General features: G+C 41.3%; 3 protein-coding genes and 1 long non-coding RNA gene across 6 annotated transcripts; 3 read left to right on the top strand and 1 right to left on the bottom strand.

Annotated features, from left to right (window-relative positions):
* Positions 1-8576: 8576 nt before the first annotated feature.
* On the top strand, positions 8577-23884 carry FETUB (fetuin B). Its single transcript, NM_001034218.2, has 7 exons — positions 8577-8906; positions 9240-9350; positions 10729-10816; positions 13027-13196; positions 13910-14011; positions 22255-22344; positions 23341-23884. The coding sequence occupies exons 1-7, from the start codon at positions 8679-8681 to the stop codon at positions 23713-23715; spliced, it is 1164 nt and encodes a 387-aa protein (NP_001029390.1). The 5' UTR covers positions 8577-8678; the 3' UTR covers positions 23716-23884.
* A 15450-nt stretch (positions 23885-39334) lies between these two features.
* HRG (histidine rich glycoprotein) lies at positions 39335-47805 on the top strand. Its single transcript, NM_173919.2, is given in 7 exon segments — positions 39335-39546; positions 41267-41383; positions 42159-42249; positions 43674-43840; positions 44801-44881; positions 45589-45690; positions 46919-47805. Coding segments are annotated over 7 exon segments (1611 nt in total). The 5' UTR covers positions 39335-39354; the 3' UTR covers positions 47780-47805.
* A 6177-nt stretch (positions 47806-53982) lies between these two features.
* Positions 53983-77791, top strand: KNG1 (kininogen 1). 3 transcript variants are annotated; one of them, XM_005201452.5, is made up of 11 exons: positions 54019-54343; positions 56456-56566; positions 57570-57654; positions 61184-61356; positions 62495-62602; positions 65742-65826; positions 67906-68078; positions 73894-74001; positions 74118-74204; positions 75579-75656; positions 77557-77791. In XM_005201452.5, exons 1-11 carry the CDS (start codon positions 54152-54154, stop codon positions 77665-77667), a joined length of 1311 nt encoding a protein of 436 aa, XP_005201509.1. In that variant the 5' UTR covers positions 54019-54151; the 3' UTR covers positions 77668-77791.
* LOC132345654 (uncharacterized) lies at positions 56126-72180 on the bottom strand. The gene is made up of 2 exons (XR_009495105.1): positions 72090-72180; positions 56126-57923 (listed from the first exon to the last, which is right to left on the bottom strand). It is a non-coding gene; the product is annotated as an uncharacterized lncRNA (long non-coding RNA).
* Positions 77792-101592: the final 23801 nt, after the last annotated feature.

Here is a 101592-nt window from a genome sequence, read left to right as displayed (position 1 = left end):
AAACCAGCACTGTTGCCTCCAACCTCCTTCATTTAAGGTTAGTGTGAGATGTGGTTTGGAAATCCTGCCTGTCTTCCTTAAGGGCCCATGGTTATCTTTTAGAATCTCTTTGGTGATGTGCACATCCAGCTGTGTGTCAGGCAGTTTATTTGTGTGGGATCCTGCCTGACCTCACATCCTTTCTATAGGTTAACTGCAGCCTCAATCTATTAATATACAGCTGATGAGTGGTACAGCTGGGATCACGCCAAGGCTTGTTTGAGCCCAGAGTCTGTGCTCTTGGCCACAACACCGTAGAGATTCTTGAAGAAGATCCCACTTTAATGCTGTAAAGCAGATTTTCCCTAAGAACATTTTGATACTGAAAGATGAACTCTAAATCTTCTAAATTTTTTCATACACTGCCTACATATGATTGATAAAAGTGAAGGAGAGAGAAGTTCCAGAGGCAGGGAACTTTAGGAGACAGATTACCAAGGGAAGGCCTGAAGCTACTGGGTGGGTTGGGAGCAACAAAAACCATTTCGTTTATAGAGGAGGCAGCTGGAAGGGCAGGAAGGACAAAGAAAATAAATCACGTAACCCACATTTTTTAAAATTTTTAACTGCTCCGGCTCCTGCTTCCTTGGGAAGCCCCCGCTTCCTCCCTAACTTGCCCATCAGCACACTCCTATTCATCCTTCAAGCCCCAGCCAGGATGTCACTTCCTTTCCTGACTTCTCCAGAAGATTAGTTCCTCCCCCACTGCTTTCCTAGTATCCACTTATTGAAGACAAGAACTCTGCCTCCTCCTCTGAAGCCATACAGGCTAGATGCACACCCTGCTGTAAGACCTTGGGTAAGATGCTTAATCTCTCTGTTCCTCAGTTTTCCTTATTTGAAAAATGGGAATAATAGAGATACCTATAGCCCTGGATTGGCTGAGGACCTTAAAAGAGAAGAAGATAACAAAATACTTAGCACAGGGCTAGGCACACACAGTGAACTTAGCAGTGGTGCTTATTATGTGTAATGCCAAGCCTTAGTAGTAAATGGATTAAAATATTTCTGGAAGGAAGAGAAGATAAAAGGAGGAAAGGAAAAGGAAAAATAGGCCAACCAGCCGTGGAGATCATCTTTAACAAGGACAGTGCCAGCCTGAAGTTTTGGACCTGTGGCTGCTGCACGTTTTTCCTGAGTACACAACCCACCTTCTCAGGTCAAGACTTGATACCATATTCAACCTCCCCAGAGACCTAATCCCATGGACTCAGCCTCTCCTAGCTGCAGCAAACAATGCCTCACCTGGCTGACCTCCCCCTATTGTAAAGTCAATAATCCTATATCGCTGCCCTGAATCACACCATTGTCAGGCGGTGGGTGGACTGGGAGGCTTGGAGCCGCCCCCTCCTGGCTCAAGGATAATCAGCTCTGTTTCTCCTAACCTGACTCTCTTAGTGGTGACTCTATTCAGGTGGGCTGGGAAAAGTTGGCTAGCAGAGTCGCATGTGGACTGTACCGTGTGAGAGCAGATGAGGACCACAAGGACAGTTACGGCCGTGACAGTAGACATTATCCCGCACGTTATATGCACCAGGGTTGTGCCAAGCACCTTGCATTTACTTTCCCTGTGACCTGTGTTCATGGAGGCCTCAGGATCTGGCAGTTTCTGCTATATTCCTTAGAAGCAGGAGGCCTCTGACGTCAAGTCAGTGGCCACATCTGTTAGCAGCTTAAATAAGGTGTGCAACAGTGTAAAATGAATAGAAAAATGTCATTCATAAGTTTTCCTATTGATTACAGATTGAAATTGAGGTAGGAGATAGATGGGCTCCAGCTTGGAAATTTGCAATCCGCTAGCCTACCGCACAACTGCACTCATCTCACACGCTAGTAAAGTAATGCTCAAAATTCTCCAAGCCCAGGCTTCAGCAATACGTGAACCGTGAACTTCCAGATGTTCAAGCTGGTTTTAGAAAAGGCAGAGGAACCAGAGATCAAATTACCAACATCTGGTGGATCATCGGAAAAAGCAAGACAGTTCCAGAAAAACATCTATTTCTGCTTTATTGACTATGCCAAAGCCTTTGACTGTGTGGATCACAATAAACTGTGGAAAATTCTGAAAGAGATGGGAATACCAGACCACCTGACCTGCCTCTTGAGAAACCTGTATGCAGGTGAGGAAGCAACAGTTAGAACTAGACATGGAACAATAGACTGGTTCCAAATAGGAAAAGGAGTACATCAAGGCTGTATATTGTCACCCTGCTTATTTAGCTTCTATGCAGAGTACATCATGAGAAACGTTGGGCTGGAAGAAGCACAAGCTGGAATCAAGATTGCCAGGAGGAATACCAATAACCTCAGATATGCAGATGACATCACCCTTATGGCAGAAAGTGAAGAAGAACTAAAGAGCCTCTTGATGAAAGTGAAAGAGGAGAGTGAAAAAGTTGGTTTAAAGCTCAGCATTCAGAAAACAAAGATCATGGCATCTGGTCCTATCACTTCATGGAAAATAGATGGGGAAACAGTGGCTGACTATTTTTTTGGGCTCCAAAATCACTGCAGATGGTGATTGCAGCCATGAAATTAAAAGACACTTACTCCTTGGAAGGAAAGTTATGACCAATCTAGACAGCATATTAAAAAGCAGAGATATTACTTTGCCAACAAAGGTCCGTCTAGTCAAGGCTATAGTTTTTCCAGTGGTCATGTATGGATGTGAGAGTTGGACTATAAAGAAAGCTGAGCGCCAAAGAATTGATGCTTTTGAACTGTGGTGCTGGAGAAGACTCTTGAGAGTCCCTTGGACTGCAAGGAGATCCAACCAGTCCATCCTAAAGGAGACTAGTCCTGGGTGTTCATTGGAAGGACTGATGTTGAAGCTGAAACTCCAATACTTTGGCCACCTGATGTGAAGAGCTGACTCATTTGAAAAGACCCTGATGCGGGGAAAGATTGAAGGCAGGAGGAGAAGGGGAGGACAGAGGATGAGATGGTTGGATGGCATTACCGACTCAATGGACATGGGTTTGGGTGGACTCTAGGAGTTGATGATGGACAGGGAGGCCTGGTGTGCTGCAGTTTGTGGGGTCGCAAAGAGTTGGACATGACTGAGCAACCGAACTGAACTGAGCCTCCTCTCTTCATTTCTTGAGAGATAGGTGGGCTTCAGTTGAGGAATTTACAGTCAACAAAAACGGGTAAATAGCCAGTCTTTGTCTCTTACCTCAAGGGAATAATCATGGCAAGGACAAAGAAAGGAAAAAACCCTGTCTGATAAGGGAGAAAGGCGCCTTGGAGTCAAAAGTCAGAGGCTAACTCCAGGCCATAATGAGTCATACTCCTCCCAGAAGCCTTCACTTCAAGATCCAACTTTGGCTAGGGTGTGCATGTGGATCCCAGGGGAGGGTCCTGAGACAAATTACCCAAGGAGGGGACAAAGCAAGGTGATTGGCCTGAGGGAAGTGAAGACCCAGAAAACTTCCCCTTCGTTAAGGATTTAAACTTCCCAAAGGTGCGGCTGTCTCTCTGAGCTCGCCTAGGCACCTTTCAGGAGGTACTTTTCTTTTTAGTAAACTTTACTTTTCTCTTTACCTTCTGCCTCCTTGCCTGAATTTGTTCTTGCAAGACTAGGGATCTTAGCCCTAGATTGCAGTTAGGGCTTCAGTCTTTCCCAGCATATGACTTCTGTGGTCCAGTGGTTAGGACTCCTGGTCTGGGAAACGAAGACCCTGCTTCCAGCTACTGCTCGTGGCTGCTTTCTGCAAGCTGCCACTTACTGCTGCTCACATCGAAAATCAAACCGATGATATTTTGAATCTATTGGATTAAGTCAAATATTAAAATTAATTTCACCTGCTTTTTTTACTTTTTAAATGTGCCTACTAGGAAATTTAAAAGTAAACATGACTTGCAGTGTGTTTTTATGGTAAGCAATGGATTAGGTGACCACCCTAAACCAACACCAAGATTTAAACGAGGTTCGTAGTTCCACAACCTTTCTTTCACACTCCTATGCTGAATTAACTTCTCTGCTGATACTAAAATCATTCACACACATGGGGGACCAAACAGAAGTGAAGCCGGGGTGGGGCTCCTGGGAAAAGACGAAATGTGTTTCCCTCTCTACAAGCAGATGCAAGTGTGTATGTGTGTGTGAATGTATAGGCGTGTCTATATGTGCAGGTGTGTGCTGCTGTTTTGAGGGCAAGGAAACTAACTGTTACGACCCCCACAGTGTCTTCACCGTTAAGGAATCTCTCACCTGTGGTCACACAGCTAAGGAAGGGCTGAGCCCGGACATTTGAGTCAAAGTCAGTTTCCTCTCCCATCAGTCAGAGTTTAATCCCCCTTGAATCTGTTTGCCTGTCTTCTTAGCTGCAGTGAAGGCCTTTATCCCTTCACATCCACTGCATTTCCTCGGGTTTCAAACTATCTCCTCCTCTTTTGGCCCCTTTCCAGTCCTGTCTCCTCCTTGCTTCCCACCCTCTTTCTGCACATCATCTGAGCTCTGTGAATGTGTGTTCACTTGCTGGCTGTAAATCTTTGTTGTATCCCAATAATTGAATGTCTGGTGTCCATACCCACTTCTGATTTTCATACTCATTTTCCTAGTGTTGATCTTAGTTGAGAACAATGCCTAAAGCCCATCTCTAAGGAGTTGGGATCATTAGATTTGAACTTATAAATTAAGCTTTGAAAACTGATTATTTGCTTGCAGAAATCAGGGGCTATGTTTTATTAAGCTAATTAGTTTTATTAACCCTTGATTCCAGAGATGCTAACATGCTTTTTGGCATAACCCTGACCTTGCTCAGTGCTACGGGGTTTCAAGTAACTGCCATGATTCTACCTGTAACACTAGCTGCCCGGGGTGCCAAGTGTGAGCCTAGCCCCCCATGTATAGAATCTCCTGTGAGGCAGGTGCTGTAGTTAGCCCGTTTACAGATCTGACAACTGAGGTTTATGGAGATTAACTGACTTTCCAAGTTCATTCAGTTGGTAATTAAGAGACTTACAATTAGGCTATTACTGTAGTGTTTGCTCTGATGAAAAGGATTCTAAACTAGAAGGTTTCTGTAACTGGTTTTGCCACTAATCCATTTATGAGTTTTGTTTAGGCTGTTGTTCAGCCACTAAGTTGTGTCCGACTCTTTGCAGCTTCATGGACTGTAGCACCCCAGGCTTCTCCTCCTAAACCTCAGTTTTCTCATCTCAGAAATTTGATGGTTAGAATCACTAAATTACCATTAAGGGTACTTTTCTGTGAGTCTGTATGCTACCACCAGGAGATCTACAGTGTCCCCCAAGTGCATGGCAGTCAATGAAGAAAAAACTATTTTCCACTCAATATTTTTTTCTTTTTTAATTAAAAAAAAATTATCTATTTATTTTATTTGGCTGCCTCGGGTCCCAGTTGTGCCATGTGGGATCTTTGGATGAGGCACCCAGCCTCTCCAGTAATGCTCAGGCTCAGTTATTGTGTCTTAGTTGTTCCACAGCATGTGGAACCTTAGCTCCCAGACCAGGGACGGAACCTGGGTCCCCTGCACTGCAAGGTGAATTCCTAACCACTGCACCATGAGGGAAGTCCCTTCATTCAACTTTTAAATAAAAATCTAAATTTTATCACAGTAACTAATTACAGTAGTCCTTTCTAGTAATGCAAATCATTATATTTTAGGTTTTGAAACTTTGAAATTGAAGTTTCAAATAAACAGAGGTAATAGTAAATGTCTTATGGAGGGACATTTCTTTCAATCCAGCTGGAATACTTTCAGTAAAAAAGTCTTCATTCCTCTGACCAGTTTCTTATCAAAAAACCTCACAGATAGCTAGCTATTCATATTTACCAGTACAGCAATTCCAAAGCTTATTATTAATAATAAGTATCACAAAAATCTCTCCTATAGTTAAGTTAGTGTAGGAAATTGCAATATAAGTAGGTTTCCTCACCTCAAAGCTTCAGAGAGCCTTTAACGTGCTCATGTGTATTGAGACTCTGTAAACTGTGCAGTTACGGAGGCAGCAATTCCTAAACTTATTTGAGCACAGAACACTGAGGACAAGGAGGGGTGGGAGAGGGTGGGTAAATGTGGAAGGGAGCTAGGCAGAGAGAGGGGTGAGGAATGCCTCTCATGGACTAGGTTTCTATGGAATACCTTCTGTGAAGCCTAGTCTAGAAGCTTCCCCTCTCTCGTGACGAACTGTCTGTAATGTGTGTATGTGCTTTTCAAATAGAAAGTTTCAATCGGTAGTAACTTCTAAGTAGAACCCTAAAAAGAAGTTAAAAGAGAAAAGTAAGTGTCCAAACCAGTGTATTCCTGTATTCCAGATCACCCGCCCATCATTGATTTTGTTGTTCAATTGCTCAGTCGTGTCCGATTCTTCGTGACCCCACTATCTCCTGGAGTTTGCCCAGACTCATGTCCATTGAGTGGGTGATGCCATTCAACCATCTCATCCTCTGTCACCCCCTTCTCCCCTTGCCCTCAAGCTTTCTCAACATCAGGGTCTATTCCAATGAGTCAGCTCTTTGCATCAAATGGCCAAAGTATCTATCTCTTAACAATAATATTAGATTTTAATCTCTGAACAAGTTTGCTTGCACACAGCTCCAAAGAAAAAATGTGTTGAATTGGAGTATCATTTGAGAACTATTGACCTGCCATTCACTTTTTTGATGTAAATGAAGTCTTCATTTTAAAAAACCTAAATGAGGCTAAATAGAACACTTTTTAAAAATTATTTAGTTTTAATTGAAATACAGTTGATTTACAGTGTTTTATTAGTTTCCAATATACAGCTAAGTGATTGAGTTAAATATATGTATACATTCTTTTTCATATCCTTTTCCATTATGGTTTATTATAAGATATTGAATATAGTTCCCTGTGCTATATAGTAGGACCTTGTTTATCTCTTTTATATATAGTACCTGTATCTGCTAATTGGAAACTCCTAATTTATCCTTCCCTCCCCTTTTCCCTTTTGGTAACCGTAAGTTTGTTTTCTGCATCTGTGGTATGTTTCTATTGTGTAAAAATGTTCATTTGTGTCATATTTTAAATTCCACATATAAGCAATGTCATATGATATTTGTCTGGCCTACTTTACCTAGTAGCTAATCTCTAAATCCATGCATGTTGCTTCAAATAGGATTATTTCATTCTTTTTCTTGGCTGAGTAATATTCCTTTATGGACTTCCTAGGTGATGCTAATGGTAAAGAATTCACCTGCCAATGCAGGAGATTTAAGAGAAGCAGGTTCCATCCCTGGGTTGGGAAGATCCCCTGGAGGAGGAAATGACACCCCATTCTAGTGTTCTTGCCTGGAGAATCCCATGGACAGAGGACCCCTACAGTCCATGGGGTCTCAAAGAGTCAGACACAACTGAGTGTCTGAGCACAATATTCCATTATAAACACATATATACATATTTGCAAAAGTGTTAGTTGCTCAGTTGTGTCTGACTCTTTGAAACCACATGGACTGTAGACTGCCAGGCTCCTCTATCCATGGGATTCTCCAGGCAAGAATACTGGAGTGGGTGTCATTTCCTCCTCCAGGGGATCTTCCTGAACCAGGTATGAAACCTGGGTCTCCTGCATTGCAGGCAGATTCTTTACTATCTGAATCATTAGGAAAGCTTACATATATATATCATATATATCATAGATATGTGATTTCTTTATCCATTCATCTGCCAGTAGATACTTAGATTGTTTCCATGTCTTAGTAAATAGTACTACTATGAACATTTGGGTGCATGTATCTTTTTGAATTAAGAGTTTTCTCTGGATATATGCCTAGGAGAGGGATTACTGGGGCATATGAGAATTCTATTTTTAATATTTTAAGGAACCTCAATACTGTTCTCCATAGTGGCTGCACCAATTTACATTCCCACCAACAGTGGAGGAGGGTTCCCTTTTTTCCACATCCTATCAGCATTTATTATTTATAAACTTTTTAATGATGGCCACTCTGACCAGTGTGAGGTGGTATCTCACTATGATTTTAATTTGTATTTCTCTAACAATTAGCAATGTTGAATATCTTTTCATGTGCCTGTTGGCCATGAAACAGAACCCTTTCTAGCCAGATTCCAAAATGCTTTAGGGATCTCACCAGAGCTTCATGTATATGATATGGGCTTAAAGCCCTTTTTCTGATATAACAAGAATGGTGAACCCGGGTTGTGGAGTATGAAGTCACTGAGCACCATTACCACTGATTCCGGGCTCCAAGCCTGAAATAAAGGTGAGTGTGGCCAGGACATTGACTGGAGGCAAGCTGTTAGGGATAATGAGAGAGGAGGTGATAGTCTTCCTATTCTGACTCAGCTAGAGCCCTGAACACAAATCAGAATTCAATAACGGTCTCCCAGGAGCCTTGACCCAAGTGTTTGTATTGATTTCTTGGGTAACAGGAAACTTCAATCTGTTTATATGTACACATGAATGTGAGATTACTCTGGGGTCTAAGGTTATAGATAGTGGCAAATCCCAACCAAAGTACTGACTCAGCGAAATCTACGTTTGGAATTTCAGAGATAAAATAAGACACTGTGCTTCATATCCGGATCACTGGTTTAGATTGCGATTACAAAGCTGCACAAGTTGGCCTCAAGATCCTATAAACAGCCTCATTCCTGCAGCTCCGCACACTCACCCCTTCTCACCATAGGATGAATGTGCTCCTACTCCTGGTGCTCTGCACCCTGGCCATGGGCTGCGGGGCTACATCTCCACCCCAGCCAGCCGCCAGGCCCTCGTCTCTCCTCTCCCTTGACTGCAACAGCTCCTATGTGCTGGATATCGCAAATGACATCCTGCAGGACATCAACAGGGACCGCAAGGACGGTTACGTGCTGAGCCTCAACCGAGTGAGCGATGCCCGTGAACACAGACAGGAGGTAAGTGGTGGTCCCCGCCGGGGCAGGTGTTTGCACCAGCTGGGGAGGCTGGCCAGGGCAAGGGAACCCAGAGGCACCTGTTGGCTGGTGCTTTCTGAGTCAGAAACCCTGCTGAGTACATGCTGCTCTCCTCTGCTAGGGTGCTACTGCCTCTTAGTAGTATTAGAAACAAGTGCTAATGGTATCCACTCTGAAACTTGTGTCCCATCATTTATAGGAACACTTCACAAACATCAGAGCCTTTGGCTTTGCCATAAAACAGAAAGTTTCTTGGCTGGTCGTTAGAAGTTTCTGCTTCATGTGAGCTGTGCATTTCTCTTCCCCCTTGCACAGGCTGGTCTGGGATCTCTGTTCTATTTCACACTGGATGTGTTAGAGACTGGCTGCCATGTGCTCAGCAGGACATCATGGAAGAACTGTGAAGTGAGGATCTTTCATGAATCGGTGAGTACTTTCCCCAGGAGCTTGAGGGGGGAAACTAGGTGTCCTCTGTCTACAAGATGAAGATTATTCAACATGTGCCATCTTTAAATGTCCCTCTTTATAATCTCTGGGGCAGGGTGCCTATGTGGTTATTTCAATTTGATAGAAAAAATAATTTAATCAGAGGGGGTTTCTGACACTCCCACTGGGGTCATGACCCCAGAGTTGAAATGTTGCCCCCAAACTGTTTTCTGCCTCTAAAACCTTCCTGTAGGCTCTGAGCTAGGCTTAAATTGAGGGGCAAAGATCTGAGGTTTAGTGCTCTGGATGTATGTTTAAGGAAAACTGTAGAAGCAATGGCAGGGGAGCTTTGGAATTCAATTTTCATTTTCTTTATTTTGTTTTCAAGAACACTTATATGAGATTTGAGGCTGGGGAGAGGGAGGGCTGTGGTATGAGTGCTCTCAGAGGTGTTTTGGAAGGATTTCGTAGTACCACAGAACCTAAAGGGAGTCAGAACTGATCCTTTTAAAGAGGACCATTGAAGAGGCTTGAAAAGAGCATCATCAGTTTTCATTTGGTTTTCAACTATCCTGAGATTATTTTCATTAATTTATATGAAACTTTATAAGTGATATAAGTGTGATGTAAGTATCTAGAAGTGTGATATAAGTATCTAGAAGTGAAGAGTTTGGCAAAGATGTCTTTTTCTAGTCATTTAACCAAACTTGTCAAACTGCACCTATCTGGTTTGGGAAAGCAAAACAGTCTATATACCCTGTTGTGAATTATGTTTGTTAGGCACTAGCTTAATAGACAAAATATATGTGTGTATCACTAGCTGCTATAACACATACACCAAAAGGATATACCAATTGCAAAATGATAGAACTTGGTTTCCCATTCATGTAAAGTTTAAAATAGAAATCCTTGATGAGGAAGGGGCTTTCCTCCAGGAGTGATTTGGAGACTGGATACTTCCATGTTGTGGCCCCCTAGACTCTGTAGCCTTCACCTCGTGGCTTCAGTGGTCACCATGCTCATCTGCATCAAGCAGTGGAAAGAGAAAGAGCATAGAGGGCAGATAGCGTGTGGCGGGGCTTTACAGGCTAGACCTAAAAGTGGTTATACATCCCTTCTGCTCACTTGGCTGTGGTTAGAGCTCATTTACACCCAGTCACATCTAAGCAGGAAGGAGGCTGGGAAGAAGTCAAGCTGTGTCTCAGGTGAAGGTTAAATTGTTTAATGATCAGCTGGCAGTTTACTCCATCCAAAAACTATGAAAATTGACCTTGAGTTTCTTGTTCCTTAAAAATGAAACGTCCAGTTTCATTTCAGGGGTATTTTTTAAAGTCTTAGTTCATTCCACTGTGTCATGAAGTGCATTTGTTGGTTCTAGGTTTATGGCCAATGCAAAGCAATATTTTACATTAATAAGGAAAAAAGAATTTTCTATTTACCTGCTTATAATTGTACTCTTCGCCCAGGTAAGAGATCACTTTCATTTTTTTCATTTTAATAACAGATGAAAAAAGAGCATTTAACTCTACTATGCTGTACTGTATAGGGTTTCTTCCATCCTCACTTCTTATTCATCCCAAAGCCAGGTTCTTTGTATACCCAGCACTTGCACTGCTCCTCGTCCCACAATTAATCTTTCTAAATAACCTGCAAAAGCTCTACATTGTGTCTTACATCAAATCCTAAATTTTCAGTCTGATGTAAGTGGCACAATCTCCATGACTGGTCCCCAGGCTTCCTTTCTAGCTACCTGTGCCTTATTTCACTGACTGTACCGATTCTGCACTCCATTCAACCAGATGACTTACTGTTTTCTGAACACACGTCACAATTCTCCAATCTCTGCATCTGGTTAGTGCTTCTCCCTCTGCTGAGGATACCCTCCACGGATAACCTCTGCCCTTGGAACTCCTAATTCTTTAAAGATCATTGCCAAGGCTGCTTCTTCCACCATGTTTTCTATTCAAGAAAACAGAACAGAAACAAACAAGAAATAGTGCTTTCCTGTTCTACATCCCTATACAACTTTAGCCTAACCACTCATGGAGCACAGACCATGCGCTGCCTGGATTTGGGGTCCTCTGTCTTACATCTTGTAGAACATTTTATCCCTTCTTCCTCTCTGCTACAACTCTCCCCCAGTTCCTATCAAGTGGATGTGTGTATGTGTGTGCGGGTTCAGTCGTGTCAGACTCAGCGACTCCATGGACTATAACTTGCCAGGATCCTCTGTCCATGGAATTTCCCAGGCAAGAATACTGGAGTGGGTTACCATTTCCTCCTCCACCTATCAAGGGTAAGGAGTCTATAATATCATTGAATAAATGAACAAATACATACATTCATTCTGGGTCCTGAAAAGTAAGCATCCACAGCACAGGAAAATAGGATGGCTACTCATCAAACTATTAAGTGCATGTGACTCCCTTGAGGGATCTCATTCAAGTGCAGATTCTGATTCCTGTAGATCTGGGGTAGAGCCTGAGATTCTGCATTTCTAACAAGGTCTAGGTGACAACAGTACTATTGGTTCCTTTGAAGGACAAGGCAACAGAGCTAAATCTTCCTGGTTGTGAAGATGAGACTCACCTAAAATAAATTCGAGGACAACAACTAATAAAACAGATCAAGTCTGAAATGGAAGTCCTAGGTACCAGAGGTATGGGAGGTCAGGCAATGACTCGTGCCTGGGAGTGACAAGCTATGGATGTCACTCCCCCACAATATGCCCAAATACATCCAAATAAAACCACAGTTGATCAAAGCAATGTGTTTGCTTTGTTAGAACAACTGCTAGACAAGCTTCCTAGTGTGACTTTTACACCAGTTATGCCACCCACAGCCCCTCCCAGTCAGACATTCTAGCTGTATCATTAGTGTGATTAACCTATTCAGTCATACAGTGATTGGATCAACTTCTGTTTTCCAGCTCACATACATTGTTTAACCAAAGAGGGTGTGTTTCCGCCTTCCATATGTCATTCACTCACTCATTCATCCAGCAGGCACTTACTAAGCACCATCCATGTGTCAGACATTATTTTTGGTGCTGGTGACTAAAAGGTAAATAGAACATGACAGTAATGAAATCCCAACTCATTCTCTTTACAGAGGCAGTGATGCTGGAAGATAGTGAGCTAATTGGGAAAATGTTTTTATACCAATTTAAGTTGACCCTTGAACAACATGTGTTTGAACTATCAGGGTCCACTCAAACATGGATTTTTTTTTTCATCAAATACATGCTATAATGCTACATGATACTTGGTTGGTTGAATCTGTGGGTACAGAACCATGGATACAGAGGGCTCAAAACAAAGTTAAACTGGGATTTTTGACTATGTGGAGGGTCAGCACCCCAACCTTCATGTTGTTCAAGGGTCAACTGTACTATATTATGTGTTTTTAAACCAAATTTCTAGGGTAAAAAGATTTGTGTAAGGTGAAAAAAAATATTGCTTTGTTTCTTTTTAAATCATGAAAGTAATACACGCTCCTTGTAGAACACTCTGCAGAAAGCTAAATTTCTAAATAATGCTTTCCCGCTCCGTCCTTGACAGTGCGAGGTGTTATCTTCTCTCCTTTTGATCTCCACCTCTGTTGTGATCATGTGATTTACAGAATTATGCATCATTAAGGAGTTTAATTTTAAACTTGCTCTCTTTGGCATTTACAGTTTCTCAAAGTGCGATTATCATGACATGCCCTGACTGCCCCAGCACCAGCCCCTATGATTTGTCAAACCCCAGGTTCATGGAAACTGCTACTGAGTCTCTTGCAAAATACAACAGTGAGAGCCCCTCAAAGCAGTATTCTCTCGTCAAAATCACCAAGACTTCTAGTCAGGTGAGTCTGAAATGTCAGCTACAACAACATGTCTCATAATTCTTGCCATGGTTATCAAGGCACTCCCTTCGATTAGAACCTAAGAGCCTTTTCCTCATTTCCTACCTTGGTAACCTTGATGCACATTCAATTGTGTCTAGTTTCTGAGTTTGTCTGTGGGATTTCCACTAGAATTGTGTGATTTGATTTCATTTCATTGCCCTGAAGGCAAGAAGGGAAATGGACTCATGGTCTCCTTGGGTTATTCTACTTAGGTTCACTGTTTATTACCACAGTCCCACATCTGGTTGACCACAGACCACTTAACAAGTAAACTTCTATTCTGTGTTTTAAATACAGGAGTGTATGTTGAGTTTTATGGGTTAGAGGAAATGCTCATTTGTATATGGATTGTGTTGGTATCTATCATATGGAGAAAAGTTAATTTAAAAACAAATTTACATGGGGAAAAATAAGCTCACCCAAGGGAAGGTTTTTGAGCCCATTTAAATCCTTAAGAAGGGAAGAAAGGTATGGAAAAAGTTACGTTTTCTAAATAACAAAATCATAATACAAGGTTTGGTCATGGTGGGGATCACAGGGACAAAAAGCGGCCTTTGTTGACAGTGACTCTGGGGATGTGTGGTTTCTGTAAATCTAATGTTGTCAAAGCTGAGTCATGGCACCACTTGGGAAGGTTTGATTTTTATTTCTCACCTCTTGTTTCATACTAGTGGGTGTTTGGCCCTGCCTACTTTGTGGAATATTTGATCAAAGAATCACCATGTGTCAAGTCGGAGGGTAGCAGCTGTGCACTGGAGTCCCCTGGCTCTGTGGTGAGCATTGCCGAGTGTTTTCATAACTCAAGATTTGTGCTCACAGATCATCTGTGTGTATTCATAATGTGTAAAATGACATGTGAAGTGTTGTAATGCACAAGACACTTTCATTCACCTTAAGGAGCAACTGACTAGTTAAAGATGGCCCAGATGCAATAACATTTGATCATAAATGCAGTTTTCATCAGCAATGTGGTGCCTTGGCAAAAAATGATCACAGAAGGCTATAAAATATAGACAAATCCCTCAGTGGTTGGTAGTGGCCCTGCTTTTATCTGAACAAAACCAGTTACATTTGGAATACGTCATGATGTTCCATTTCTTGGACCACTCTTTACTAAGAAGGACGAAATCAAACAGGACTTATTTCAAAGAAAGCAGCCAAGATGGCAAATGTGCCACCTTGAAACCATCTAAGGCACACCTGGTAGGAATGTCAATTGGCACAGTGGATTATAGCACAACTAGGCAAAATGCAAGCTGTTTCCCCCCATTATTCACTTAGCTATAATAAAAGTTTTATTAAGATATAATTCACATACCATAAAATTCACCCTTTTAAGGTGTACAATTCAGTGCTTTTTAGTCTATTCAAAGAGTTGAACCATCATCACTACTATCTAATTTTAGAATATTTTCATCAACCTTCAAAGAAATTCCACATCCATTAACAGTCATTCCCCTTACATCACTCAGAGGATCTCAGTTCTCCAACCAACAGTTGACCCAGGCTCATGGCAGTGAAAGCACTGAGTCCTAACTGCTGGACTTCCAGGGAATTCCCTGTATGTAAGTTATTATGTATACATATGTTTTCATTTCTTTTGGGTATACACCTCGGAGTGGGATTGCTGGGTCATATGAGAATTCTAGGCTTCCCTGGAGGCTCAGATGGTAAAGAATCTGTCTGCAAATCAGGAGACCCCTGTTTGGTCCCTGGGTCTGGAAGATCCCCTGGAGAAGGGAATGGCTACCCACTCCAGTATTCTTGCCTGGAGAACTCCTTGGACAGAGGAGCCTGGTGGGCTACAGTCCACAGGGTTGCAAAGGGTCAGATGTGACTAAGCAACTAAGCACACACGCGTGAGAATTCTATGTTTAACCTTTTGACTAACAGCAAACTTTTCCAAAGTGACTACACCAGTTTAACGATCTCATCAGCAATGTGTGAGGGTTTCAATTTCTCCATGTTTTTGTCAATGCCTATTATTACCTGGGCTTCCCAGGGGGTGCTAGTGGTAAAGAACCCACCTGCCAATGCAGGAGACGTAAGAGAAGTGGGTTTGATCCTTGGGTCAGGAAGATCCCCTGGAGGAGGGCATGGCAACCCACTCCAGTATTCTTGCCTGGAGAATCCCATGGACAGAGGAGCCTGGCAGGCTACAGTCCATAGGGTTGCAAAGAGTCAGACATGACTAAAATGACTTAGCACGCATGCATGCATTACTATTATCTGTCTTTCTTATTATAGATATCTTACTGAGTATGAAGTAGTCTCTCATTTTGGTTATATTTGAATTTTCCTAATGGCTAATGATATTGAGTATCTTTTAATATGCTTTTGGGCCATTTGTATGTATTCTTTGGAGACACATCTATTCAAATCCTCTGTCATTTAAATATTGGATTATTTGTCTTTTTATTGTTGAATTGTAAGAATTCTTTACATATTCTGAATATGATTCCTTTATCAGATATATGACTTTCAAATATTTTCTCCCATTATCTGATTTTTCTATTCATTTCTATTCTTGATGATGTTCTTTGAAGTACAAAAGTTTTTAACTTTAATGAAATCCTGTTTTTTTTTCTTTTGTTGAATGTGCTTTCTGTATCATATCTAAGAATCCATTGTCTAATCTAAGATCACTAAGATTTACTCCTATGTAATCCTCTACGAGTTTTATAGTTTTAGCTTTAGGTCTCCGACCCATTTTTGAGGTAATTTTTGTATATGGTATGAGTTAGGAGGTTCAACTTCATTCTTCTGCTTGTGAATATCCAGTTGTCCCAGCACTGTTTATTGAAAAGACTATTACTATTGTTTCCCCCATTTAATTGTATTGACATGCATTCTAAAGACCTATTGACTATTAATGTAAGGGCTTACTTTTGTACCCTCTATTTTATTCCATTGATCTGCACATCTATTCTTATACCAGTACCACACTATCTCCAGTAGTGTAGTTTTGTAGTAAATTTTGAATTGGGAAGTGTAAGCCCTCCTATTTTGTTTTCTTATTCAATATTGCTTTGAGTATTCTGAATCCCTTGCGTTTTCATAATATGTCAACTTCAGAATCAGCTTGTCAGTTTCTATCTTTAAAAAGCAGAAAATTTGATAGGGATTTCATTGAATCTCTAGACCAAATGTAGAAAGTACTATCCTCTTAAAAATACTAATTTTTCCAGTCCATGAATATGGGAAGTCTTTCCATCTGTTTAGGACTTATATAATTTCTTTAAACAATATTTTGTAGTCTTCAGTGTACAAAACTTTCACTTTTTTGTATAGCTAAGTATTTTATTCTCTTTGATGATGATATAATGTATTTGACTTTTCCATTTTATTTTTTGGATTATTCATTGCAAATATATAGAAATATAGTTGGTTTTTATATTTTCACTTTGTATCCTGTAACCTTGCTGAACTCGTTTATTATTTCTAACAGTTTTTTAGTAGAGTCCTTAGGATTTTCTGTATACAAGATCATGTCTTCTACAAAGAGATATAGTTTTACTTCTTCCATTCCAATCTGAATGACTTTTAATTCTTACCTAACTTTCCTGACTAGAACTTCCAGTACAATGTTAAATAGAGGTGGGAAGAGCAAACAACCTTATCTTATTCCTGATTTTAGGAGGAAAGCATCCAGCATTTCATTATTGAATATGATGGTAACTGTAGGCTTTTTATAGCTGCTTTTTATCAAGTTGAGAAAGTTCCCTTCTAGTCCTAGTTTTGTTGAATGTTTTTATTGAAAAACAGTGCTGCTGCTGCTGCTGCTAAGTCGCTTCAGTCGTGTCCGACTCTGTGCGACCCCATAGACGGCAGCCCACCAGACTCCCCCGTCCCTGGGATTCTCCAGGCAAGAACACTGGAGTGGGTTGCCATTTCCTTCTCCAATGCATGAAAGTGAAAAGTGAAGTCTCTCAGTCGTGTCCGACTCCTAGCGACCCCATGGACCGCAGCCCACCAGGCTCCTCCGTCCATGGGATTTTCCAGGCAAGAGGACTAGAGTGGGGTACCATTGCCTTCTCCGTGAAAAACAGTGCTAGAGTTTGCCAAATATTTTTTCTGTGTTAGTGAGATAATCGTTTGGTTTTTTTTCTCCTTTAATCTATTAGTATTGTATATACCAATGATTTTTGTACATTAAAACAACCTTGTGCTTTGGGAATAAGTCACAGTTGATCATGATGTTTAATCCCTCTATATGTTTCTGAATGCAGTTTGCCAGTTTTTTAAGATTTTAAATTTATATTTATAAGAGACATTGGCCTGTAGTTATTCCGTGTTGTCTCTGCCTAATCTTCATATAAGTGTAACATTGGCTTCATAAAATGAGTTGGGAAATTTTCCCTCTTCTATTTTATTTTGGAAGAATTTGTGAAAGATTGGTGTTTATTCTTCTTTAAATATTTGGTAGAATTCACCAGTGAAGCCATCTGGGCCTGGGCTTTTCTTTGTGGGAAGTTTATTTGATTAATAATTCAATTTCTATACTTGCTATAAATCTATTCAGATTTTATATTTCTTCTTGAGCAAGTTTTGGTAGTTCATATCTTCCTAGGAATTTATCCATTTCATCTAACTTATCTAATTAGACAGCGTACAATTGTTTACAGTACTTCATTTTTATTTCTGAAATATTAGAGGTGTTGTACCCTATTTAATTTCAATTTCAGTAGTTTGAGTCTTTTTTTTTTTGTCTATCTAAAACTTTGTTAATTTTATTAATTTTTCCCCCCGAAAAATCAATTTTCAGTCTCATTTATTTTTTTTCTTTTACTTTTTTAGATTCCAGTTTATATATTTCCTCTCTATCTTTATTATAACCTTCTTTTTGTTTGCTTTGGGCTTAGTTTACTCTTCTTTTTTCTGGCTTTTTAAAGTAGAAGCTTAGGTTATTGATTTACAATCTTTATTCTCTTTTAACATAATTGTAGATGCAAATGCTTAATCCTTCTAAGCAATGATTGAATCGATTCTCACAAGTTATTCACATTATTTTTGTTCCCATCCATCTCAAAATATTTTCTAATTTTCCTTGTGATTCTTTTTTAACCAAATGGTTACTTAGGAGAGTTATTTAATTTCCTCATATTTGTGAAAATTTCACTTTCCTTCTGTTACTCATGTCTAATTTCATCCTATTGTGGTTGGAGAATCTACTCTGTATGATCTCAATTCTTTTAAATCTACTGAAACTTGTTTTATCGTTTAACCTAAGGCATATCCTAGAGAAATTTCCATGTACACTTGAGAAGAATGTGTTCTGCTATTGTTAGGTGAAACATTCTATAGTTGGCTGTTAGGTTTAGTTTGTTTATAGTGTTGTTCAAGACTTCTGTTTCTTTGTTGATGTTCTGCATACTTGTTTTATTCATTACTGAAAGTGAGGTTTCCAACTATTATTGTTGGATTACCTATGGCTTCCTTGAATTCTGTCAGGTTTTGCTTATGTACTTTGGGGATCTGTTGTGAAGGGCACATATATTTATAGTTGTGTATTTCTAATAAATTGAGCCTTTTATCACTATAAAATGTTTTTCCTTGTCTCTAGTAACAATTTTTGTCTTAAAGTCAATTTTGTCTGATACTTGTACAGTCATTCCCAACTCTTTTCGATTACTCCTTGCATTGTAAAACTTTGTCTATCTTTTAACTTTCAACCTGTTTGTGTCTTTGAATCTGAACTATGTCTCAGAGAGGTCTCTATAAAAGGCTTTTGAGATGTGGTCTGGAGAAGGCAATGGCACCCCACTCCAGTACTCTTGCCTGGAAAATCCCATGGACAGAGGAGCCTGGTGGGCTGCGGTCCATGGGGTCGCTAAGAGTCGGACATGACTGAGTGACTTCACTTTCACTTTCACTTTTCACTTTCATGCATTGGAGAAGGAAATGGCAACCCACTCCAGTGTTCTTGCCTGGAGAGTCCCGAGGACGGTGGAGCCAGGTGGGCTGCCGTCTATGGGGTCACACAGAGTCGGACACGACTGAAGTGACTTAGCAGTAGCTGGTGGTCCAGTGGCTGAGACCCTGTGCTCTTGATGCAGAGGGTTACGGTTTGACTCCCGGTCAGGGAACCAGATCTCACATGCTGCAACCAAGACCCTATGAAGCCAAATAAATAAAAAAAAATTTTTTTAAGACTTTTATAACCAGTCAATTGAATATTAAGGAATAATTGGGAAAACATCTTCAGCATCTTCTGTGGAATCTCCCTGTCTCACTTTTCGGTACCATCTTGGGCAGATCACATAGTTTTCTAGTTTCTAGTTCTTATTACTAGTTTCAGTAATAAGAATGATTTCACTTAGATTATTAAGGTTCACTTTCAGGTATTAAAAATTTCCTTTTAGTCAATTCTAAATCAAAACTTCTATCTCATATCCAATTCAAAGCATTTTCCTCTCTGAGGCTCAAGCCTGACCTAGAGCTTAGGACCTGCTGTGAAGAAGGAGTCAAGGCCTGTCCTTTTGTTCTTTTTACCCCTCCTGCAATCTTTTATTTAACTGTGGCTCTTCTGAGTTTCAAGAAGAATTAAGAGAGGATTAGAGAAAAGAGTCTAAAGTCTTTTCACATTCAGTTCAGTTTAGTTCAGTCAGTCAGTTTTGTCCGACTCTTTGTGACCCCATGAACCACAGCGTGCCAGGCCTCCCTGTCCATTACCAACTCCCGGAGTTCACCCAAACTCATGTCCATCGAGTTGGTGATGCCATCCAACCATCTCATCCTCTGTCCTCCCCTTCTCCTCCTGCCCTCAATCTTTCCCAGTATCAGGGTCTTTCCAAATGAATCAGCTCTTCACATCAGGTGGCCAAAGTATTGGAGTTTCAGCCTCAGCATCAGTCCTTCCAATGAACACCCAGGACTGATCTCCTTTAGGATGGACTGGTTGGATTTCCTTGCAGTCCAAGGGACTCTCAAGAGTCTTCTCCAACACCACAGGTCAAAAGCATCAATTCTTCGGTGCTCAGCTTTCTTTATAGTCCAACTCTCACATCCATACATGACCAGTGGAAAAACCATAACCTTGACTAGACGGACCTTTGTTGGCAAAGTAATATCTCTGCTTTATAATATGCTGTCTAGGTTGGTCCTAACTTTCCTTCCAAGGAGTAAGCATCTTTTAATTTCATGGCTGCAATCACCATCTGCAGTGATTTTGGAGCCCCCAAAATTAAAGTCTGACACTGTTTCCACTGTTTCCCATCTATTTCCCATGAAGTGATGGGACCAGATGCCTTGATCTTAGTTTTCTGAATGTTGAGCTTTAAGCCAACTTTTTCAGTCTTCTCTTTCACCTTCATCAAGAGGCTCTTTAGTTCTTCTTCACTTTCTGCCATAAGGGTGATGTCATCTGCATATCTGAGGTTATTGGTATTCCTCCTGGCAATCTTGATTCCAGCTTGTGCTTCCTCCAGTCCAGCGTTTCTCATGATGTACTCTGCATAGAAGTTAAATAAACAGGGTGACAATATACAGCCTTGATGTACTCCTTTTCCTATTTGGAACCAGTCTGTTGTTCCATGTTCAGTTCTAACTGTTGCTTCCTCACCTACATACAGGTTTCTCAAGAGGCAGGTCAGGTGGTCTGGTATTCCCATCTCTTCCAGAATTTTCCACAGTTTATTGTGATCGACACAGTCAAAGGCTTTGGCATAGTCAATAAAGCAGAAATAGATGTTTTTTCTGGAACTCTCTTGCTTTTCCCATGATCCAGCGGATGTTGGCAATTTGATCCCTGGTTCACATTACTGGACCTGTAGTTGTAGTTTTCTCTTGCTGTACAATGGCCCTCTGTTTACACTTGAAAAAGTACATGCTCTATGACTCTAAAATTTATCTTCTAAGAATTTGCCATAAAGATATGTGAAAATGTTTAAACATAAAAATTTAGATTTAATCCACTGTCTTACAAAAGAGAACTTGTTAAATAACACAGAGGAATATTAGGTAGCCATTATAAAGAAAATTGCCGAAAACTATGCAGTGTCATAAAAAGGATTTTCATTATATATATTGTTAAATGACAAAAGAGAGTTGTAAAATATTATGTACAGTATAATTCTATTTTTATAGAAGAAAAAATGTGTATTCATTGGGAAAAATGTCAGAAGAAAAGAAATCAAATCACGGTAGGAAACAGGTATCTTTCATGTAATTACAGGTCTTTTAATTTTCTTCTTGTTTATCCTATTCTAAATAACTATTACATTTATAATAAGAAAATAAACATTTTATTTTTAAATAAAGTTTAAGGAGCTGAGAGTAGTCTTGTCTGAGAAGCAAAATCTCAGGGGAAACCTACATAAAGGGCTGCTGCATGAGAGATGAAAGCAAGTTTTCTAGCTGATGCAAGGATAGAAATGTGGCCAAGAGATATATCCGGATTTCTGTGTGTGTCCTATAGACATAGGTTTCTGCTCAACACAAAGAATTTTCTAATAGAGTTTGTTCCTCAAGAAATCCTGAGTTTATCTCATTGGAGGCAACTTAGCCTAGTTTGGGTGATTAATTGGTAGGGATGATCTAAAGAATTGGCTCGTGCTCAGTCCTCAGTTGTGTTTGACTCTTTGTGATCCATGGATTGTAGCCTGCCAGGCTCCTCTGTCCATAGATTATCCCAACGAGAGTATTAAAGTGGGCTGCCATTTCTTCCTCCAAAAGTATTGGCTCAGAGCCTTGTGGCTCAGTCTGTAAAGAATCTGCCTGCAATGAAGGAGACAGGGATTCTATCCCTGGTCTGGGAAGATCCCGTGGAGAAAGAAATGGCAACCGACTTCAGTATTCTTGCTTGGAAAATCCCATGGACCAAGAAGCCTGACAGGCTACAATCCATGGGGTCACAAGAGTCAGACATAACTTAGTGACTACACCAGGACCACCACCATCACCTATTACATGGTAGGAGCATAAAAGTGTTGATTGGCTGTGTGTCTAAGCAAAAATGAAGTTGATTCCACTTATGATCATGTGTGCACATATAACACTGTATTTTCTTTTTCTTTAGCCTGTTGGTATTTGCCATGGTTCTCTGGGTGAACCACAAGGAAACCAGGGCAAGATTATCTCCGTAACTTGCTCCTTCTTTAATTCACAGGTATTTTTTAGTCGAGTTGTTTGTCTTTCTGTGAATAAAAGAGCAGATGATCTATATTTAATTGCCTCTACCCTACATTCTCCTTTTATTTTCCTAAAATCCATGATCACCACTTTATTCAGGATACTCTAAGGCCACATCCACAAGGTAGCTGATTGAAGATCTGCTACACTTTCTTTTAGTTACAGCATGTTCCCTACAGCATAAGTAAGACCCATTTAGCTTGAATGGCTCAGCCCTCTGTGACATTAAATTCAGTGTCCCAAAGAGTCTTATCCTGAACCATAGGTAGAAGTTGTTTCCAGGGAGACACTGAATCCCTTTTTGCAAGTATTTGTTAAGCACTTACCATGAGGCAGCCTGGTATAGATGAGAGGTGGCTAAGACAGGCCACCTGGGTTCCAATCCTGTTCTGCCTCCTACAAGCTGTGTGGACATGGGCAAGTTCCTACCTCGCTGAGTCCTGGATGCCTCCCCTGTAGAATGGGCTTGCAACACTTATCTTCTTCAGATCCCCATGAGACATAGGCCAGAGGATCCGACTGAAGGGGACTGCTCTGGGCCTGGCACAGAATAAGCAATCAGTAAAGGTGGCTTCTGCCACCACTACTAGGAGTGGGGAGGCAGCTTATTAGGGACTTTGAACAAGCCATCTTACCTCTCTGGGTCATTTTTCAGCTCCAAAATTTGTGAAGCTTACAGTCCAGTTTCCAAAGGTTTTGGTTTCCCCTAGCCCTTATCTGTTCTGGGTTTTTGGGCCACACGGCTTGTGGAATCTTAGTTCCCCAATCAGAAGTTGAACCCTGACCAATGGCAAGTGAAAGCCCAGAGTCTTAACCACTAGATGTCAGGGAATTCCCTTTAATCAGAGGCCCACTTAGCTAATCTTCTTTTGAGAATTCCATCAGAAAGGTACCAACCAGAATAATCTAGTATCAAGCATATCAAGGACTTTCTTGGAGGACTTTCCCTTATTTGAAAGCATTCTCTTTTCAGGCTCCCACGCCTAGAGGTGAAAACGCTACTGTAAACCAGAGACCTGCAAACCCCTCCAAGACAGAAGAGCTCCAACAGCAAAACACAGCTCCCACCAACTCACCCACCAAAGCTGTGCCCAAAGGGTCTGTCCAGTACCTTCCTGACTGGGATAAGAAGCGTGAAGGTTCCCAGGAAAAGGACCCTGTTGAGACCTTCCCTGTGCAGCTCGATCTAACCACCAATCCCCAAGGAGAATCCCTGGATGTCTCCTTCCTCTTCCAGGAGCCCATGGAGGAGAAGGTGGTTGTCCTGCCCTTCCCCTCAAAAGAACAGCGCTCTGCTGAGTGTCCAGGACCAGCTCAGAAGGGCTACCCTTTTATTCTTCCATCATGAGAACCATATAGAGGATTCCTGGGGACGTACTGTCCTGCAGGAGATGTGAGGTGGTGGGGAAAAGGGGACAGAGAAATAGTTCAAACAGTCTAATAAAGTAAGTTTTTTGGACCTCTCTTGGTCTCATGTTGCCCAGAAATTGAAATAAAGCTCAACTGTTGACTTTGCACACTGGGCTACCCGCTTCCTAAACCATCCAAGGCCTCAAGGCATGCATAGATGCTTCTCTGTTTGTTATGACTTCTTACTTTTAGCCAAGTGTCTCTGATGTAGGGCCTTAGGAATATCCTCATCATTCTGATGTTGGCCTAAAACAAATAGACTGAAGATAGTTCTCCAGCAAAGATGGATTTATTTACAGAACAGTAGAGAATTGTGATTTAGGATCTGCAACTGTCCAGAGCCACACCAAGTCCCCAAACAGCAAGAGAAGGAGAAAGCCTTCATAGAGAGGAAAATGAAGTTGGGAGGGCCACAAAAACAAAAAGTTTTCCATGGTTTTTCATTGGCTGAGTCCTTGCCAGGAAAGGAAAGTCTTTCTTCTTTCTCTTGGGCTGTATTGTTGTCACATGTGAGAGCTCCTCCTCCTGGCTCCCAACTCTATTTAATTGAGGTTTCTGGTTTATTATTTTTTTTTACATTTCTCCCCTTTGATCAAGATCTTTCTCTGAAAACATGATTGATTAAGAGTCGGATTTTCTGACTTCCATGGCTTTTTGTCATTCAGTGTCAGGAAGGACCTCTCCTGAGTGTAGTGTCTCAAATTGGAGGGAAAGTACAAAGATTACAAACCTATTTAGGTTGCATTTAAATGACATGAAAGGGTAGGGAGCTCTCAGGTCCTTTCATCTAAAGTTAATATTTTACCAAGATCCTAGACATTGGAGATCATCTGAAGCATTATATCATCAAAATTCTGTTAACAAATTTCTAACAGGCCTGGTCATCGGCTTCAGTTCTGGGGAAACTTTTCTCTCAGGTCACCAGGTGACGGGCAGGCCCAATAAGAGCTTGGCACTTTCATTAGATGTATCATGTTAATCCAAGAGTCTTTGCTTTGGAGTTTGGTGGCACAAGAGCTGGTTAGCAGTATCTGATAGAGGCCTTTCCATAAGGTTGAAGGAGAGTTCTTCTGGCGACGTCTTTTCAAATCAGACAAAATCTCCAGTTGCAAGGTATGATGTCTAAGGTCTTTTTTTCCTAAGGGCACACCGTGAAAAGATTGCTTTACTGGAACATGGTTATTTTTAATAGAAACAATTAGCCCTTTGCAGTATTGGAATATCTCTCCTTTATCAGCTGTGGGTCAAAAGAAGCAGGAACCAAGTGCATTGGGTGTCCTGTGACCATCTCAAAGGGTGCGAATTTTGAGTTCCAAAATGGGCAGATCTGAGATCTAGAGGGGCCAATAGCAATGCTTTTGGTCAAGGTAGTTGGAGGGCCTCTACGGATTTTTCCAAGTGAGTCTTAATGATGTTGTCAAGCCAGAGGATTGAGGGTGGTGAGCACAATGAAAGTGTAAAAGTGACCAAACACCACATATTTATCAAAACACCTGGCAAGTAAACTGTGTTCCTCGATCACTCTGAAGTTTAAGAGGAGCTCCCCAGATAGGGAGAATCTTTTTCAGGAGGACTTTAGCCACAGAAGAGGCAGTAGCCTGTCTGCAAGGGAAGGCTTCAGTTTGGTGTGAAAACATGCAGACTATGCATGCAGAAATATTCTTATATCCATTGGATGGAGCAAGCTGCCTGAAATCCAATATTGGTTCATGAAGTTATTTTGTCAGGATACCAATAGTTTAATGCATGTACAGTGGTGAGAAGTGGGAATTTTAGAGTCACCAGTAGAACTGGCCTGTTATTGGTCCAAACTAGACGTTTCTCTTTTTACTAAACCAACAATTGCTGAAAAATCTTGTTTTTTTCTTTTTCTGAGGCCAGTTTTGGGGCCTCTGTAGCCAGTTTTTCTAAATTATCACTTGAGAAATAGCCCTTTGGACCATGACAGGGGTTAGGCTCCTGTGGGTCCCTTTAAGGGCAGCACTCCTTGCAGAAATCTCAGAAAGGTGAATTTCTCTTAGAAAATCAAGTTTAGAATGCCCCAGGGATCTTAATAATAGCTAAAGCAATATGTTAAAGCAGTTCTTTTAATAATTGTTAAACATAGGAGCCATTTAAAAATTTTATTTCCAGAGAAGTAAGGAAGCCACATTTTCCCCCATGACATTCTAAAATCATGAGCTACTCTGAAAGCATAGCTACTATCAGTATAAATAAGAGCAGTTTTGTCCTTGGCTTAAGAACAAGCCTGTGTAAGAGCATATAATTCAGCCTGTTACGCCAAAGTAGCCTTAGGTAAAGATGCTGCCTCAACCCCATCAAAAGGAGACCAAAAGGTATTCCCAGCACAATATTTGCCATTGTCACCTTTAAATAAAAGCCATCAGCGAACCATGAGAAACTAGTGTTACCAATGGAATTTCCTACAGATCATTATAGGGATCAGGTTTATCAGCGTTAAGCAGCCTCGAAGCACTTGTCAGTGACGAAGAGCAGAACCATAGCCAGGTTAAGGCTATTACAACATAAAAGAGTTATGTGAGCAACAGTTAACAAAAGGACTTCATAAGAAAGAGGTAAGGTGACCGGCTGAGAAATGTTGAGCATGATAAGAGTTCAGGAGGCTTCTAACTGTATGAAGTACAAAAATAGTTAACAAGGATCCCACGACAATTTTCTCAGTGGTCTTAACCAAAAGGGCAGTGGCTGTAACAGCTCTAAGGCAAGGGAGGTGTCCCTCTGCCACAGGATCCAGTTGCTGGCCATAATACCCTGTGAGTTGACGGTGGTCCCTGTGTTTTTGGTGAGTACCCTAAGGCATTCCCTTCCTCTTCATATACAAAAAGGAGAAGGGGAATCTGATCATTGGGATGCCTGAAGTCAGGTGAGAGCTCATCAGACTCTCCTTTAAGGCCTCGAAGACTGTGTTGCCAGTTCTTCCCACAAAACTGCAGCCTTTATTGCTGAGTAAAACATAGAGGTTCGGCCATAAGAAAGAAATTTGGAATCTAAATTCATTAATAACCAACTAGCCTGAGAAAACCTCACAGCTGTGCTTAGTTTTAGGTCTGATGGGACTTAGGACACTGTGAGGTTTTATCTGGATCTCAGTTCAGCCTTGTTCTGTTATCAGATGCTCTAAATATCAAACCTGGGTTTGGACAAGCTACAATTTTTCTTTGACAACCTTAAGTCCCTTTAAGGCTAAAAGATTTAGCAAGTGGATGTTGTCTTAATGTGAGAAGGCTTGAGAAAGACAGCGAAGAAGCAAAGGATCCACCTTTTACTTTGTTGCAACAAAGTAAAACCCCTAAGGAACTTTATATCATCCCAATCAGCCTTCAGCCCAGGGAATTCCCTGGCAGTCCCTGGTTAGGACTCTGTGCTTTCACTGCCAAAGGCAAGGATTCAATCCCTAGTCAGGGAATTGAGATCCCACAAGCCCCATGGTGTGGCCAAAAAACAAAAGAAAGAAAGAATATCTCAGATCAGCCCTCAGAAGGACTGTCAGTATAACCCTGAGGCATTGCTTTCCAGGTGAATTTTTTTCTTCCCAAGTAAAGACAAAAAGGTACTAGCTAGCTTCTTTAAATAGAATACTGAAGACTGCACTGCGTAAATCAATTACAGTAAAAAAAAATTTACTTCCAGTGAGAACGGATGTTAGTAAGGTATGAGGGATAACAATGTTGCTTATGCTCAGATCAGATCAGATCAGTCGCTCAGTCATGTCCGACTCTTTGTGACCCCATGAAGCGCAGCACGCCAGGCCTCCCTGTCCATCACCAACTCCCAGAGTTCACTCAGACTCACGTCCATGATACCATCATGGACGTGATACCATCCAGCCATCTCATCCTCTGTCGTCCCCTTCTCCTCCTGCCCCCAATCCCTCCCAACATCAGTCTTTTCCAATGAGTCAACTCTTCACGTGAGGTGGCCAAAGTACTGGAGTTTCAGCTTTAGCATCATTTCTTCCAAAGAATTCCCAGGGCTGATCTCCTTCAGAATGGACTGGTTGGATCTCCTTGCAGTCCAAGGGACTCTCAAGAGTCTTCTAGAACACCACAGTTCAAAAGCATCAATTCTTCGGCGCTCAGCCTTCTTCACAGTCCAACTCTCACATCCATACATGACTACTGGAAAAACCATAGCCTTGACTAGATGGACCTTTGTTGGCAAAGTAATGTCTCTGCTTTTGAATATGCTATCTAGGGTGGTCATAACTTTCCTTCCAAGGAGTAAGCGTCTTTTAATTTCATGGCTGCAATCACCATCTGCAGTGATTTTGGAGCCCCCAAAATTAAAGTCTGACACTGTTTCCCCATCTATTTCCCATGAAGTGATAGGACCAGATGCCATGATCTTCGTTTTCTGAATATTGAGCTTTAAGCCAACTTTTTCACTCTCCACTTTCACTTTCATCAAGAGTCTATTGAGTTCCTCTTCACTTTCTGCCAGAAGGGTGGTGTCATCTGCATATCTGAGGTTATTGATATTTCTCCCGGCAATCTTGATTCCAGCTTGTGTTTCTTCCAGTCCAGAATTTCTCATGATGTACTCTGCATATAAGTTAAATAAACAGGGTGACAATATACAGCCTTGATGAACTCCTTTTTCCTATTTGGAACCAGTCCGTTGTTCCATGTCCAGTTCTAACTGTTGCTTCCTGACCTGCATACAAATTTCTCAAGAGGCAGATCAGGTGGTCTGGTATTCCCATCTCTTTCAGAATTTTCCACAGTTGATTGTGATCCACACAGTCAAAGGCTTTGGCATAGTCAATAAAGCAGAAATAGATGTTTTTCTGGAACTCTCTTGCTTTTTCCATGATCCAGTGGATGTTGGCAATCTGATCTCTGGTTCCTCTGCCTTTTCTAAAACCAGCTTGAACATCAGGAAGTTCACGGTTCACATATTGCTTAAGCCTGGCTTGGAGAATTTTGAGCATTACTTTACTAGCGTGTGAGATGAGTGCAATTGTGCAGTAGTTTGAGCATTCTTTGGCATTGCCTTTCTTTGGGATTGGAATGAAAACTGACCTTTTCCAGTCCTCTGGCCACTGCTGAGTTTTCCAAATTTGCTGGCATATTGAGTGCAGCACTTTCACAGCATCATCTTTCAGGATTTGGAATAGCTCAACTGGAATTCCATCACCTCCACTAGCTTTGTTCGTAGTGATGCTTTCTAAGGCCCACTTGACTTCACATTCCAGGATGTCTGGCTCTAGGTCAGTGATCACACCATCGTGATTATCTGGGTCGTGAAGATCTTTTTTGTACAGTTTTTCTGTGTATTCTTGCCATCTCTTCTTAATATCTTCTGCTTCTGTTAGGTCCATACCATTTCTGTCCTTTATCGAGCCCATCTTTGCATGAAATGTTCCTCTGGTATCTCTGATTTTCTTGAAGAGATCCCTAGTCTTTCCCATTCTGTTGTTTTCCTCTATTTTTTTGCACTGATCTCTGAGGAAGGCTTTCTTATCTCTTCTTGCTATTCTTTGGAACTCTGCATTCAGATGTTCATATCTTTCCTTTTCTCCTTTGCTTTTCGCTTCTCTTTTCACAGCTATTTGTAAGCCCTCCCCAGACAGCCATTTTACTTTTTTGCAGTTCTTTTCCATGGGGATCGTCTTGATCCCTGTCTCCTGTACAATGTCACGAACCTCATTCCATAGTTCATCGACACTCTATCAGATCTAGTCCCTTAAATCTATTTCTCACTTCCACTGTATAATCATAAGGGATTTGATTTAGGTCATACCTGAATGGTCTAGTGGTTTTCCCTACTTTCTTCAATTTCAGTCTGAGTTTGGCAATAAGGAGTTCATGGTCTGAGCCACAGTCAGCTCCCGGTCTTGTTTTTGCTGACTGTATAGAGTTTCTCCATCTTTGGCTGCAAAGAATATAATCAATCTGATTTTGGTGTTGACCATCTGGTGATGTCCATGTATAGAGTCTTCTCTTGTGTTGTTAGAAGAGGGTGTTTGCTATGATCAGTGCATTTTCTTGGCAAAACTCTATTAATCTTTGCCCTGCTTCATTCTGTATTCCAAGGCCAAATTTGCCTGTTACTCCAGGTGTTTCTTGACTTCCTACTTTTGCATTCCAGTCCCCTATAATGAAAAGGACATCTTCTTTGGGTGTTAGTTCTAAAAGGTCTTTTAGGTCTTCCTAGAACCGTTCAACTTCAGCTTCTTCAGCATTACTGGTTGGGGCATAGATTTGAATTACTGTGATATTGAATGGTTTGCCTTGGAAACGAACAGAGATCATTCTGTCATTTTTGAGATTGCATCCAAGTACTGCATTTCAGACTCATATGTTGACCATGATGGCCACTCCATTTCTTCTGAGGGATTCCTGCCCGCAGTAGTAGATATAATGGTCATCTGAGTTAAATTCACCCATTGCAGTTCATTTCAGTTCACTGATTCCTAGGATGTCGACATTCACTCTTGCCATCTCTTGTTTGACCACTTTCAATTTGCCTTGATTCATGGACCTAACATTCCAGGTTCCTATGCAGTATTGCTCTTTACAGCATCAGACCTTGCTTCTATCACCAGTCACATCCACAGCTGGGTATTCTTTTTGCTTTGGCTCCATCCCTTCATTCTTTCTGGAGTTATTTCTCCACTGATCTCCAGTAGCATATTGGGCACCTACTGACCTGGGGAGTTTCTCTTTCAGTATCCTATCATTTTGCCTTTTCATACTGTTCATGGGGTTCTCAAGGCAAGAATACCGAAGTGGCTTGCCATTCCCTTCTCCAGTGGACCACATTCTGTCAGATCTCTCCACCATGACCTGCCCATCTTGGGTTGCCCCATGGGCATGGCTTAGTTTCATTGAGTTAGACAAGGCTGAGGTCCTAGTGTGATTAGATTGACTAGTTTTCTGTGAGTATGGTTTCAGTGTGTTTGCCCTCTGATGCCCTCTTGCAACACCTACCGTCTTACTTGGGTTTCTCTTACTTTGGGCATGGGGTATCTCTTTACGGCTGCTCCAGCAAAGCGCAGCCATTGCTACTTACCTTGGACGAGGGGTATCTCCTCACCACCACCCTTCCTGACCTTCAACGTGGGATAGCTCCTCTAGGCCCTCCCCTCCGCAGCCTCGGCTCCTTGGATTTGGGGTTGCTCCTCCCGGCCGCCTCCCTTGGCCTCGGGTGTCAGGGTGTGGGGTAGCTCCTCCCACCTGCTGCCCCTGGCCTCAGAGGTCCTGGACAAATCTCAACACTTGGTCCTTAGATTTTCTCACCGGTAATATGGGAAGTATGCAGGAGCTGTTAATGTACAAGGGAAAATGAGGCCCTGAGCCTTGTAACCTTCTATTATGGGCTTTATGCCTTGAAGGTTTTCTTTACAAACAGGGTATTGATTGATTCTGGGAAGAAGTTTTGAGGGATCTACTCGAATCTTGATGGGAAGCATACTGTGGATCATGCCCATAAGGAAAGTGGTAGCTGATTCAATAGAGACAAATGATCAGATTTCCAGAATCTACTCTACTACTGACAGAGGTGGAACAAATAAAAGATCAAAAGATCATTTAATTCACCTCATGGGTCACTTTGATGATGACTGTCTGTTTTCTAGAATTATGCCCCCCTTTTTGGAGAAATATGTTCCAATATATTTCTCCAAGAAGTCTCTAATAAATTAATGAGGGCAGAGGACAGGGAAGCCTGGCATGCTGCAGTCCATGGGGTCGCAAAGAGTCAGACACGACTGAGCGACTGAAATGACTGAAAGGAACTAAGGGGGAAAGTGTGGATATCTCTCAAAAGGCCTAAACAAAAGGGAATGAGTTCAGACACAGGAACCTCTTGAGGCTCACTGGAGTGCCCCACCGTTAGAACTGTTTCAGTGCTTCAAGGAAAGGTCTGTCTATAGCTTTGGATTGAGTACAAAGAGTATATTCTAAAGGAAATCAACCCCAGAAACATTGAAAGGACTGATGCTGAAGCTCCAGTACTTTGGTCACCTGATGAAAAGAGCCAACTCATTATAAAAGACTCTGATGCTGGAAAAGATTCAGGACAAGAGAAGTGGATGACAGAGGATAAGATGGTTAGATAGCATCACCGAATCAATGGACATGACTCTGAGCAAACTCCAGGAGGTAGTGAAGGACAGGAGAGTCTGGCATGTTACAGTCCATGGGGTTGCAAAGAGTCGGACATGAATTATCGACTGAGTAACAACAACAAAGAGTATGGCTCTAGTGTAAGTCAACTATGCTGCTGCTGCTGCTGCTGCTTCAGTCGTGTCCGACCCTGTGCGACCCCAGAGACAGCAGCCCAGCAGGCTCCTCTGTCCATGGGATTTTCCAGGCGAGAGTACTGGAGTGGGTTGCCATTGCCTTCTCCGAAGTCAACTATATACTTCAATAAAACATATATATGAAGAACAAAAATAGTATGGCTCTAGTGTCATTTAGGACTGGAAAAGATTCACCCCCCAATACAGAAAAATGTTTCTCTAAGGCATTTAAGAGGGATTATTAGGAAGAGCTCCTATAGTTCCTTGGAGCTTCATCATCGACAATCAGGAGGATGCTGGAAAGGCTGGTTGGAGGGCTAAGGGTACCTAAACCAGTTAAATTTGTAACAATCTCTTTTCCAAAGTCCTGGTCCTTTGCAACAGTAGAGGAAGCCAGGAAGGTTTTCATTTCGTTTAGGTGCCTTCATTTGTTGGAGTTGAATATTAGGATTTTGGCTGTCTTCCTTGGAGGTGACTCATCTAGAGAATGAGAGAGCTGGTTTGGCAAATTCACTAAATCTGAGCAGACATAGTTGCATTCTATCCTGATCCTTCTTTTAGAAGGGAAAGATCCTGGTTCAGCCCATTAATAAACATAGAGTTAAAAGCTACCCAGGTGGAATCAACATCATGTGGAAGACCAGAATCTGAAGTCTAGTGTGATATTCATGAACTGGTTCATCAGAGTTTTATTTGCAAGCCTGGATTTTGTTCCCATCAACAGACTTTGGAAAAGCCCTAGGAATTTTTTAATGAGGTTGCTAGGGATTGCCTGAGCCTGATCATATATTATAGTAAGTTAGTGGACTGGACTCCCAGTTGTAATTCTAGAGACTTTTCAGGACTTCCCCAGTTAGTGGTTTTCATTCAATACTGGACCTGGTCTTCACCAATGAGCATATGAACTAGCTGATAAAAGTCAGAGAAACCATGCTGGTAAGGGAGTGGGGGGAGTTTCCGAGAAAAAGGAAAGTTTGATGGGAGAATTTGTCTGAAGGATTGGAAGATATATTGGAGGCACAGGCGTTATAGAAAATAAAGAAGAATAAATAAATAAATAAATAAATAAATAAAGAGGCAAAGCCTGGGACAAAGAAACCAAGGAAAAAGAGCTTCAGGCTTTGGGAGCCTGTTTATCTTTCTTCCATCACTTGTTTGTGTCAGTTAATCTTTTATAGAGACAATTTCAGACTCCTGATAACAGTTGAGAAGTCTCAAAATGAGTGAAATTAGCATGCCACTCAGTTCTGGAAATTTTTGACCTCTTGTAGTCCAGTTCGATTTTAAGGAAATTAAACTTGTGACTTTCAAAATTCCCCCACAATTACCACTGGTATTCTAAATTGCCTTGGTCAAGTCTATTTACTTAGCTAGAAATGAATATGAGGAAGATGTTTAGACATAAAATCAGCAGGAGTCTCTGTAATGGGGGGCACTTTGAAAAATACTTATATAACTGGGAGCACATTTCTTAGAGTTTTTTCTCTACAGTAAAGAACAATTTCAAACAACTCAAATATCTTATAGCTCAAACAGCTAGCAGGCCGATCCCAGCCAGTCTTAAGGAGATAGCTTGGTCCTAAAGGATCCAGTATGTGTATCTGTGTGTGTGTGTGTGTGTGTGTGTGTGTGTGTGTGTGTATGCTTGGTCGTGTCTGACTCTTTGTGACCCTATGGACGGTAGTCTGCCAGGCTCCTCTGGCCATGGAATTTGCCAGGCAAGAATATTGGAGTGGGTTGCCATTTCTTCCTGCAGGGGGTCTTCCCCATGCAGGAATCAAACCGCATCTCCTGCATCTTTTTGCATTGGCAAGCAGATTCTTTACCACTGAGACACCTTGAAAGTCTGAAGGATCCAGACTGAAGGCTTTTTAAACCCAACATCCAGAAGACAGTGCTTCCAAAGGAGTATGCCAAAGGCTGAAAAACTCCGCACTGATTCAGAAAAAAATCCCCTGTTCCCTGAGTAATGAGTCAAAGGATACCCAGGTTCAGGTATCCTTTGTTGAAGCAGCCTTTGTTCCACAGGGAATAGGTGAAGCCTAGCCAGGTTCAGTGAAACAGCCTGACCTCAAGTTAGGCAGAAGTGCCAACTTCACATGCAGAACAAGGCCTTAACCAGAAAGGGGAAACCTTTAAACAGATGCCAAATAAAGCCTGGAGCTTTGGACTGCAAGGAGATCCAACCAGTCCATCCTAAAGGAGATCAGTCTTGAGTGTTCATTGGAAGGACTGATGTTGAAGCTAAAACTCCAATACTTTGGCCACCTGATGCGAAGAACTGACTCATTGGAAAACACCCTGATGCTGGAAAAGATTGAAGGCAGGAGGAGAAAGGGATGGCAGAGGATAAGATGGTTGGATGGCATCACTGACTCAATGGACATGAGTTTGGGTAAACTCCGGGAGTTGGTGACGGACAGGGAGACCTGGCGTGCTGCAGTCCATGGGGTCGCAGAGAGTAAGACACAACTGAGCGACTGAACTGAACAAAGCAAAGAAGGTATAAGCTCAAATCTGGGAGAAAGCTATACCTTCAAACTCCTGGGCAGAAAGCTATATCTTCAAACTCCTGGGCAGGAAAAGCCATGAGCAACAATTGGTTCAACTGTGGATACCACACCTGTTTGCTCACCAACCCTGGAGCTGCTCGGCATCTGGGCCTTGTACAGGCCACCAAACTGTTGGCCTGAAACAAATACACTGCCAGCTATCTCTCCAGCGAAGATGGATTTATTTGGGATAAGCAGAAAATTGCAATTTAGGATTTGTAAATTCAGAGAGCGGCAGAGAATTCCCCAGACAGCAAGGGAAGGAAAACTTTTATAAAGAGGAAAAGAAAGTTGAGAGAGCTATAGTAAACAGAGTCCGTGGCTTTCCATTGGCTGAGCTGTTGCCAGGACAAAAGTCTCTCTTCTTGTTTGTTAGGCTCTGCCCCATCACAGGGCATGAGTGCTCCCCCTTCTGGTTTCCCAACTCTATGTAATTGAGATTTCTGTTAATTTTTTACAAAAGCATAGTGTGATTCTTTTGATCAAATAATATGAAAATTAAAGGATATCAAGAGACTGGGATTCATCAGAACTTCACTCTTCCTTTATCCCACAATCATTTCAACACCAAGTATTGGTCAGATATTGTCTGCAAAACCTTCCACTTGAAGGTGGATTTTTTTTCCTCACATGTCTGAATAGTTTTCAAGCCCTAGAACTTGATAAATTTAGTGATGGGGTAGATGGAAATGACATTTGCCTGTAGCCTGTGGTTAAGCCTGGGGAGAACAAAACGTTGTTTCAAGTTGGGGAACTTTCTGACTCCTTTAAAAATTTTTTCCCAGAGCAGAAATTAAGGAACTAGATAACATTTACTCCCATTTTTTTAATTTAAAAAACTGTATAATAATGAATGTGTTTATACATATATATTATACACATATACACACACAAATATATGTAGTTGCACATATACACACATATATATACACACACACACATCTTTTTAAATTGGACAGGTGCTATGGGATGCATTGTGTCCCCATAAAATTCATATACTGAAGTCCTAATCCCCAGTTTCTCAGAACGTGACTGTATTTGGAAGTAAGGTCTTTAAAGAGGTAATTAGGTTAAAAATGAAGTCATTAGGGTGGGCCCTAATTCAGTATGTGTCCTTATAAGAAGAGGAGATTTAGCATACAGACACGTACAGAGGGAAGAACACGTGGGGACAGAGAGAAGATGGCCATACAAGCCAAGGAGGCCTCAGAAGAAACCAGTCCTCTGACACCTTGATCTTGGACTTCTTAGTCTCTAGAATTATGAAAGAATTACTTCTATTATTTAAGCCACCCAGTCTGTGGTACTTTGTTCTGGAAGCCCTAGCAAACTCATACGACAGGGAATTTGCAGATATGACTATTCTCCTCCCTCCTGGGAGCTGTTTCCCAGAAGAGGTTCATATGCCTTGGTATAATTTGCTTAAGAGCAATAGACAACATTCACACACTATTACCCTTATTTGCCTCCTTTAAGATGGAAAAATGACTCAGTCGGGGTATCAGTTGGTGTCTTTGACCCTATTTCAGTCAGGGTCTAGCAAGAAATGTAACACATCGCTAGTACCCTATTTGTCTTTAAGGTTCAATAAAGCAGGGGGATGGGACTTCCCTGGTGGTCTGGTGGTTGGGACTCTGTGCTTCGAACGCAGGGAGCATGATTTCAATCTCTGGTCAGGGAACTAACAGCCTATACACCACATGCATGGCCAAAAAATAAAGCAAGAAGAGAATGCATGGCTCTCATGACCACCCCTAGGTCTTAACACAACAGTTTAGTTCAGTTCAGTCACTCAGTAGAGTCCGACTCTTTGTGACCCCATGGACTGCAGTATGCCAGGCCTCCCTGTCCATCACCAACTCCTGGAGTTTACTCAAACTCATGCCCATTGAGTCGATGATGCCATCCGACCATCTTATCCTCTGTCATCCCCTTCTCCTCCTGCCTTCAATCTGTTAGGTAGGTAGAATGGAGAAAAGGAGTCCAAAATGGCGGTGGCTAAAAGACAAGGAAGGGAAAAGCCGGCGAAAATAGAACACAGGAAGGTCAAAGGAAGGTCCAAGGACCAGAGTGAAGACTTCAGGTAGAACAAACAGCACTCCTGGCTAAGCCCAATTTGCATAGGGCAGGCCCAGGTGGAGGAAAAAACATAAAAGGAGGAGCCAAAGTGCCTTCTCCCTCTCTTTCTCTCCCGTGTGCGTGTGCGTGTGCTCTTTCTCCCTCTCTCCCTCCCTTCCCCTCCCCTGTGCGCTCCTCCACTCTCTTCTCTTCACTCTCTTCTCTTCGAGTCTTTGGGTTGGCATGCCCTCACACTTCAAGGATGGATTCTCCTGCTATCTTCTAAATAAAATAGAGCTGTAACACTGATTGCCTAAGAGCTATAACATGGTTTGTCCAAGACCCAAGAGCTGTGACGCACCGAGGGCTTTAATGTCCGTCGCTCCAAATCTTTGTTGTGACGAGACAAAGAACTGAGGAACGTACACTCGAGTGACAAATCTTTCCCAGCATCAGAGTCTCTTCAAATGAGTCAGTTCTTCTCATCAGGTGGCCAAAGTATTGGAGTTTCAGCTTCAGCATCAGTCCTTCTACAAGAGTGCTCAGGAAAAGCTGATTCTCACTGTCAGCGCCATCTTCCATCCCCTCAGTGTTCCAGTCTCTTTCCCTCCACCAGCATTTGACTCACCCAGGGCCCTCAATATTGGGTGTGGCCAGTGTAGCAATACTAGAAAAGCCTAATTAAGGAGCTCAACCTGTTCTCCATTGAAACATAATACGATTGTGTTCTAATCAATGACCTTCCCCTTCCTCCCTGGGTTGGAGCTGCTGAGTAACACCGTGGCCGGATTCCATACTATTCCTGTCATTCTAAATTACACTGAAACCGTCTGGTTTGGATATTTAAAAGCTAGTGTTACTAATATTAAAGGTACAATCTCAAATATAATTCATAACAGATTTCTTCCCCTTTTAACGCTCACTATATCAGACTACAACTCTGGAAGTGAGGTCTCATTCCATACACCTTCCCCATGGCTTCTCTCTTCAAATTCTTTCCGTTCCCTGGGGTTGTGTCCAAAGCTCAACCCGTTCTCTGCCTTGACTGCACATTGGGAAAACTACCAACACCTGGGTCCATATGGAAAGCCCCTGGTTTAATCGCTCTGGGGGAGGCCTGGACATAAGGATTTTGAAAAGCTCCTCTGCTGCTATTGCTAAGTCGCTTCAGTCGTGTCCGACTCTGTGCGACCCCATAGACAGCAGCCCAACCAGGTTCCCCCGTCCCTGGGATTCTCAAGGCAAGAACACTGGAGTGGTTTGCCATTTCCTTCTCCAATGCATGAAAGTGAAGAGTGAAAGTGAAGTCGCTCAGTCGTGTCCGACTCCAGGTGACTCCAATATGAATTCAAGGCTGAGAACTGTGGCTATAGACTCCGACACTGCAAGGAGACTGGGGAGGAAGGCAGGTGCTGTAAGTCACTGGTAGTGGAGAGGCAACCTAGGCTGACTTCTCATCGTTTCTGCTGCTGCTGGGCTCTACTGGTATGAGGGATCTGTGCACTTATACTGTTTTTTCAGGAGGGGTGCAGATGGGGGATTAGCTTAATCTCAGCCCTATCCCCCAGTGCTGGGTCCCTCATCCAATCGTATATGCCCTCTGACCCTATCTCTGGGAAGGGCATCGAATGACTTGACTGCTACCTTCAGCACCTTCCTCTTCCACATGAACTAATTCTCTTTAGCATACTTCAAGGGTAACAAAGAACTGGAATGACATGAGTGTGCTCCCAACTTTTTCCCAAGTAATATTGAGCAGGACCCTGTGGGGCTCCTGGGCACACAGTTTTTCTGTGTCCCCTATTTCTTTGATTACAGGGAATAGCCTTCATGTTCTTCATGAAACCTCCATGACCTTCCCTGACTTTCAATTCAAGCAGTTGTTAATCTGAAAAGAGAGGGGATTCCCAGGTGGTGTTAGTGGTAAAGAATCTGCTTGCCAATGCAGGAGATGCAAGAGAGAGATGCGGATTTGATCACTGGGTGGGGAAGATCCCCTGGAGAAGGAAATGGGAACCCACTCCAGTATTCTTGCCTAGAGAATCCCATGGACAGGGGAGCCTGGCAGGCTATAGTCCGTGGGATCACAAAGAGTCCGACATGACTGAAGTGACTTAGCATGCACAGGGGTTCAAGACCAGGAGCAACAGTCAAGAGTAGCCTTGGACCTAGGTCCTGTTTCCTCTTCAACCATTACATACAACAGTATCTTTAAGCTGTTTTGCAGATACTGATATCCCCTTCAGGTGGGAGAAGTTAACAATTAATGATGGTATGCTGCCTCCAAACACACAGACCCCAGACCTGTCAGGCCTGAAGGTTGATAATGCTGACTCCTACTTACCACACCTCAAACCCATTAGAAGAATGACCACAAGCTGATCACACCGTCTCTGAACAATTACTATAAAACATCTCACTGTCTTCCCCACATTGGGACACGTGGTTTTGAGGGCATTAGCCTCAAAACGAGGAATGTTTATAAACATGGCATGTTTCAACTTTCTGTCCCCAGGACCCACTAATCATTTACAGAATGTTGACAGATATTTGAACGAGGGGTCAAGGTGAACATCCCCAGTTACATAACAAAAATGTATAAAATCTTGCTTAATCAGTTGTGTGTGCGTTTTAGAAAATTTGTATAAACTTCTCTGCCGTGGTATCCCAGAGCAAGGGATGCTTTTCACATTTTAACAAAATGAAGGTACTCACTGCAGCACTGCTGTCCATCCTTCTGATCACACAGCAGTGTTCTTGTGCTGTGAATCCCACAGGCTGCGATGCCGTTGAGCCTGTGGCTGTGAGAGCTCTGGACCTGATCAATAAAGGACGGTGGGATGGCTACCTTTTCCAGTTGCTGCGGGTCGCTGATGCCCACTTGGACAAAGTGGTGAGGAGCCTCCCACGGCAGAGCTGAGTGGGGAGGTGATGGACCAGGGCCAAAGGAGATGCTAGCTCCTAAGCCTGCCACTTTGCACCGTGGATTGGCTTTGGTCAGGGTTGTTGGTTTCATTTCTGGGCTGCTCTGTGCTGTATTGTGTTCAGTCATGTCTGACTCTTTGCAACCCCATGGACTGTAGCTCACCAGGCCCCTCTGTCCATGGACTTCCCAAGCAAGAATACTGGAGTGGGTTGCCATTTCCTCCTCCAGGGGATCTTCACCACCCAGGGATCGAACCCGTGTCTGTTGTGTCTTCTGTATTGGCAGGCAGATTCTTTACCACTGTGCTACCTGGGAAGCCCTCAGAGCTGCTCTAACTGTTCTCTTATGCTTTGAATTAGTATTTGTTACTAGTATGTCCTGGACTTCCCAGGTGGCACTGATGGTAAAGAACCCTCGTGCCAATGCAGGAGACATAGGAGGCGTGGGTTTGATCTCTGGGTCGGGAAGATCCCCTGGAGGAGGGCTTGTCAACCCACTCCAGTGTTCTTGCCTGGAAAATCCCATGGATAGAGGAACCTGTTGGGCTACAGTCCATGTGATCGCAAAGAGTTGGACATGACTGAAGCCACTAAGCACAGTCATTATGTCCTTGATCAGCCTCTAAATACTTATAAGTACTTATGCAGAGCCCAATCAATGGTTAAGTGCTATAAGAGAAAGATTATAATAAACTATGGGCTTTGTTCTAAAGGACATAATCATCAGCTCACACACACACATAGGTGAACTGGGTAAGATGGAATATACTCAGGTGACTAAGTGAGTGGAATAAATGCTGGAGGGGTCGAATAGAAGATCAATTATGATGGATGGGAGAAGGGTTCATTTGCACCCTGAAGAATGAGCAGGATTTGAATAGCAAAATGGCTTGGATGATGGCCTTCTAGGAGAATTCCTGGTATACCACCTCCTTTGTGTGTAGGGAATCTGGAAGGAAGGTATGCAGAAACAGAGCAAAGGCAGAGGGGTTCCAGAGGTTCTCTGTGGGTTTTGGAACAGCCATCATCTTGGAAGAGAGACATTCCTTAAGCCAAAGACTAAGGCAATAAATAATGGCATCTCTGATTAGACAAAGGAGGTAGAGGGACAGAGCTAGTTTGTAAGTGAAGAGAGGGAATTGAGCTTTGGGCAAGTTGAAATCAAGACCAGAAATCTGGGATTCCCCTGATGGTCCAGTGGTTAGGACTCCAAGTTTCCACTGTAAGGGGAACAGGTTTGATCCCTGGTCAGGGAACGAGGATCCCACAAGTTGCCAAAGGAAAAAAAAAAAAAAAGAGTCAATCTATTAAAAAAAGACAAGAAGCCCAAGTTCAGGAATAGAACTGGATGAGAGGACACAAATGTGCATATAGAATGGAGGCCATAATATGGCTGTCATCACTTATATTCTAGTCTTGTACCTTCAATACTTCCACCCAAACCAACACTGCCTTTTCGTGATTGTTCTTTAAAATTCATGGCAGAAGAAATATTATGACCAGTTGAAAACTTGCTGATGCTTTTTATCAAATAAACAGATCAAATGATATAAAGGTAGGGCACCTGCAATGACTTGAAGAGGAGTAGAATGACAGGAATTCCCTTTAAGAAATAAAGAGCTTATTTTTATTGGGAAACTCTGGATTTCCACATACTACCCAGCCATCGCTTTCTTGGAATTCCGCAGGAATCCATAGCTGTCTACTATTTAGTCTTGGATGTGAAAGAATCTGACTGTCCAGTCCTGTCCAGGAAGCACTGGGACGACTGTGAGCTGAATGTTTCTCGTCGTCCGTCTGAAACAGTAAGTAAACTGGGTACTATTCCTCTCCTCTTAGCATTCCTGACTTCTATCAATAGATAGAAAGAAGCAGAAATATCTTGCCCAGGGTGGTTGCACACCTGAGCTTACACAGTAAAACAATAAGAGCAAAACTTCTGCCTCTTGGCTTATAAGGACTATGTTGACTTCAAGTAATATTTTCTTGAGAGCCATACTGGGAAACCAGTTCAAGAAAAGTCAGTGGGGCTTATGGTCTCATGTCAGAGCATGACCACCTGTGAGACCTTGGGCAAATCACCTAATGTCTAAGAACCTCTGAACCTGTAACTGTGAATACTGGTTTCCCTAACAGAAATGGCCAAAGGGATTAGTTGCAGTCACCATAAGGAATTGAGTCTTGTCCTGCACATTGCACATGGGTTCTCAGAGTCCAGGTTCTCTGCCACAGAGGAAGATGCAAAGATAAATGAGTAAAGATATAAGATTTCAGTTCCAGAAAATAAGATGACTACATATCCAACAGTTTTAGCTTTTTTTTTTCCTTGAAAATGTTTGGGATATGGCCATGATCTCTTTCAACACTTTCTCTGTGGTTCTCATGAGGGTTTTGGATGCTTGTAGCATATCCAGCTTACAGAACTATGCTAAGAAAATACATGTTTTTGAGAGAGGGTTTGGTGAGAGGAAGCACAATAATTTCAGATGGATAGTAGGAGCATGCTGCCTCACGTTTTTTTTCCCTCGGGTCAACCTAAGGAAAGAAGTAGGCAATAACATAAACCTCTCTTTCTTACAGGTGATTGGACAATGTAAGGTAATCGCTATAACACTTTTGGCTGGGCCTGAGGATCTTAGAGTGAATGACTTTAACTGCACCACAAGTTCTGGTATGATTGTCTGTTAAAATGCTAATTAATTCTAGGTTCATACAAAATTCAATCAAACGATATTCATCATAGATGTCTATGAAGTATGTATCAGAAATGGTTCCTGCCCTTGTGGATACAATTATTAATTGCTCTCTTGAGAAGAGAAGAGAGATTTTTCCCTGTTACTGGCACATCTTCTTTTATAGAAATTCAACATCTAAAAACAGAAATTCACAAGAGGCTGTATGACATCATGGAGAAAGCGATGGCACCCCACTCCAGTACTCTTGCCTGGAAAATCCCATGGGCGGAGGAGCTGGTAGGCTGCAGTCCATAGGGTCTCTAAGAGTCGGACACGACTGAGCGACTTCACTTTCACTTCTCACTTTCATGCATTGGAGAAGGAAATGGCAACCCACTCCAGTGTTCTTGCCTGGAGAATCCCAGGGACGGGGGAGCCTGGTGGGCTGCCGTCTGTGGGGTTGCACAGAGTCGGACACAACTGAAGCGACTTAGCAGCAGCAGCAATATGACATCATTGTAGAGAACATAGGCTCTGGGGTCCAATTTGAGTTTGAACCCCAACCTCAACACTTATTAGTTGTATGGTTTTAAGGGCAAGTTACTTCTTCAAGCTTTCCTCCATTGCAAAATGAGGATAACAATAATATTATCCCTTCAGGTTCTTCCCAGAATTAAATGGATAGCCTGTGTAGTACACTTTGCAAAGTACTTAGCGTTCAAGTATTGACTTCAACGACTGAAAGTTACATATGCTCACAAAGCAGTTATACGTATATTAACTTGTTTAATCTCACAAGGCTATGAAGTAAAGATTACAATACTTTCAATTTTAGATATAAAAATAAACCTCAAGGAGATTCAATGACCTAGCCTGGGGAACAGAGCCAAAGTGTGGCAAAGACATGACCCTAATCCACTGGTGCTGACTCTAAATTACACACCTTTTAAATTCACCTTTTCAGAAAGAATTATCACAGAATTTCTTTTAAAATAATTAATCTTAACATGGTTCAATATATAAAAATTCTACAGTCAAGCAACTCCCACACAAAGTTGCCATAAAGAAAGATTGAGCTGCATCTTTTCTTCTCTGGGCAAAATTTTGTGTTAACGATGCCTCTCTCCTTGGCAGAGACAGGGAAGAGTTCATTAAAATATTAGCACTTTATGAGTGATGGGTTGTCAAGAATAGGGGTCACAACAGAGACTTGAGCGTTAGAAGGATCTGGGTTTAAGTTGAGCTCTGCCACTGATTGACTGACTTGATCTTGAACAAGTTACCTCTCCAACCCTCAATTTCCATCTGTAAAATGGAAGCTATTGTTATTCTTGCCATTATGCTTACATGTATCAAATCCCAACATTGACATTACTGTTTCCAACTCAGTAACCACAAAACTGCCACTTTCTTTCTCCAGTCTCTTCGGCACTGACCAATACTATAGACAGCCCAGTGCTCTTCGATTTCTTTGAGGATACTGAGCTGTACAGAAAACAAGCTGAAAAAGCCCTGGAGAAGTACCAAAGGGAGAACAGTGACTTTGCTCCTTTCAGAGTGGACAAAGTGAAGAGGGCTATGAGAGCGGTGAGTCTCCTCTAGCGTTTAGCCAGCACCAAAGGCCCAGAGTCCAGCGCAGCCGGTGTGAGCTTGGCAGCCCTGGGCCTCTTTGCTGCTCTCACTCGACCTTTTAATTTGAGGCCTTTTAAATTGAGCCTCCCTTCTTCAGTTCTTTGGCTTTTGGAGTTGTGGGTATATGTGTGTGAATATTGAACAGAGAAAAGGAAAAACCCAAACAAGGAAGAGGGAAAGACAAAAGAGAATAATAAAACTTATGTGAGTCATTAAAATCATCTGGTCCTAATCTCCTGTATTATGATGGAAAACAGAGACTCAGAGCACCCACCTCACCACTCCTAGTGGTGTGGCTGGAGTGAGAGAGTTCTGCCTCCCAGTCCAAGGACCTCAGTGCTTCCCACCCAAGCTAGCCTTGCGCAGCAGCTAGTTGATGTCGGTCATGCATTTTGTAAATGCAGTTAAATAGATTATGGTGCCTGCAAACAATGGAATGAATATGCTGCAATTACTAAAAACAACATTTTGAATGTTTATGCACTGGAAAGAGTTTCAAGATATATTGCTAATGGAAAAAGTAGGTTACAGAACAATATTTAAGACTATGATCCCATTTATGTTAAATTATTAGATGTATGTGTATATGTGCAACATATTTAGGAAAAGGCTTGAAGGAAAAATCCATCAAGTGGATGATAGTGGTACCTCTGAGAATGGGAGGCACAAAGGTTGATTTTTCACACTACCCTTAATTATGTCTGTATTAGTTGAAACTTTCAATGAAATAGTAATCACCTTATCACTCATGTGATAAATTTTTTAAAGGCAGAGACCATCAGAAAAATAGTGCATATTGGAGATTTTGAATCCTCATAGTACTTTATAGTATGTTGAAAAGTAAGCATCTACAGCTTTTTTTTTTTTTTTTAACTTTTTATATTCTTAAAACTGCTTGGATCCAATTTGTTCTAGAGAGGAGGGGAAGGTACCAGTTACTTCCTGGACTTCTCTGTGAGGAACTGTTCCAGTCACCACTTTCCCAGACACTCTCATGTGAGTATAATCAGTGTCTGCAAAGTGCTAGGTAACATTCAGAAACCACTTACTATGTGCCAGGCATCCTTCTAACTGCTTTACATATGTTACCTTATTAATTCACTGCTGCCCTACCAAGTAGATACTATTTTTATTCCTGATTTACAGATGGGGAAACTAAGGCACAGAGCAGTTAAGTGAATCACGAGAGTATCACATATATTATAAAATTATACATGTTATTTACCTACACTTAGCACTGGATTTTTTTTTTTTTTTACCCATTAGGATTAAACTAAAACAAATAACTAGGTGGTGTTAAGAACTGACACCCAAGGGTGCTGCCACTCATGTCACCTCATTTACACCTCACAGTGACTCCATTTGACAAAGAGGTAACTGAGGTTCAGCAAAGGGTCCTGCCTGATGTTCACAACCGAGCTGAGGTTAGAATCCAGTCTTCCTGATGCTCAAGCAAAGGGCTTGTTCCCCTAGTTACTTACCCTTTGATACTCAGGTATCTGCATGAAGATCTCCTTATTTTCTGGTGTATCTTACCCTCCTCAGGACATGACTTAATGACTAAACAACAACCCTGATTTTTCGAAAGCCTCTTTTCCTTTCCCACATGTCTGGGAGTTCACAACAAAGCTGGATACCTTCCTACCACCTGCACAGACACATTCAAAAACACACACCCTAACAGGTTTATCGCTTCTTTACAGATCTTTGGATTCTGCAGAGCAGATTTGTTCTATGATGTAGAAGCCTCTGACTTGGAAACCCCAAAAGACATTGTCACAAACTGTGAAGTCTTCAACCTTAAGGTGGGTTGCTTAAGTAGCCTTTGTCATGATCAGTGCCAAAATAGGTGATATTTTCACACACACAGCATATATTGTTCTTATGGTTGTTGGTGTGTATTGTGTGTGTGTGTGTGTGTGTGTAAGAGGGACAGACAGAGAGAGACAGAAGAAGGAGAAAGAGAGATGGTGGATGAGGGAGTAGGGATGACAAGGAGGAGAAATACAGAGAGAACAGGGAAAGTACAGTTGGGACAGTACAAATTGCTGATATGACACAAAAAATATGGATTTTTTCCCCCCAAGAATTGAGAAGGGTAAGATTTGCTGGAAAAGTAAAATCATGATTAATTCAACCAACCTCTAATGAATTGAAAGTGGCTCTTGTAGTCAGGACTCCAGTGCTGACACTTAATTTCAATATTAGGCATAGAACCTAAAAAAAATGCTAAAATCTACTATATAAAGGTGTATGAAATAAGACTCAAAACAGTATTTTACATATGTCCCAGAAAGTTTTTATTCGATACCAAGATATTCTTCACAGTGTTTTTTATATCAGAAAAAAACAAAAAACAAAAAAACCTGAGCATAATCCAGTGCCCATGTACCAGCACCACCCCAAGTAGAGGGGGCAGCCTTGTCACCATGAACATGGCTCCACAGATTTCTTAAAAATTAAAATCTGAACAAGGAGAAGTACACAGAGATAAGTGATCATCCTTTAGGAGTAGGAGATGTTTGTACCAAAAACCTCGACTCTCGTTGAGAATATAAATTATAAGGCACTAATTTTCCAAAGGTTGATCTATAGATAAGGATCATTTTATAGTATAATTTCATCAGTTTATATTGAGATGGGAAGAATAATAATGAGTGTTTTCACAATATAATGTTTATTTCATCTAAAGGACTACCCTTTACTCTGAGATTAAGTTTCTGACTCTGACAAGAGTCAGAAAATAACAAAAATATTAAAATAATCAAATGTTATTTGATTATTAAAATAAAATATTTCTATTGTGAAATAATGATGGTAATAAATGATAGTTTTGTTTGTATTTTGATTTTGTTTCTTTGTATTTTGAATGTGAGTTGGCTAGATAAGAATTTGAGAAATCCTTTTTTGATATCCTACTTTTAAAAAAGCTGTGGAATCTAAAATCTAGATGCCATTGACATAAATTAAATTAAACATCTAGCTTCTTTTTGTGTTACATGATGATATCCACTCTTCTGTTTCCACCATCAGGAACATAGAAACTTCAGTGCTGTGCAACATCATTTAGGCCGTCCCTTCCACTCTGGCGAGCATGAGCATTCTCCTGCTGGAAGGCCTCCATTTAAGCCCAGTGGATCTAAAGATCATGGTCATCCCCATGAGTCATATAACTTTAGATGCCCACCTCCTCTAGAACACAAAAATCACTCAGACAGTCCACCATTTCAAGCAAGGGCTCCTCTACCATTTCCCCCTCCAGGGTTAAGATGTCCTCACCCTCCCTTTGGCACCAAGGGGAACCATAGGCCCCCTCATGACCATAGTTCTGATGAGCACCACCCCCATGGACATCATCCCCATGGACACCACCCCCATGGACACCACCCCCATGGACATCATCCCCATGGACACCAACCCCATGGACACCATCCCCATGGACACCACCCCCATGGACACCATCCCCATGGACACCACCCCCATGGACATCACCCCTATGGACATCATCCTCATGGACATCATCCCCATGACAATGATTTCTATGACCATGGACCCTGTGACCCACCACCACATAGGCAAGATCCCCAAGACCACCATCGCCAAGGCCGTGACCCACCACCTAGGCACTCCAAAGAAAGAGGTCCAGGTAAAGGACACTTTCGCTTCCACTGGAGACCAACTGGATATATTCACCGACTTCCTTCACTAAAGAAAGGTGAAGTTCTCCCTCTTCCAGAAGCCAATTTTCCCAGCTTCTCATTGCCAAACCACAATAATCCCCTACAGCCAGAGATTCAGGCCTTCCCCCAGTCAGCCTCTGAATCATGTCCCGGGACATTCAACATTAAGTTTCTACATATATCAAAGTTTTTTGCATATACATTACCAAAATAAAGTCTGATTTCCTTGATGGGGAAAAATGAGTCATGTTCTGAATGAGAACCATAAATAAAATGTGACCAGTAATATATGCAAAATTGCAAGTTATTATAACCTGACTTTCATACTCAGGATAGGGCAAAATGTGGGTAGGAGAGGAAATGACATAAGAATAGACAGACAAAAGGAAAGGAGAGGAAAGATATCAGTGCTACAGACTGGAAGTTAAGTCCATCATTGGTTACTATATCACTTGAAGCAAATCTCTGATCCTCAAAATTTCTTTCTTTCTTGGATTAAACTCCTTTAATTCTGACACCTTTCCTTTGCTGGTACTTATGCTGAGGTTGGACCTACCAAGAAGGAGTTTACTATCACTAAAAGGATTACTCTTATAAAAGTGACCCAAATTCTCTTCCACTTGTTATCCAGTCCCCTAAATTTCCTTTTGGGAAAACAAATTCTCAATTCAATTATTAAGGAAACAAAGCTCATGCTATAAATTGTTTAAAAAAAAAAAAAAAAAGGCTGCAAGCATGAATCATAACCATAAATTCAAGTGCACAAAAAATACCACTTTATTTTTGGAACAAATTAATTTCTATTTTAAGTGCCATCCTTACTGAGTTAATGGGAAATTTAACCTCAGGCCTTCTTGGACTTTCTGCTACTCCCCACACAAAGCAGTCCTAGGGTTTTACTCTCATAGTGCCAAGGTGTTTGTGTGGTAGGCATGAGAAGGAGGTCTGATTCTTCACCACTGGCCCACCAGGTCCCCCTGCTGAGGAATGCTTACTACTTTGTTCACATGATTCTTTAGGCCTCATTTACCTAATTTTTTTTATATCAAACTGGCATTACAGGAGTCTCTAAGACAGTTAATGGAATGACTGCCAAGTGGTCATTCCATATGGTCATATAGTCTCTCCCTGAGATCCTGCTGCCTCCAGGCTACGTTTCTAGAAAGCAGGACCGAGATGCCCACTGCTGTCCTTTTCCTATCTTCTCCCCAGAGTAGTCTCAGATAAGAGCCTCTTTTCACTTTATTTTCACTGCCATAAGCCTCCTTTTTCACACTCAAATCTTTCTTTTCCCTTCTTCCCACATCAAGTCTCAAGTATTTTGTTTTTGTTGTTTAGCCGCTAAGTTGTGCCTGACTCTTTGCGACCCCATGGACTGTAACCCTCCAGGTTCCTCTGTCCATGGAATCCTCTGTCCATGGAATTCTCTGAGAATACTGGAGTGGGTTTCCATTTCCTTTTCCAGGGAATCTTCCCAACCCAGGGATTGAACCCACCTCTCCAACACTGAAGGTGGCTTCTTTACTGCTGAACCACCAGGGAAAATATCAAGTGTTCAGACACAGGCTAAAATCAGAAGGAGATAGTGAAGGACAGAGAAGCCTGACATGCTGCTTGGCGTTGCAAAGAGTGGGACATGACTTAGAGACTGAACGACAACAAGATTTCAGATTCTCTCCACCTGACTTAATGAACAGTTTCAGGTGTGTGGGTTTGGCAGAAGGAGGTAGATTCTAATGGTGAGGCTGGGGGACGGAGCGGGGTCGGGGGTAGGGGGTGGGGGGTGGTGGTCAGGGGCAGGGAAAAAAGCTAAGGGTGAAAGAGACCAAGTTCTTAAGCTGGGAAGAAAGAGAAATGCACAAAGATAGAGAAGGTGAAACTGGAAGGGTAAGGAGGTCACTGAAGACGCACAGTCCAAGAGCTGGAATGGAATACAGGCTGATTATGGTAGTATTTCAAGTGAAGACTCAAAGGCAGTGTTGTCGAATGACTTCCCTGGTGGTGCAGTGGCTGAGACTCCACATTCCTAATGCAGGAGATCCGTGTTCAATCCCTGGTCAGGGAACTAGAGATCACGTGCCACAACTAAGAGTTTGCATGCTGCAGCTACAGATCCTACATATGGCAAAGAAGACAGAAAGTCCTGCATGCCACATCTAAGACCCCATGAGTCAAACAAATAAATAAAAATAAATGTTAAAGAGCAAAAGCAACCGTCTCCCCGCACCCCCCACCCCCACCCCCGCCTAGAGTGTTTTTGAACCTAACTTTGTGTGCCTGACATACTGTGAGGCCAAAAAAAGAGTTTGGATCAAAGAAAGGTTTATTAGCTGAAGAGGCACCAACATGGATGATGGGAGAGCTAGACTTGTGTCAAATTCAATTTATCTTGCTGACTGAGTGGGGCACAAGGTTCTGAAAGGCACAAAAGGTAAAGGAGAGGGGATCTTTGTGATTTCAGGATGTCTCAGTTGCAGATTCCCTGGCACTGTCCTGTGACTAGATGTGTTCTCGGTGATTGTGATTAATCTATGGGTTCCTACAAAGCAAATCAGTTAATCAGTGTCTTGTGATCCCTCAACTCCTCTCTAGGAGAGAGTAATAGCAATGGATGAGGCATTTTATTATTTCTCAGGGCCTTTGTGATGGGTCAGGAGTTTCAGTTCTTAATTGACTCCCCCCACTGCCCCACTCCACCCCGCCAGTGTCATATATTTTAAGCCCTCTTGGAACCAGTTGGTTAAAGCCACAGGGCAATTTGGGGTCATAAAGCAAGGTATCAGTTTAAAATAAAAGTCATGGTTTAAGATTATATTGGGCTTGCTTTTCCTTTGTTTTTGTATTACCTCACTTCCCTAGTTAGTAATCGTATGAATCTGCTCTTTGGAACTCAGCGAAGGTTTAGGAGACTTTTTACAAACAAGAGGCAGGCAGAGGGCACAGGGTGGGGTTCTGTCCCAGGAAGGCCCTGAAGGGTCCAGTTTCAGCAGGACTTGCCTGTATATACAGGTGCCTGCTTGCATGCACACTCGGTCGCTTCAGTCGTGTCCGACTCTTTGTAACCCCATGGACTGTAGCCCGCCAGGCTCCTCTGTCCGTAGGATTCTCCAGGCAAGAATACTGGAGTGGGTTGCCATGGCCTCCTCCAGGGAAATCTTCCCAACCCAGGGATTGAACCTATGTCTCCTATATCTCCTGCATTGCAGGTGGGTTCTTTACCCACTGAGCCACCTGGGAAACCCATATAGTTACATACATAACCAATAAGAAAGAGTGTGACTTTGAAGGTGGTTAATCTGGTTCTAATCCCAGCCCCACAATTTACTAATTATAGCAAAAGTTAAACATTCACATACTTTTTAGCTATCATGTAACAAAAAGCATCTAGAAAAGAAGCAATCAATGGTATATTGTCCAAACCTCTAGCACAATGTAAAATCCCTAAAGTAGGAATCCTTTCTTACCCCTTTTTTCACCTGTATCAACTGTTTGCATATTATGAATGCATTTAATTGAAATGAATTGAGAGGATTCAATACTGTGTTTTCCAGGAAACTGTTTTAATAATTCAAGCAATGTTTGTGAAAGGACTTAATAAATTATAAAATCCTGCTCAAATGCTTCTGAGAGTTATTAAGCTATGTTTTATTTTGGCGGGGGGGGGGGGGGGGTGGGTCTTCCTGGATTTCACCTTTCTCCACTCTCTAATTAAGCTGCCAGCACTGTGTCCATGCCTTCATGGAGAAATATGATTCTGCAGGGCTGGCATTCAGTGGGGTGTCCCATTAATTGTCTGTCGCTGGTGACTCTTCTGATGAGTTGTATCTGGTCTGCTTGGTCAGTGTTTGCATGATACTCGTTATTAAACACTAGTACTGATTACTAGTATCATCACTGTGGCTTCAGGAAATGAAGCCTAGCTGTATTTCAAGGAGAAAAGGAAAATGGGCATCCATGATTACTATTTTTTAGAGAAGAAAGGTGAGGCCCAAAGAAGTTTAATTACTTTTTTAGGATCTTACAGTAAGTAAATTGTGGGGCTGGGATTACAACCCAGATCGACCTCCTCCAAAGTCACATCCTTTGCTGTTTATTTCCTGTCGATGGCACAGTGGTAAAGAATCTGCCTGTAATGCAGGAGACTAGATGCAGGAGACATGGGTTCAGTCCGTGGGTGGGGAAAATCACCTGAGGAGGAAATGGCAATCCACTCCAGTATTCTTGCCTGGGGAATCTCATAGACAGAGGATCCTGTCAGGTTACAGTCCATGGTGTTGCAAGAGTGGACACAACTGTGTGACTGAACGCACAAATATGCACATACACTGCCAAGTCCTGTGTTGTTTTTTTTTTTTTTTGTCAGTTTTATTAAGAAATAATTGGCACACTGCTGCTAAGTCACTCCAGTCATGTCCGACTCTGTGCGACCCCCTAGACGGCAGCCCACCAGGCTCCCCCATCCCTGGGATTCTCCAGGCAAGAACACTGGAGTGGGTTGCCATTTCCTTCTCCAATGCATCAAAGTGAAACGTGAAAGTGAAGTCGCTCAGTCGTAGCCAACTGTTAGCCACCCCATGGACTGCAGCCTACCAGGCTCCTTCGTCCATGGGATTTTCCAGGCAAGAGTACTGGAGTGGGGTGCCATCGCCTTCTCTGAATTGACACACATCACTGTATAAATTTTAGCTGTATAGCATGATGATTTGATTTACATAACTGTGAAATAATCATCACAATAGGTTTAGTTAACATCCATCATCTCATGTGTTTTTGATTTTAGTTGCTGAGTCATATCTGACCATTTGTAACCCCACGGATTGTAGCCCACCAGCTTCTTCTGTTCATGAGATTTCCCAGGTGAGAACACTAGAGTGAGTTGCCATTTCCTTCCCCAGGGGATCTCCCCAACCCAGGGATCAAACCCACGTCTCCTTCTTTATCACTCCTTCTCAGCCAAGGAATTCACCCGTCTCTTTCACCTTAGCTTTTTTCCCTACACACCACACCACACACACACCATCACCACACACCTGAAACCACTTCCATAAGTCATGGATTCTTAACCATCCTCCTCTAAATGTATTTATAATTTGTAAGAACTAATTAGCAGGCGCTGTGCATGGACAGAGGAGCCTGGTAGGTTGCAGTCCATGGGGTGCTAATAGTTGGACACGACTGAGCGACTTCACTTTCACTTTTCACTTTCATGCATTGGAGAAGGAAATGGCAACCCACTCCAGTGTTCTTGTCTGGAGAATCCCAGGAACGAGGGAGCCTGCTGGGCTGCCGTCTATGGGGTCGCACAGAGTCGGACACGACTGAAGCGACTTAGCAGCAGCAGCAGCAGTGCATGTATTATATTAACATTCACTTCTTTAAAAAAAAAAAAAGTGAAGATAGTATTCTACATTTTACAGAGGAGGAAACTGAAGCTCAGAAAGGTTATATGACCCTGACTTGCTCAGGATCACAGAGCAATGAAGGAGCAGAGCTAGACTGGACTCAAGTTCGGGTGACAATCAAGTCTCATGTTCCTGCCACTCTGAGGCAAGGCCACCATTCAGTCCACACTGACTCCTCTTTTCCAAGGACTCTTGGGGAGACTGATTTGCTGAGCTAGAGGCCGTATCAACGACAAAGAAGTCAAACATCTTTTTTGTGGGGGAGGGGGATAAGACTTGAGGGTAAACATCTTCTAGGGACGAGCCCTCATCTTTAGCCTACTCTTAAACCACCCTTCCCCAAATAGTTGATCTTTCTCAGACAGGTGGCTGAGACTTGGCAGTGAAGGACCCCACAGCCACCAAACCAGAAGCAAGGACTGGGGATGCAGGCCTTCACCCAACTCATCTCTTCTTATGGTTCTCCTCTGTCTCCACCCTTGAGGAGCATTTTCCTTTCTAGAACTAATGCAAGTGAGTGGAGAGAGAGCCTGGCTTGACCACAGACCACAGAAAGGATGTCCATGTTTTATTTTTAGTTGCACCAATATCCTGATGTGGGACCCCCCCAGCACCCACTATGTCTCTGTGCATGGGTTCTCCAGGCCTGCAATATGACTGCTGGCAGCTTGCTTCTCTGCAGCTAGTTATCCTGCAGAGAAATTTTACTGAAAGGTGTCTGCACATTGTACCTACTGTGGCATTGTTGTCAAATGCAGTGACCTTCATAAATGGCTTTGCGAAAGTCACAAGGGAATAACAGAGGTGACTGGTGGGTTTTTTTCCTCCGTTTTTTTCCTCCTCCTTTATGAGAGTCTGCTCTGATATGCCAAACAAAGTTGTGCAATCACCAGGAAATGAGCTCTGTGCTCCTATATGCTCCCCAAATGCAAACAAGCAGGTCAATCACCCCAGTGTTGTAATGTTTCAGCTGAAATCTGCTTGGATGACCCACCAGGGTCCTTTGTCCTTTGGGAATAGGACAAATAGTGCATGACATCAGGAATCAGCCAGGGCCCAAAAGCACTGGGGCAGAGAGAGCAGAGCCCAGAGGAGACAGAGGCTGAAGCTAGTTAACATCAGTGTCTTGGCTCCCAACTGGCTCCCAATTCCTGGTGAAACTCCTAAAGGGAGACTGTTAAATCATGAAATTAATCACCATCCTTTTCCTTTGTTCCAGGCTGCTACCAAGTTTAACCCAAGAGTCCTCTCAAGAAATCGACTGCAACGACCAGGATGTATTTAAAGCTGTGGACGCTGCTCTGACAAAATACAACAGTGAAAACAAGAGTGGCAACCAGTTTGTATTGTACCGCATAACCGAGGTTGCCAGAATGGTGAGTGAGCTGTGTTTAACCTTGGGGTCACTTGGGATTTGTGCTGTCACTTGGAGCCCAGGTCCCACTCACCCCAACCCCACCCCACCCCCACACATGCACCCCAATCACCAGAGAACTGACAATCAAAGGGAAGCTTTGTGGTTGTTTAATTGCTAAGTCATGCCCGACTCTTTTGCGATCCCATGGACTGTAGCCTGCGAGTCTCCTCTGTCCATGAAATTTCCCAGGAAAGAATCCTGGAGTAGGCCATTTCCTTCTCTAGGGGAATCTTCCTGACCCAGGGGTCAAACCCACATCTCCTGGATTCTTTACCATTGAGCCACCAGGAAAGCCCATTCTTAGAGGAGTACATCTAAGAAATATACAATCTCACTTGTGTGGAATCTAAAAATTCCATCTCACAGACACCAAAAGTAGAATGGTGATTGCCAGAACTGGGCAGTGGAGGAAATGGGGAAACACTAGTCAAAGGGCACAAATGTCCAGTTATAAGATGACTAGGTACTGAGGATCAAATGCACAGGGCAGTGATTAGGTATTAAAGCTTTACTGGAAATTTGTTCAAAGATTAAGCGTTCTCACCACAAAAATGAAGGTAACTATGTGAAATGATGGGTATGTTAATTAGCTTGTTTGTGGTAATCATTGCACAATGTACGTACAACTTTTTGTCAACTAAACCTCAGTTATGCTTGGGGAAAAGGAAGGTTTGTCTAAGAGGAGTCAGCTGTGTTGAACAAAATATCTATCATGAAATCAATGTGGCTCAATGCATCAAGGTAACAGCCATGTTCTAGCTGGTTTGTAGTATTTTTTTTTTTTAATCACTGATTGACACACACAGGATGGAGACAAAGCCTGACAGTGTGTGTGACTTTAAGAAATACAAATCTTTCAATAGCTTATTTAAATGAATTTCACTATAAAACACTGTGTTTCTGTGATAGTTAAGCAATCGATTAGTTTGGTGGAGAAAAAAAAAAAACAAACGGCTATTTGATATGATGAGGAGAAAGGAAAAAGTCCAGTGGATAGAGGTTTTTTTTGGTTGTTGTTTTCTGAAAATCCAGTCTTTCTGTTTCACAAACTTGTGCATACATGTGAGTCCTAGGGTTCTCTAGCAACAGGTTATTGGTGTTGTCTTTATTGGTTAACATCCATGGCAAATGTGGTTTATTCTAGTTTATTCTACAATGTCCATAGAATCACTGTTCATCTTCACTTTGCCATATGGACACTGCCTATACCATGATCACTTAGGTTTTATTAAAATCTGAAACCTGGAAGGAACCTCAGAGTCTATTTTGTCTAATGACATCATCTCCCAGAGATGTGGAGAGAGCACCTTCCAGTATGTCAGGAGACCTGAAATCCTGGGCTGGCTCTGCCTTTCCAAGGTGGGGAGGATGCCTAAGCCATATGCCATCCACCTGGGGCCTCCCTACTCTCACCTCCCAACTGAAAAGCTGGGCAACATCCTCTCTGAGGTCCCAGACTTTGCATCTGGAAGCTCGTCTAACTCAGCACCTTTAAACTTTAAAAGGTTTATTTATTATTTCATGACATGCTAGACTAAATAGAAAGCAAAACAATGCAAACAAAAATACTAAAATTATTCATAATTAATCTCACCATCCAGATAACTGTTACTTTTTTGGGAAAGTTTAAAAAGGTGTATGGTTTGTTTTCTAATTGTAAAAATGATAGATGTTTGTTTTAAAAAATAGATAATTCAGGAATGTTTGCTTAAAGAAAAAAGCGAAAGAGAACTCCCACCACTGAAAGACACATATTTTAATAGGTTCACTGCATAGTTTTCCAAACTTATAAAAATCATATATTTATGTATAAATTGGTTTCTACAAAAATAGGCTAATACTGTGGATCTACGTTGTAACTTAAAAATATGTATATTTGTAAATAGTATAGTATAAATTTCTTCCAAGCAAATATTTATAAACTTTCAATATTTTTTCAATATTTTAATAAATGTTTTTGCCTTAGTTGAATCAAATAGAGTCCAAATATTCATAACTGTACCAGATCTCAAATGATGTGTTATTGGGTCAGTTAGATGAGACCTACCTATCCATGGTTGCTGTTTTTCAGGATAATCCTGACACATTTTATTCCTTGAAGTACCAAATCAAGGAGGGCGACTGTCCTTTTCAAAGTAACAAAACTTGGCAGGACTGTGACTACAAGGACTCTGCACAAGCTGTGAGTGTGTTGACCGTTCCTGAGGCTCCATTTTTCTCTGCTAAGTGTGCCAGACTTGTTCACCGGTGCTGGAGATGATTAATATTGCTGGCTGCTTTTATAGGATGCACATATGCCCTCAGCTGTGTGGAACAGCCAAATGCTTGATGTCTGTATTCTCACATAGGTGGAAGGGGCGTAGAGAGGCCTGCAGTTAAACACGGAGAAAGCCCTCCCACAGGAAGGGGACTCTAATGACCAACAGGGATATGTGGGCCAGGCCCCAGAGAGGCAACAGATCAATCCTTGGCTGAGATCTGGGGCTGGTGAGTGGAGAGTGTGGCTGCTTCAACTGAACAGTCCTGAGTACAAATCCTGCTCTACCTTCAACCAGCTGATCACTTGGAACCAGTGTGCTCCCTTGCAAGGGGAGATCAAATTGACTCCATGAGCTTGTTGAAGGAAAAAAATGAGACACATTATGTAAACGATTTTGTTTTAATAACAAAGGGTCTTAACCTAATGCCTACCCTTCCCTGGCACAGCACAGCTGGTGGTTTGGCCATAATAATTGAGGGAGATTGTGAAGCTGCCTGCCAGGAACCAAGCCAATCTCCTCATAATCCAGGGAGCCATTTCTTCAATGTCAAAACCCTGGCTTCCTGGGTGCAGTTTGAACACTGAAATTGAGAGGTTAATCAAGAGGAGAGTTTAGCAGGCTGATTCACAGCCATGGTGTGCATCTTGATGGAAAGGAAATATCTCCAGGGCTCAAAACAAAGATTCATACTTTAAAATCTCATCATTTAGAGTGCCTCTCCTCTATCTCATGAATATTGGTGACTTTTAAAAAATAATGATTTGGCTGAAAAATACTTATTCTTGTGTCTCAAAACTCAGCTTAGGAAAAAAAAAATCTTGACAAGATTTTAAAAAGGAAAACCGTATTTAGCAATAGTACTAAGTGGATTTCATCTGAAAGATTAGGATAAATCTTTTTTTTCAATCTTTTTTTCCCCCCTAGGCCACAGGAGAGTGCACAGCGACCGTGGCCAAGAGAGGGAATATGAAGTTCTCCGTGGCTATCCAGACCTGCCTGATCACTCCAGGTAGCTGATGTGTTTGCTGGAGCTGCCCTAGGGGAATGAACCTTTTCGTATGGTGCCAAAAAACTTTTACCTGAGGGCGGCAGTGGCGATACCATTTGCAGCCTTGTGGGGGCGCTGGAGGGGAGGCGCGTCAGACTCCTGAGGTGGGCCCAGGCTCATGCCAATCATCCCCTTGGTGTTATCCGGATTCTCTTCCTCAGGAGCTGCGTTGTATTAGGTGTGTACGAAAGAATGAGAAGACAGAACAGGCCTCAACTGTGGGTAGCGTCCTAGCATGAGAAAAGTACAGATTTTGAGTCAGATCCGGCCTGGAATCTTTCAAAGCTCTCACTTTCTTCGTTTTTCCTTACCTGTGAAAGGAGATAACAATAATTCCCACTCTGTACCATTCTTTAGGATGAAACTAGATGATATATCTGAAGATGTAATCATAATAATGTATGAATGAAGTCAAGATAAAAGTAGTAACAATTAACATTTATTGAGCGCTTATTACCAGCCACAGTTCTAATCACTTCATATGCAGTAACGTATTTAATCCTCACAACTCTATGAGTCAAATAGTAATATCCCAGTTCACAAATGAAGAAACTAAGGCCCACAGCAGGCAAGTATCTTGCCCAAGATCCCACAGCTAGTAATTAGCAGAGTGGTTGGAATAGACCCTTCATAAATGAAAGTCCTTTAGATTCTAAGTATGGAGCAGCTTATCAACAGATAACCACTGTTAGCTCCTTTCCTCTTGTGGCAGACGTGCCAGGTACAGAAGGATGGACACAGCTAGGTGATGTTAATCACAAAAGCCATCCTGGAACTGGCCTTTGCTTACAAGCGAGCTCCAGAACAGCATCTTCAGCCACCCTGGTGAACCTCACTGTCGTGGTGACTCTTCTATTTCAGCCTTAATCATGCATAGCATACCCACAAAAACTACATCCCTTGAGTTCCCATTCTTGCAAGAAGTTGCATTCAAAGAAAGAGAGTCCAAAACAGAAATCACAAGTCATTAAAATTTTCTGATGAGAATAGCTTTTTATTATTCAGCTTAAGAACTCTATATTGTAAGCAGATTTTAACATTATCCAGAGCACAGCACATATGTACCATGAGAAAAAATACTCAGCCACACCTTCAGAAATTATTGCTAGGTCCACAATCCTTTATCTGAAACATTTTTGGCCAGATATGTTTTGGAATTTCAAAATTTTAAATCTTTAATTTAAAAGTCTCTCTAGAAATTGGGACAGGGTGGAAAAATCATTCTGTTACCCAAAAAAACTGAGTTTGCATCTTTCTCTGCTCTTCTCACCCTCAGAAGGTTGCTCCATCTCTTCTCCTACCCTAGTTGGGAGCTGCCCTTGAGGTCAAGCAAACCAGCCTCTGGGCTTTCTCCATCTCCCCCTTTCAGCTCCTGTGTTCATCTTTTTTTGTTCTCACATCAGTAATTTCTCTCATCTTTCCCATGTAATCCCCTCTGGTTTTTTAACTTTGCCCATTACCCTGATTCAATCTAACTTCTACAAGGAAAGGAGGGGGTAAAGCTATGAATATTTCCCAGTAAGTATTTTTCCTGACACGTTTATGGAAAGAAAGCTGACCCACAGTTGCAACAGGGGGTTGTGTTGAGCTGCTGACTGAGGGATCTTACACCCTTGGATAGTGAGAGCCCCAGGGTCAAGGGACCCAGGACTCCTTCATTACTTCCCCTTTTGGCCACATGTGCTGTCACTGATCAGGGGGTGAAGGCTGTTATTACCTTACCAGTGTTATGAACACTGGTAATCTAATACAAACTCTCTCCTTTTAAACATTTTACATTGTTTTATTAAAAACTCGTTCAGTGGCTTCCCGTTCTTATAGGAAAAGTGTCCTAAGTCGCTCAGTTGTGTCCAGTTCTTTGCGGCCCCTTGTACTGTAGCCCGCCAGGCTCCCCCGTCCCTGAGATTCTCCAGGCAAGAACACTGGAGTGGGTTGCCATTTCCTTCTCCCTAAGGGCTTGCATCGGAGAAGGCAATGGCAACCCACTCCAGTACTCTTGCCTGGAAAATCCCATGGGCGGAAGAGCCTGGTAGGCTGCAGTCCATGGGGTCTTGAAGAGTTGGACACGACTGAGCGACTTCCTTTCACTTTTCACTTTCATGCACTAGAGAAGGAAATGGCAACCCACTCCAGTATTCTTGCCTGGAGAATCCCAGGGAAGGGGGAGCCTGGTGGGCTGCCGTCTGTGGGGTCGCACAGAGTGGGACACGACTGAAGCGACTTAACAGCAGCAGCAGCAAGGGCTTGCATTCCATTCTTAATTCACTTCAGAAGGTCTAGGAAAGGCCCCCAGCTGAGCGGAGAAAGTTGTGAGTATGTGCATCTTCCAGGAGAGGGCGCCATAGCTTACACCAGGGTCGTCAAAGGAGAGGGTGACCCAGGAAGATAGGAATCCAGGCCTACAGAGCACAGCTCAGGCTGCACAACAGAAGTCTCTCTACTGACTGCTGAGTTCTGTGCTCAATCGTGTCCAACTCTTTGTGGAACCCAGGTCTCCAGCATTGCAGGCAGATTCTTTACCGTCTGAGCCACGAGCCACTAGGGAAGCCCAAGAACACTGGAGTGGAAAGCCTATGCCATCTCCTGGGGAATCTTCCCGACCCAGGAATTGAAGCCAGGTCTCCTGCACTCCTGGAGGATTCTTTACCAGCTGAGCTACCAGGGAAGCTCCTGCTTCCCTGCTTCCCTACCAACTGCTCAGACCTCAAATCACCCTTCCCTGTCTCCTGCTATAAACTGATAAGCTGTGTGTACACCTTGTCCCACACCTCTGTCCCTGCCTCATCCTGCTTCATCCAGACCCATTTGTCCCTTCTCCTCAGGCCTCACACCTCGGGTTGTGAGGTTCACCTTGACTGCTCTTCACCCTTGTTAGCTCAGCGTCTTTTCCTCCGAAAAGCCTTTCCTGTGCTTACTCTGGGCTCCTGCTTTCCCAAGTTCTTGCTGAATTATATTGAAGTCATCCATCTCCAGTTCTGTCTCTCCCCCTTGACTTTGTCCAACTCCTTCATGGCAGTGAACATTACTAATGAATTTATGTATCCACACAGCCAGGCTCAGCACAGGACATGTTACAGCAGGTGTGAAATACATGTTTGTTCAGTAGAAAGGATATAGAATGTATTACACCCTGAGTCCAGCTTCAAGGGGCTTTCATTAACACTGCAAAGTAAATTAAAATACATCTGTAATGTTTTGATTTTTATGAGGATAGATTCATGTATCACTCCTGTAATTTTAAATGACTTTAAAATAAATTTTAAATAACCATGCACAACAGAATGCATACAAGATGTTCCTAAGCGAATGGTAGGCCTTCCTTCTGACTCAAAAGCAGTCTTGTGTTTTCTTTTTCTAGTGCTTACTAGGATTTACTGGAAAGTTTGTTATCAAGGCTTTTTATTGATGAATTATCTGACTTGTTCAGGGCAATGTACGTGAATGTAGATTTCGTTCCTTAACGCTGCCGTTTTGCCTACTCTTTGTCAAGCCGAGGGCCCCGTGGTGACAGCCCAGTATGAGTGCCTTGGCTGTGTGCATCCCATATCTACCAAGAGCCCCGACTTGGAGCCTGTTCTGAGATATGCCATCCAATATTTTAACAACAACACCAGTCATTCCCACCTCTTTGATCTGAAAGAAGTAAAAAGAGCCCAAAGACAGGTCTGTTCTTTAATTTTTCTTTTGCCATAGTATTGCTAAAATGTGTTAGACCTTTAAGGTTTAGAATTTCTTTACCTAAAATAAATCTTTGGCCAGAGGACAACATGATTCCACAGGTGGTGGTGAGGAACTCTTCCGTGTTCTCATATGACCAGCTTGGGGGAACAAAGGCTTTCTCCATAGGCACAGTGATTTGGCTGCTGCAGTGTGTAAAGAGGGGAAAGGAGGCTAATCAGACTTCCTTCCTGGGAGATTTGTTTTCAATGAATGGGTGGTCAGCTCTGCTTGTGCTGTGAAACGGAAAAGTCATTGGTGAAAAAAAAGTCATTCTGGCCTTAGGATTTTAAGAAGACTCTATCATCACCTAGCTATCATGAGGCAAACATGACCCCCAATATTAAAATGTACCTAAAAAGGTTGGCACAGTTGCTGGGTACCCTCTAAATTATAGTCTCAGTTTCATCAGAGAGAAGAGCAAATACTTGTATTAATAAATCTGGTTTTCCCATTGAAGCCTTTACTGACAGTTGACTGGGCCCCTTGAATTTCAGCCTCTAATTATGGAGGACTCACTTTGGTCAGTAGCATTCCTTGCTTTTAAATTGACCTTTAGTTGACCTTCTGGAGCTTGCCTTCATGCAAGATGCAAGCTCTACTCGTTCTGTTCATATCCAGCTATCAGGGTGGGACCCACCTCAGATAAAGCAGGAGAAATCTTACTGCATGGCCATCTGGGAGCCTAAGGACCTACTGGTTAAAGCCATTCCAGCTCCCAAGTTTTCTTTATCCATCTAGAAAAGCATTATTAATATTTTATAAAATTTAACAGATTATTTTTTTTCCTGCTGCCCACAGAGGAAATATTGCTAGGTCTTACTTAAGAAAATATAGTAACTCTATCTATAAATTGCTTTTCATTTTCAGACGTGTAGCTGTATGTGTGTATGTGTGTGTTGTGTTGAAGGGTGTGAGCATCATAAAGTGCTCAGTATTAATTTGGTAATGATTTTTGCCTAGTAATAACAATAGTTTGTTTTTTTGAGCACTTACCAAATGCCAGATATTATTCTAAGCTCCTTCTAACACTGTGAATAATGTTTAAACTGACCTTTAAATATTCAACCCAAAATTGTTTCAGGTGGTGTCTGGATGGAACTATGAAGTTAATTACTCAATTGCACAAACTAATTGTTCCAAGGAGGAATTTTCATTCTTAACTCCAGACTGCAAGTCCCTTTCAAGTGGTGTAAGTAGGCAAAAAATCTAATTATAAAGTTCTTAGCCTTTTGTGTCCAGTATTTACAGGTGTGGAAACTCAGCTGTACAGGAAGACTCAGTCACTAAAATTTTAGATGACATTCAACAGTTCTGTTTCCTGTCCCATTGAGAATCTGAAACTCACGTCACCTGTCAAGCTGCTTACCCAGGGGTCAGAGTCTACACACCTGGCAATAAGCATCTACAGATATATCCAGGGACTAGCAATAGCCTGAGACAAAACGATGCCACAGTCAAGTTTGTCTTTTCATGTCTTCATGCTTTCCTATCTCTATTTCCTTCTGTGTGCTCAACAGCCTTACAAGGCTTCTGAACTCTTCCCAGGACAATACTTCCAACTGTCTCTGCTTGTTTTCTTACCCTCCCTCCCCTACTTTTCTCTTTAATAAATACATCCTGAGTCTCTCTCCTTTAGTGATCCTTTCTAGGATGATATCTTATTACTGAACCAAAATTATGTTAAAAGAGAGCATCTCAAGGTGGCAGGAGTTAATGCATGTTAAGATGATCAGGCATAAGGTCCTTTCCAGGGGTATATGCATTTAGCAGAAGGCTGTGCTTTAAGCAAGAGGTGGCTGCAAGTCTGTTTGCCTAGTCATTCTAGGTGATGAGAACTATTAGAAATAGATAATAGGGATGGTTTCACAACTCTGTAAAATGTCCCTGAATTATACACTTAAAAATGGTTAAGGAGCTTCCCTGGTGGCTCAGTGGTAAAGCCATCTGCCTGCTAATGTAGGAGACATGGGTTCAATTCCTGACCAGGGGATACCCCACATGCTGCAGAGCACCTAGGCTGGTGCACCCCAAATACTGAGCCTGTGCTCTAGAGCCTGGGAGTTGCAACTACTGAAGCCCAAGCACCCTAAAGCCTGTACTCTACAACGAGAGAAGACACTGCAGTGAGAAGCCCAGACGGCAGCCAGAGAGTAGCCCTGCTTGGTGCAACTTGAGAAGAGCCCGTACAGCAGCACAGGCCCAAGTACAACCACAAGTAAATAAATAATTTTTTAAATGATCAAGATGGCAAATTGTATATATATTTTACCAGAATTTTTAAAAATAGTTAAAAAAAAAAAAAGAGAGAAGAGAGAAACCCTCTAAAATCATAGGTTCTAGTCACTGTGTAACTTTGTCAGTTTGAATTGAATCTGGCCTTTTAAGCATCTATAACATCTTCTGTTTTTTATGCTTAGCTTCAAATTGAGGTCATATAGGCCTAAATGTTATCTAGCTTTAATCTTGCTGCATCTGTTCATAAAAGCCCTAGTTAAGTTTTCGCTTTGCAACACAGAAATGCAAAGGCTGGTTGAGGTAACAAAGCCAGTCAGATTTTGGTATAATTTTCCTAAGCCTTCACTTCTTCATCTGTAAAATCGTGAAGAATAATAGTATCTATCTCACAGAGTTATTACACTAATTAAAGAACATAAAATGCAAATGAATTATTTTGCCCGCAATTGGTAAGATTTAAGGCCTTGCTATTCAAAGTGTGGTGCATAGACCAGCAGCATCAGCAACACCAAGGAGCTTCTTAGAAAAGTAGAATCTTAAGTCCACCTACATCTACTGAATGAGAATCTCCATATTATCAGTAACAAGATTCTCAGGCAATTCATCTGCACATTAAAATTTGAAAAGCAAAGATTTAAGGAGTTTCCTAAGTAGTTCTCAGTCATGTTACACCTTAGAATCACTAGCCTAGCTTTAAAAACACCTATTCCCAAACCATTCCCCCAGACCTTCTGATTTCATTGGTCTGGGGTCAGATGATCAAAAGTTTCTCAGGTAGACCAAAGATGCTGGTGATACTGAGAACTTTTGAGTTACCTCCAGTATACTTGTCCCCAACCAAAATGCAGGTATTGTAAATGTGGTATTTCCTGTATCTCTAAAAAACACGACATGTATTATATTCATGTGTGTTCTTTTGTTGGAAATATACATTTATAGGCATCTTCAAGATAATAAGAAAACAAAGGAAAAAAATAATGTTACATCATATATCCAAACACTCAAAGTTATCTGAGTGTATTTCCGTCTTATCTTTTTTGGTGGGGAATACGGCCAATGTTGACTGGTTTTATGTGTGTGTTTTATTAGTTATAATTACTTTATATGCTACATTTTTTTCTATGTCTTTAAAACTCTTGATAAACTTCTTTTTAAATAACTTTTAATATCCTAGTGAAGATACCATAGATTGCTTTTCAAATTACTTTCCTATTTTTGGTCCTATGTTCAAAAGCAACAAAATATGTTGTTTCTGTTTTTATTATAATTAATACCTCACCAAATATCTTTTAGAATAAAGCTATTTCTGTGTTTTGGGTGGTGATGCAGTTGATAAAGAATCTGCCTACCAATGCAGGAGACACAAGAGACACAGATTCCATCCCTGGGTCAGGAATATCCCCTGGAGTAGGAAATGGCAACCCACTCCAGTATTCTTGCCTGGAGAATCCCATGGATAGAGGAGTCTGGCAGGCTACCGTCCATGGGATCACAAAGAGTCAGACATGACTGAGTGACTTAACCCTTGCTTCATATGGCTTTGCTTATCCTTGATGTTTATTTTACTCTATTAAAATTTTTTGAATTTTTTGGTTGTGCTACCCAGCCTGTAGGATCTTAGTTCCCCAACCAGGAATCAAACCCATGCCTCCTGGAGTGGAAGCATGGGGACTTAACAACTAGACCACCACAGAAAGTCCCTTGCCATTATGTTTAATCTTTCATTATGTTTTTTATTATATGCTATTATTCTTGAAGATGAAGTACCTTGACTTTGGTTTTAACTTAATCTAAAAGCCTCTGTCTTGCTAAAAGAAAATGTTACCCACTCACTTGTATAGCTACTATTTCTACATTAGGTATTCTTGTCATCTTATTTCATGTCTCTGTGTGTTTGTGTGTGTATTTGTTGGTGGTGGTGCTACTTTTTCATTGTTTCTTTTTTTTGTCTTTTGCATATAGACTATGTTTTGCTTTGTTTTTCTCTATACAATAATTTGCAGAGTCAACATCCTAATTTTAATTTTACTAGTCATTTAAAGATTCTTAAAAACATTTTTAATTTATGCTCTTATATGCTTTTTAAAAAACAGGATACTGGTGAATGTACAGATAAAGCACATGTAGATGTCAAGCTAAGAATTTCTTCCTTCTCGCAGAAATGTGACCTTTATCCAGGTAAGGGGTAATGCGTGTTGGTGTTCATGCTGGTCCCAGACAGCTGGCTAGGTCTTTCCATACCTATTGTGCTTTGGTTCCCATGATAAAGTCTACATGACCCACAGACCTTCCTAGGAACACTGGGTCCCATCCCTGCCCTGCTGTGCTACAGCAAGGACACCTGAGACTGCTCAGCAAGTGGCCAAAGAGAATACAGTGACGGAAGGAAAAACTTACGTGTTTTGGGCAAAGCTGCCCTTTGATTACGTCAGCTGGTCTTTCTTGTATACCAGCTGTCTCTGCATTAGATATTGTGAACTGGGGAAGCTGTATCTCATTTTTAACTACTCAGAATAAGAGCCTTTCAATTATAGTTTTTTTTCCTTTGCATGTTATAATATGGGGAAAGGGTGATAGTGCATATTTAAGGTCAAGTTAGTATTTCTTATACCAGTCAGCTCAGTCGTGTCGGATACTCTGCGACCCCATGAACTGCAGCATGCCAGGCTTCCCTGTCCATCACCAACTCCCAGAGCTTACTCAAGAGTAACCTTGTGGACTTATTCATGTCCATAGTGTCAGTGATGCCATCCAATCATCTCCTCCTCCGTCATCCCCTTCTCCTCCTGCCCTCAATCTTTCCCAGCATCAGGGTTTTTTCCAATGAGTCAACTCTTAGCATGAGGTGGTCAAAGTATTGGCATTTCAGCCTCAGCATCAGTCCTTCCAATGAACACCCAGGACTGGTCTCCTTTAGGATGGACTGGTTGGATCTCCTTGCAGTTCAAGGGACTCTCAAGAGTCTTCTCCAACACCACACTTTAAAAGCATCAATTCTTCGGCACTCAGCCTTCTTCACAGTCCAACTCTCACATCCATACATGACCACTGGAAAAACCATAGCATTGACTAGATGAACCTTTGTTGGCAAAATAATGTCTCTGCTTTTTAATATGTTGTCTAGGTTGGCTATAACTTTTCTTCCAAGGAGCAAGCGTCTTTTAATTTCATGGCTGCTGTCACCATCTGCAGTGATTTTGGAGCCCCCCAAAATAAAGTCAGTCACTGTTTCCACTTTTTCCCCATCTGTTTGCTATGAAATGATGGGACTGGATGCCATGATCTTAGTTTTCTAAATGTTGAGTTTTAAGCCAACTTTTTCACTCTCCTCTTTCACTTTCATCAAGAGGTTCTTTAGTTCTTCTTTGCTTTCTGCCATAAGGGTGGTGTCATCTGCATATCTGAGGTTATTGATATTTTTCCCGGCAATCTTGATTCCAGTTTGTGCTTCATCCAGCCCAGCATTTCTATGATGTACTCTGCATATAAGTTAAATAAGCAGGGTGACAACATACAGCTTTGATGTACTCCTTTCCTGATTTGGAACCAGTCTGTTGTTCCATGTCAATTTCTAACTGTTCGCGGCTTGACCTGCACACAGATTTCTCAGGAGGCAGGTCAAGTGGTCTGGTATTCCCAGCTCTTGAGGAATCTTCCACAGTTGGTTGTGATCCACAGTCAAAGGCTTTGGTATAGTCAATAAAGCAGAAATGGATGTTTTTCTGGAACTCTCTTGCTTTTTTGATGATCCAACGGATGTTGGCAATTTGATCTCTGGTTCCTCTGTCTTTTCTAAATAAATTTAGCTTGAACATCTGGACTCATCTTGAATATTCTTATACCAAGGGTTGGCTTTTCTCATACTTGGAAAATAGTTGTGTACATTGCACAATATGAAGCATTACTGAAGTTTCCTGCTCACCAGAATCATAGGATTTAAATTTTTCCCTCAAGAAAATCATTCCTTTACGTTAAGCATTGCTTTTTACAGTTTCCATTAAAAATGCAAAAACTTTAGAAAAGAGCAGCATATTGATTGAGTCACCTTCTGATTGAAAGTTTCCCTAAACACACTTGGCTTTTAGAAGAGGAAAAGAGAAGAGAGAGTCAGTTGGAGGTCTGACAGACAACCTCCACTGCTGGGCCTTGGGCTGCCACATGGTCCTCTGTCGGAGGATGCTGGATCACATGTGGAAAAGGTACTAGGCTAGATTGCTACTTCAGGGCACACACTGACATGAAATCTGCCTCTTTCAGTGAAGGATTTTGTACAACCACCCACCAGGCTTTGTGCCGGCTGCCCCAAACCTATACCTGTTGACAGCCCAGACCTGGAGGAGCCTCTGAGCCATTCCATCGCAAAGCTTAATGCAGAGCATGATGGAGCCTTCTATTTCAAGATTGACACTGTGAAAAAAGCAACAGTACAGGTCTGTAAATTATAGTGATAGTCTATTGCAGATTGTTTACTAATTTTGCCACTGATCTTGGCTCTGGATTGGGAAACAGTATACCTCACAAATGGGATTTGGTAGACTTGAATTTCAAGTCCCAACCTCACAGCATGCTTGATGTGTGGTCTTGGACAAGTCATTTAAAGCACTGTCTCCGTTTTCTAGCCATAAAGGACTATAGTAAGTGTTAGTTGCTCAGTCATGCCTGACTCTTTGCGACCCCATGGACTGCAGCCCTCCAGGCTCCTCTGTCCATGAGATTTTCCAGGCAAGGATATTGGAGTGGGTTGCCATTTCCTTCTCCAGGGGATCTTCCCAACCCAGGGATTGAACCCAGGTCTCCTGCACTGCAGGCAGATTCTTTACTGACTGAGCTACAAGGGAAGCCCATAAAGGACTATAGGAAGGGTCAAAAAAATAACATATGTCAATCACTTCTCAAAATCTAAAGTGCCATATAAGTACTAGCAACTTGTATAATTAAGAAAATTGAGAGCTAGGAAAAACAAGACTTACCCTCTGCCTTTCTAGATCCATCTCTCATTATAACATCACTCAGTGCCTTGGGCTCAGCCACATCAGCCAGCCATTGCCCAGACTTTCTTTGCATGCTCATCTCCATCTCATTTTTTCCCTGCCTGGGGTGCCTTCCCCTCTACAAGTGTCCCTTCTAGGAATTCATCTCTCCTTCCATGCCTGTCAGTAGAGGTGAAGGAGTATCCTTGTTTGGAGGTCAGAGGGCCTAGCTCTGCAACAGCATCTGCCACTCACATCCTGGGTGACCCTGGGCAGTTATTCAGACTCATGAAACCTTTGTGGCTGGATCAAAAAAGCCCAAATCCCTTCAAACTCCAACAACATATGACCAATGTATTTATGGGCAGATTGCTATTATGGAACCTCAAAACTGGCTTCCCTAAATACAAGCTAAAGAAAAGTCATCAAAAAGGAGCCAAACTGGGAATTTCCTGGCAGTCTAGTGGTTAGGACTTCACACTGTCACTACTGAGAGCATGGTTCAAACCCTGGTCAGGGAACTAAGATCCCAGAAGCCATGCAACATGACCAAAGGGAAAAAACTCTTATTGCAAACAAACATGATTTTTATAGGCTTCCGTGATCTGCCTGCAATGCTAGAGACCTAGGTTCAATCCCTGGGTTGGGAAAATCCCCTGGAGAAGGGAATGGCAACCCACTCTAGTATTCTTGCCTGGAGAATTCCATGGACAAAGGAACCTGGTGGGCTACAGTCCATGGGGTGGCAAAAAGTCAGACAGGACTAAGTGATTAACATACAAAAAACATGATCTTTATAGTCTACAAAGAAAATCTCACTTTAAAAGTTCATAATTCTGGCTCAGTAATTGAATTTCTAGAACTATAAAATAGAAAAGTCTTTAAATACAATAATATTCATTGCAGCTTTAACTATAAAACCAAAAAATAAAATGGTAAACTCTCAAAATGATCAATAATATAGAAATGATCAAATTGTGTCTAGCATATCCTTACAATGGAGTATTAAGCAGCAATTTTAAACCATCTTTGTGAGGAGTTCTTGATGTAGAAAATGCTTGTATTATACTATGCAAAAAGAGGCCATAAAATTGAATAAACATTCTGTTCTTGATCATGTTATTAAAAAGTACAGGGAAAAGTACTGAAAATAAATGTCTCAGATTATTCATAGCTTTTAGGTGGTGTCACAGTGGGCTGTTTATTGTAATCTTCCTTATTTCCTGTATTAGTTTTATATGCTGGGGGGGAGGAAGACCTGAACAAACCATATTAAAATAAATCAAAACTGACACTATGATTTCTCTCCTACTCAGACACTTATTTCTGGATGTCATATCCTCTCCCTGATTTCACTAGTACATAACCCATGTTAGGCTTACTTGAAAGGAGTACTAATTCATGCTGCTCTTGTCTTTGTCAGCTTTTCTTCTCGCTCTGTTTTTCTGTAAAATTCCCTTATTCTTACTGATGCAGGAACAGTCCAGTACTCCACCACATAATCCACGTCAAAGAGTTGCTGTCAGGAGAGAATCACTCATTCTCAAGTGTGTGTATCTAGTCCTCTTGGTAGTCCCAGTTCTTTCTGTAAATTAGTCAACATACTAGAATGGATGTGTTTATGCTAAGGGTACAAGGAAAACCACAATAGAACAAGCTACATCCCTTTACTTGCTAAATTAATCTGGAATATTGTGAGAATTTCAAATTTACTTTTAAGAGGTGACTCTTTACTTATTTTTGCATTTAAAGGGGGCAATTTGGTCACTCAAGGCAGCCCTAGTGGAAGCAGCTGATTTATTGGAAATCAGCTTACCATAATGAATTTGCAATAGCCAGTCTCTTAGTGACCCATTTGCCAAATAGCTAATTTGTTTTACAATTTTAGTCTTGCCTTGGCTTTGCGTGTTTAGTCCTATTTGGGTACATGTCCATTCCAGGTTAGTTTCATATTTCAGATACCAAACATTTCTTAAATCCTTTGTTTTCTCATGTGAATGGTTGTGATTTCTGTCATATACCGTTCATTTTGCCCTATCCTCATGGCTGCTGTCAATGTTCTTCCCTGCCTCTGCTCAGATAAAAACACTTCAAGGATCTATGGGTGCACATTCAGGAATTTTCCTTTGACAAAAAGTCCTAGAAAGGTCAAGGAATATGTAGATGTCTAAGATTTATGGTGCAAATTGACAGATCATCAAATGATTTGCAATTATGTCAATTTACATTCACACCATGTGGATGTAAGACACTGGCTGATGGTCTTGACTCGACCTATTCGAATACTACCAGCAGTGACTGAGATTCCATGTTTCCCCCACCTGACCAGGTGTCATCTCTGTTTTTTATCCTTGACAAGATGCAAGGTTAAACATGATGTTGTATAGTTTTTTAAATGTGCATATCCTTGGTTATTAATGAAGCCCAACTTGTTCAGGAGTAATGATCTTTTTAACTTCTCCAAAAGAGCTGGTTATGTCCTTGGTTCATTTCTTTAGTGTTGGGCTTTCTGTGTATAAGAATACTGACCCTACATCATATTTTTCCCAGTTTACCCTTTTACCTTATTCACTGTGACATTTGAGAATCAGTTTTCATTTTTGTGTAGTCAAATTTTGACATTTTCCTCCTTCCTTTAGGTTCTTTCCTCTGCTTTTCACCTATGAAAAGCCTCATCATCCTAAGAACTGATTAATGTTTTTTATACCTTTCTAGCTTATTTAGTTTAAATGTCTTAGGCATTTGGAACTTACGTTACTAAGTAGTATTCTATACTTTAAAAACAAAACTTGGACAAGATAGACTTAAGCAGGGAAGACTTCTGATAAGAACAGCAATATAGATGCGATTTTGAGGTTCTTGAACACAAGATATTACTGCTGCTGCTAAGTCGCTTCAGTCATGTCCGACTCTGTGCGACCCCATAGACAGCAGCCCACCAGGCTCCTCCGTCCCTGGGATCCTCTAGGCAAGAACACTGGAGTGGGTTGCCATGACTAGAGCTACTTTATTCCTCCCCTCTGGACCCTGAATAGAATTAAGCCAACAGCTGTGATTTTTGTCATATATTGTCAACTTTCCTAGGCAACATCATATTAATCAACTGTGGCTCAGAGGTAAAGAGTCCACCTGCAGTGCAGGAGACTGGGGTTCAATCCCTGGGTCAGGAAGATCCTCTGGAGAAGGAAATGGTAACCCACCCTAATATTCTTGCCTGGGAAATCCCATGGACAGAGGAGCCTGGTGGGCTACAGTCCATGGGGTTTCAATAGAACTGGACACAACTGAGTGACTAAATAACAACAACAATGTCAGAAAACTGGATTAAAGTATACTCTCAAATTAAGCAACAAAATTCATGATCACCAATGTATACACTCGAAAACACTTTTTGGACTTCCCTGCCCAGCTTATATAGGTCTGGAGTTTTACAAGTTATCAAATTTGTCTTATAAATTTTACTGTGCTTACCTAGAAAATGATGCCAGAAAAGGTAGAGGAGTAGTTTAGCTCTTCCTGTTCTCTGCTCTCCTCATCCTCCTCCCATTTCAATTCCTCCATGCTTTTCAAAAAACACAAAGAAAAAGGGAAGACTTATGTTATGGAATTATACTATCACTCCGTAACTTTATTTTTTCAATAATGGTCAGCCTTCCAGGAAACAGGTATGTATAATATATTCTTTTTGATAACTATATAATATTACGCACACACACATTTAAATCCTAGAATGAAATGCTGAATAACTTAGCCTGAAAATTGAGCCACGTTAACTACCTTTTAAATTTATATATATAATTTTAAAACATTTTAAAAAGTATATTTTTCAAGTCTGTAAAGGCTGTAAGCTGTTTTAAAAAAAACTGTGCTTGAGATTCTGTTGAAGTCAGTGTATTGGAAAAAAACCACACAATGACTTTTACTTTTTAAGTAAATAAAGTACATGTATTCTAGACCAAAAAGAAAAAAAATTGGGCCACAAATATTAACAGAAGACAGTATTATATAATGATTAAAACTTGCTAGAGCTTAAAATAGTTTCTTAATATTTAAAAAAAATCCCTCAGAGAAGCAAGCTAGAAATCCAAAGAACTTTCCTAATCACATAATTTAATCTACATAATTTCTATAGCAGTTCAGTTCAGTTCAGTTCAGTCGCTCAGTCATGTCTGACTCTTTGCGACCCCATGAATCGCAGCACGCCAGGCCTCCCTGTCCATCACCAACTCCTGGAGTTCACTCAGACTCACATCCATCAAGTTGGTGATGCCATCCAGCCATCTCATCCTCTGTCATCCCCTTCTCCTCCTGCCCCCAATCCCTCCCAGCATCAGGGTCTTTTCCAATGAGTCAACTCTTCGCATGAGGTGGCTAAAGTACTGGAGTTTCAGCTTTAGCATCATTCCTTCCAAAGAACACCCAGGGCTGATCTCCTTTAGAATGGATTGGTTGGATCTCCTTGCAGTCCAAGGGACTCTCAAGAGTCTTCTCCAACACCACAGGTCAAAAGCATCAATTCTTCGGCGCTCAGCCTTCTTCACAGTTCAACTCTCACATCCATACATGACCACAGGAAAAACCATAGCCTTGACTAGACGGACCTTTGTTGGCAAAGTAATGTCTCTGCTTTTTATATGCTATCTAGGTTGGTCATAACTTTCCTTCCAAGGAGTAAGCGTCTTTTAATATCATGGCTGCAGTCACCATCTGCAGTGATTTTGGAGCCCCCAAAAATAAAGTCTGTCACTGTTTCCACTGTTTCCCCATCTATTTCCCATGAAGTGATGGGACCAGATGCCATGATCTTAGTTTTCTGAATGTTGAGCTTTAAGCCAACTTTTTCACTCTCCTCTTTCACTTTCATCAAGAGGCTTTTCTCTGATTCAAGCTTTGGTAGAACAAAAAGGTGTGTTTAAAGGAAATATTTAAGTTTTCTTCCTACTTGTCCTAGATTCTACATATTATGACTTGAGCCTTTGAGTTGCTGGTGAATCTTGCAGTTGCTGAACAATAAAACTCAGGAAAATAGAAAAACAAAAATGATAGCATGGTTTTCTTTTCCCATTTAAAAAAGGAAATAAGCCCGATTGCCAAATATTTTAATGTGCATACAAAGTTTTGTTGTCAAATATTTATACTTTTTGAGGGTAACTCTCATTTGTTCAGTACATAATTAAAATGTCAAGATTCTCCCCTAAAAGCCCTTGTGATAAAAATGTATGATTTATTACACAACATTAATTAGGCTCCTATTTTGTGCTAATTCATTTTCCAGGTGGTAGCTGGATTGAAGTATTCTATTGTGTTCATAGCAAGGGAAACCACATGTTCTAAGGGAAGTAATGAAGAGCTGACCAAGAGTTGTGAGATCAATATACATGGTGTGAGTATAATGCAGCCGTCTTATTGATTCCCTGGAAATCTGTATGATGTTTTATGCTTATTTATGTATCCCATGAATAACACTGTTTTCTCTTTGGCTTCGATTTTCATGGATAGCAAATTCTACACTGTGATGCTAATGTCTATGTGGTGCCTTGGGAGGAAAAAGTTTACCCTACTGTCAACTGTCAATCACTTGGACAGGTATGATTCTAATCGCAGTTGCTTTGGGTTAACTATGCTCATTCTGAAAATATTTGAAGGTTGAAAATGAACCACTATTTACATGAATTGGAGGACTATCTGTTTTAAATGGGGAGAACACTCACATTTCTATGCTGATCTCTCTTCTTATGGCTAGAAAGGGAGAGCAGCTGTCCCCTTAATCACTTCTCTGACACGGCCAGTGTCCCGTGAATTCACAGGTTCTCTTAGGGAAGCACATCCAAGGAGCTTAGGAAAAATGCAGGTCGCACACCCCACTCTGCATTTCCTGAATCAAAAGCTATATTTTAACACAGTCCCCAGGAAAGTCATACCCATATGCAAGTTTGAGAAACGTTAGGTTGCATCATTTTTTTACTTCTTAAAAGAACCCTGGGAGGTAAGTAGTACTTCCCCTACTTTCAAGATTGAGATACTAAAAATTACAAAGATGCTAAAGTCCTAAAGTAGATAATAACTTTATCAAGTGCTTCCTCCATCTTAGACACTGTACTGAGGACTTGACATTGACACATATTTTTCTCCTGACAACTCTACGAGGCAGGTGATTTTATTATTCCTATTTTACACACAAGGGAAGTGAAGCTAGTGGTGCTCAGATACAAATCTAGGTCAAATCAGAGCCTACTCTGTTCACCATCATACTGATAACTAGTAGGCTCTGGCTTGTTTGACCTCAAAGACCACGCTCTTTGAATCACCAAACACTGCCTCCAACCACCACTTTCTCACAGGTAGTAAGTGTGTAGGTAGAAATAACCCACAAATCCATAGCTTCAATGCAAGTTGCCTCTGCTCCCTTTATTCTGCATTTAGGTTTTTGCCATATGTAGGTATGTATATAGTCTAATACAAACATTATACAAAGGCTGTGTTTCAAGCTTGTGAACATATATATCCTGTGTTTCAATTCAGAAGAGTGATTGTAGATATATGCTGCTTATATATTCCATTCTTAAAACCAGTTAAGGTCTTTTTGGATAAAAAGCAGTAATATGCTAATAGAAATAGTATCAATTAATAAATAATGTGCCATGGCTTATGGAATCATAGGCTTAGAGAGTACCCTAGAGATTATGTAGTTAACCATCCAGTTTTTCCTGATTAAAAACTCTCTATTTTAGAGTATTATTAGGAACAAGAATCAATATCTCTAAGTTATTAAGTCAATCAAAAGAGGAAAAATTATTCATTTTCATCCTTTATGGAATATTAATGTATATAGCACTTAAAATCTGGCGAAGACATTCCCCATCGTAAACTGAGATAGCATTGTCAGGCCCCCATCCCTTCTTTCTTTTTTGATAGTGTGGTTTTCACAGTTATGCATTCATCTTAATATTTCCTGTTTAGACCTCACTCATGAAAAGGCCTCCGGGTTTTTCACCTTTCCGATCAGTTCAAGTGATGAAAACTGAAGGAAGCACAACTGTAAGTGTACCCCACTCTGCCATGTCACCTGTACAAGATGAAGAGCGGGATTCAGGAAAAGAACAAGGACCCACTCATGGGCATGGCTGGGACCATGGAAAGCAAATAAAATTACATGGCCTTGGCCTTGGCCATAAACATAAGCATGACCAAGGTCATGGGCACCATAGAAGTCATGGTCTTGGCCATGGACATCAAAAGCAACATGGTCTTGGCCATGGACATAAGCATGGTCATGGCCACGGAAAACATAAAAACAAAGGAAAAAACAATGGAAAGCATTATGATTGGAGGACACCCTATTTGGCAAGTTCTTATGAAGATAGCACTACATCCTCTGCACAGACGCAAGAGAAGACAGAAGAGACAACACTCTCTTCCCTAGCCCAGCCAGGTGTAGCCATTACCTTTCCTGACTTTCAGGACTCAGATCTCATTGCAACTGTGATGCCTAATACACTACCACCTCACACAGAGAGTGATGATGACTGGATCCCTGACATCCAGACAGAGCCAAATAGCCTTGCATTTAAATTGATTTCAGATTTTCCAGAAACAACCTCCCCCAAATGTCCTAGTCGCCCCTGGAAGCCAGTTAATGGAGTGAATCCAACTGTGGAAATGAAAGAGTCTCATGATTTTGATCTTGTTGATGCTCTTCTTTAATTTAGGCAGCCAGGGGTATTTCTTTAACATCTCATCAACCCCTGTCCCTATTGTCCAAAGATCCTCATATAATACAACAAAAACCATGAACATTCAGAACAGCCTAGAGAGAAATAAATGGTAAGACTCCCCATGGGAACACCGTCAGTCTCTATGGATGACATAAAACTGTGCAGAATTCTAACTCCTTTCTGAGGTTTCCTCCCAGGTTTTCTTAACTAGCACAGAAAATGGACAAACTAATATACTTGTGGCCTACTTCAGTTGCTTTTCTGATAATGAATGTGTACCCTCAAATGTACAATGTCAATTTTCATACAAAGATTCCTGACATTTTGAATAAACTGTAACATCTGGTCCTTATGTGGCAATAAGGGAAGTTAAGAGACTGAATGTCGAACTTCTTAATGGAGGGAAAAAAATTATAAAAACCTCCAGAGGTCAAAGAGGAACAAGAGAGAAAAACAGATTGGCCAAAGGGAGGACAGAGAAAATGAATTAATTGACTTTCTGTTTCCAAAATGGGCTAGTAATCTCAAATAGTTACTCCCATGTGACAAAGCTATTCTGATAATTCTCTTTCTGGGTGAGAGTGTTTCTTGTAAGTCAGTAATTTCTGTTTACTCATTAACTGCGCTTTGCAATAGGGCTTTCAAATAGGAGTTTTCTCTTTGTTTGTATGTTGCCAGCATTAGACTGAGTAATCCTTACTGTTCAATAGCTCTGAGTTTAATAATAAGGATGGAAAGCAGAAGTAATACAAAGGCTGGCCTGCTTGAGGAAATCTTTTTTTAATAATTGAAAAGGGAATATCATGAGATGTGATGCAAATTTTGTTCAGAAATTTTATGAGAAATTCTTTCTAGCCTTTATAGTTGCATTTTCTTTTGCTATAACATTGAAGTATATGGACTTTTGCAGGAAAGAATAATATGATTATCTTTAATTTACTGGTAATGTGAGGGAGGCATGTCTTTCACAGCCCCTGCTGTGCTTTTGCCTAGGGAAATAGGGCTTTATACACCCACACTCACCTGTGGATGCCCATCACTGTTTCTTCAAATTATTGGATGCATTTGAGCCACTGAGTTTTTATTTCATTCAAAATAGTATCTGTACTTGCAAATAAAGAACCAATGATCTCAGGAAAAGGTCTCATCTTGTCAATTAGTGGCTTCCCCTTCCTTTCTTTGAACGATAACCTCAGATTAACAGAGTTTTACTATACTTACAGACGCACGTAAAGTCCTGCGAGTACAAGGGCCGACCTCAAGAGGCAGGGGCAGAGCCAGCAACTCAGGGTGAGGTCAGTTTACCGGCAGAATCTCCACAGTTGGCACGATAGACCCAATAACCTCTGTCAGCAGCCCTGCGTGGAAGGACGAGAAGATGGGGTAGAATTTAAATAGAGAAGAATGCTGTTTTATCCCTCTGTGACTGACTGAAATAAAGTTCTGTCTTTATGTTCCCCTCCTGGTCAATTCACGCTGGTCTCCTTTCAGTCACAACCAACCTGCAGCCAAGTTGAGATGATCAGAGAGCCAGCACTAGGGCTCTGTCCCAGGGGCTCACAGTGCAGCCCTGGAGCATTCTTGTTCACTGAGGCAGGATCCCTTAGCTGGGGCTTCCCTATCACAGAGACCTTGTCATGGGTGCTCAATCAAGGGGTAGTGGGTCATGTTTCCACTATGGATCTAAGGACTCTCTCTTTCCCTTTCCTTCTTCCTTCTCCTCCTGATTCCCAACCCAATGCTGAGAGAATTTGTCTTATTATATTATTTTTTTATGATCTAAACTATTACCAAAAAAGAAAAAAAAATCTTTTAATATATCTACTAACTTCTCATTATCAGAAAATACTGAGTCTCAAAAAAGTTGAAAGAAAATGTAAAATTATCTTTCTGATCTGGGTAAAAGAAAAGAAATAGAAAACCATTAGAATAAAAGATAAGAGATTTAGGATTTTCTGTAACAAACACTATTGAAGCCTCCTTCTGTGCTGTAACTTAATCCTTACCACCACTCTGAGGTCTCTGTGATCACCTTTCCTTTACAACGAGGAAGCTGTAGCTCATAGAGCCCTGCCCAGAGTCACAAAGTTAATATGCGACAGAGCTGGTATTCAAACTCAGACCTTTGAACTTTAGCACGCTGTGTTATCACGGGGCTTTACAGTATTATCAATACTGTCATTACGAAAAACACATCAAGATAATTTCTGACTCTGGGATGATTATGATTTCACTCCAAAGCTCTTATGAAATATTTCATCGTATTGGGTGCTATTCTGAGTCCTGCTCATGGTAAACTAGAACAGAGTCAAGCACAGGCATTAGCTATTTACCATAGTCAACTGAGAAAAAGAAATATTTTTATTATATTTTAAATGTTGAGTTTTTATTTAAAACATTCCCCTCCATTGTACTGTCCAGACTGAAGAGGCAGTCAACAAAAAGAAACTTGTACAATCACTTTATTTTTTTTTTTTTTGAGGATTCTCTACTTCGTTATTTGTTGCTTCACCCTTCCTTGTTGCTTTTAATAGTCTCTCTTTATCTTTAGTTTTTGCCATTTTAATTTCCATGTGTCTTGGTGTGGTCCTCTTTGTGTTGATAATCATTTTCTTTCTCCATCAGACAGAATAGGTTGATATTTATTATTGATGTTTTCAAAGAGTCTAGAATTTATTATTTCTGTTGCATTTTTGGCTATTTCCTTGAATTTATTTTTATAATGATTGACTCAATCTTTCCCTTTAAAGAGAACTTTTTTGTTGTTTCATAATATTTAGTAAAATGAACTCATTCTTTTTGGTATTCTTTCTTTTTTTTTTTTTTCGTGCAGCATATATTTTATTAAAGTGAAAGGATAGAGAAAGCTTTTGACATAGACATCAGAAAGAGGTAGAAAGAGTACCCCCCTTTTTTTTTTTCTTTTTTTTTAAGTGGAATCACACAGTATTTGTTCTTTTGTGACTGGGCTTATTCCATTTAGCTATTTTCAAGGTCTATCTATGTCGTAATCTGTGTTAGAATTTGCTTCCTTTTTATTTTATTTTTTTTTTATGTTAATAAACTTCTGTTTAATTTTGTCCTGCTATTCTGTCATTTCTTACAGAGATCCTCAGCTAAGAACTCAGAAGGGTAAAGGGAAATAAGCCTCTATGTCACCCTAAGTCAGCTTCAATAATTGCCATAGTGAGCAGTCTTTTTTTTGGGGGGCGGGGGGAGGGGATGAAATGTCCTATAGCTATCAATTAGGTCTAACTGGTCTATTGTATCGTTTAAAGTTTGTGTTTCCTTGTTAATTTTCTGTTTAGTTGATCTATCCATAGGTGTGAGTGGGGTATTAAAGTCTCCCACTATTTTTGTGTTATTGTTAATTTCTCCTTTCATACTTGTTAGCATTTGTCTTACATACTGCAGTGCTCCCATGTTGGGTGCATATATATTTATAATTGTTATATCTTCTTCTTGGATTGATCCTTTGATCATTATGTAGTGACCTTCTTTGTCTAACAATCACTTTAAAGAATTACAGAATAAGATAAAGATGCCATCGACAAGATGACGGAAGTGGACGTGTCTTCTTTTTTGTCAGTCTTAGTTTAAATACTTGGCAGCTCATCACACGTTTAAGGCGTCCTGAGTGCTCAGAGCATGTGTGTGGTGATTGGTGCTTCTACTCATCTTCAGTCGAATTGGATTCACATATTCAGCCTATATGCTTCTCTGATAACTCAGTTGGTAAAGAATCCGCCTGTAATGCAGGAGACCCCAGTTCGATTCCTGGGTCAGGAAGAGCTGCTGGAGAAGGGCTAGGCTACCCACTCCAGTATTCTTTGGCTTCCCTTGTGGCTCAGCCAGTAAAACATCCGTCTGCAATGAGGAAGACCTGGGTTCGATCCCTAGGTTGGGAAGATCCCCTGGAGTAGGGAAAGGCTACCTATTCTAGTATTCTGGCCTGGAAAATTCCATGGAGAAGTCCATGGGGTCGCAAAGAGTTGGATGCAACTGAGTGACTTTCACTTCATTTCACTTCACTTCACTTCACTTCACTTCACTTCACGTTCAGCCTATGGGAGCCTCAAAGCAAAAAGAAGAGAAATAAATTTCAAAAGACATGGACGCTTTCCCTTGAAGAGCTTACAATCCCTTTGGGAAACCAAGACAAAGCATAGGGAACAGATATTTAATCCAAGCAACATCTTTGTGGAGCAGTGAACTTGACTAATGTGATGGGAAGATGTTGAAGAGGTGGAAGGACCAAAGTGGAGAGAGAAAATAAAGCCCAAGTGAAATGGTTCTTAAAAAAAAAATTTTATCGAAATATAGTTGACCTAACATGTTGCATTACTTTCAACTGTACAGCAAATGATTGACATATGTGTATATGCATGCTGCTGCTACTGCTAAGTCACTTCAGTCGTGTCTGACTCTGTGCGACCCCATAGACAGCCCACCAGGCCCCACCGTCCCTGGGATTCTCCAGGCAAGAACACTGGAGTGGGTTGCCATTTCCTCCTCCAATGCATGAAAGTGAAAAGTGAAAGTGAAGTCGCTCAGTTGTGCCCAACTCTTAGTGACCCCATGGACTGCAGCCTACCAGGCTCCTCCGTCCATGGGATTTTCCAGGCAAGAATACTGGAGTGGGGTGCCACTGCCTTCTCCCAAGTCACTTCAGTCATGTCTGACTCTTCGCAATCCTATGATTATAGTCCGCCAGTCTCCTCTGTCCATGGAATTCTCCAGGCAAGAATACTGGAGTGAGTTACCATGCCCTCCTCCAGGGGATCTTTCCGACCCAGGGATTGAACCTGTATTTCTTACATCTGCATTGGCAGGCAGGTTCTTTATCACTAGCACCAGCTGGGAAGCCCAGATGTGTGTATACCTATGTGTATATACATAGATAGATAGGTAGATATATTCTTTTTAAGGTTCTTTTCCACTATAGGTTATTAAGAGATATTGAGTATAGTTCCCTGTGCTACCAAGTGGGAGTTTAGATTTGTCAGTTTAGATTTGTCTCGGTTCTGTCTCATCACAACAAAGATTTGGAGCGATGGACATTAAAGCCCTCGGCGTGTCACAGCTCTCGGGTCTTGGACAGACTGTGTTATAGCTCTTAGACAAATCAGTGTTACAGCTCTATTTTATTTAGAAAATAGCAAAAGAATCCATCCTCGAGGCTGAGGGCATGCCAACTCAAGGACGTGTAAGAAGAGAGTGGGGGAGTGCGCCAGCGTGCGGTGGGGAGAGAGAGAGAGAAAGACAGCATGTGCTTTGGCTTCTCTTTTTATATGTTTTTTTTCCTCCCCCTGGGCCTGCCCTATGTAAATTGGGCTAGCCAGGAGTGCTGTTTGTTCTACCTGAGGTCCTCACTCAGGTCCTCGGACCTTTCTTTGACCTTCCTTTGTTCTATTTTCACGGGCTTTTCCCTTCCTTGTCTTTTAGCCACCGCCATTTTGGACTCCTGTTTCCTATTCTACCTACCTAACAGATTGAAATAATCAGTGTGGAACCTGTCATATAAACGGGGAAGTAGCATTAGATAGCTTAGTTTTATGGACTAAGCCTGTAGAAAACATGTGAGAACCTGCAATAACATGACTCCTTATATCAAAAAGAACATGAAGAGATGGTTCCCTGAAAATAACCTTCATTTCTACTACTGATCTAGAAACCTGAAACAGACCTTTGTTATAACAGCTCTCCTGCCTTTTATCTTCTCTACATGATGTTTGGAGATGGTACTCAATTGCGTTTGGAAATAACACTATTCTATCATGGCAATTTAAATATGGATGAAACAGTAGCTCCTGGAGAGAATATAAATACAAGCTTTTTAGGTGAGTAATATTTACCAGCTGAGTGACTTAGTACTGTGTCAACTGGGCTAAATAGGAATTTTTTAAAAAACAAAAACAAAAAAACACACTTTGCTATGTGACTCTAGGCTAGAGTTGTTCAGAGGAGAAATTTATCTATGATTGAGAAAATGAAATGGAGCAGTGCTGCTCCTCCCGAAAGTCGTGGGGTAAGACTCAGAGATGCTGCTCACTCCTGCTGCTTTCATCCTCCCTGCTTTGAGTGTGACAACCCCCCACCACCCCAATACCAGCCACGTGGACCTCCAGCCACATGAGTCCCACCAGGACCACAACCTTCCACAGATGTCTTCACCAACTCTCCTTCACTGTCCCTCTGGCAGCCGGATGGGTTTGTCCAGATTTCCCTAAAATTTCTGGTTTCTAAAAGCACCAATGCCTCTGTATAGAACAAGGAACTCTGCTCAATATTCTGTAATAATCAAAGTGGGAAAAGAATTTTTAAAAGAATCAGTTCAGTTCAGTTCAGTCGCTCAGTCATGTCTGACTCTCTGCGACCCCATGAATCGCAGCACGCCAGGCCTCCCTGTCCATCACCAACTCCCAGAGTTCACTCAGACTCATGTCCATCGAGTCAGTGATGCCATCCAGCCATCCCATCCTCTGTCATCCCCTTGTCCTCCTGCCCCCAATCCCTCCCAGCATCAGAGTCTTTTCCAATGAGTCAACTCTTCACATGAGGTGGCCAAAGTACTGGAGTTTCAGCTTTAGCATCAGTCCTTCCAAAGAACACCCAGGGCTGATCTCTTTCAGAATGGACTCGTTGGACCTCCTTGCAGTCCAAGGGACTCTCAAGAGTCTTCTCCAACACCACAGTTCAAAAGCATCAATTCTTCGGCGCTCAGCCTTCTTCACAGACCAACTCTCACATCCATACATGACCACAGGAAAAACCATAGCCTTGACTAGACGAACCTTTGTTGGCAAAGTAATGTCTCTGCTTTTAAAAGAATAGATACATATATATGGCTATACACCTGAAATTAACACAATGTTGTTAATCAACTATGCTCCAATATAATTTTTTAAAGTACCAGTGCCTGAGGAGGGCTGGTTTGTAACCTTTCAACTCCTTTTCCCTGGATCTTACTTCCCTAGCCCCTCCCACCATGGTGTAAAGTCTGATTTCTAAGGTAAATTCTTTGTACTGTAATCTTCACAGTGGTTCTGCTTTCCTGATCAAACCTTGACTCATACACCAGGCTTTTCCCTCCTATCTTTTCACTAGGGGAACACAACCCATCACTTTGGAACACAGAGCCAGGCCCAAGAATACAACTGCCTTTAAGCATCTCCTAGGAAATAAGTAAAGTTTGTTCCTGCCCTAAGAAGATCAATTTAGTGGTGGACATAGACATATAAAAGTGTATATATATAGTTAACCATATGTAAAATAGATGACCAGTGCAAGTTCTATGCATGAAGCAGGGCACTCAAAGCCGGTTCTCTGGGACAACCCAGAGGGATGGGATGGAGAGGGAGGTGGGAGGCAGATTCAGGATGGGGGGCCACATGTACATGCGTGGGTGATTCATGTCAATGTAGGGAAAAAACCACCACAATATTGTAATTAGCCTCCAATTAAAATAAATAAAAATTTTAAAGGCCAATAAGCGTATGAAAAGTATACAATTTTTATCACACCAATAATTATCAAATAAATGTAAATTATAACTTTAAAAAAGTGTATATAGATCAGCATAAAGATTACATCAGTAGGTAGAGTTGTGCTTAAGGGGCAGTGAGAGCAGGAAGGAAGAGTTGAGTCTGAGAGGCTGTAAGCAACCTGAGATGCCTCATACAGCATTGTATTGCCAGGGCCCAGGCACACTGCCATAAAGAAACTTAGTGTTCAGCCAACATTTCCTGAATTGAAGTAAACTGAACTTGTGTATGGCACAGCATTAAGCCCTAAAAATACATACGCATTGAACAAGACAAACAGTTCTTGCCTTTTCCCTGGATCTTACTTCCCTAGCCCCTCCCACAATGGTGTAAAGTCTAATTTCTAAGATAAATTCCTCATACTGTGGTTCTCATAGTGGTTCTGCTTCCAACTAGTGTAGTGGTTCATAAATGTTAGCATGTATCAGAATCTCCTGGAAGGCTTGTTAAAACCTGAATTGCTGGGGCCCATTTCCAGAGTTTCTTACAAGGTGGGTGTGTGGTGGAGCCCTGGAATTTGAGTTTCTAACAGGTTCCCAGGAGATGCTAGTGCTTCCAGTTCAGGTAACAGACTTTCAGAACTGCTGGTGTAACAGTTCCCCACCTGGCAACTTTCGGAAAATACAAACTCTGTTAGAACATCGTCCCAGACCTATTAAATCATGTTTTAAAGGCTTTGCAGGTGATTTTAATCTGCAGGTCAGGGTTGAAACCACTGATGTTAATGGTAGCAGTTACCATGTATTACTTGCTTGCTATGTTCTGGACACATCTGAGGAGTGCATACTCATTATCACTCTGTGAACCCCATTTTACAAGTAAGAAAACCTCATAGAGGTGAGATAAGCTGGCTAAAATCACACAGCAAGTGTTGGGAGGAGAGGCAGGATTGAATCGTCTTTCTGACCTCAGAATCCACGCTTAGAAGACTAATGACTGGGCCTCACAGAAACTGCGCACCTGATTTGAATATTGAATGATGCATAGAAGTGTCCCAGGCAGGCCAAGGGAAAGAGTATTTCAGGGTAAAGTACTGAGCTCCACATTTCCAGAGGTGTGAAGAGGTCAGAAGTTAGAGGTATTCTGGGGAGGGCCTCTGAGCTGGGTAGGCAGGCAGGACAGAATGACATGGATGGCTATTGTCCTCCAAGATTCTAGAATTCTGTAATGAGGCAATCTGGAACCTATGGATCAAGAGGAGAAAGAGAGAGGCAGTGACGTTTGCTCAGTTTCCCTGAAAGACTAATAATGAGCAGAAACCTCTCTCCCGCATTTCATTTCTGTTTTGAACATCTACTACCCTCATTCCAAAATCGTATTCACCTCAAAACAACTTTTGTTGTGTGCTGTGTCGTATCGATTCTTTGAAACCCCATAAACTATAGCCCACCAGGCTCCTCTGTTCATGGGATTTTTCAGGCAACAATACTGGAGTGAGTTGCCATTTCCTTCTCCAGGGAATCTTCCTGACCCAGGGATTGTCTCCTGTGTCTCCTGAATTGTAGGCAGATTTTCTACCGGTTGAGTCATCAGGAAAGCCCTAAACAACTTTACGCTAGTTCTATGTGCTAGTTCTAGGTAAATATTAATCAATATAAACCAGAACATAAGACAGGAAAATGTAGGACTAAGATGGAGGCTGTTCACATGCAAATATTCATTTAAATGTTGAAATTCACTATTAATTTTTCTCTAAGGTTCCTGACATCTGTATTCTTTCTTTTTATATACTATTTTATAGTACATACTTTAATGTTTAGTGTGGGAAATGTAGAAAATACAGAATAAGGTAAAGCAAGAAATAAAAACCTCTGTCATCTCATCAGACTTGCTCTAGTGGCTCTGATGATAAAGAATCTGCCTGCAATGCAGGAGACCCGGTTTTGATCCCTGGGTCGGGGAGATTCCCTGGAGAAGGGAATGGCAACCCACTCCAGTATTCTTGCCTTGAGAATTCTATGGACAGGGGAGCCTAGCAGGCTACAGTTCATGGGGTGGCAAAGAGTCAGACACGACTAAGTGACTAACACTTTGACTGCTTTCAATCTCATCAGCCAAAGGAAACTACTGTTGAAATTTTGGTTATGACTTTTCAGAAATATTTTCTCCAACTACCTGAAGGTATGGGTATTCCAAAAAGGAAATTATCTTGTAAATATAACATATAATCTCTAATTTTTACTCAATATATATCATGACCACTTTTTATGCCCATAGATTTGATTTTCATAAATTCATTCCCAACTGTGATAAATATATGAACAACTTTTTAACAATGATACACTGCTGAGAAACTGTAGCGGGTAAGAAAATTCAGTAAGTATGGTATTTGTTGTTGCTGTTACTCTAGGGATACTAGAAAAGGTAGATCCATAAAATAGGTGGAGACTCATCTGAGTAGCTGACTCACAGTAGTCTTTACTTTCTGAATAAGTGTTCTAAATCTGAAAGGTGATTCAGCTTAAATCTTATTCAAGTGAGTGAGGATTCTTTGTGAAAGTTTAGCCCCAGCAAGAAGCAAGTTTTCCCTCGTGGCCAGGAAAAATGAGAAACAAATTGAAGAGCACAAGTGGCCCTCACCTTCCCCCGGTTTCTTTCCTCCTATACGGGGAACTGCTGCCCCCCAGAGGATAAATGCAGAAGTGACGGTCTTTGTGGGAAGTTCGTAGTGGCTCACCGGTAAAGAATCTGCCTGCAATGCAGGTTCGATCCTGGATGGGGAAGATCCCCTGGAGGAATAGTAACTCACTCCAGTATTCTTGTCAGGGAAAATCCTACGGACAGAGGAGCCTCACGGGCTACTCAAGGCCACTTGAAGAAAGTGCTTTTTCTTTTTAATGAATGTATTGCCATCCTTTCTTTTCATTGTTCTTAGAGGGCTGCTGCATCATTTCAGTTTGCCTAAGAGTTCACCAATTCCTTTTGTTATATGCTGTGGATTTTTTTCCTATATGAAAGTTCTTATGTACCCAGGAAGATGTAGGACTCTGAAAGGCAAGGTAGCCTTTCTAAAGCAGCAAAAGATTTCTGTCCTGGAGGACCGGTGTAGATATGCCACAAAAGACAGAGGACAAGAGCCTCTCTCGATAGAAGTCTTTGCATTATATAGGATGACTCAAGCATGGAAGAAATTAGAAAAGGAAGTCGAGTTAAATTTCTCAAATTCAATGGGCCTCCTATAATTGGTGACAAAAGACCACTAAGACTTATGAGTCTAAGGCAAAGGATCATAAAGATTCTCCAAAAAAAGTGAAACATTAAGCCTGATGGGAAATTCTCTAAGCTGTGAAGAAAGATAAATGCTGGGTTGTCACTCTGTCTGCAAGTGCTTGGCAATAAAATTACACTCTAGAGTTTATAGAAAGGAATCAAGTAGGTTAACATCAGTCTTCAGAAAATTGAAACTTAAAAGGTCTTTTTTCTAGGAAAAGGTAACTTCCAAGTGGAAAATTTTAAATTTAGATGAGTTAAAACTCTAACCAAAATAAAATTTAAAATATATAAATGTATAAAGATAACTAAATTATTATACAAATTTAATAATTTATATATTTTTGAATAATAATTTAATATAATTTATTAATAATACAAATTTAAACATTACCATTTTCTACTATAAATACTCTCAAAACATTTTTAGATGAAGAAAAGGAAAATTTAACTTCATTGAATGACCTGTTGTCTCTCTTATTTATACTGTAAAAAATAGAGATAGAATTTATAATGTAAAACATGGCAGACTGACCACAGGCCAACAGTGAGTAGTTATAAAAAGGGAAGGAAAAGATTAAACAAATACAGGAGACCCCTTTCATTTGTAAGATGATGAATTATAAAGATACAGCTTCCAATTGAAAAGACTTTGAAAAATCCTTTTAACCAAGATTCACGGTTTTCTTGTTACTTTTAAAATACATGAATAAAATTAAATAAACAGTAAACTATAAGCCAGATTTATATAATACTATTCAAATACTTTAATAATTTATTTCATATATTCTGGATGTGGAAGATAGCTGTATTTCTCCTGGTTTTGCTATGTGAGAAATAAAAATGCAAACATAGCATTTTATTTCATGTGAGAAATTCAACATTTTACAAAATGCTAAATTAAAGTTCCAAAATTCTAAACACTTGCCCTATAAATTATTATTGCTTAAAATATATAAACATGTATGACATACAATTGGATTGAGTTTTTGTTTGAATGACTGGTATCATTAGAAACTAGTCTCAAAAAGCTTAGACAATACCGTAATTTATTGTGGAGTTTCTCCACTACCTTTTATGTATAAGTTTATAACTTATGACAGCTCTCTGATAAAAATTTAAAATCAGTATTGGACTTTAATGTCCACTTATTATATTTGTCTAAAATTGTAGATTGTCTTTGGAAACTTAGACTAATAGTTTATTGAGATACTTAATTATGAATTAATATTTCCCTGGGAACTTTAAAAAATATTAAAATTCAGAGAACCAAGAACTGTGAAGAATCTAAGATTTTACTCTAATTTCAGCCAACAAGCTAGTCGTCCCCAGTTTCATGGACTTTGGGAGAAAACATAGGATGCCTGGGTCAGAGTCAGTATTCTTCCCAGCAACCCAGCACTTCATCAGTCTCCTATGTGCCAGTTTCTACAGAGTAACACAAAGAGGGTCAGGATGTACCTGCATTGCCCACATAGTGGACTGCATTTACAAGAGAGGACACCTGAATTTAAAGAACACAAATATTTCACAATGAGCAGTAAGATCATCTAACTTTTATACTGGAGGGGGACATTATCATGATGGACAGTAAATAAAACACATCCTTTGCTCTGGAGGGAGAAACAATTTCTATTTCCTGGTTGTTGACAGTACAGACATCTTTGAAAGATAGTCCAGAACAAAGGAAGTCATTGCTTCTGCTCTTAGGATGTGCAGAATCCTGAGAAAGCCATGGAGAATGGTCTCCCAACACAGAGAGAAATAAAAAATGAAATGCATAGTTCCTACATAATACCTATGTGTGGTTTTATACATGTATTCTCATTTGTGCATGAACACTTTTTTATTCAGAATACTCAAGATAAAAAAGCATGTGCATGCTTGTTGCTCAGTCATGTTCAACTCCCTGCAATTCCGTGGACTGTAGCCCATCAGGGCCCTCTGTCCGTGGGATTTCCCAGGCAAGAATACTGGAGTGGGTTGCCATTTCTTCCTCTAGGTGATCTTCCCAACCCAGGGATCAAACCTGCATCTCCTGTCCTGCATTGCAGGCAGATTCTTTACCTGATGAGCCATTATATATATAAACATCAAATGATGATATACTTGATAAAGTTGTTTTAAGAGCTGGAGTTTTAAAGCTTTAAGTATTGTTATTTAAACTTAGATGACTATATCACTGCATGAGTGCACATGTGCATATCCAAGTTATATTAAGGTTAATAATTTAAATATATATATATATAACAGAGGAGACTTGTTTAGGAAAGGAAAATTGGTCTCTGGGTATGTCATTTATTGTCAACATGAAGCAGGTGGAAGTTCTTTTCCTAAATTATATTCTGACATGGGAATAAAAATTGTCACACCTCTGTGTGTGCCCTCTCTCCTTTCCCAAGTGTGACAATATTTATACTGATCCTTGGGGTACTTTTGAATACTTCACGATTGTACCGAGGTTCCTCACTGCTAAAAGAATTATATTTTCCACTGTTACCTCTCTATGGCTGTTATAACATATCCATTTTTAATTTTCAGTCACTTTTGCCATTATTTTTATCAACTGTCCAGTCTCTTTGGGCCACCTTATCATATATCATTTCTATAACTTAACCACAAATTCAGAAGATTTAGGCACTCACAGGATATCATTTTCACCCCAACCATCTTTGTTGCTCCCCAGAGTAACCAAGATTGACTCCCTTATCTCGTTCAGGTCAGCACCTGCCAACAAGAAAGGGAGTCCAGGAGTGAATGGGCCTGATTTATATGCTGTAGTTTTTCCAGAATTGCTCCAGAGTCTTGTAAAAGCTGCCATTTTTTTGGTCAGCACTTCAATGTTGAAAACGATGGTAAGAGGCAGCATTCCTCCCCTCCTTGGGAACTCAGTGAAGAGTTGTTAATATGAGTGTGCTCTCATGATTGTGAGCCTCTCTTTAGGATGCGTGGAAACAGCACACATAGAAAGGTGACACAATGATTATTTGAAAAAAGACTTCTAAGAAATAGTTTATTTCCAGGTCTGGAACACTTCTGCCTGTTAATAATAGCTGGATACATTTCACTGGATAGATTGTAAAAAAAGTTTTGTTTTAAGGCTCCATGTATATATAGTAATGCCTTCACTGATTTTGCCATCTTAGATTAATCAAGGGTGATGTTAAAATAGAAATTTCAAAGAAGAGGAGGAGAAAGAGAGAAGGAGGAGAAGGCAGGAAGGAAGGACCAACCCATTGGTTAAAGATTGTGAAAAACCTGGGTTAAAGTGGCCAGAAATACTGCCCATACCCAAGAAGCAAGTAGCAGAGGTTACCTCTGGGGAGAGGAATATGAATTACCATCTACTTTTGTTCTTTTGCATTTTGTACAGTGTGTATAACTGCCTATCAAAAAGTTCATATAATAATGCTCTTCCAGATTATAATGTCACATATATGATCCTTGAATTACACTTAATACAGATATAACTGCACATGTACAAATAATGATGGGGCAAAGCTGTTCACGGCAGCACTGTGTGTAATAGCAAATGATGGGAAGTATCTAAATGTCCACCAAGGGGATCAGTGAGATAAACTGCTTACATTCGTATAATGAGATACAATGCAGACCTCAGGAAGGATCAAGCAGGCTATTATGCACAGATACGGACTCTGTATCTCCAAAATATGTTTAAAAAATAAAAGATACAGAAAAGTAAACGAAGCTATCATTTTCTATAAAATAGACATGCATTTTCTTGCTTATGTGTTAACAAATATATCTAGAGGATACAGAAGAATAATATTATTGGTTGAATCTGGGGAGAAAATTAGCCAGCAGTAAGACAAGAGTCAGAGGATGGCTTGTCACTGTATACACTTTCGTACCTTTTAAACTTTAAATCTTGTAAATATGTTACCTATTCAAAATTATAAAAATAAAAACTTACAGAAGAAGAGGATAAGAGTGAAATGTTACCAATTTCAAAAAACCTCTTCCATAGACATTTTTTATACCTCCACCAAACTTCAATTGGTATCCCAACACAATCCGTTTAGACTATCTCTGAAATTATCCCAAGACTGAGAAATAGAAAGAACGCGGCAACTGAACTATTCTGTAGAGACAAAGGAGGAAACCCAAGTAATTTCCCACAGATGAAAACTCTTTTTGATGTATAAGTATGCATATACCAGAGTGCTTTTCCTATGCATTTCTTTAAACTTTTAAAATTGTGACATAATTTTAGACTTACAGAAGAATTGTAAAATAACACAGACAGTTCTTGACACCACCATTCACCCAGCTTTCCCTAATGTTAACATCTTGCATAATCATATCACAATTATCAAAGATAAGAAATTAGCATTAGTATAGTACTACACCACAGACTTCATTCTGACTTCTGTGAGCATTCAAACTATGTTTCAAAACTTACTTGATTCAAAAATCAAGCCATTAAGAGCATAAACATTGCTTTCTGTTACACAGCAAAATAAATTGTAGTTTTTGTCTTTTGTCACAAATATTTTTGCAAATGTTCAAAATAACTAAATAGTGTTCTGAAGATTTTTAAATATTTGTTTTTGTTTATTATAAGGGGTTCCCAGGTGGCACTAGTGGTAAAGAACCACCTGCCAATGAAGGAGACATAGGAGATGTGTGTTCAGTCCCTAGGTGGGAAGATCCCCTGGGAAAGGGTATGGCAACCCACTCCGGTATTCTTGCCTGGAGAATCCTAAGGACAGAGGAGCCTGGTGGGCTACAGTCCATGGGGTCACACAGTGTCGGAAAGGACTGAAGCAGCTGAGCACGCATGCATGTGTATGGTAAGACAAACTGAATTCATATTGAAAAAAGTGGCATCTGCAGAATTGTGGATTTGGCTTAAGAGACTTAAATTATGGCCTGAAAGCGTTTCTCATGTTTTATCAATTGATCATAAGGTTTTACTAGTCAAGAAGTTTTGAATTATCCACTTAATTGAAGACATTTTCATTCCATTCTTGAGTCTATCATGAAAAGCAGTGGTTCTCAAAGTGCAGTTCTCAGATCATCAACATTACCTGGGAACTTTTGAGAGCATGCAAATTTCTAGCAATCTGTGTTTTACCAAGCCCTGGGTAATTCTGAAAGTTAAACTTTAAAAATCTCTGATTAGAAGTGTTTTAATGACTAAAAGGTGGGAGAAGGAGAAGGGAGGAACTAATAGAGAACAGAAATTCTCTGTGGAACATTCAACTGGCCTGCTTGTTAACGGGAAAGTTTGGTTTAAACTTGTCTCCAAGTACTTCATTTCTTTTAAACATAGACTTAACTTTTGCTATGCATCAGAGTTTCACCTTTGACTTGAGTAAGCTGGTTCCAAAGACTACAAAACGAGTAATGTAGAACCTCTACATTGATGATCTTTTCTGCCAGAAATGTATTTGATCACTTTCTCACTAGGAAATAACTACAGGTGATCCTCATTTTGCACAGTTCTGATAACCACAGATTTCAGTCACAGTGGTCTAAACTAAGACCAGTCCCCCAACAGCACCATGCAAACTTCAGTTACCACAGGACGTTACCTGAGACGACATAGTACGAACTTCACCGTCCTCAAAGCACTAGGGAAATAAAAGATGTGCATCAAGATCTGCAGCCAATCACATCCATTCTTTCAAAGTCTGTAGAAGACTGCTGCTGCTGCTGCTGCTAAGTCGCGTCAGTCATGTCCGACTCTGTGTGACCCCATAGACGGCAGCCCACCAGGCTCCTCCGTCCACGGGATTTTCCAGGCAAGAGTCCTGGAGTGGGTTGCCAGTGCCTTCTCCGCTGTAGATGACACCATGAATCTGTTATTCAGTATGCAGTCGCTGTTTTGTCTTCCAGTAATAAAAGAGAGAATTGTTTAAGAAAGATGAAAGTGCAGCCAAAAAAGTGAAATTGGAAATGAATAGAATGTTTGTACCACTGCATCTAGGCATGGAGCCAGGGGAATTTTGTGAAGGTGAACTTAGTGTCATAAATGAGGAAAGTGGTTGTTACACCAAGGATGAAGAAGTGCCAGTGGAAGTGATACCTGCAAAAATCTTTACACTGAAAAACCCTCAAAGAGATTTTGTAACACTGATATCACTAAAGATAAAATCTTATAAGCAAAAATAAGTTGTCAAATTGTACTCCCCTGAGAGCAGAGGGCATATACAAGTGGATCAGTGAAACTTTAGGCAGTACGGAGCTGAAAAATTATGTAGTAAGTTGGAAATATTTTAGCTCAGAGATTGTTGTATCTTGTATAAGTTACTTTTGTTGATGGACAATCTAGTCACAATCAAGCCAAGAAGAGGGCTATATCCCAGGACACAGGTTTGCAGAAGCTCCAAGAACTGTTCCACTGGCCTAGAGTTAGAGATGTATTTGTATACAATCTTGAGACAAAGAATTTATGGAACACGTCGACAGTTCAGCCTTGTACATCAGGTTCATCAGAGATGTTTAGTTATATGTGTACAGAGTTAGCCTTTGACCAATGTGACCCCCTTTTGGGATTAAAAAGAATATTAATCTTCAAATTACAATGCTGGTGTCTCAAGAAAGAGTCCGTTTTTCTCAAAGGTTGATGACATTGTCCTGCTTTGAGGAGATCTGGTTAATGTATCATGCAGGTGATGTACATTGGGAAACACCCATCACAAATCAGGCCTTTTTTTTTTTTAAATGTCTTAATTCGATTGTCTTGTCACAGAAAAGTTTATGACTTTTCCTCATCACATTTATCATCTAACGTTTGATTGCTTGATGCTTGTCATTTTAGTAAGTTACTGGTCTGGTGATAAATTAATTGTCTTCTTGTTTTCTAAAAGATATAAATACTTGTGAATATGCTAAGTTAGAAAGGATTTTTGGCTCTTCTCCCACATTTGTGGTAAAGAAGGAAGGGGAGGAGCAAAAGGAGAGGACAAGGGAGGGGAGAGGGGGGAAACTGGAGAAGACAAGGTGCTGTCTGCCCACACACCCACAGTTCTCTACACGGACCGCCCGATCGCACGTACACCTTCAGGAGGGCCCTAAATCCAGAGACCTACTATTTTACTTTTTTTTTGAAGAGTAAACTTCTAGACTAGCCAGAGTAAAGGAGAAAAAGTTGCCTAACTACATGGAGTAGGGAAGGACTTATTTTTCTTTTTTCTCATTTAATTTCACATTTATTCTCATTATCTTGAGCTGGGAAAGAAGAGAGTCATTGAGTGTATATAACTGCAGTATTTTGTCAACTTTCAGATAGAACTGGGGAGAAGGCAATGGCACCCCACTCCAGTCCTCTTGCCTGGAAAATCCCATGGATGGAGGAGCCTGGTAGGCTGCAGTCCATGGGGTTGCTATGAGTCGGACATGACTGAGCGACTTCACTTTCACGTTTCACTTTCATGCGTTGGAGAAGGAAATGGCAACCCACTCCAGTGTTCTTGCCTGGAGAATCCCAGGGACGGGGGAGCCTGGTGGGCTGCTGTCTATGGGGTCGCATAGAGTCGGACACGACTGAGCGACTTAGCAGCAGCAGCAGCAGATAGAACTGGGATCCAGTTTCTAACGTCCTTTTAAGCTCAGGATCTGAATCAGAGTCAGAAGAGGTTGACTGCAGCTGGAGGCTGGGGCTGGGGGTGGTGGTGCAAGGAAGAAAGCAGGGGACCTTTGACCTTGGAGGACTTCTGTTCCAGTGCTCCCATCCGAGTACCTGAGGAAACTCCATGTAGATTATATATGGGGGAGGGGGGGTGGGTGGGGAGGGCACAGAGCTCCCCAAAGGGAGTCTGCTTGGCACAGACCTGGGACTGGTATTCAGGAGGTGGCAGGCTGGTCACATGTGCACAGGGAGGACCCCAGGAGACACTGTCCAACCATCTGTATCCCAGGATCCTACAAAGGGACCTCTTCATCAGGACAGGACTGGCTGGGGCTTGCTCCTTGACCTCATTAATCAGTTCAGTTCAGTCACTCAGTCGTGTCCGACTCTTTGCGACCCCATGAATTGCAGCACACCAGGCCTCCCTGTCCATCACCATCTCCTGGAGTTCACTCAAACTCACGTCCATCGAGTCGGTGATGCCATACAGCCATCTCATCCTCTGTCGTCACCTTCTCCTCCTGCCCCCAATCCCTCCCAGCATCAGAGTCTTTTCCAATGAGTCAACTCTTTGCATGAGGTGGCTTGGCCAAAGTATTGGAGTTTCAGCTTTAGCATCATTCCTTCCAAAGAAATCCCAGGACTGATCTCCTTTAGAATGGACTGGTTGGATCTCTTTGCAGTCCAAGGGACTCTCAAGAGACTTCTCCAACACCACAGTTCAAAAGCATCAATTCTTCAGCGCTCAGCTTTCTTCACAGTCCAACTCTCACATCCATACGTGACCACTGGAAAAACCATAGCCTTGACTAGATGGACTTTTGTTGGCAAAGTAATGTCTCTGCTTTTTAATACGCTATCTAGGTTGGTCATAACTTCCTTCCAAGCAGTAAGCGTCTTTTAATTTCATGGCTGCAATCACCATCCGCTGTGATTTTGGAGCCCAAGAAAATAAAGTCTGACACTGTTTCCACTGTTTCCCCATCTATTTCCCATGAGGTGATGGGACCAGATGCCATGATCTTCGTTTTCTGAATGTTGAGCTTTAAGCCAACTTTTTCACTCTCCTCTTTCACTTTCATCAAGAGGCTTTTTAGTTCCTCTTCACTTTCTGCCATAAGGGTGGTATCATCTGCATATCTGAGGTTATTGGTATTTCTCTGGCAATCTTGATTCCAGCTTGTGCTTCATCCAGCCCAGCGTTTCTCATGATGTACTCTGCATAGAAGTTAAATAGGCAGGGTGACAATATACAGCCTTGACGTGCTACTTTTCCTATTTGGAACCAGTCTGTTGTTCCATGTCCAGTTCTAACTGTTGCTTCCTGACCTGCATACAAGTTTCTCAAGAGGCAGATCTGGTGGTCTGGTAGTCCCATCTCTTGAAGAATTTTCCACAGTTTATTGTGAGCCACACAGTCAAAGGCTTTGGCATAGTCAATAAAGCAGAAATAGATGTTTTTTCTGGAACTCTCTTGCTTTTTCCATGATCCAGTGGATGTTGGCAATTTGATCTCTGGTTCCTCTGCCTTTTCTAAAACCAGCTTGAACATCTGGAAGTTCATGGTTCACATATTGCTGAAGCCTGGCTTGGAGAATTTTGAGCATTACTTTACTAGCGTGTGAGATGAGTGCAATTGTGCAGTAGTTTGAGCATTCTTTGGCATTGCCTTTCTTTGGGACTGGAATGAAAACTGACCTTTTCCAGTCCTGTGACCACTGCTGAGTTTTCCAAATTTGCTGGCCTATTGAGTGCAGCACTTTCACAGCATCATCTTTCAGGATTTGAAATAGCTCAACTGGAATTCCATCACCTCCACTAGCTTTGTTTGTAGTGATGCTTTCTAAGACCCACTTGCCTTCACATTCCAGGATGTCTGGCTCTAGGTGAGTGATCATACCGTCATGATTATCTGGGTCATAAAGATTTTTTTTGTACAGTTCTTCTGTGTATTCTTGCCACCTCTTCTTAATATCTTCTTCTTCTGTTAGGTCCATACCATTTCTGTCCTTTATCAAGCCTATCTTTGCATGAAATGTTCCCTTGGTATCTCTAACTTTCTTGAAAAGATCTCTAGTCTTTCCCATTCTGTTGTTTTCCTCTATTTCTCTGCACTGATGGCTGAGGAAGGCTTTCTTATCTCTCCTTGCTATTCTTTGGAACTCTGCATTCACATGCTTATATCTTTCCTTTTCCCCTTTGCTTTTCGCTTCTCTTCTTTTCACAGCTATTTGTAAGGCCTCCCCAGACAGCCATTTTGCTTTTTTGCATTTCTTTTCCATGGGGATGGTCTTGATCCCTGTCTCCTGTACAATGTCACAAACCTCAGTCCATAGTTCATCAGGCACTCTATCTATCAGATCTAGTCCCTTAAATCTATTTCTCACTTCCACTGTATAATCATAAGGGATTTGATTTAGGTCATACCTGAATGGTCTAGTGGTTTTCCCTACTTTCTTCAATTTAGGTCTGAATTTGGCAATAAGGGGTTCATGATCTGAGCCACAGTCAGCTCCCGGTCTTGTTTTTGCTGACTGTATAGAGCTTCTCCATCTTTGGAGACCTCATGGATACTGAAGCGTAAATCTTGTAAATTTATGAGCTTCTGGAGACACTGTTGCCACTCTTCTTTATGCCGCCGGGCTTGAGACCCTGGGCAATTGCTTTTGGTCACACCTGAGTCTTCCTCGGACCACTTCACATTCTGGGAATTCCCATTGTTCTAGGAAACTTCAATTTAACAATCACTATAAGGTTTAATTAACTGGTCTGTTGGCTTTTCTGATCCCTGGGTTTATTTTTCCTCCTTTACTTCTTGTGGGGTTGCCAGTGATTTCAGCCTAAAGGGTCACTTTCTCTACTTTTATTCCTGAGTTTTCTCTGCAGCCACAGAGTTCTATTCCAGGGTCAACAAAGAAAGAGCTGGTGTCCAGGGTCTTTTGAGCATGAGCCACTGCCTGTACTGCTTGCTTGGCCCTTGCAGTAAACCTTTCTCTGCTCTGAACCCTGACCTTTCAGTTTGTTTGACCTAGTGAGGCCAAACATGAACCTCCAGGTTCATGCACACAAACCTGGGTTTGGCAGCATAGGCACTTATTCTGGGCTCCTGGAATCCACAGAACCTGGAGGTGATTGAGGGTAGAAATGTGCTTGCTTCTCTCTGCTTTCGCACTTTCTGTGTTTTCAACGGACTTTCAACCAGTGTTCATGTTTTAATCTCACATCCCCACAAGAACATGGCCCTGCCAATTTCTTAGTCTTTTGATTGCTCTGCAATATAAATGAAGTTGCTTATCAACTTTCCCCTACTCTGAATTTAGGACTAAGCTCTCTCCCATCTGCTAATTGTCTCATGATTTTCCCACTTGTTTTTTAAGTTTAGTGGGCTGTTGTCTCTTTTCCCATTTTCTTGAGTGTTTAAGTCTTTTCAACAAGATTTTTACCATTATTTTAATGAGTTTTCAAGAGATGGCAGAGGTTAACTACCAGCCTTCTAACTTTAACCAAAAATCAAGACTTAAATAATATAGGTCCCCATTTGAAGGAGGAGGGTGGGGTGGAGGAAAGTTGGGGCCACTGATACCCTTAGGAGCCTAACAATCTATCTAGATCCACAAACTATTTAGCAGTTGCCTGAGTTGAAACCTCAGTTCCCACTAGTTAGCCTAAGGGATCGCCCAGGGGACTTCTGATCACTATTCTCTCAAGGAATGCATTCAAATGCAAGCATTTTGAAGTAAATCCTTTAATCTCTCTAATCTCTGTACCTTCCAATCTCTCCACAGTTTTTTTGCCTCTAGGAATCAGGGTCAAAGAAGGAAAGTGAAAGTGAAGTCACTCAGTCGTGTCTGACTCTTTGTGACTCCATGGACTGTAGCCCACCAGGCTCCTCTGTCCATGGGATTCTCCAGGCAAGAATACTGGAGTGGGTTGCCATTTCCTTCTCTAGGGGATCTTCCCGACCCAGGGATTGAACCCGGGTCTCCTGCATTGCAGGCAGATGCTTTACCCTCTGAGCCACCAGGTAAGCCTAAGGCAACCCAAATTGGTGACTACAGCCATGAAATTAAAAGATGCTTGCTCCTTGGAAGAAAAGCTATGACCAACCTAGATAGCCTATTAAAAAGCAGAGATATTACTTTACTGACAAAGGTCTGTCTAGTCAAAGCTATGATTTTTCCAGTAGTCATGTATGGATGTGAGAGTTGGACCATAAAGAAAGCTGAGCATCGAAGAATTGATGCTTTTGAACTGTGGTGTTGGAGAAGACTCTTGAGAGTCCCTTGGACTTCAAGGAGATCAAATCAGTCCATCCTAAAGGAAATCAGTCCTTAATATTCATTGGAAAGAGTTGGACATGACTGAGCGACTGAACTGAACTGATTGATTGGAAGGACTGATGCTGAAGCTCTAATACTTTGGCCACCTGATATGAAGAACTGATTCATTGGAAAAGACCTTGATGTTGGGAAAGATTGAAGGCAGGAGAAGGGGACGACAGAGGATAAGACGACAGGTCGGCATCACCAACTCAAAGGACATGAGTTTGAGCAAGATCCAGGAGATGGTGGACAGAAGCCTGGTGTGCTGCAGTCCATGGGGTTGCAAGAAGTTGGACCTGACTGAGTGACTGAAGGACAAGGAAAATGTAGTAATTACTCCTCAATCTGTACTTTGTTGAGAGTCTATCCCCTCAGTGATTCCTACTGTCTACAAGTATCCCTCTATCTTATCAAATACCTTTGCGCAGATTAACCTAAATTTATGTAAGAATGCATTCCCTGACTCTACTTTTTAACCTCAGCATCTCATTTTTTAGTTCATTTAATAGATTTTCCTTTCAGTGAGTCCAACAGGTTGAGCAGCTAATCCTGAATCAGAGCAAGAAAAACAGGAAGCATTCCACTGAAGGCCCCAGAGTTTCTGCTTTTCCCCTTCTTGGGCCGGACAGGGAGTTCAGTCCAAGCAGTTTTTTGTTTGTTGTTTTTAATTTCTTTATTTTGGGCTGCGCTGGATCTTCCTTGTTGTGTGAGGGCTTTTCTCTGTTGTAGCGAGTGGGGTTACTCGCTAGGTGTGGTGCGCCAGCTTCTCATTGCCGTGGCTTCTCTTGTAGCGGAGCACGGGCTCCAGGCAAGCTGGGGATATTCCCAGACCAGGGATTAACTCACGTTCCCTGCGTGTGCAGATGGATTATTAACCACTGGACCACCAGGGAAGTCCCCAGAGCAGTTTTGAGGTGTATTTAGAGTTAAATCTATTAGAATCATCTTTTTTTTTTTTTTTCTCCAAACTTGTACAGTGAACAAAAAGACAGCTAAACACAGGGTCTGGGGTTTTTCATCAACTGAACTGAAGAGACATCAGGTTATAGAGAAAGATAGGTCATATTAAATGAAGGCTATTAAAGTTCAACAACGATTTAAGAGAACAAATTCTATTTTCTACTGCAAACATATTCTGTAGATTAAGGAAACACTGCAAAGTGTTTGTTTTGCAATAGAAGGGTGTTTAAACATGAATGATCAGCTCAGGAAAAACAGTTAAGTAGCAGTGGACATATTAGGACAATTTTTGGTATTTCTTATTGAATGTAACAAGAGACAGAGCCTTATAAACTACACTTAAGTAAGACTTTTCCTCCGATGCTCTGGTCTGCTTATTCATGATATCACTAGATTATACATATTTCTAGTTCTTGCCTTGTTAATGAAGAGGATGATGGTCAGCCTAATACTCTGAAAATTTCAAGTATTTAACATAATAGGTTTCTTGACTGCACCCCCTCTTCCAAAGCTTATGCAATGACACTACAGCCTATATAATTTCTTTTCTTTGGATCAACTGTAAGTATAAAAATTTAAAGTTACTTTTCAAAAGGATTTTGAAGGAAAAGAAAAATAGAAGCTTCTAGCAAGCAAAGGGCACAATGCCTTGACCACCTTCTCATTTCAGACTCAAAGGCCTTCCCAAACAGCTAGTGTAACTAGGTCAGGGAACACCAGCTAGTTATGCATCACCTCAGCCTCTCTATGGGAGTCAGGAAGATGGCAGAGTGGTCCCCCCTTTTTTTAAGTCTTATTAATATAATAAAAAAGGCTTTCATCAGAAACAACTGATGATTAATATTTATCTGGCTAGTCACTGATTTTAGCTGGCCTTTCATTCAGAATTCAAAACTGGAAACCAAGATCTAATTTCCCTCTGCCATGGTCTGGCTAATGACTACAGATTTCATAGATCTACAATCCATCTGAAACAGTGTATACCAAACAGAAAAGTTCAGATGAACTATATTGATTCACAGTATTTATTTTGATTTTTTAGGTAATTATTTTATTTAATATTCATTCATTTGGCCACATCAGGTCTTAGCTGTGGCATGTGGGATCTAGTTCCCTGACCAGGGATTGAACCTGGGGACCCCCTGCATTGGGAGTACAGAGTCTTAACCACTGGATCACCAGGCAAGTCCCCACAGGTAATTATTTTAATCAGTATTAGAAGATACAACAAATTAAACCTGTGATTTAACTCAAGAAAAGTAAATATAAGTTGACTTATATAAAAAATAGGTAAATAATTCAGATGGTACTCAAGTATGTTAAAAATCATGAAGTCTGAATAGTTGAAGAATGGCTGGAATTATTCCAAGTAAATGAAGTCTTTAAACTGCCACTTCACTTCTATGTCTACTGCACCCCAGCTTCAGATGCACAGATTGGACCTAAGGACCACCACTATCCAGCCCATGCTCTAGGCCCACTTTTAAATGTGGGCAAATTCACCATACAAAATTCACAAACAACATCAGCAGAAGTAACAATGCCAAAGCAGTGGTGGTATTGGATGGAGCAGTGAATAGGAGGAAAATGCTGAGCTTTGTTCCTTAACGTAGTAGGGTTAGGAGA

Source organism: Bos taurus, chromosome 1 (genome assembly GCF_002263795.3).
Source record: "Bos taurus isolate L1 Dominette 01449 registration number 42190680 breed Hereford chromosome 1, ARS-UCD2.0, whole genome shotgun sequence".
Taxonomy (NCBI): Eukaryota; Metazoa; Chordata; class Mammalia; order Artiodactyla; family Bovidae; genus Bos; species Bos taurus.
The sequence above is the reverse complement of the archived record's forward strand: the minus strand, read 5'-3'. Positions and strand labels throughout refer to the sequence as shown.

Excerpts from the sequence above, each read along its gene's own strand:
- FETUB (NM_001034218.2), top strand. The coding sequence starts at position 8,679 with ATGAATGTGCTCCTACTCCTGGTGCTCTGCACCCTGGCCATGGGCTGC. Across the intron at positions 10,817-13,026 it reads TAATTGTACTCTTCGCCCAG|TTTCTCAAAGTGCGATTATC; the intron begins GTAAGAGATCAC and ends TGGCATTTACAG. Across the intron at positions 13,197-13,909 it reads TCACCAAGACTTCTAGTCAG|TGGGTGTTTGGCCCTGCCTA; the intron begins GTGAGTCTGAAA and ends GTTTCATACTAG.
- KNG1 (XM_005201452.5), top strand. The coding sequence starts at position 54,152 with ATGAAATTAATCACCATCCTTTTCCTTTGTTCCAGGCTGCTACCAAGT. Across the intron at positions 54,344-56,455 it reads TAACCGAGGTTGCCAGAATG|GATAATCCTGACACATTTTA; the intron begins GTGAGTGAGCTG and ends GCTGTTTTTCAG. Across the intron at positions 65,827-67,905 it reads GAAATGTGACCTTTATCCAG|TGAAGGATTTTGTACAACCA; the intron begins GTAAGGGGTAAT and ends TGCCTCTTTCAG.